This window comes from Dermacentor variabilis, chromosome 6, assembly GCF_050947875.1.
Source record: "Dermacentor variabilis isolate Ectoservices chromosome 6, ASM5094787v1, whole genome shotgun sequence".
In the NCBI taxonomy this organism is placed as follows: domain Eukaryota; kingdom Metazoa; phylum Arthropoda; class Arachnida; order Ixodida; family Ixodidae; genus Dermacentor; species Dermacentor variabilis.
The window spans coordinates 43,190,731-43,306,571 of NC_134573.1; the positions used below are offsets into that span (position 1 = coordinate 43,190,731).

The window sequence follows — 115,841 nt, forward strand, 5'->3', positions numbered from 1 at the left end:
CAATCGGAAAAGACCACGGGGAGTCAGGCAGCCAATCCGAGAATGCCGAATCGGCCAGACAAGAAGAAAAAGCGTGATGCGCTGGCAGAAGGAGCGGACACTCGAGGACACGCAGGGAGACGCCGGGGAGACGCCAGGAGAGTCCCAGGAAGCGACGGCAGGAGGAGGTCAACCACCGGAGCGGGCGTTGAAGACGGGCCGTCGGGTTCCGGACCCGAGCCCACCAGTACTTCACCCGACCGGGGCCTCCTGCCAACCTGTTCCTGTGCGTCGCCCGTCTACCTGAGCGTGCCGCCAGCTCCTCAAGGCCGGTGAGCTTCTGCGCCAGTGGGCAGGACGAGAACAGTCGGGCTACGGGCCCGAGTTCTACGGCAGCTGCCCGGCCAGAACGCCGCCCCGTCTGTCGTGCCGCCTGCTGCCCGAGGCCGGCGTTCGAGCTTCCGTGCCCGTGGGCGAGACGGGAACAGTCGGACTTCGGGCCCGAGTTCTACGCCAGCTGCCCGGCCAGAACGTCGACACCGCCTGCTACTGCCACCCAGCCGCCAGCGTTACCTTGCCTAGCCAGAGCTGGCGCGCTCCCGGCGCCCGGTCAGTCAGCCTACGCAGCAACCTTTGGTGAGACCGGCGCCACCCCTTCTGCCAGCTTGTCGCCGCGTTGCCGTGTCGCGACTGCGACGCGTCCCCGCCCTCGTGGCAAGCCCAGACTCGCGCTCTCGCTAACCACATGCAAGCCCTATGTGTGTTCCTTACCGCAATGTCCGCTTGAGTGTTTATCTTATGCATGCTTTCTCTTTCTCTATTTGCTTTATGCCTTCTTTAGTTTGATTAAAAGTCTTTGTGTGTGTGCTTCAAACCAACGGCTTTGTCCTCAATTAGGTTCTCGGAGGCTCCGCCTAAGACAACCGTTAAAACATTGAGTACCCGAACCTTTGCCCCCATAAGTGGGTCATCACACACCCACTTCCGAAATTACAGTCAGCGTCAACAGGCTACCGACAGCAGAAGCTGATAAATGGTGGATATTTCAACACCCTAGGAGCGCTGCGTGGCATTCGAATTTCCAGCATGTGCTAATCTAGAATCAACAACCGTCGTGCACAGTTTTACTGACTGCCGGCCTCGCTGCGTTAAAATTAAGCTTGTACAAAGAACCTATGCCATGTAAGCTTTGGACGGAAAGTGTGTCGTTGAACACCTGTATGTTTTTATTTTTATTCGGCACATATATTTTTTGTAAATGAATGCCCTCCAACCAACTTCATGCAATACCTAAGCCTCACTAAATTTCAGGACAGCCATCGCCTACATTAAACGTGAAGTATCGTAACTATTGTGTAATACAGCATTATTAACCCAAATGAGGTTTAATAAATATGTAAGCAATGAAGGTGCCTACGAATATTTACCAAGATGTCAGGACGACTTCCAAACTTGGCCTCCTCGCCTCTCGCACCTTCTTAACCTTTCTAGCAATTTGAAAGGGCAGTGTTTATGTGTGAAATAGCCATGTCTTGCAGCACTATGGCAAAGGAAGGAATGTGTAGCTTAGTGGGATTATATTAAAAGGCTCAGCTGTCATTGTGCTAGTGACGCAAGAGGAACGAGTCCACTCAGTTTTATTCATATATAGTGAAAAAAAGTATAAATGGTCTGCAGTGGGCACCTGCCTTATCATAAGAAAACCGTAGGTGATCATAACAAACGAATATTTAGAGGAAATATTCATGTTCATTTCGTATGTTGCTTCAATTGTCCAAAAACTCTAAAAGAAGAGGCGAAGAACATTGTCACAGACTTACAGAATAATTGCCCAAGTAGTAATGTCAATGTGCTCTGACCTGACTCTGCAATAGCGTAAGTCAAGAAATTAACCGTGGGATCATATGGCAGCTGTGGCTTGTGCAGCGAAGTACACGGTCTTCATGCAGAACTTTGTGGGAGTAACTAAAGAAAGTATCTGTGGTTGGAATGCACCCCTCTTTTTACACGAAAGGCTTCATTAACACGCCCCTGTGTCTTTCCACAAAATCTCCAATACCTCTCGGCGTTCGTCATGGTATAAGTATATGAAGACATTTAGCATTTCTCATGTTTTGTGAACCTATATGAGAACATTTGAAACATTTTTTTTTAAACTAAGCGAATTTCGGTGGTTTTACGTGCCAAAACAACGATTTGATTATGATGCACGCCACAGTGAGAGATTCAGGGTTAATTTGGCCCCCGGGGCTTCCTTAACGTGCAACCAATGCAAAGTACACGAGTAGTTGTACTAAGTGCGCTACCAAGCCCGCGAGATTAGTAGCCCACCGCCGTAACCACTACACGATCATAGAGGGCAGTTCAAATAATGGGATACGTGCGCTGCATACCGAGGACAGAATGTCTAGGTTACGAGGTGCCGATTGGTGGTAAGCTAACAGACTTCTGCAATAATTCGGAAAGCCTTCATTTGCACGAAGACCATGGATGCCAAAATCCTGCTTTGGTGCAGCGGAAGTGGGCTGCGTCAAATAGCTTAAATTATATTCCATTGTGCGAATACTACGCCTGCGGCTGCTGGCGCTTTTTCTTCATTTGTGTATCTTAATTGCGCGCGCTGGAACTTAAACTCTTCTTGTGTTTCAGGCTGCACAAAAGTCGCACATAAATGACGTTGCCATGATATAGCTCAAGAATCACGAAATATTTCTTCGCAATAACTTCATAAATACTTGCCCCAGGAAAGGAAGAAGCCTTCAAGAATACGTTATCTTCATTTATCCTCTAAAATACCTTATCTCGAACAAAAAATAAATTTGGAAGCACGTTTGCAGTTCACGAAACCAGCTAGGTGCATTTTTTGTACGAGAAGATTGATACAGATCAAAATAAACAAAACGAGAACCGTAACCAAATGACCTGCATTTTTAACATATCTTCTGGCGCGAAAGTGCTAAACTAAGCCGTCATAAAGTGGTTTAAGAAAAACGAAAGACACCGCTGCTCTCGAACCTACCTACTCGCGCTCGCGGTATAAGACACTTTGATCTGCTGTTCTTCCGAGCGCTCGGCTATCGCTCAGACGCTGTGGTGCGGTGCGAAGTCAGGTTTATATATGTACCATGCTGAATGCCGTGGCACTGCTAGCAAAACTGCAATTTCTGAACTTTGCCATTTCAAGAGCTTCTTCTTGGACCGGCCGAAGGCTGTCGTTGTAAACCAGCTCGTGTGGAGCTAAAACTCGGGTACTCCAGCCCTAACAGGCAGCCCCAGCTGTAACTTTACCCCATTCGTAATCTAACACTGTGGCCCAGCACCTGAAGCCTCTGAGAAGGGTCCAAAATGGTCCGTCCCCTCGCCTGCAGCGGATGCTGAACTTCTGTTGTGGCTATGTCCAGAACAAGCGCCACAAGACAAATGTCCTTAGAGGTCATAGTACGGGGTGCCACAAATTTATACATTAAGAAAATTTCGCCTTGTTCAGCTGCCTGAAGATGGCGCAAAATTTCCTTCGCAAAAATAACCAATAGGCACGCTGCAACGAATACACACACAGTGTATGAAGACAAACTAGCATTTTTTTATTGTTTAGCAAAGCGACTATCTACCGTTCATGTAGCCACCTCGCACGAGCACAGGTACCCTCTCTGGCCCACCAGCGCTAGCGATTGTCACCGATTAGTCTAAACTTAGAATGGTTTGGGCGCGAACTAGTTGGTGCGAATCATTCATTTTACACAGCGCCAAAAAACACACGGACAACGGAGACAGGGACAGGGGACTCCGCTGTTCCTGTGCTCTTTCTTGTCCGTGTTTTTTTTTTTTTTGCCGCTGTTTAAAATGAAGAGACTAATCTCTTTTACTGCTGATAGCTATTAGCGTTGCGCTGACACTGCCATGAGGAGCCACCGTAATGTTATAAGCTTTAGTCGATAACTTCTATTTTCCTTTGCTTATTGCACTTGTGTAGTAACGCCGTCCTGTCAAAAATTGGTTTGCACTTGCACCTAGTGCAGTGTGCGGGGACATGTCCCGGCGCTTGCATCAAACCACGGTTGTATCGATGTTGAAGCAGTCTTTCACTAATGCACCTTCTCGTTTGACCAACGTAATCAGCATCGCGCGTCAGGCGAACATTGTACACGAAATCTTGGGGAAACGACTGTCAGATGAGGACATCTTTCGTGCAGTGAAGTCTGTCCTCGGACATGTAATGTGCTGCGTCATGGAGTGCGCTCCTATAGTCATGGAGGAGGCATTTGTCAGTTGCAAATAAAACAGCAACGAGCAGACCCGGAGCTAAAAAGCTTCGTCGAGTACTTCGGAAGGGAACACCGACGTTGTCCCTTGGGCATTTAAGCGAGGATTTTCTTCGTTCTCTCTTCAAAACAACCAGCCAGCGGAAGCTACCTTCTTGTTGTTCCCTCAGTGCTGCGTCCAGAAGTGCTGCGTCCAGAAGTAGTGCACACCCTACATGACGATCCCACCGCTGGGCACCTCGGATTCTCCCGGATGCTATCGAGGATACAGAAAAAGTATTACTGTCAGCGCCTGTCCGCCGACGTCACCCGTTACGTCAAGACATACCGAGACGGTCAGCGTCGCAATACACCACCGACAAGGCCAGCGGGATTACTACAGCCGACCGAGTCTCCTTGCCAACCATTTTTGCAGAGCGGGATGAACTTTTTCGGACCCTCTTCAACTTGAAGATCCGGAAATAAATGGATCTTCGAAGCGACGGACTACTTCACCCGCTTCGCTGAAACGAAAGTTCTGCCAAAAGGTAGCGCAGCAGAACTGGCGAAATATTTTGTCAAGAACATCCTGCTGCGACATGGCGACCTAGAAGACCCCGTCACCGGCAAAGGAGCGCAGATGACAGCGGAGTCCACCGAAGCCATTTTTCAATACAGCCAGACAAGCCACCGGAGGACAACTGCCTACCACCCACGGACGAATGGTTTTACGGAGCGCCTGAATAAGACCCTCACCGACATGAGAGAAGTGTACTTCCACGTCGAACACAAGACCAGGGATGCCGTACTGCCGTACGTGAACTTCGCTTACAACACGGCGGTGCAAGACTCACAAAGTGCAAGCCCGCGTTCATCTCAACATGGGCGACATTACCGCCGCAGCCGCAGCGCCGCTTAAACGGTGGTAGGGAGGCAAGCTTCGTATTGTTGCGCAGCTCGCCGGACATGTTGGTCACGTGGGCCGCTGAAGCGTGACGAGGGACGAAGAAGCCTCCGCGATCGAGCAGAGTGGTTTGGAAGACGGAACAGCGTGGTCGTGCACCGAAAAACAGCTGACGATGAGGTCGGCAGGCTGAAGCCCCCCGGCCGAAGTCTTCGCCGGTTGATCGGCAGACGGCGCAAGTCCGTCAAGATCTTCGGCAGCGAGGTAGCAGCAGCCCGACGCTCTTCTGATCGGGATCTCGGCGAGCACGCCACAGATAAGCCTCCGTGTTCCAGCCTGCTCTCGGAACTTTCCGCCGCACTCCTTTTTTTAAATGCGTTTCATCTTTCATTTACATATTCATCGCGGGTTCATTCTTGTATGTTCTGTTAGTGTAGTTTTTGTCGCGTTTATTGTCGCAAGTATTTTTCATTTGTATCACGTATTTTTTGTTTATTTTGCGAGTGTTAGAAATTCCAACGTGGTGGGCTTTGCGTCGCGCGTCGCGTCAGAATGTGTGATGTGTGTGACCCGCACGTCTTCCGCGAAGCTTAGCACCACGTGCTTACAGTTCGCTTATTCTTTTTTTATTTTATTAAATTGAGCGTTCGTTTTTACGTCGCCTCCCGTCTCATGCCTCTGGTCCACGGTCGATCAGGCGTGGACCTTATCAGCGGTCAGCAGTGGAACCATCCGTAAATGCACGCGGGGTGTGTTTGTTGTCGCCCCATCCCCTTGTGTTCAGAGAGTGCGAATACATTACCACCAATCTTTCACAAAGACACAGCAGAGGTCACGCCGTTCGAGCTGTTTTCCTGTTTTCAACGCAAGCCATTCCATTGTTTTCGGATAACGCGAAACATTTTCCGCACCAGCTCATAGGCTATCGCAAGAACATTTCCACACAGGACTTATTTCTCATACTACAGAAAACGCTTCTGCAGCCGGAGACAGCACAGACCTAAGCTCTTCACGCAATAGATATAAAAAGGCCATTTGATAATATTGCACGCGATCACATACTCAAATCAGTTCATGACACTATATGCGGTGCCAACATGTGCAATTACATACGCAGTTTCCTCAAAGGTAGGACATCGCGCCTTAAGGCAGCGCAGTCTCTTTCCTTCCCCATCAATATTTACCGTGGAACACATCAAGGATCAAGTATATCTCTCAACCTCTTTAATCTTTGCATGACAGCGCTATCAAGGCAGCTATCCACAATCCCTAACTTCAGCACACTTTCTACGCCAACCATATTACCCTATGGAGCGAAAGCGGATCTCCAGGTGACGTTGAAACGACCTTCCAGGAAGACGTCGACACCATAGTTGACCACTAACACAGAGTCGGACTCCAAGTTTCAGTAGAAAAGTCGGAACTTCTCATAAATCGAACACAATACCAAAAGAAAACAAACGCCCTGATACAACTCACCCTATTAGGCAAGCAGATACCAAAGGTGACATCGTGCCGAATACTCGGATTCATAGGCGCCGACTACGGGAGGGCTCCAGGGCCCGCCGAGCCCCCTCCGGACTTTTCCGGGGGGGGGGGGGGGGCGCACCACTGTAAACACTATAACACCAGGCACATGCGCAATATATTTAACTATAAACAAAGTAAAATGTTTATTCTATTTTTAATGAGAAGCAGGTAGCTAATTAACAATTAATACTAAAGGTATGGATACCTTATGCCTAGGGAATGAATATGTTGCTATATATTCACCCCGCCTTAAGATGCTTTCCACGCTTTCTTGACCCTGAAAGAAACCTATAGACTTTAGGGACCCCTTCCGTAGAGTCATCAACGGCATGTGAAATTCACGCGAATTATATGTGTCTCAGTCCCGCTTCTATTTCCAGCAAGCAAAGCTAACGACTCATTAAAAAAGTACTTCTAATAATTTGCAACATGTATTAGAGATGGAAACATTGTCACTTACATATAGAGGTCAAAATGTAGGCAGGGTGTTACAATTACCTATCATGCACCGAGATTTAAAAAAATGCAATGCGTTACTCGAAGAAAACCTAGCGCATATATATATATATATATATATATATATATATATATATATATATATATATATATATATATATATATATATATATATATATATATTCTCCAGCACAGTGGAGTAGCTGCCTGGAAATTTTTCGTTACTGAGATTTATTAGGTAACTGTAATTATTTATCCAACTAGAGACGTACAATCATAATTATCAAGGTGTCACTGAGGCATTTCTAGACACAGCCAAGCGACATCTAACTGCGGTATTTTCATCGACGTACTGATTGCGTATTATTTTTTTCTGACGGATAACTAAACCCTGACCCGCCGTGGTTGCTCAGTGGCTATGGTGTTAGGCTGCTGAGCACGAGGTCGCGGGATCGAATCCCGGCCACGGCGGCCGCATTTCGATGAGGGCGAAATGCGAAAACACCCTTGTACTTAGATTTAGGTGCACGTTAAAGAACCCCAGGTGGTCAAAATTTCCGCAGTCCCCCACTACGGCGTGCCTCATAATCAGAAAGTGGTTTTGGCACGTAAAACCCCATATATTAAAAAAATAAACCCTGCGAATATAATACCACGTGACTGCGCTCCCGCTCGCAACATAAAGCAGCGCCCTCGGACAGGCTCCTTCTGAGTTAGGCAGAACGAAATGAAGAAAATAACGAAAAAATCACCGCCCAAGCACTCCGTAAAGATGGTTAACCAGCGAAACTGAAACGTGCGGCCCCGGTGCTTATCACTGGGTTAATCCCGATGGTTCATTAAACGACGGCTTGGTAGGCGGCCGGATCCTCGGTACGCGATTGCTGTTTGTGCTCGCCTGCACGAGCCTGTTCTTGTGCCCGGGCTGCAGCATCGGGACGGCGTAGCCGAGCTCGTTTCCGGTTCTGCTCGCGGGGTTGCTAATCGAAAACTGCCTGCTCCTTCGGAGTACGTATGACACGTCGCCTACCCGTGTCGGAGCCGGAGAGAAACTGCTTCGCGTAAGCTCGGCTGCGACGGAGATCAACGATGTCACTACTGGCGCAGCCAATTGCGTGCCTCTTCGTTTTTGTTTTTTTCGTGCGTTCGCTTGGGGTTATGCCGGAGGAGTTTTCGGCGTACAGGCGAGAGGCGGAGGGACGGACGAATCGCCTAGCCATACGTATACACCTTCGCTGTAAGACATCGTGAGCGAGCTAGCGCCTTATCTGCCACGCCTTAGTCGGAGTAACACGTCGCGTTTGGCGTTAGTTGGAAACAAGATGTGATGGCTCTTGTCTTAGCATAGATAAAGCGCACGGATGGTTCTTTTTTGCCACGAAATCTATCACCACAAAAGCGAATTGACAACGCCAGTGCAAACGTTCAAAGGTGAGTTTTCTTTCGTCAATGTCGCCATGTCTTTCTCTAAATTGACGCTGGTGCTGTGATTGGTCTCACCTTCTTCAATCACTCACTGACTGGACAGCATTAGGTGGACTAAATCCTTGAAGGAGTGGTGGATGAGTTTCGCAGCGAAATCCCGCTATCACGTCTTTCACTTCTGTGGTATCAGCAAGGTGGGATAACAGCACACAGCAGCAGCCGAGCACCAAACTTGCTGGATGCAACTTTTCATGTGCTGCAGTTTGTAAGGCACGGGCCTGTAAATTGGCCGGCCAGGTCACCTGACCTCTCTCCACTCGATTTCTTTGATATTATGTGAAAGATCGTGCTTACGTGATCGACCATCAGGACCCATACCGAGGATCTCCTCAAGCTGGGGGTGCACAACGCCGCCGAGGAGATTGCCGAAGCCCAAGAACGCGCGCAAATCACTCGCATGAGCACCACAGCGGCAGGTAAACGCATCCTCCAAGAGCTGGGTGTACCGCCCTGCGGGATTCCCGATGGTCAGCACCCCGATCCCTAGGTGCATTCGAGACAAGTTCCAAGTGGCCGCTCTGTCCCGAAACGTCCATCCCGTCCACAACGAGGGCAGACGCAAGGCCAGAGCAGCAATCATCCTCAAACAGATCAAACAACGAGACATTAGAGCAAGCTTCGTTGACGCCGCGGAGTACAGCGATGGGAAAACCGATGGGTCGACTGCAGCGGAAAGGTTTCCAATAGCGCCTCCATTCGCACTTCAGACCCCGGTGTCGCCGAGCAAGCCGCGATCGCCCTCGCCCGGCTAGACGGTCGTGGGTCCGAGATCAATAGCGATTCGAAAATGGCAGTTAGGGCTTTTCAAAAGGTTTGCATCGCCAAGCAAGCTGCTCGTCTTCTTAGCAGCTCGAGTCCATATGCTCTCACGCATCATTCTATCCACTGGTTTCCCGCTAACGTAGGGTCGGTCGAGCGTGCTCCCCCGAACCTCAATGAGTCTGCACACGAGGCTGCACGTGACCTCACCGACCGCGCTTCCTCTGTAAGGCGCGCCAACTGCCCTCCTCCCTACGGCCACAGGGACGCTCCCACTACTCACAACGAGGTTAGTAAATTCTTCTACATGTCTAAAAGGACCCCCTCACCCCAAGTTGAATAGGGCACAAGCCGTTTCCCTTAGACTTCTATACAGACTAGCACATATCCGTGTCTGCCCGTTCTGCAGGAGGCTTACCCCAACGTGTATCGAGACGACGCCTGCACGTCCTGCGGGCAGACTTCCACTCTGGTGCGCGTGCTCTGGGAGTGCGGGTCGACATACACCAAGTTCATCAAGGAGAAGTGGGACTCGCTTCTGCGTAGCCCCGCTCTAGAAAAGCAAATTCTGGCTGTCCGGCGTGCCCGCAACTGGGCCGGCGGGATAGACCTGCCGGTCCCGACGTGGGACAAGCCGGGTGCGTGACGAGTTCGCGGCCTCGCCGGACCTGCAATAAAGTTCTTCACTCACTCACTCACTCACTCACTCACTCACTTACATGGTGGAGACGGACGTCAGATCAGTGCAAGGCATGGATAACGGATGTCTGCCTTCGAATTCCAGTGTCGGTCATCAAGAAAGCCGCCGAAGACGTGACAAAACGGACTCAGTGCTGCGTAGCTGCAGAAGGAGACCTATACAAACATGTCCTCTAGGTAGCAGCTGGTGTTCAAAGGTGCTTACGAATTCATAGATAATAAGGGCGTACTGAAATCTAATGTATTTTTATTTGTTTGTTATTGTGCAGGCGTCCCGATTTCCAATTCGGTTGATTTAGAAGTGCAATATTTACTTTCTTGAACGCATCGATTTTGCCTATTCTCTACACGTGGTTCGCTTCCCAGTCGCCCCCCCCCCCTTATTTCACTTGCATATTTTTCCCACGACCCTGTTTTTGCAGCACGTATACACTCTCACAAAAAATAAAACCGTCACTTCAATTTGGCTTTGGTCTGAAGCAAATTACTTACACGAAATATAGCTGCGCGCGCACTCTTTCGATGCTGTGCGAGCCAATCCGGGATTTTTTAAGCATTCTATGCATGTTACATTGCTTTTCGCGTTTCATGCGTGGTCAGAGTGGCGCTTGGGCCGCGACTATCAATCAGCTTTTTTTATCAAAATTGGATCAGTTGGCCTTGAGCAACGAATAGTAAGTGGGACGTAGATAGGAAGGAGTAGCTGCAAAGCTGCGAACCCTGCTGCTGGTGCTCCTTCCGTACCATGGGGATCAAACTTCGTCTGACCTCGAAGCATTGTTCACTGAAGTGACGGCCTTAATGAGAATTTACACTTCAGAAACTTCAATTTCACAGCCTGAGCCCTGCACTGCCTGTCGCAAACCCGACGAGACAGCGCATCCCCGTATCAATGGGGATGCGCTGTTTCGTCGGGTTTGCGACAGGCAGTGCAGTTGCTTTCAATAAGCTTATTTGAAGGCGCTGCTTTATGATGCCGGTGGGAGCGCAGTCAGGTCATATTTTTCATACTTCGTGAGGTTTGTTTGCCACTCAGGAAGAATTGTACGCAATCAGTACATCGCTGAAAAACAGTAGTTAGATGTCATTTGGGGGTCCCTGGGGGTGCCTACAAACGCCTCATTGACACTTTGATAACTGGGCCGTACTTCTCCAATCAGATAATTAATTTTGATTGTTTAATGAAATTTCAGGAACGAAAGAATTACTGGCGGCTACTACACTGTACGGGAAACAATATGCACTAGGTTTTCTACGATCAACGTAAGTGCTCTTAATTAAATCTGGGTGCATTATAGATGGGGCACTCTGTAAATTCCCCTCAATAACCGAAATGAGGCCAAGCCGAATTCACTCGAAATCAGAATCAACAGCATTCACGCGCAGGAGCGCTTATGCTCGAACTCACAGAAAAAGAACAAAAAAGAGAGGAAGAGGCTGCAGTTTCGCCGGTAAGCCGAAGCAGTATTAGTGATAGCGAAGTATACGACAATTACGCGCAGCAATATTACACCCCCAGGCGACGCCAGATTTTTGGGGTTGGGAAAGGGCTCAGGCTGTGAAATTGAAGTTTCTGAAGTGTAAATTCTCATTAAGGCGGTCACTTCAGTGAACAATGCTTCGAGGTCAGAGCGAAGTTTGTTAAAGTGCAGGATATATATATATATATATACAAGTCATATCACAAGAAGCCAAGAAACACTGACACCAAGGACAACATAGGGGAAATTACTTGTGCTTAATTATTGAAATGAAGAAACAATAAATTAATGGAAATTAAAGTAGATGGAAAAACAACTTGCCGCAGGTGGGAACCGAACCCACATCCTTCGCATTTCGCGTGCGATGCTCTACCAATCGACACTCCCAGGGTTCTACTAGGACACATACATACCCAAGAAAGTGGATGGGGAAACGGCGCCGCGCTAGCTCAATTGGTGGAGCATCGCATGTGAATTGCGAAGGTTGGGGGTTCGGTTACCACCTGCGGCAAGTTGTTTTTCCATCCACTGTAATTTCCATTAATTTATCGTGTCTTCATTTCATTTATTAAGCACAAGTAATTTCCCCTATGTTGTCCTTGGTGTCCGTGTTTCTTGGCTTCTTATGATATGACTAATACAAATCTGAAATCGGGCCCCTCGGTTAACCCCCTTCCTTCTCGTTTATATATATATATATATATATATATATATATATATATATATATATATATATATATATATATATATATATATATATATATATATATGGGGTTAGGAAAGCTGGTTGCCCCCCCCCCCCCCGGCAGAATGAAAACTTTCAGCCTATGTTCAGTTTTATGGTAAATCCCAACAACGCTCATACTAACGTTATACAATATCAAAAGCATCCCGAAAATCTCACGCACCTAATTCGAAGGATCATTAGCAACAAACACGGACTGAGAGAAGAACAAGCAACACAGCTCGTGAATGCGCTCGTGCATAGTAGGCTTCTGTACACCACCCCATTCCTAACACTGACGCACACACAAACTCGAAAAGTCGAAACTTCACTCAACACACTCCACAAGGCCGCCCTCGGTCTACTGATATACACCTCAATTCATCGCCTTCGACAGACGGGCCTCTTTCACACCTTCGCCGAACTAACACAACACCGAGACAGATAGCGCGCTTGTCTTGTTGTAGCAAGGATGCGATATCCTGAAACGAGCAGGGATCGCCCCAATCCAGTTGACACGAGTTAGTCAAAGCCCTCCGCTACGACGCAACATTGCATTTCCAAACAAACAAAAAATATGATGCCACACCTACATGACGGTCTATGTCAAGCGCAAGCTAAACGTCACCACATAGACAGCAAATGCATCACGATATACACGGACGTCACACTCTCTAACATGAGGTCACACACGTATGCAATATATACACCTGGTCAGACAGCACCGATCATACCGACTGAAGCAAAGCCATTCGCAACATAAAACACCGACTGTTGGAAACACACCGACATGACATCCTAATAAAATCCTGCAACTGCAAACCGAACATTACAATCACCCTGCGTTGGGTGCCTGGTCATGCTGGGATCGAGGGAAATGAGTTGGTTCATCAACGTGACCGCGAAATTAACCTCCGGACGCCCTCGATTCCCTGGCCAAATCCAACGACAGGGGAAGATGCAGCCACGTAAAAAGAGCAAATAGCTGAACACTACAAGAGCATCAAGGAAAGTCGCACTATTTTGCCCCAACCTCATCATTCATTTAACACGGAACAAGCACATGTCCTTCTCAAAGTTCAAACGAACACTCTCCTCACGCCACTCATGCTCTACAACTTCGGTTGGCATGGCACAGTTCACTGCCTCAACTGTCAGGAGATAAGGGCAGATGCAGAAATCTGGAGGCGTAGGAAAAGGGTTCTACTTAAATTGAGGATGACGCAAAGAGCTATGGAAATAGGCGCAACTTTAAGGGATAAGAAAAGAGCAGATTGGGCGAGGGAACAAACGCGAGTTAATGACATCTTAGTTGAAATCAAGAAAGAGAAATTTGCAGGACATGCAATGAGGAGGGGAGATAACCGATGGTCATTAAGGATTACGGAATGGCTTCCAAGGGAAGGGAAGCGTAGCAGGGGGCGCCAGAAAGTTAGATGGGCGGATGAGATTAAGAAGTTTGCGGGGACAACATGGCCACAATTAGTACATGACCGGCGGGTTAGTTGGAGAAGTATGGGAGAGGCCTTTGCCCTGCAGTGGACGTAACCAGGCTGATGATGATGATGATGATGATGATGATGATGATGATGATGATGATGTAACACTGCCATTACCTCTCCTTATTTTCATTACTCTTCCCCTCCTTCCTGGAGTGCTTCGATTCACTCGGACTCGGTGGATCAACAACGGCCTTAGCGGAGCAAGCGCTCTACATTACTGGGCCATAATGTTAGTCTTAAATAAAGTTTTTTTCCTCCAGAAGCTGGTTTACGGCAGAAACCCGACAACGACTTTCGACGCCATGCTGCCGCACGTCACCGACGAATAAAATATTGACGTCGCTACCTATCTAAGGTATGCCGGAGAAGCCCGACAGCTCGCCCGCCTGCGCATCAAGAAACAGCAGAGGACCGACAGCCGACACTACAACCTTCGACGACGCTACGTCGACTACAAGCCCAGTGACCGTGTTTGGCTTTGGACCCCAATACGCCGACGAGGCCTAAGCGGAAAAATTTTGCGGTGCTATTTCAGACCCTATAAGAACATCCGACGTACTGGCGCACTCGACTATGAGGTCGTGCCAGACGGCATTTCGTAATCGCAGCGGCGCCGCTCAGGACCAGAAATATTCCATGTTGCGCGACTTAAGCCATTCCACCTGCGCTAATGCACCTGGGGAGTTGGCATGGTAAAGTTTTAGACTTTTTTTTTTTGGACTACATTACTTTGGACTTTTCTTCCTTCTTGGTTTGTTACTTTTGTTGAATAAATGTTTTCTTGTGTTTCGCTCTATCTTATGTTTGTAGCATCGGGACGATGCTTTTTGAGAGGGGTGCATTGACACGTGAACTTGTTTGTTATACGGACGAGCGCTTTCACCCGTGTAACAAATGTTACCACTCAGCGCGGGACGCGCCCGCGTGTATCGGAAGTTTCTCGAATGTTATCGATGATTCTGTTGTAGTCGAAGCTTGTGTAATCTGATTGCATGTGCGACGCAAATTGTATAGAACTTTCTGGAACACACGCGGGCACCACCAATTACTCTGGAACCTTCGATGACTCGTTTATAAAAGCTGACGCATTTGACCAGCAGATCATATTGACACGTGTACTTATCTTTATCGGGCGACCACGTTTCGCCGCTTAAGAAATGTAATCGCACAGCGCGGCACGCGCCTGCATGTATCCGAAGTTTCTGGAAAGTTATCGATGCTTCTACCCGGCTGTCTGTTGTCGCCGCACCTTGTGTTATCTGATTTCATCGCGTGACGCGAATGGTGTAGAACTTTGTGGAAGGCACGCGGGTCCGAATGATTAGTCTGGAACATTCGACGACTGCTCTATAAAAGCCGACACACTTGACCCGCTGATCAGATTTCCGACGATCGCCGACCGTGTTCGCCGCTATCGTTGTGCTATAAGTGTAGCCTGTTTTGTGGGCACAGGTTCGCCCAATAAAAGCTAGTTTTGTATTCCACCGTACTGCTTCTTTCTTCACCGTCACTACCACGTGACAATATTTTCAACGATGGCCGACTGTGTTCGCGGCTATCGCCATTCTTGTCGCCCAATAAATCGCCCAATAAAGCGCTAGTTTCTTTACCGTCACTACTACGTGGCACTATGTAAAATAAAGAAACGCGTTTCCTTCAACCTCCCCATTTCATTGCTTCACCAGCAAGCAACTCCCAGTGAAAGAGAGGGACGACGGAGTGGATCCATTTGGTCAGCTTAATGCTACGCGCCGATATAGCACTACCCAACCAGTATGTTTTAGGCGCTAAGTCACCGTAGGCAAGCGACCCTCTGTGTGACGCCTGGGTCGGGACTACGAACCTTAGAGCCTGATCCCTGCAGCCCCCCTCCCCGCCCCCGGAAAGTGGATGAAATATCCAAGCAAAGCTAATCGTATTAAAATTATTCTATATTTCTAATTGGTTGAGAAAACACTGGGATGGTGGGAGCTGAAAATATAAGACGATGAGCAAAACGAGAACAAGGTAAAAGCCGAAGCCAAGGTTTGGACTTTGCTCGGCACGGTATATATAGGCATGGTTCTTCTTAAGGGGAGAACATAAGGCGGGTGGGCGAGGCAATGACCGACGCGGCGTTACTGGCGATGGCGTAGAATTGAAAAGAAAGGTGCGCTAATAGATGTCGGTAGAAAAATCTGAGGTAGCGTCGTGAGACAACCAGTTGACGTGTCGATGTAGGTTCCTTTTTATCGTGGAAGGGCCTGGACGACGAGAGGAGGGGGGCGGGGGTTATCGGCTCTGTTGCCGCTCAGTGAAATATCGTCTCCCTGTTAGAGAGGATAAAAGCCGCAGCAGAAAGTGGTGCTCGTGGGAGAAAATTAGTCAAAAAAACGACAGTAAGCAAGAGAAAAAACTAAGCAACCCCATTATAAATGAAAATAACAAGGTGTTGTTGTCTAGAGTTTGAAATTTAGAATAGCCAATAGATTCTAAAGCTCCCTTTGAAAGTTATATGCGTAGTGGTTGCAATGTCTTGAACTTACGCATGAGGTATGATTATCTTTGTATTTTGTCTCACGCAGAACGGAATTTTGACTGTAGGAAGTTAAGTTTAAGTTCATCAAATCTATGACCTGGTTGGTTGAAATGTTCGGCGAAAGCTTTGTTAAGCTTTTTAGCAGTGTCTCAGTGATGTTCGTTTAACCTGACGTTCACTGATTGTGCCATCTTGCCTATATATTGTTCCTTAGAGAACGAACATACAAGCATATAAGTTGCATCGAAACTACTGCAAGTAAAGCTAGTTTTCACCACTTGTATTTAGCTGTTTACGATACTTTTAACTTTAAGGATACTTTGAAGGTGCGCGCTCACTTAATTTATATGCTTGAATGTTCTTTCTGCAAGAAAGAATATATTGGCAAAGCGGGACAATCAATCAACGTAAGATTAAACGGTCACTGCGCGGACACAACTAAAAAAACACATTCAGCGCCCTTCCACTCTGTGAAGAAGGATGACCAACGAATCTGTGCAGTGGGCCCCTTAATGGAAAACTGCACCTCCGCCGCGAGTCGATCCGATATTGCACTATCTTCAGGATCGTACCACGTATGGGGAGTGCTTAACGCCTACTTCAACTCCGGCGGGGGTCGGCCCGGCATTGCACTATCTTCGGGATCGGCCGACGTATGAATAGCTTTGTGTCTACACATGGACACGATCCTGTGGGAACTAGCACTTAACAGCTTCGCTGTAATTCGCTGTAAAATTGGTTGTCTTGGTTTTTCTTAATTATTTAATTATTTATTTAATTATTGACGATGACGAACGCTGGAGCAGTACACGAGTGCGTTCTCGCGGCAATGCCGAGGGGCGCGAACGAACTCAGCTGTGGAAGAAGATGCCGATGATGGAGCCAATCGTGATGGTGAGAGTTTTGTATTAACTCACGGACACGATCCTGGAAAAAGTAGCCCTTAATAACTTCGCTGTAAAAAAATAATTTGATACGTTGAGTCTGCAACGCCATGATGCGACGCTGAATTCCTTTTCCTTAACTTTTTAAAGCGAAAGCTTTACTAACTGCGCCGAGCCGAGTTTCGTGGTCGCCAGCAATTTGACCTGCAGTTGACCGCAGCTACGCTGTAGCCTTGACAACGCATCACGTGATTCGCCATGCCGAGCTCCGCCGCCAGCTTGGCACATGCGCCTTCCGTAGCGGGGTCACCGCATGACCACGTGACTTGCCGTGCGCCTGGCTAACAGGAGCGCCGCGCTCACCCAGTCAGTGCGAACTTGGCCGTGGAAGAGAGCGTGGCCGGGCCGACTTTTCTGAGCGTTGGGTGGTAGTAGGAGGCTTTGAGCCGTCTTCGAGAAGCGGCGCCTGACCACCCCGCGGAGCTCGCACGGCAAGCTGCTTCACTGGAGAGGGTCCGGAATGCAACAGGCGTCGCACCATCGAGATAATGCAGTGAGCACGTTCGCGCCCGATCCGTTTGTGCTTCGACGCTACGCATGTTCGCGGCGTCTCTTTGCATGTCTAGCACTTGCGCTTTCCCTGTGGCACAATAGGCGTCGCACCGTCGAACGATGCGTGTCTACCCAAGCCTTATCTTTGCACGAAAGTGGAAGGCGTTGAGTCGTCGTCGGCAAGCGGCGTCTGACCACCCCACGGATATAGCCCAGCGAACTGCTTCACTGGAGAGGGTCTGGAACGCCTAGGCACAGCCGTCAAACGTGAAATAACGATGATTGTATGCGTAAGTAAATAATTACAGCTAAATCAAAGGTTAACCAAGTTAAACTAAATCTTAACCAGGCTAAACCACGCTTTCGCTTTGCATATCCAGAGTTAGCTGAGCTAAGCCGCAGCCACTTTTTTTAGTGCAGTGGGTCTCTCTAAGATTGTAAACAGATTTGATGCATCTTTAGCTTCGCTCCCCTCACCGGTGGGTTGCTCGGTGGTGCTGTAAGTCCGCTTTCGAATTGGCGTAGCAGGTTGCCATACCAGCCGAACTGTGCGTAATGCGTCCTGCTTGCCCTTTGCTATGTCAGCCCTTCCCTTCCCAGTGTGAACGAGAAATCTTCACGTGTTCGTCTTCCAAAAGAGATTTAAATGTACACCGCTCCATCATTCATAGAAGGTTTGGTCAATTTATTCCGTTCGATTCTTTGTCTTCAGGTTACTAGAAATGTTGCAAATTCCATAGGTTCATATATCTGCGAACTACTACTGCTACTGGGCACTACTTGTGAGACCTTATGCGAAGAAACTATCAATACTTCAGCACCCGTTCAATCATTGGGCTGAGATTATATGGACCTGTGTACTTATGCTCTTGTCTGGGAATGCATTTCACCCACTAACAAATTAAAGCCATCGCTCAGCGCAAGATGCGCCTGCATCCTTGTAACGTACTGGAATATTATAGATTGTTCTATAGGTTGTCTGTTGTCACCGAAGCTTGTGCCGAATAATTGTATTGGCGACGCGAACCGAGTTGTACTTTCTGGAGGACACGCGGGCACCAGCGATTACTCTGGAAACTTGGATGATTCATGTATAAAAGCTGACGCGCTCGACCGGCAGATCACATTTTCGACAATCGCCGACTGTGTCTGCCGCTATCGTTGCTTTGTAGCCTGTTTTGAGGGCACAGGTTGGCCCAATGAAACGCTTGTTTCCCCATTCACAGTATCGCTGCTTTCTTCACCGTCACTATTTATTTATTTATTTTCATACTCTCAGGGCCCTAGGGTATTACAGAGAGGCGTGTTCTAAGAATAAATTGTTAATAGGAACTTTAAACGCGGCAGGATTTTCGATTGCATCGATCGAGGCGGAAAGGTGGTTGCAGTCAATGCTTGTTTGCGCCAAAAAGAGGCATGGCAAGTGTTAGTGCGGCATAGCAAAATTTTAACCTTGACTTAATGATCTATCCGTGAGGACACGTAATGTGGAGGGAGAAAAACATAGTTTTTAAGTGCCGGGTTAGTGTCGAACATATTGTGATAGAGGTTTAAGCAGAAGCACTTGCGGCGTGGCTAAACCTCAATTGAAGAAACGCTGGCGTAGCGAAAGTAATTAGAGAGCATATCCCGGGGCAGCGCGGTTCTCAACGGATTCGAGGGCGGTGAATAATGCGGAGCTAGATGGGTCCCAAATAAAAAAAGCATATTTTAATTTTGATGTGACTAGAGTTCCGTCTTATTCTAATTTTGATGTGACTAGAAATTGGAGGGAACGGATTAAATTTTTGGCGTAGAATTCCAAGCATGCGATTAGCGTTGTTAATTACGTGTTCAGCGTGTATATTTCATGAGAGGTTGTAGGTAACATGTACGCCAAGATAGTGGTAGTAAAGGGGGTTAAATCGGAGTTATTAAGGGTATAAGCAAACTTATCATCAGCTTTATTGTGATGCATTACTCTCGTGACCTTACATTTTGAAATATTTAGCTTTATAAACCACTTGTCGCACCAGTTAAAAATGGCTTCGATGTCGGATTGCAAAATAAAACATCCTGTGGGTTATGAAATACACGATCAAGCACGCAATCATCGGCAAAGAGTTTATTGGTAGAGGTAATACCGACGGGTAAGCCATTGATATAAAGGAGAAATACTAATGGGCCCAAAACCGATCGTTGTGGTACATCTGGAGTAACAATATACACAGGTAAGTTCATTGTCAGAAATAAAGTCGATTGTGCAGCTTCCTCTTGAATTCCACTTGGAGCTTTTTCAAAGTGAACAATTGGAAATAAAACCTCTGGCAGCAATCCATAGATAAGGATGCTAGCCAGCATGTCTCCTGATCTCTGCATGTCGAAGCTACTTGATGGATATATTTCACCACCCACTCGACTGAATGCGTGTTTATGTGTTCTCACGGTGAGACATATGTTTACTGACACCGCGAGGTAACCCTAGACGCATGTTTTGAGCCAATTTGCACCGTAAATTGACAATACCTTTGCTACGGTCCCAACAATTCGTTGAGGCAAGCAATTCATAGTCATAGAGAGGGATAGCTTTTTGTTGGGTCGGTTCGCATACGACAGGAATGGGAACTTGGTTGGTGGAAAGCTCATGGTTCAAGTAGAAATAACGGGACTTGAGTCCACGTGCATATAGCTACGAAATGAACGTTTCCTTGACTTGTCCGCGAAAAGGAGAGGGTGGCAGAACCGCCGTGTTCGTTCTTCGGGGTTGGCGACAACCAGAGTGAAACGTTGATAAAACATCCTGTGGGTTATGAAATACACGATCAAGCACGCAATCATCGGCAAATCATCGGCACGCAATGCACTCGGAGCTTATGACATCTGCATATCATCTTGCAGCATGCAAACGTCAGGTGTCCCCGACTAGGTGTCTAGGAAACAACGATCAAATGGGAGAAGCTCAGTAGAGGTAGAGACACGCAAGTGACGGGCAAGATTACTATTTTTTGCTTTCGCATTTCTTAAGTCTTAAGGGAAGTCAGTTATGCCAACATAAATACATAAACTATCTTTTGAGATGACGCAGTAATTAAGAACCAAGGCATCTTAATATTGGATTTTTGTGACAAGGTGGTTTTTTCTAATAAAGTACCCTCATGGAGACATTTACAACTCTAAAGCCTTTTTTTTTTTTAGGGTAACGCCAATAGAATATGGTGTGTTGGTGCTGTGCTGTATGCATCAGGTATGCAACAACGACGGCGAGGGAAAGAAGCGCGCATTCTATTCCTTTCATTCCAGCACTCTTGTAAATATAAAGAGGCTGTCGCGCTGAAAATTGGCGGAGGTTGTTTATACAAATAAAGCCGCTGATCAATTAGCACGTGGGTGTACATTTTGTGGCAGCACTGCAAAAGCGACGCTAAAAGCTCTCTCAACTCCTTGGCTTATGTCAGTTTGCCTTCAGCGAGGGCTGGCATGTGCACGAATCTCAGTGCTGCTCTGCCAGAGTCACGGCTGTTTCAGCGGTGTGATGAAAGGAGTAGCAGGGACTTTCCCGTTTTCCGAAAACCTTGCCACATGGTTCCTTCCCCATTCGTGTACAAATAGAGAGGCTGTACAAAAAAAGGTCTGATAGATTTAGTGCTGTCAATGCCATATATTGTATTCCATCTCAAATAGAAAACTTCCATAACGTGTGGAACGGGTGAACATGTACTCGTTGCTTCAGTCGTTCCTGTGTGAGTTCCACACGAATATATTTACTGGTACACCTTGGTTTCATAAAAAATTAGTTTTTGTTACGTGATCCAGAACTTGTCATCTTTGTTATAGACTAGATACATTTTAAGAGATATTTACAGACTCTATGGATACCCACGCTGTTTGCACGTGGAACAGAGGACATTGAGAAGGGCATATCAATAAAACCTCATAGTGGCGAATTTCTATCCATGGAAAACTAGGCGGCGTACAATTCGATTGAATTAAGTTGCTATAGTTACCTATAGCAAACGTGTATCGGTGGCTATGAGTCATGTGGCTATGGCTATGGCTATGAGTGGTAAATGTGCGTTACGTATTGCTGTAAACAATGTTTTAACAAATTATCGTTCGCGTGAAGGAGGCGTATATTGAATTGACTGAAAGCTGCTATAATTCAGTTCGTTGAATGGACTGGTAAATGTTAAGAACTTTGAACAGATACTACGTAATCTCCGATCTCTGGCAATTCATCACTTGTTCTGGGATTGGCACCTCGCTCAGATTCTGAAAATGGTGGTGTCTGTGGAGGCATTTCAGAGGCAAGAACGCATAATTGTTGTAACGAACAAAAACGATGTGGTGTGCATCGTAGTGATTCACTCCAAGTTTACCTTGGAAGTCTGTATGCTAACTTAGGCTCTGATTCAAGAAAATACACTGCCGCTGTCGCCATCGGTACCCTATAAATTGAGGGCAATACGGTAGTCAGAGACGGAAAATGACTTACAAATAACATTACAGAACTTTAAAGAAAAACTAATGAAGTGTGCGCTGCGGTAAGCTACGGTATGTGCCCGGTATTTTGCTGTGCGCATACCGTGTGCATTTTTAGTGGTCTAAAACCATGATTATCAAAACAATTTAGGGTTCATACACTTCACGGCATTTTTCGTGAAGTATTATACGTATTCCACGCTCTCTGGTAATCGATGTAAGGAAGGCTTACTGTGCGGTTTGCTTTGATTGGCGATAATTATGGCTGATGTTAACGGTGAATGTTTCATTGCTTCAGCGTTCAGACCAATACGCAAGTGGTGGGTTGGGGTTGACCGTTACATTGCACGCACCGCTGCTATTTATCAGCGTAGTAGACAGAACACAAAGCGAGACGTGTTTACTTGAGGCGTTGTTGTGGGCCATTGTTCATGAGTCCCGAGAATGTTATCATTAGCATTGCCACGCACGGCACATTGGATCATGGCAGAAGTGTTAAACGTTCATTAAGTTAAGGGGCTGTGCTTGCCAATACCACAATTGCATTATGAGGCACGCCGTCGGGGTGAGTTACGGATTAATTTTGACCTCATGGGCCCTTTTTCACGAGGACCTAAATCTACTTGCACGAGCTTTTTTTTTTCGTATTTCGCTTCCCTCGAAATATAGCTGCTGCGGCGACAATTGAACCCTCAACCTTGAGCAAAGCCACAGCCGCAAACCTACCTCTGCGGGCAGAGGAGCGTTGATTTGATGTGTGACCGTTTCAATATAGTTTCACCTAGACGTAACTGTGCATTAAGGTGGCTTTGAGTGTGCACGCCAGCTGCCGCGGTGGCTTAGCAACTGTGGTCTTGCACTGCTAAGCACGACGTCGCGGGATCAAACCCCGACCGTGGCGACCACATCCCGATGGCGGCGAAATGCAAAGAACTCCCGTGCCCTGTACATAGTGGAGCACGTTAAAGATCTAGCGGTGAAAATTAATCCGGAGTCCCCCACTACGGTGTGCCCCGTAATCAAATCATTGCTTTGGCATCTAAAGCACAGTTTTCATTCAGTCTGCACGCCATGCGTCAGTTGTCCACGTGCGAAATGTGCACAGTGCTTATTTTTCAGAAATGGTATAAACGTAACGTGCCATACCTCGTGCTTAAATTTATCCAGTTTGTCCGCATCCACTGTCGTGTCTAGTAGTATAGCGTTTCCTCGCCTTCTCACATCACCTTTTCCCGCCCCCATGTTCGGGAACTGCGAGTGAAGAGTGCCTAGGCTGTCATTCGCTCCTTTCGTAGTTACGCCAGCTCTACCTATTCTCTGCCTGGTCTCCATGGCTCCTCTCTACCACCTATCGGCTTCATCTTTGTCCTGTTGCACGTTAGTCGAAATGTAAACGCTGCTGTTTCTACAATGCTTTGTAGGGATGTCACAGGTAATTACAAATGTCAAGAGGATATTGTGGCGATGCCCAGGGAGCTTTAGAGTGCCTTGTGCACATGCGACACAATTCGAAGGTTCAGACAAGTTTCTCGCATCGCCTTTCCTCTCTGCCACACTTCTGCACTGTATACGCACGTTCTGAACCACCACTCGACGTGGCGTGCACAACAGCAGCAGCAGCATTAGAAGAAGTCGAAGGAAGAAGCAAAGAAAGCTTCACTTTGCAACCATGCAGGTCATACCAAGAACGCAGCCGCATAGAGTTGGGGAACGACGTGTGCGGGCTACAGCGGCGTATGGCCACTAGGGCACAGAAATTACCTAGCCAAACAAACATATTAGATTTATTCACGCATTAAAAAGCATACATGTCTCACTTACGTTTCAGCTACTGGGGATTACGGCCTACTTTCGCAGTCGTGTTCGCTCTCTATTCGTAAGGTGCACGTTTGTTTCCCAGAGGGTATTTCGGTACTACGTTAAAGCAATGACGCTTCTGCTGGTGGTGCCCGAGACGGCCCTGCGCCGTTCAACACAACCGCACCCGTAGATAGTTGGGCCTCCTGCGCTTTGCTCAGTCTAGTGCATTTGCGCTTTGTATATAAACGGACACATTATAAAAGCTAAAAAGGGTTGGATATCCGTCTGCCTTGACGTCCATGTCCCTTCGCGCCATTTGTGCAACCTGCGTATTGAATGCCGTTGGAGGGAGAAAGGGGTAACCCAGTTGAGCTAGCTTCAAAATTCTGACAGAAACTGCGTACTCGCAGGCATTAAAACTTCTGATGTGCACCTGTTTGAGTTTGACGAATCATGCCGGCCATGCCATATTCAGCTCTACCAAACGCGATTATTCCTGCCAGAATGGTCAAACGTACTGCCGAGCTATGCCTCTCTGAACGCAGCGCGAGAGGCTAAATTGAGCTCCCATCGCGTCATGCGTGGCACAATAATGGCGCAACGTGCACATACTACACACGCGAGATCTAGTAAAGCCTTCCTTCCTCTACGCAGCGATAGCAAAGTAGTAGCGCACAACGTGTGTTCACGCATTCGAAACCTTATACATGCTTAACTTATGATACAACTTGTGCGGGTCTCACGGAATAATTCCACAATCGTCCCTATTCGCAGTGGGCCCGACGTTGTCTGCGGGGGCGAATCGGGATCCCGCTGTCTTGCTGCCCCATCTTTTCATGCCACTGCTGGAAATCGCTTTCGACAGCGGGGGCGTCATAAGCGAGCAAGCATGAAATTTCTGCAATAAGTTTCACAGTTGTAAACCTTATATTCCTGATGAGAGGAGGTTTTATCTGAATGGAATATACCTTCCATTACTAACTAAGTTTTCTCAAACGCGTTCACTTCCACTCGGATTGACAAACGCAATGCTTAGCGGCTTAGCTCAGAACACCGACCGAGAGCCTGAATCTTAGCTCCGATTGCGTCACACGTCACGCGACAGCAGCGCCGTCTGTGGACACGGCACTTGCATGATGGAATAATGTTTATTTCTTTCCAGTACAAAGCAATACCGAGGTAAGGCACGCGGGTGGCACGGCTGCAAATGTATAAGGGAATACTAAACCCTGCTTTCGTTTCACGCAGTTTCAGCAAGCGACCCACTCTGACCGATTTTAATGACGACTCTTGTCAAAAAGGAAAACAGAAAAAGGAGAACAGAAGTTGTGGTCGCACCACTGTCTCTTTTGCACACAATTTAAACGTTAGTTTTGTCTAGTTATGCGGTTAAAGAGTGCATGATCACGCTAAACCAAAGTTCTCAGCCTACTGATGCGCGGTTATTACCACCAAAGCTCATGTGACTCTCCTATCACAGACATTTATGTAATTACCGTGCACTGCAATAGAAACCGCTGTTTGATTCCCAATATTGACGACCGTATCACCATGGGGGCAGAATTCAGGAACGCTGGTGAACGTGAATTGAGGGCTTCTTAAAAGAACCACAGCTGAGCATAATAATTCTAGGGATCTACACTAACGTTATTCACATAGTCGATTCCTTGCTGTAGAAAGAGGAGCGGAATCATTTGAAAATAATCTCGTAAAAAATTCTTGTTCATTTTTATTGTCCAGACATAGGGAACATGTAATTGTTCTGAATTGTTAATATAAAGTGATGTGAAAATCTGCAGGGCTGTCTTTTATGCCCGTCACATTTCCATTCAGGAAAGGATATTTACATCTGGCTCACGTTCCTGCGCGCGCATATTTTACTGGCTGGAGTGCTTCGACTTCGTCTCGACTTTCAATGGTGACCATTGCATTCGCATTTAAAACTTGGCTTTCACATAAGGAAACGGTATTTTCACCAGTACAGCGCAACTAGTAGGATGCATGAGGTAGCAGTCGTTTCATCGGCCTTGTTCGTGGTCTAGGCCAGTGTCGTTCACGCTGTCGGCGGTTGGTGTGGTAGCAAAACGGAGGCTCGTTCCTGAATCACATTTTTCTTTTTAGAGCGCAGCTCTTTGGCGTCCGTTCCTGGGTTTCGCGTCGTCGTCGGCGTTGTCGTCGGCCTCGTAACCAGCTCCGCCCCCCTTTCATCCCCCCAGCGCTAGCAGCGACCGACTGATACCGCTGGATGCCGCTGACGCCGCTAGAGAGTCAAGATAACGTGACTGCATAGAACACCGTCGCCGCCATGCAGAAAGAGGAGGAAAGGGTCCCCCCCCCCTGTTCTTGTGTGGCGGATAGGGTGCTCTTCAGTTGCCGACGCGCCGGTTATTTCACGTAGGCCCCGGCACGTCGACGAATACGTGACCACCTTCCCACGGCTAGACCTGGTTCTTAGCGCTGCGGAAGCGAGGGTATCATATTGTTTGTGTCGGCATCGGCGGCGTTGTCCCTGAAACCAACTCCGCAGCTGGGGTTGACTCACTATCGGCGTCAGCGGCATCAGTCAGTCGCTGCTATCTCTTCCCTCCTCCCTTTATCGTGTTGTCCGCTTGCTGCGCGCGCTTCTGCCCCCATCGTTTGCCGCTGGGTGTACACGCCGCCCCCCTCGCCCCTCTTCCTGCGAGTCTCCGGTTGTCAAAGCGCCGGCTCGAACTTAATTCCTTTCTTCGCTCCTCCTCCAATGCAACCCCTGTGCGGTGGCAATCAGAGAGCCAGATCGGTGGCGGCGGATCTTTGTATGTGCACCGCCCGAGCCGAAATTGCCGCTGCCGTTCGCCACTGCGAAATTATCTGCCAGTTCTTTCTGAGCCATGAGCGAGACGACCGATGGAAGTCCTCCGTCTGCTGCTGCTGCTGCTGCTGCTAAACGAGTTGCCAGAGCAGAGGCCCAGCGCCGTCGCCGTCAGAATCCAGAGGTGCGTGCCGCCGAAGCAGAAGCTTACCTAGTGGAGTCTTTGTTAAAGGAATACGTGTGAAAAATAAAAAAAAAATTCTGTGATAGCGCATACATGTGTTGCTCGATTTCTTTGCCTCAATCTATCGAAAAGGTGAAACAGCTTATTTGCTGCGCTCAAATTTCGCATTAGGAAGTAACGTAATCGTCGGTAATTTTTTATTAACAGACTTACACTTTGATCTCTGGCAACATCAACAGTTCGCCTTGTAGGTGTTCTTTTTTTTTTTTTCACTGGGATAGCCATGCGTCAATGACTCTTTCTGCCTGACGTTGTTATGAGTACTAACGCGTTCAATATTTTTTTATTGATTAGCTCACTTTCTGTCTGAATTTATTTACCTACTGTATACGACACTAACATGAGCACTCTTGTAGTTACTGCTATTGCGCTCTGGTTTACCCCCTCCCCCCCTCCCCCTTTGCTTTAAAACAAATCCAAGTTTTCCTGGTGAACGCCAATAATACTCTCCTGCCTACGGAAACTTGCGCGATGATTTCATCTATGAAGGATGTGTTCAGAAACTCTCCGCTGAAATGAGTGTTTTTGCCGTTGCAGGTTTTGACTTCCTAGTCGCCATGCAAACTCCTTCGCCGTAAGAGTATTGGTGCGTTTAATTAGTGTTGCGGCTGTCATTCACAGATCTTCGTGCCCTTTCGGCACTTAGCATGTGGTATACATTTTTTTCTAGCGTTCCCTGTTCAGCAACACTTTCCCCCCAGTAATTCCCTGTTATTGTTGCTTATGAACCTATCCTTCATTAAAGCTGTAATCAGTGCAACTTTATTTATGAACTTACTCCTTTTTATTATGTTGACTTTTTTTTTATGGCGTGGCATTTTGTGCCACGAGATTGAGGGTAATTTCATTGTGTATGAAATTTGATGTCGACCCAATTAAGACTAAAGACAGCGCTTGGGTCATCGTCCAATTGTATTCACGCCTTCCTTTCTGGGCTATGAAAAGTGCAGAGGGTTGACCGTCTTGTCGAAGTAGAATATATCGCGGCTGTTCCAGGGTGATAGAAAGAACGGAATGGGACAAAATATCACGCTTCTTGGACGACGCGCATTCGCTTTATATAATTTCTGTAGCATCTTCTTCAAAACAAGATTTTCCGTCTGAAGCTGGTTTGACTTTTGCGCAACGACTTTCCCAGAAGCGCTGTCCGCGAAAAGAATAAATGCCGCTCGACCACGGCGCGCGCCAATATCCACCGCCAGAGCTAAGGTGGCGGGGCGCTATTGAACATAGGACTCATTCTAATACCGAGCGCCAGTCGGCAAACCCGGGTATGGTTACATCGCCTACTCGTGGGTGCTGCGGGATTCGTGCAATCGCATTTCTAGAAGATAGCTAGCGAGAGTGAATTATTCAATACAAAGAAACCTACATTTTTACTACATGTGTTCAGTGTACAGTGTTGGTGTTGATAAAATCAACAGCGATGCCTATGTCTGCGCAAAAAAAAAAGAAAAAATGACTGACGGCCGTAAGTTTTTGAAGGGGAACTACCGTGGTCCCCCCCCCCCCCTAAGCAATATAGCATAAAATAAATTATGGGGTTTTACGTGCCAAAACCACTTTCTCATTATGAGGCACGCCGTAGTGGAGGACTCCGGACATTTCGACCACCTGGGGTTCTTTAACGTGTACCTAAATCTAAGTACACGGGTGTTTTTGCATTTCGCCCCCTTCGATATGCGGCCGCCGTGGCCGCAATATAGTATAACGGCTCCTTATGTGCGCGCTTGCGAGCTAAATGTGCTTGCCTCTTTCCCGTTAGATTAGGGTAGCGCTGCCTATGTGCGAGCGCACGACGCAGGAGCGGCGCTCACCTTTTCTCGAGCTATGTCCCGGAGTCCTCGCGAGAGCAGACGCATGTTGTGCGGAGTGGCTAGCGGCGCCCGGTGTCAAAAACATTGCACCAACGAACGCGCGCCTCAGCGATTGGTGGAAATCAGTTGAGAGGTAACAGCGCCACCAGCATGTGTAGGGGGCGGAAATTCGGACTTCCTTGCAGATCGTGTAGCCTTCGTGCCCAGAGGATAACGCAGATTGGCGATTTTAAAACTTCTAACATAGCTTATCACTTAACACTCCTCACAAAAGCCCAAGAATTTAGTTTTATTTTGAGTTTAAATAAGAACTGCGTATATCCTCATCTCTTCTAGACTATAGACGTCAACGGATATAGCTAAAGATTTTAGCAATATATTATTGGATTAGTATGTGGAAAATTGATCTTCTAATATGAACTATAAATTCAAAATGGCCCTGCGTGACCTCGCTGAGGACTTCCTATATAATGTTTCGCATTAAAATAAATGTGCGACCCAACCGAGCAGCGTGCAATTTGACCGGAGATTGCAGAAGAAGTACCCAAATTTGATTAGTTACAATTAAGCGGACAGTTATAATTTGGGCCGTTACAAACTAGGTGGGCGCCTACTGATGTGCAAGATGAATGTTCAGGAGAAAGGGGAAGTGGTGAGGAGAGAAGAAATTAATTTTACCGCTCACAGAATCGTAGGCCTGCGGTTAACTTTTCTAACCTGCTAGTCAGCGACGGTAGAAATAAAAGAGGAGGGAAAAAGAGTGAGAGGTGGAGACCACGTGTCCGGAAGTCTTGATTAATAATTCTGGCTGATGAAACCTTCACAGCCGCGAGTCAAGGTGTGGGCTGTGTATTACTGCACAACTTTCCTTGCGGGAGGGTTTTGAAGTCCGGCCAAGTTCGAAGCAATAAGGTCTCAAGGAGGCTGTCGATTTCCGCACAAATGATTAGCCAGCGGCTGCCGTTCGTGTTCTTTCTCGTTAAAGACTAAGGCGCCTACGTGCGTGGAATAGCAATTACGGTGCCATTTTTTTTTTACTATTATGAATGAGTGTGTCCTTCTCTTCTGCGCCTCGATAGTAACAACGAGTGTTTCATTAGACTGCCATGATGTCTCAGACTGGAAATCACTTGTATCTGGGTGGCTCCGTGAGTAAGAGTTGCGAAGATGTTGCTGAAGCACGCTGCCGCTGGTCTTGCGCTGCTGGCTGCATCACTTATAAGTAAGCCTTGTTTTTACTGCACTCCGCTGGCAGGGTATGCATTGTATATTCATATTGTTCATACGTATGCCGGTCGCAATGTACAGATTTTCTTGCAATACTGGCAAATCAGAATTGTCTACCGCAGCGGCCGCAGGTGCAAGTGTTGCTGTACCTGCCATGGTGGCTTAGCAGCTTAGGAGTCGCGCTTCTGAGCACGAGGATGATTCCCAACCGCCTCGGCCGAATTTTGATGAGGGCGATATGCAAATACGCCAGTTTCCCGTTCATTAGGCGCACGTTAAAGATCCCCAGGTGGTCAAATTTAATCCAGAGTCTCTTACTACAGCGTGCCCCATAACCAAATCGTGCTTTAGGCACGCAAAATTCCAGAATTATTTCAAGTTTTACTGCATACTAAGTGCCACTATCGCCTTCCTTTGTGTTGTTCGCATGACTGCGCGACGGTGGAAAAGGACTGAAACATATTTCACTTGTGTTTACTTGCCTGACGGCGGCTGTTCTGCAGCGTCTACGCTAAAATGCCACCATACCACATATTCTTGTCGCAGGCGTGGCGCCAGGATACAGCCGGGTGGCGTGCGTGCCACATGGGTCGAAAATGTAAACATTTTAGGTCTTCTGATACGAGCAACTAAAAAGTGTAAAATCATCTTGTTGACTTTGCATATGAGTATCATTGAGTTCAAATAAGTTGAGCATTGATAGTGCTGCCGCCGTTATCTTCGTATACAGCTTCGTTGTCGCTATCCTTCTCGCAACTATCTCTGATACAGCTGCCCCTGTTTTGCATGTACCCGCCGTGGTTGCTCAATGGCTATGGTGTTGGGCTGCTGCGCGCCAGGTCGCGGGATCGAAACCCGGCCACGGCGGCCGCATTTCGATGGGAGCGAAATGCGAGAACACCGCTGTGCTTAAATTTAGGTGCACGTTGAAGAACCCCAGGTGGTCGAAATTTCCGGAGTCCTCCGCTACCTCATAATAAGAAAATGATTTTCGCACGTAAGACCCCGTAATTCTCTTTTTTTTTTTTGCATGCGAGAACGTAGTGGGGAAAATCCTAAGAATATAAATAAATCTCTGCAGTAGTTGTCGTTCTTACCACCAGAATTGTGGTGCTAGCGCTATTTCCGTCATGGATGTCGTTGCTACAGATATCGGTTTAGTGCGGTTCCCGCAGAACTCGGGAGCGTCAAATGCAGATAGAACCAACTCTAGGGTGGCCGTCGTTTTTTATCGTCGTATGCGGGGTATGCACTGACGTCATCAAGGTTGCCATATTGTAGTACAGCGAGCACGGTGGAAGCCTGCGTGTTATCTCAATCGCTTATCTCCAGTAGCACAGTGGAAGCTGTGAGTACGACTACAATATGGCGTACGTGAAGTCACTTGAATATTCCCTATAGTCCTGCTGTTATCGTTAGTCGCATCTTCGTTGCTTCTGGTACGTCATCTATGCGCTGCTGGGTCGCCCGGTTGATTTGCGCAGCGGTGCTGATGCATCCGTGGAAGGCGAGTGCTATAGTTTCAACGAACAAGCTCGGTCCAAACGGTTGCCGGACATCCGAACAATTTTTTTTTATTTTTCTCTTTGTGAATTTTAAATCAAGCGAAGCGCGGAAAGTGGTCGCCTTCGTGCGTTCGTCGAGCTCACCTCCGCTCACCCTTGTCCATCGCTCAGCGATATCACGAGTCGGATCGCACTTGGTCGTCTGCTTCGGTTGTCGTCCCAAGTTTGAAGATGGGAAAGATAAGACAGAGAAGCTTGATCTGGAGCGCAACGCACAGGAAACGCAGGAAACCAGGTAAACCAAGCATTAGACGAAGTTATGGCTAAATCGGGGGATCACGTGTGTTGCGGGGCTCTGTGTTTTTCTAAACACGGGAATTCCAGTTGTGCGAAGCTTTTCAAGTTTCCTAATGACAGCAGGTAAACACAGTATTGCGCATCATTTTTTGCTTACCGGATTGGATGGGCCGACGACGCCTCGTGTGAGGACTGTGGTAACGAGGAGACTTTTCAACACCTTCTTTGTGACTGTCCTCGATATAATTTACAGAGACAATCACTCGCAACCGCGATAGCGCGCTTTGACCAAAGACCTCTCACAGAGGATCTCATTTTAAAATACCGCCATCACAAGCCATCGCAGCAGAGGGCGACGAGGGCACTGTTGCGGTTTTTGAGGGCGACAGAATTGGACAGGCGGCTGTAGCCTGAACAGATGTTGATAGTGCGGCAAGTGTCACTGTGCTGTGCGATGACAGTATTCGGTGCCAGTGACCGATTGTGATTGTGTGTCTACGCTCCTTCCTTTCCTTATCTCTACTTTGTTACCACTCTACCTCCCCCTCCCCTGTCTCCCCAGTGTAGGGTAGCCAACCGGATCTCTTTCTCTGGTGAACCTCCCTGCCTTTCCCCTTTCCTCTCTTTCTTTCTCTCTCTCTCTCTCTCTGAACAGGTATTCATTTTGCATGAGTAAACCAGTTCCGTGCAAGCCTGAGTGGATTGACATAGGATCAGTGTCTCTCGACCCATTCGTCATGACGGCGGCCCATCTGCTGTTAGAGAAATTCTTGTACTGAAGGGCTTGAGTGGGTGTTTGTTCTTGTTTCTAAGTTAACTTACTTGATGCCCAGCTTCGGTGTGTGCAAGTTTTTGAGCAGCTGTATTATAGACGAGGCGCAATGTTATTTATTTTGACGGCAAAATGTATTTATTAATAGCAGAATACAACTATAGACTATTTGATGCTAATTAAGTACGAACTGGTAATGCCCTTTGCGATGAAAAGTGCTACTCAGTTTGTTTGTTTTTTTATGAATGGCTGGTTTCTTGCGTTGCCGTTGTATCCAAATAGTGTCCTAATACTCGCCGTGCGTTGGTGTATATACAGGGTGTTTCAGCTAACTTGCTTAATTTTGCTTAATTAGATAATTAGTCAAGATTAATTAACCAACTTCTGAAGCAATAAAGTTAGGCAAGAAATTCCAGTTAGAAAGGTGTAGAGCGCTTTGAAAAGCGTCTGATTGGACAGTTTCGAACTTTCTGTCTATTGAGTACTAGTGCTTTTCAGCTTACTGCGGATGCCCGTGTCATAAAAAAAATATACCGCGTGACATACCCGCCTGTGCGCCGTGATTTCAGCGCTCCCAAACTGTCCGCGTACAAGCGGACATAGCATCTAGCGGGATGTGCTGCCGCTTAAAAGGCGACATGGCAGTGGCGAAGGCGTTGGCTTCAGCGATTTACATCAGGGATGTGCTTTCCTCGCGACGGTTCATAAAAACGATAAGCAGACGCAGCGGCAGCACACCCGACTATATGCTATGTTCGTTTGTGCGCGGAACGCTTGGGAGCAGTGCAATCACGACGCGCAAATGAGCATGTCACGCGGTGTTGTTTTTTTCGCGGGCATCCGCAGTAACCTGAAAAACACTAATACTTGATAGAAAGACAGAAACTGTTTATTCGGACGTTTTGCTAACCACTCTGCAACTTTCTAATTGGAATTTCTTTCCTAGCTTCATTGCTTCCGAAGTTGGTTAATTAATTTTGAATAATTAAATAATTAAGCAATATACAAAAAGAATGCGTGACACACTACATACAAAAGTGAGCAACATGCATTTGGTCGCATCGTATTAGAGTGCATCGGCATATTTTTTAACTCTGGCGAAAGTTAGCCGAAACAGCCTGTATAAAGTTGACTCAAAGTTTGACGACAGCCACATTACATGCGCTTGTAAGCGCTATAGGAATATGCTCCTTCATTTAGCACGTAGTTCAAATAATGAGAGCAATTATAAGCTACTTCCTGTTCATGTAGATGCATGTGGCCAGTTTAAAATTATGCGGGTCCTTACATCTCATACTGTCAATGAAGTACGGGTACTGTACTGTACCTTCTTTCTCTAAGCCACAAGATGTGTCGCCGTCACAAAATACGTGATAGTCAAGTTCCGTGTGACCAGCCCGTGATGGTTAAATTTCGCATTGATTTGGATCTTCTGAAATATATGTTCGCCCAGTATGCACAAATTTCAGTTTTGAATGAAAATTGCTTCTGCAGGATGACACTTTCGCACTGCGTGGAGGTAGTCTTTTTACAGTAAGGAATGTACGAATAAAAAAAAAACGTTCAACTTTCACTTGTGTTGAGTTTTGGCTCACAGAAATCGGCCAGCGTTAGTTAGTACAATTCACAACACACGAACAAAATTAACTATTGATGGTGCCAGGAAGTTATTTTCTTTGCACTATCCCAATAGTATCTGTGATGTAGTTGAACTGTAACCCTAAACTTAACCTCAAGTGGGAATTTCAAAGCGGCTACGTTCACAAAATGACGAAATGTAATATATTACCTCCGAATATTGGTAGTTCAGGACTGTTTGCTGTATAACTATTTTTTTATGATAATTTCTTGGCAGTGGTGTTACGAGCGCTGTCCCAACGCTTCAAAGAAGGAATAGAAGTTTCCAAGGTAAACGCGGCAGAAAAAAAAAACGCTTCGTAAACACGGCACACTTCTGCTGGTTCTGCTCCGCGATTTGGCCAATGTCGCCGCGCGGCCAACCGACCTGTAAGAGAGCACGACACAGCCCGCTTGCTTGCAAAGTGGGAAAGGAAGGCCTCGCGGCAAGCCTCCTCATTCTTGCTCCTCCTCCCGTCGGCGCGCCCTCTACCTTCTTACCTCATCAGCGACGTCATGGAGGCATTGTTTTCTTTGTGAATTATTTCCAGTTGGATATCCGGCAACCGCAAGAGGTGCAAGAGGCGCTTCCGTCGCGTATCGGCATGTGACCCAGTGTCTAAAGGGAGTAATAGGGAGTTTCCGCACCCTGATTTAATACAACTAGTATTTCGCTGAGCAGCTGGTCAGATTGTTGGCGGGGCAAATTTGAGCGACGGCTCAGTTGTTATTACTACCGTGTAGATGCGACTTGCCTAAGAGGCACAAGATGTGTGTGTGTGGGTCGTGAAGCATATTAATTATTTCAGATGAATACTTTTGACATAAGTTTAAATTTGAAATTGCAATAAATATATTGTAGATTCCAGCTCCATATGCCACCTGACAGAGATAAGGAAGGACATAGATATGCGTAAGAAAAGCAAACGCGCGAAGCATTACAAAGGCCAGCGCTCGGTCATAAGAATCAAAACGCATAAAATATCACATCAAAGAGCCAACAGTCAAGTAAAGAACATTCATATACTTGGCGTATAGTTTGAGTCATAAGCGAAATGAAGATACCAAGTGATGCTTTCTTTTTTATTTCATTGTCACCAGCCGTCTTGCGCCTAGTGCATTTTTATCTCTACCATACGCCCAGAAAGCAATACGGAGGAACACCAAACATTAACACCAAGACAAACAGGGGTCCGTTGCCTATCGTAGATCATATCCTAGGACTCCGGTGTCTGCATGCTACCGGAGTCCTAGGACTCCGGTAGCATGCAGAATACAGAAACTTCGATACCACCAACGCGTTAGAGAACAGCGCGCAGAAAACACTAAGACTAATCAAACTGATTGCCAGTATACACTACGGCATGAGGGAGGTCGGTGTAATTTGTTTATTGCAGGCCTTCGTCATCAGCCGTATCGTCTATGTGGCACCGTACCTCAGATTTGGCGTGCCAAAAAAACTACTAATGGAATGCATCATTAGACGTGCGTTCAAACTGACAATTGGCATTCCAGTCAGAACACCCAATGAAAAAATGTTAGAATTGGGGCTACAACATAACACGCTTGACGAACTAATCGAGGCGCACACCACCGCCCAATACGAAAGATCCGCACAGAGTCCCATGGGGCGGCACATTCTACGGAAGCTAAAGATTTACTACAAAGCACCAAATGGCACGAAACTTAGCATTCCATTAGAGACGAGGGGGAACTTGAAAATTCCTCCAGTGGCAAAGAGCATGCACCTGGAGCAGCACAAGGAGCGACGAGAGGCAAGGGTGCGCCACATTGAGCGCAAATACCATGATGTAGAGGGCGTGGCCTACGTAGACGCCGCGGAATATAGAGAAAGCACAGAGTTGGCCGTGGTAGTGGTAGACACGGACGGAGAACCCACAGCCAGCGGAACCGTGAAAACGGACAACCCCGAAGTTGCAGAGGAATTAGCAATAGCATTAGCGGTGGCCTCCATTAAAGCTAGGATTGTCATAAGCGATGCGAAGATCGCGGTTCATAATTTCGCAAAAGGACGCATTTCGCCAGAGGCGCTCGAAATTCTAAATGATAGCAGCGACCATCATCTCCGGACGATCCAAAATATTTGGGTGCCCGCGCACTGCTCTCTCCCCGGAAACACACTCCTCTTTCCCCGGCAACGAAACGGCTCAACGTAGCTCGAGGACTAACTCGCCGAGCAAGTGAGCCAGCCCAGCCGGGAATGAGAGTAGACTGCACAGTTAGCTGCAAAGAAATCACCGATTACTATCGGCTGGGAAGGGCGCGGTACCCACCAGCTCATCCAGAGCTAACCAAGAAGCAGGCGGAAGCCTGACGCCTCCTGCAAACGCGCATGCATCCTAACCCGGTAGCCTGCAGCAGAATCTATTCAGGGCAATACAATGAACAATGTGAATTAGGTACGTGTAGGGCGATCTGCCACATATTCTATGGGCATGCTCGAAGGCGGCTCCTTTCGAGTGCCGCAAAATTCAAAAGAGGCAGCAAGGGGGAGACCCTGCTGCTCAGCTCAGGTCTGGGCCGTCCAGCTAGCTGAAGCAGCCGCTGAGACGCAGGAAATTTCCGCCGTCTGCTAGACTGTGAATACTTCTATGCCGGAAAACCTCTCTGCTGTTTCATAAAGAGTCCTCTCTCTTGTTGTTAACAACTTTAATCAAACAGAGGTGTTCGGGCACGCAGGCCCCCAGCTGGGCCCCCGCACTACCGTACTCCACTCAAGTGTTTATGTTCCGTAGGTCCATAACACTAGCAGCCTGGCTGGTCGCGATGGTCTGCGTTGCCGGGTCCTCAGAGCGGAGCACGGTCTCCCAGTCCTCTCACGATGTCAGGTGCTCCAGGCCCCGCGGGGGAGGGTCCGCCGGGGAAAGCGACGGTTCGGGACAGAGGGCGCAGGCGGGGGTGAGAAAAAAGGGATGGTAATGGGATGGGGTGACAGGGGAGGGGAGTGTGTGGGTCTGCAGTGGCCTCCAAATTGACGCTTGTCTGTTGTAGGGATGGGTGAGGTAGGGGGTAGATCTGACATGCGGCTCTATAAGCCTGCGTCAGATCGCTGAAAGAGTGCAGGCACTCCTTCGTGAATCCCGGATCGGAGGCCACCTAAGCCCGGTTAATAGAACCTCGGGCTAAAAGGTTGGCAGCCTCGTTTCCGGGATTCCCGGAGTGCGCAGGCACCCATATCTGCTCCACATGGCGGAGTGAAGGTGCAACGGGCGAGTCCAGTATGCAAAATGCAGGAACATGGAATCGGCCAGGATGTGCCGCCCAGTGGATGTCTGTATCAGGCGAATGTATTGCGCCTGTCGGTGCGCTTCTACAAGTTCCACGATAGTGTTGTGGAGGCCCAGGCCGAGTAGTCGGTCTGTGGGTGTGTTAAGGGGTAGTTTTAGTGCTACTTTGTACGCCTTGCTTATTAAGGCATCTAGGGCATTAGTATCGTGTCGGGATAAGTGTAAATATGGAGTTGTGTAAAGCACACGACTGAGGACGAAGGCATGGATGAGGCGACATAGGTGGCGCTCCTTCATGCCTTTGTGGTGGGCTGAAACCCGGCGAATGAGGTGTGAAATCGCACCTGCAATCTGCTTGAGTTCCTTCAGGGTGGTAGTGTTTTTACCATCACTCTGGATATTGAGCCCCAGTATTGTTTCGGATCGGACTGCTGGTACGATCTGTTGGGAACTCGGCGCTGACGCCCGTGGTTGTACCTGGGTCGCAAGCCCCAAGGGTAGCGTTGGCCTGGCGGCCTGGGGTACAACTGGAAGCATCCGAAGGTCCCGGCAAAGCATGAGTCGACTGGTAACAACGAAACAACTTGTTTATTTTAACATCGCAAAGAGTTGGCGGTCAGGTTTGACCGAAGTAGAGAGACGGGAGAGCACTTCACTCAACAGAAGAAATCGGAGCCCTCCCTTTTGGCGTCCGGGGGCAGCTGTTTTTATACTCTCGCAGTTGAGGGCAAGAAGGAACCCCTCAAAAGACGAGCACGTGAATGTACAATGGGCTAATGGTGACGCACACTGTCGTAGCGATGCCGTAGCACCATGTCGAGCACGATCTCGTAGCACCCTGTCGTGGCGCTGCCGGTCGGACACAATGACTGTAATGAGAGGATGGTCCCTGCTTTGGCATCGCCTGTTTCGGGCACAATGACTGGAACGAGATCCCTGCTTTGGCATCGCCTGTTTCGGGCCCAATAACTGGAATGAGATCCCTGCTTTGGCATCGCCTGTTTCGGGCACAATGACTGGAACGAGATCCCTGCTTTGGCATCGCCTGTTTCGGGCCCAATAACTGGAATGAGATCCCTGCTTTGGCATCGCCTGTTTCGGGCACAATGACTGGAATGCGAGGATGATCCCTAGGCGGTCGCATCGCCGCAGTCGCGCCTGGAAACACCTGGCGATGAGTGTTGCGGCGACGACGATCGGGCCAAAATGTCTGCCGCCCCGCCGCAGTCGCGCCGGCAAAACCACGTGTCGCAGGCGAAACGCAACAGACCGCCCCGCCGGGGGAAGGAGATCCCGATGGACAGGGGACTGCATCCGCTGTCCGGAGGGATGTCGCTCGATGATGCTCATAACCGAAGTCGGGCGTCCCTTGACGTTTCTTGAGCGCAGCGCACAGAGAAGGCCTCGTTCTCTCGTTCAGGTTCGCACGGGACACTGCAAAGTGACTTCGGGAGAGTTCACATTTTTGTTCTCGTTCCCGGCAAGCGTTAGAACTACGCTGAGACTCAACCGCTCAGTCAGCAAGCACGGCACAACCCTCACTAAGCCCTGCCAGGCTCTTTCCCCTTTTTATACCACTGCCTAGTTCCTTACAGTAGTCTAGCATCACTCAGAACGCGTCCACAAATTGAAAAATTGCACTAGAAAGCATATCATCACTTTGAAACACTAAACAAAAGCAATATGTTAAAAAAAAATCCTGCCTCAGGAAGAAAAACATCAGTAACAAACAATTTTGAGGCTGATTCCTACGTTAGGGGCTTCGACTTAAGCCATCGGCGTTACCGTTGAGACTCCCCTTTTTGTAACGCACCTCAAAGGAATATTGTTGTAAAGCGAGGCTCCAGCGCAGGAGGCGGCCATTTTTGGGAGAGATGGTCTGCAGCCATTGGAGAGGGCAGTGATCCGTCTCAATGATAAACCTCGAGCCGGCTAGATAGCATGACAATTTCTGAACGGCCCACACGAGACACGCACACTCTTTCTCGGTGGCGCTATACGCCTGCTCACGACTGGTCAGCTTACGACTAGCATACAGGACGGGGTGTTCTACTTCTCCATTTTCCCGTTGGCACAGTACAACGCCCATGCCTCGCTCACTAGCATCGCACTGAACAATGAACCCTTTTGTATAGTCTGGTGATCGTAGCACAGGCTGGCTTGTTAGGGCACTCTTTAGGGCGCTAAAAGCTCTTTCCTTTGTCTCGTCCCAGACGACTGTTTGAGGCTCTGTTTTTCTTAGAGCATCCGTCAGGGGAGCCGCGATATCAGAGTACCTAGGGATGTACCTCTGATAGTAGCCGGCGACACCCAAGAACGACCGAATATCGGTCTTGGTGCGCGGTTGCGGAAAGTCTCGCACAGCGGCCACTTTTATTTCAGAGGGGCGGCGACGACCCTGACCAATCACGTGACCGAGGTAGACAACCTCGGCCTGTGCTAACTGGCACTTAGGAGCCTTGACTGTCAAGCCCGCTTCGCGCAGGCGGGTTAGCACTGCCCGCAAGTGTGCCATATGCTCAGACCAGGATGCGGAGAATATCGCTACGTCGTCTAGATACGGTAAAGCGAATTCTTGCTGTCCCCGTAACACTTTATCCATGAGGCTTGAAAAACAGTATGGCGCGTTCTTCAAACCAAAACTCAACACTTTAGGACGGAATGTTCCCATTGGTGAAATGAACGCCGCATACCTACTAGCCTCTTCTGTAAGTGGAACCTGCCAATAACCCCTGACAAGATCTAGGGTGGAAATAAACTGAGCGCTACTAACTTTCTCAAGGCGCTCCTCGATGTTAGGGATCGGATAAATTTGATCCTTAGTGATGGAATTAAGCCTGCGGTAGTCGACGCAAGGACGAGGTTCCTTGCCCGGTACCTCAACTAAAATCAAAGGGGAGGTATAATCACTCTCACCTGCCTCAATAACACCGAGCTGTAGCATTTTCTTTACCTCAGCCTCCATAATATCGCTCTGGCGGGGTGACACCCGATACGCCTTGGATCGTACTGGCTCTGGGGAGGTAAGTTCTATATCATGAGTAAGTACAGAAGTCCTACCAGGCCTCTCAGAGAACAGACCTTGAAACTCTTGTAATAGCTGGTGTAGTTCGGTTTTCTGCTCGGGCGACAGCGGTGCTTTACTGATAAGGTCACTAATGACTTGACCGGTGTCTTCCCTGTTCGTCACTGAGCCTAGTCCCGGAAGCTCGACCGGAAGCTCTTCAGGAACGTTTACCATCAGGCACACCACTGCTTCCCTTTGTCTATAAGGTTTGAGCAGATTACAGTGGTAAACTTGCTGTGCTTTCCGCTTTCCTGGCAGACTTACCACGTAGTTAACGTCCGACAGTTTCTGAACAATTCGCGCTGGGCCCTCCCACTGCACGTCTAGTTTGTTGTTTAGCGATGTGCGCAATATCATGACCTCATCGCCAACCTCAAAACGACGGGCCCTGGCTGTCCGATCATAATAAACCTTGGCCCTCTGCTGGGCCTTTGTCATTGCTTCACCTGACAACTCCTGTGCCCTTCTTAAGCGTTCGAGGAGCTTAAGTACGTACTCCACCACGACTGGGTCGTCGCCCCTACCTTCCCACGATTCTCGAAGCATGCGAAGCGGAGATCGAAGCGAGCGACCGTACACCAGTTCAGCTGGCGAAAACCCCGTAGCTGCATGCGGCGCGGTCCGTAAAGCAAGCATCACCCCAGGCAGACACAGCTCCCAGTCAGTTCGATGTTCAAAACACAATGCTCTCAACACGCGCTTCATGACGGAGTGGAGCTTCTCAACGGAATTCGACTGTGGGTGGTACACTGAGCTGTGTAACAGCTTTACCCCACACCTTTCGAGAAAAGTTGTCGTCAAAGCGCTAGTAAACACTGTGCCCTGATCTGATTGGATTTCCGCAGGAAAACCAACTCGCGCAAATATGGACAGTAGTGCATTGACTATCTCAACTGAGCTGAGTTCTTTAAGCGGCACTGCTTCAGGGAACTTTGTCGCTGGGCAGATCACAGTCAAAATGTGTCTGTACCCCGTGGCTGTTACCGGCAGAGGTCCCACAGTATCAATAACGAGCCGTCTAAAAGGCTCCGTAATGATAGGTACCAATTTCAACGGCGCCCTTGATTTGTCCCCTGGTTTGCCCACCCGCTGACAAGTGTCACATGTCCTCACGAAATGGTCTGCGTCCCGAAAACACCCTGGCCAATAGTACTCTTGCAAGAGACGGTCCTTAGTTTTCTTAACTCCTAGGTGTCCGGACCACGAACCCCCATGTGACAAGCGCAACAGATCCTGACGATAGCATTGAGGCACGACCAGCTGATCGAACTCCACTCCTCTTCGGTCTAGATACTTCCGGTACAGGACTCCACCCCTTTCCACAAAACGCGCAGTTTTCCTGGCGATACCTTCTTTGACATTGCAGCGCACGTTTTCCAGGCTGCCATCCTTTTTTTGCTCGGCTATCAAAGCCGACCGGCTGACTTTTAGCAACCTATCAAGTCCGTCTGACGTAGGCGCGATGAGCAAATCAGTAGATAGCTCTTCTAACTTTCCCGTGTCGGGCATTTCCTCTCCAGTATCTGGCGCCTTTAACGTTACAGACTCAAGTTTATTCAGTTCGGGCGTGCTCGGAATATCAGCTTGCTGCGCCTCTGACCCTTTTTCGTTGTTTGATAACGTCGGCCCCGCAACTACCGCCTTTGCAGCGAGCTCCCGAACCTTCGATCTGGTTAAGGCCTGAACGCTAGCCTCACCGAACAAAAGCCCCTTCTCGCGCAGGAGGTGATCGGACCTGTTTGAAAATAGGTACGGGTACTGGGGTGGCAGCATAGATGACACTGCCGCCTCTGTCTCAAGCGCTCCGAAAGGTCCTTCAATAAGCACTTTTGCTACCGGCAGACACACGCTATGAGCTTCCACGGCTTGCTTGATCCATGCGCACTCGCCCGTGAACATATGGGGTTCTACGTAAGACGGGTGAACTACATCCATCGTAGCTGCGGAATCGCGAAGCACTCGGCACTCTTTCCCGTTCACGAGGAGGTCTCGCATGTAAGGCTCGAGAAGCTTCATGTTCTCGTCAGTGCTGCCTAATGAAAAAAACACAACTTTTGGTGTTGTTTCCGGACACTGCGCCGAAAAGTGACCCGGCTTCTGGCACGTATAACAAACGCCCGCTCGCCTCATCTCGAACCGCTTTCTGCGTTCGGCTTCGGCTGCCGCCGTCTCCTTAGGTTCGGTCGCACTGCTTCCACTCGCATCCGCACTACGCGTGTTCCCCTTTGCTCTCATGGGTGTGAACTTCGGCCTCTCAAACTTCGAGCCAAATTCACCCTTTTGACCGTCCTTAGCTCCGCGAGCTCGACGCGTCACAAACTCCTCGGCTAGCTCAGCGGCTCTAGCCACCGTACTCACGTCTGGCCTATCCAAGACCCAGTATCGCACGTTCTCCGGTAACCGACTATAAAACTGTTCTAGCCCGAAACACTGCAGAACTTTATCGTGGTCACCAAACGCTTTCTCTTCTTTGAGCCACTCCTGCATGTTCGACATAAGCCTATACGCAAACTCTGTATATGACTCACTTCTGCCTTTCTCATTTTCCCGAAACTTCCGACGGAACGCCTCCGCAGACAGCCGGTACTTTTTTAGCAGACTCGATTTTACTTTGTCGAAATCCTCTGCTTCCTCTCTATCCAAGCGAGCGACTACGTCGGCCGCCTCGCCGGGTAACAAAGTGAGCAAGCGCTGTGGCCACGTTTCCCGAGAGAACCCCTGCTTCTCGCACGTTCGCTCAAAGTTAACCAGGAACAAACCAATGTCCTCTCCAAGCTTAAACGGCCGCATCAGGTCAGTCATTTTGAACAATACGCGTTCTCCTGCACCGTGTGCCTGACTTCCATTACGAGCGCGTTCCATCTCTACCTCAAGACGCTTCATTTCCAAAGCGTGTTCGCGCTCTTCTTTTTTCTCTTGTTGCTCTCGCTCTTTCTGTTCTTTACGTTCACGCTCTTCTTTTTCTTTCTGTTCTTTACGTTCACGCTCTTCTTTTTCTTTCTGTTCTTTAAGTTCGCGCTCCTGTTTCTCTTTTTGCTCTTTAAGTTCGCGCTCCTGTCTTTTTGACCTCTCCTCAATAGTCTCAAGGCATTCCGACAGCTCGTCATCCTCAGCCTCTAACTCAAGAATAGCCTTTAGCAGTTCAGGTTTTCTTAGTTTGTCTGAGACATCCAGACCCAACTCTCTTGCAAGCTCCAACAATTTCGGTTTGCGCAACGACTTCAAATCCATGGCTGCTCTGAATGCTGCTTTCTCTACTGCTTACTATTGTCTTGCCGCAAACTAACCCGGCAGCAACGACAACCACAATTACCAGCTCTGTTTCTAACACTAACAAAAGCCTGGCAAAGCTCAGAAGAAGAAAGTCCCGCACTCACCAAACCTCGCAGGCAGGAATTCCGCGCAGTCGTTCCGCTGCAGGCAACCAGTCGTCACACAGGGCTCGTTGCACTGCTCCCGGATCGTCGTTGAGCTGCTCAGCATACCGTCAACTGCATCTCTTCGCTGCTGGCCTCCGTTGTCGCGATCTCACCGCTGGCAGACAGTTGTTTGAAGTCGGAGGCGATCTCACCGCTGGCAACCAGATGTTTGGATCGGACTGCTGGTACGATCTGTTGGGAACTCGGCGCTGACGCCCGTGGTTGTACCTGGGTCGCAAGCCCCAAGGGTAGCGTTGGCCTGGCGGCCTGGGGTACAACTGGAAGCATCCGAAGGTCCCGGCAAAGCATGAGTCGACTGGTAACAACGAAACAACTTGTTTATTTTAACATCGCAAAGAGTTGGCGGTCAGGTTTGACCGAAGTAGAGAGACGGGAGAGCACTTCACTCAACAGAAGAAATCGGAGCCCTCCCTTTTGGCGTCCGGGGGCAGCTGTTTTTATACTCTCGCAGTTGAGGGCAAGAAGGAACCCCTCAAAAGACGAGCACGTGAATGTACAATGGGCTAATGGTGACGCACACTGTCGTAGCGATGCCGTAGCACCATGTCGAGCACGATCTCGTAGCACCCTGTCGTGGCGCTGCCGGTCGGACACAATGACTGTAATGAGAGGATGGTCCCTGCTTTGGCATCGCCTGTTTCGGGCACAATGACTGGAACGAGATCCCTGCTTTGGCATCGCCTGTTTCGGGCCCAATAACTGGAATGAGATCCCTGCTTTGGCATCGCCTGTTTCGGGCACAATGACTGGAACGAGATCCCTGCTTTGGCATCGCCTGTTTCGGGCCCAATAACTGGAATGAGATCCCTGCTTTGGCATCGCCTGTTTCGGGCACAATGACTGGAATGCGAGGATGATCCCTAGGCGGTCGCATCGCCGCAGTCGCGCCTGGAAACACCTGGCGATGAGTGTTGCGGCGACGACGATCGGGCCAAAATGTCTGCCGCCCCGCCGCAGTCGCGCCGGCAAAACCACGTGTCGCAGGCGAAACGCAACAGTATGCGGGGGGTTTCAACCTCCGGCACTGGGCGTCCGTCCAGCTCGATCGTGATGGGGGAGCATGGGGAGCAGCGATTACGAGGTCTGATGAGTAGTAGTTCGGATTTTTCTGGGGAGCAAGAAAGACCGATACTGGCAGCATAATTTCAGGTCAGGGTAGCTGCAGACTGGAGAGTGTCCTCTATGCCGCCGTCACTGCCATTGCTAGTCCACAGCGTGATGTCGTCGGCATAGAGGGTGTGTTTGAGATGGGGTATGATTGCGAATTGTCGGGCCAGGGGGATTAAGGTGATATTAAATAAAAAGGGGGACAGAACGGACCCTTGCGGAGTGCCAACACTCCGTAAAGTAAAAGAGAGGGAGGTGAGTGGACCAAAGTGTATCTCAGCCGTGCGGTCGGTCAGGAATGCTTGAATGGAGGTGTACGTACGTGCACCTACATTCAGTGGTGAGAGGGCAGTCATGATCGCTTGGTGTTCTACGCGGTCAAAGGTTTTGAAGAGGTCCAAAGCCAAGACTGTCTTTGTGTACCCCGGGATAAGGGGGTCGAAAATCACGTGCGTAAGTTGTAGCATGGCATCCTGCGCGGTTAAATGGGGGCGGAAGCTCACCATGCTATGAGGGTAAAGGCCGTTTTCCGCCATGGGTTGTGTGAGTCTCGATAATACTGCATGCTCGAAAATCTTTCCGAGGCATGAGGTTAGCGAGATCGGGCGAAGGTTTTGGAGTGTAAGTGGTTTGTTTGGTTTGGGTATGAAAATGACCTTCGCATGACGCCAGGACTGGGGGAGGGTGCCCTCCCTCCAACACTGGTTGAAGTAGTCCGTAATCTGTGTGATGAATTGATCATCCAGATTACTAAGCATGGATTTGGTTACCTGGTCGGCGCCAGGTGCGGAGCTGGTACGGAGAGTCAGGAGGGCCGCTCTGACTTCCGTGTGCGTTATGTCCATGTCGAGTGTGGGGTTGGGCTGCCCTGTGTAGGGAGGCAAGCGAGTCGGTGTGCCTGGGGAGGTGCAGGTTTTTTGAAGTGTGTTTATAATGCTGTCAGGGTTGTCTATGTGTGCGTGGATGAGTCTTGTTACATGGTGTTGTGTTGTTATTTTTGTCTGCGTCGGATCTATAAAGTTCTATAAAGGATCTATATATAAGAATATATAAAGAGATCTATAAGATCTCTTTCATAAGCTATGCTGCGATATCTGTTCTAACGCTTTCTTCCCGGTATCGCAAACCAAGGTTTCGGCACCGTATCACACTTGATTGAAAGTGAGAGAAAAAAAAACGTTTAAGCTACTCAACATGGATCTAAGACCTGAGGGTCAATCCAGCTGCAGAAGAGGCGCAAAACGTTCATTTTCATCTCGCAGAGTTAAATTCCAAAGGTGCGTACTGTAAAGAAATTTGTTTGGAATTTGGTGCAGTATGCAGCAGATTTTGCACTCATTTTTACCTTAATAAATGAGCGTTTAGAACAAGTGGTATCACCACAGGCTAAGTTTGCATTTTGGTAGGATAAGGCATCTAATCGTCTGATGACCAATTTTTTGTCGGCCGATCACACCGATGCATGCTAATTACTCCATCTCATCTATTGATCGAATCTCGTGCCGTTTTAGATGGCATTTCCTTGCCTTAGGACATGATTATGCCGTTATCAAGAGCTAACAATCACTATAGCTGTGCGAAATATATCTCCGTCGTAGCTTGCGTTCTTTCTTCTGTTCTCAATCATGATATCAACCATTTAAGATTACCTACGATTCCATACTGCTATCTTACTGTCAGTAAACGCTACAGCTGTAATTATTTTTCCACTGCTGATTTAGTGGCCGCTAGCTTCTGCTTTGTGATACTCTGTTTATTAACCCCATAGGTTGGCACAGGCAGAACGAAATTGAGATTTTATTCTGGTACATTAACACAGGCTTGACCCTGTAGCTTCTTCGTATGGTCATCTGGGTATTCGCCTAATTTGACCGATTGCGTAGTGCGAGGAAGCGCAACTCTGTTAGAGGTAATGAAATCGTGAATTACCATATAAAACTTCCATATATAACGTCTGCCCATGGATATCTCCAAGTCACAAGGACCCCTCAATGACAGAGCGCATGACTTTGAATCACTTCCTTGATCTGAAATATTTTTTTCATATCCGACGTATGTTCAAACTATCTTGTGAAATATATGGTGCACTCCAGCCTGTCGAGATGTATTATTTCAATGAAATTAGGTATGTCTCGCAGATCCGCCATCACATACACATTAAAATGCTTCATTTTATTGCATAAAATGCATGTTTTGTCGTTTTTGTAAAACCGGGCCGGTAACTTTTATTTGTTCTTTTGAGTGTCCCGTAGTTCTTCGTTTTCGTCAATTAAGTACATCGTTGCCTTAGGCTATTTGCGCAATTAATAATACTGTAATAATGCAATTATTTGTTTACTCATTATTTCTTTGTATATCCATAATATCAGTACTTTCACTGCAGTGTTCCAATCATAGGCAACTTACGCTTCTTCGGGACAAGCAGAATATTTACTGCGATAGTATCGTGTGTGCTTGGATGGATGCCGCATCAGCGCATGAATGCATGAACGTCCTCCGTATGCACTTATGACTGGCGCATATCGGCAGAAGCCAACCTGTGCTATACCTCGCGCTATAGTGGTGTTCAAGCAAGAGAGTCTCAAGCAAGAGCTTTGCTGTAAAATGTAAAGTACTTCTGCTAAGACAGCGTGGTGATCCCAAGATGTTTATGTTGATACGTATGGAAAAAATGGAAAAACAAAGTTAAGCAGGAACGTTCGATGATGATTGTCGATGTACGCGAACCCGAATGAACAAACGACCGCACGAACAAGCTAGCGAATGAAATTCCCCCATCGTCCTTCCGACAGCTGAAGGAAAAAAAACAGTCAAAAAACACAAAGCACAAGAGGAGAGGTTCACACCACAACGACTGGACTATCAACTGAGCTTTATTAGAAACGGCATAGTCCCAGCAAGGCAGCAGATCATGCGCAACTACATAATCGCTAATCACAGAGCATGAAAAGACGAGATATCGCATCTATCGTGATTTGCCTAGAAATGCAGATTCTTCTTCACGTAAGCGCACCGAGGTTGTACTAATGCAGTCGTCACCTCATAAACTGATGTAGTACGCTTATGTGGTGTGAACCTCTCCTCTTGTCCTTTGTGTTTTTACTGGGTTTTTTTTTCCTTCAACTATGTACCAACTGGCCCGGATTTCAACCATAGAGAAAGAAATTCAACAAGAGGGGGGATACTTCAAAAACTGGCAACAGGAAACACGTCACACCTAGTTTCAACAACATCCGTTAGTTGACGCGAGCATCAGAAAAAAAAAGAATGGGAAATAAACTTCCAGACAACGTTTTATTTTTTTTATTCCTTCCCACTAAAAGTGAAAAAGTTGTGCGTGTAAATGAACTTATACTTTCCAACTTTTTGTTACGTTGCCTAGCAACAAGCTAGCGCCACGCCAGACGCGCGTGCATACGTCATGCGCCAGACAAGCCGCAGGAGTGAGCGAGGCCGGTTGTACGTGCGAAGCTCGCGTGCTCGGCGACCCGTCTGTGTTGGATATAGCCCATGTTTTTGGGCTCCCGGCCTTCTCTATGTTTTTCTTGCGTATCGTCTGCATTTCGACACGGCACCACTGCACTACTGGACTACGGCAAGGTGAGAAATTGTGTTTGACAGTGTGCGGCGCATATTAAGCACATTTAGGCTTAGTTCGAGTGGCGCAGTTAGCGAAAAACAGCTCCGGGCCCAACTCCGACGCGGCCTATTCAAATACATGTAAAACGCAAAAACGTTTTTATGAGGTAACCCCTGGACCGACATTGATGAAATTTGTTGCATTTGAAAGAGAAAGTTAAATTCTAGTGACTGTTGGAAGCGTAATTTCGATTTAGGGCTTCAATTTTCTTAAAACGTTTTTCAAATATTTGACCGTTTGCAAAAAATGGAAGCACGAAGTTTACAAATTCATAGCTCTGCATCAAGAACTGATATCACGGTTCTGTAAACGGCATCCATTAGATCATTCAAAGCGGACAAATTCAATATGTCATTTTACATCTTACGTGAATGTGTTACGTTGGTTACAATGGTATTGCAAAAGTTGTATTTCCCTATGATTAAATTTTTTTATATTTATGTGTAACATATCAATTTTGTCCGCTTTAGATGTACTATTAGATGCAATTCACAGAATTGTATTATCAGTTTTAGTGGTTGAGTTACGGAGTTGTAAACTTGATAGTTTCGTTTTTTGAAAATTTTCGATTTTTGCCAATTTTTAACAAAAAATTGACGACCTAACTCAAAAATTCGAAACCAGCAGTCACTAGATTTTAAGTTTTTCTTTTAAATGCAACAAACCTTGTCAAATTTGGTGCAGTGGTTGCCGAGAAAAACGAATTCTCCTTTTACATGTATTTAGATAGGAGCACTCGAGCTAAAGCTTCCTCTTAATGCCTCGTCCTGGGAGATGTTTGCGACGCTTTCTATGAGCCCCAACATTACTGTAACTTATTTCGGTAGTTTTTGGGCACGCCGCAGGAGCGCGCAGCTGCTTGCTTGCGCCGATGATAAAGAGGGCGAGGGAAGCATTTCTCTCACTCTCAAGCATCCTTTAATAAAAGCGCTCGTGCGAAACGAGTGCGTCGTTCGTCCTGCCGGCTGCGAGGTCGTCTTGCGGCCGCTGTGGTACGGCGCTTCGTGTGAGTAAATGTGCTCGCCTGGACAAAGCTGCCCGGCTTCCATGCAGCGAATTATAGTATAAAAATGGTCCTAATCATCGAAGTTACCTATTACAATTTTATCCTACACATTCAAAGGCGAAAACCTTCTCATTATGCTTTTAGATGAACATTTTGAATGTGTTTCGGAATGCGACGAAAACAAAAGATAATATATCAGCTGACATCTCTCAGTGCTGTCTAGCATCGTTCCAGGTTTTATTATAATATGCGGACAAGTCAATTATCGTTCGTTTAGAAAAGACCAGAAGCAGTAATTTCGACTACAATGACTCGCTTCGGAAAGGGCCGGCCTGTAACCACTGTTACAATATTTCAAAAAGGTTGACCGCACAGGTGCGTTTGGCGTCGAAGTTCTTTAATTAAACCCGCAGTGAAATTATGGAAACTTGTCGGGAGTAGAAGAAATTCCCCCTGTCTGAGTAGCCGATTGAGTTAGACCCATTCCCTCGGCATATCGGAAAATGCGCACTACTTCGCCTTTTTTTGATATCTTCGTGCACAAGGCCTCACTGCATCGTTAGGGCACACATGAGGCCAGTGTAAGTTCATCTAGTTTGCATTGGGCGTCACGCGTTTGAATCGCGTTAAGTAGACCAGGGCCACGAGATTATAGGATTCTTGCGTTTTGAAGGCGTCTCACCGGCGGTGCTGTCGCTATCGCGGGTTCACTGGAAGTATCGTGGATATAGTTTACTGTGGTATCGTTCGTCTCTACGAGAAAGGGCTTCACAGGCAGTTAAAAAAAATGGGTTATGCATAGCGTCATTTAACCAGAGACCTTGGCTAGTTTACAGTCAAACACATGCGCGTGCTGTAATTGTTCGGGGCGAACGGCATGCTAGCCGGTCGGGTGACTTCCGCTTCGCCACCGCGCCGCGCTCGCCGCACTCGTTTTTCACCAGCGCTGTTATCAAACAACGCTGGAGAGCATGAGACATGCTTCCTTCGCCCCTTTTTATCCTCTGCGCAAGCGAGCAGCGGCGCGTGCCGACGGTGGCAGCGCCGCGATAGCGGAGCGCAGCTGCTCCTCGGCCGTTCACAGCGGGTTCAAGTTTTTTGACCAAGACTGTACAGGCGCTCTCAGAATAATTCGGAACGCAACACACACGGCCGCTCGCCGACGGAGCGCGCCCGTGGAAAAAATAGTACCATGGTCTGCGCGTGTGCGGTCTCCCTAGCGAGCAGGATTGGCTCCCTAGTGCATCTAGTTTGGGTTGCGTTGCTCCAAAACGGTAGCCCTAGGTTTTGTCAAGGCGGCTGGGCCAATGGTGTCCGTGACAAGCTGTGTCTGCGCATGCACTCGCGTTGGAGCATAAGCGCTCGTGTCTGCATGGTCGGGTGCTTGGGCGCCTTTGTTTTTCATTTTTCATCTGGGCCGTATTTATCATTTACTCAAAATATTTATGGTAGGTGACCGTGACTAGCGCTGGCAAAGGGCGGCGTTTGCGTCTGATGCAACCGTGATGATATCGGCGGCTCGATTGATAAAGAGATACGAACATATTTAAACAATGACAGTTACACGAATTCCGCCCTATTACAATCGAGGCAACATGCCGAAAAAAGTGCCGATGAATGTGCGGAGAAATATAATTAAGCTCGGTTCACAACATATACCTCAACGTGAGATATGCCGCCTCACAGGAAAGTCTATAAGTGCGGTCAACCGAATAATCCAAGCATACAGGGATGAAGATGGCCGACTCAAAGATGCAGCACGATCGGGACGACACCGATGCATGTTGCAAGAGTCCGACCTTCTGATTGTTACTGCAGCCGTTGCCGATCCTTTTTAGAGCGCCCGCCAGATCAAGACAGCCCTCAACCTGCAGGCCAGTGAGGAAACAATTAGACGGCGCATGCGAGAGGCTGGTCTTCGTGGATTTGTCGCGGCACAAAAGCCACACATTACGGAGTGCCAAAAAGGCCGACGCCTTGAGTTTGGCAGGGCATATGAGCGCTGGACACTGTGAAGAATGGAAGGAAGTCATATTCTCAGATGAATCGACATTTTCATCTAGATGGGATTAAGAGCGCCGGGTATGGAGACCATACAACTGCAGGTATTTTCCTTTTCATTCTGATCTTTTAAGCACAAATTCTTCGGACGCGCAAGAGGTCTTTCATCTGAAAAGACCATTATCCATTGCCTCCTTTTCGTGTAGATATGAGCCTGAGTATGTTTCCGAGATCTACAACAGCGGCCACTCTGCCCTCAACGTTTGGGGAGCAATTAGCAAAGAGGGCCTCGGTCCGATAATCCGGCTGTCCACATTGTTCACAGCTGAAGTTTACAGCGAAATTCAGCACTTCCACCTATTGCCATACGCTCTTGACGGGCCATTTAAAGATGGCTGCTACTTGTTCCAACAAGACCTGAGCCGGTGCACATGGCCAGAGCTGTGGAAAAACTTCTTAAAAATGTGGTGTTCGCGTTCTTTACTTGCCTCCGAAAGGTGCAGACTTCAATGTTATGAACGTGTGGGGCACGATGAAGGAAAGTTTATCCAAGCTGAATCTTGGAGGGGCAAGTGCCGACGAGCTCTGGCTTGCCATAACGCGCGAGTGGAAGGGCTTTGGTGAGAGGAGGGACTTCGTAGATGCGCTCTGCGAGTCAATTCCACGCTGCCTACAAGCTGCGCTTCGCGTGGACATCGCGAGATGTTGATAGCAGAACATGCAAAGCGCTTTAGACGAAAGAAAGTTACGTTTCGATTCTTTTTTGTTTTCTGTGGAAAAAATGAACCCAGTGTTCTTCCTGTTACTTATATTTACTATGTTCTCCTTACTATATTTTTTTCATTCAGCTCACACAGCCTACCCTTGATTATCATTGTATATCCCCTCTGAGCAAAAGAAAATGAGTATGAAAATGAATATCTACACCAACAAACGCCCACACGCGATCAATACGTAAGAATACTCGCTTCCAATGATCCAGTTTCCGTGATTGATTGGCGCACAATATATGCGAACCACGTAATGTGGTGCGCCAATAAATGACTGGAGTCGTGAAGAGTTCATTAAAGTGCCCTTCGAATGGATGGATGGATGGATAAAACTTTACTGGATCTATTTAAATGTGGTTGGGCCCCTAGACGTCCGGGAGCCCCCTGGCGGACATCTCTAGGCAAGCACGGTCCACCAGCCAGAGCTGGTCATGCGAGCAAGTGGCCCGAAGAGCGGCCTCCCACGAGGAAAAGGAATGAGGTGGCCTCCTGTGCATGAAACTGGCCTTGAGGAACGTGCCGCGTTATTTCATTTTGTAAACTCTTTTATTGCCACTATCGCAGACACACCCTTTAAGAGGGGTCATGTATAAGTGGAAATTGTCCTCGTTTTACGAAGCCATTAGTACCACGGAGTGGGAGATAATTTAATAAGAACTAATACTTCGCAGGACAGGCTAACACGGTTGAAAAAATAGGGCAGCGAGGTCGTTGTAGCCAAGCCGCCTCACTAGCACGTAATCACGCAAAGCATTGCTATTATCTCCCACACGGGATGCAGACCATGGCGAGAATGCGCTGCACGGCGTCCACAAGCCTTTATTTATAGATTATGGTGCATGCTGCGCTACAGACATTCATTCGCCCAGCCCCCCCTGCACAATGCTAAAGGGCACCTAGCGCTACCTTTTTGGAGCAAGACAACGCCAATCTAGAAACACTAGGGAGCGAAACTTGCTCGCTAGGGAGACTGCGCATGCGCAGACCTTGCCTGTATTTATCCGCCGGCGCGCTCCGCCGACGAGCAGCTGCGTGTCCGGCGTTCCGAATTATTCTGGGGGCACCTGTACATGCGTGTACTACGTCGTAGCGCCTAAGACAGACAAGTTTTCGCGCATTCTGTGGCCCCCAACATTATTGGAACTAGCGTCGTCATAGTTGGGGTAGTTTAGAAGCACGGTTGCCGCGCCCGGCTTATTGACGCAGTTAGCGAAAAGCAGCTCGGCTGTGTGCCGCAGGTAGTTTCGCGTGTACTGAATCTTACTGGTAGAAGTTCGTGACGCATTATCTGACCGGAAAAAGTATTTTAACTTATTTGGTAACTTTTTGGGATATCTTGAGGCTTGCTCGCCGCGCCTGGGGCTGTGAAAGTGTTAGCAAAAAAGCAAGCCGGCCATAGTGAGTTAGTTTTGCGTGTACTGAATTTTAGTGGGACAAGTTTGTGACGCATTTTATAGCCCTGCAACAACATATACCTTATTTCGGTACTCACACTTGTCGAAAACGCGACGAGCGATTTGCGAGAGTGATAACACGGGAGTGTTGCTTGCGCCGGCAGGACGCGTAAAAGATAACACGGAGGAGCTCAAGAACACGACATTTACGTATTCTGAGCGACTGAAAACAGGCTTAGCACCCACGAGTCCGACTTGAGTGCGATTAGAAGGCATTCTGCGAGCGTGTAACATGGTCTGGCCGAGCCTGTGTGTGTATACTTGGCGTGCCATCGTGTCGACTGAGGCCAAGTTGTTTTGGAAACGCGCAGTCACCCGTGTATTTGTGCACTTAAAGTGCAGGAAATAATGCCCGGGAAAGGAGGGGTGCTTGAAAATCGGATGTTCAGATTTTATGGCATTGTTAAGGAGGAGTCTTTGCTGCGAAATATACGTAAAAGTGAATTTATCTGTAATGCCGCTCATTCACCACTTACGCACGTTTCGCCTCTACACGAAATACTCCTGTTAGGTCAATATACCAAAATGATACATGCTTGTAACTTACTTTCAGCTGGTGGCATCCGGTGGAGTATCGTACGGCAACGACTGCTGCTTACCTGGTGCCACAACTTTGGATGAATGCAGAAGAAGCCCGGAACGAGCATTTATATAGAGCAAAATGAACATTTCATCATTTCAGAAGACGTCTTTCGTTTTCTTTATGAAATTGCATCTGAGAGATTCAGTGCAGTCTTGTAAAGGTCAATCGCAATCATGTCTGCATAATAATGAAAGTATTCCACGCCAAGGCCACGCGAGGTTCAGCAGAAGCGAAAAAAAAAAATGAATGCCACGCCGAGCAGCGGAGCCGGCGCGGCGTTTACCAACTGGTGTTCAAAACGCGTGCGCCCAAAACCGAAACCGGAAAGAGTCAACAACATCCGCTTGGTGTGCTACAGTCAATTCGGCCGTTTCGGCCGCTGGGCTCTATGGGAGTGTCCGCTCTTGTTGCAATTTCTTTCTCTATGTTCAACCCTTCTGCTTCGGACAGCTCCCTTAAAGGGATGTTGAAGAGTCTGTCGAATTCAATAAGACGCTCATATACGGATGCGGAAACCTTATAAACCATGAAGGTAAAATTTGGGGGGGGGGGATTTTTTCACTTAGGAGCGACGCAATCGTCGGTTAAAATTGCGGTGTAGCTCCGCCCCTCGTCGAGCGCCGCACGCTGCTGCTGACGATGCGAGCGGAGACCGGAAACCGCGGCTTAGTGACGTCAACACTGGTGTTCCGCTCCTTCGCAGTCTCCGTGACCGTGCCTAACCGGGCTTATTTCTGCGTGCGTGCCGTCCTAATCTGCTTCGCTGGACCCTACATTCCTTTATTTGTGTGTATATAGGAGTTGTAGTTGACGTGCGCAGCATCAGTTGAACTTGTAGGCCGATCATGCCGGCGTTCTGTGCAGCCTACGCTTGCACCAACACCAGCGGCCGCGACGATGTTCCGATGATCCATTAGTTCCTGCAAGACAAGAAGCTTTCAGCTAAGTGAGAGGCTGCTATGAAGCGAAACAACTTCAAGCGCTCAAGAACAAGTGTTGTGCTCTAACCACTTCCGCGACGATTACTACCGGAGTTTATCAATAATGCGTGCTTTGGGTTCTCCTAAAAAAATAGTTGCACGCTGAACGGAAGGTGCATGTTTATCGCCCACCCTTGACGCAGGTTTCATCGCCAAGCGCCGCGAATTTTCTATTCGCACGTGTGTTGTGAAACAGCCTGCATGCAGCTACCATAACGCAGTGCAAGCGTAAAGTTTTCATGTGTTGGGAAGCCTGCTCACGCCAAGACGCTGCACTCCCCCATCTCTCGCAGAAATAAGAAACCGACCATCTCACGTAGCCGACGGAATTCGCCGGTTACGAGTAGCGTGCGGATGGCGCGCTGATGAAGGTTCTATACTACATGTGCTACAACAGCCGGTAAACTTTTCCCGCGTTTAAACCGTCTGTGTAGATTGCCGACAGCTTTGGGGCAGCGCACAAATGCTGAAGATCGCATCACCGCTTACGTTCTACGAGGAGGCGTGCAGGAACATAACACTAAAGTTGTTTGCCCGGAAACGTACTCACTGGAACGCTGAATGCAGCTTAGCAAAAAACATACTCGCCAACGAACATTTCCAACACAAGGAGATGCTAACACTTCGCCTTCGTTCGCGTGGAAAGCAATGCTTGCACCAGCATGTTTTGCTTCTTGGAGAGGCCGGCTCTTCGCAATCGGCTCGTACATGTAGTATGTACAAGTATGTACGTACCTGTAGTACGTACAAGTATAAACCCCTTACAAGGGATCTTGCGCGCGACATCGACAGCGCTACAAGCGAGGTGATGGCTGTCGCGTTCACTCGTCGTCTGCAAGCCGAACTCCAGGCGAGCGACGGCTTTGAGCGACGACTTCCCGGTATGAGGGCAGAAATATACGCGCCGAAACTAGCGTGACGCATGCTATATCAATTTAAGTTGATGCATTTTACTGAAGGAGCATAAACTATTTCTGAAGGTCTTGCACTAGGTTCTTATTTTTGCACGTGTAAAATTCAATAGTTTGCTCGTTCCGTGCGACAAACAGTAGTATTTCAGTTATGTACATCCAGTTTCGGCTTCGCGCTATTGGCTAGTCGCTCATAGCATTTCCGGGTGACGAGCGAAGAGCTATTGAGCGACAACACCGAGCCATCTGTTCAAGCGACGGCCCGTTTTGTCGCTCGAAGCCGTCGCCCGTCACCGCCGCGCGCAATATCGCTCTCGTAGAGTTTGTACTTAACGCCAAACTCCTCAGAGAAACGCAAGCTCTCGAAAATTTCCATGACCGTCTCAGCAAAACACCACCAAACTACTTTGCACCATGCTTCGTGTGTAGCGGCAGCAGTCGGTCCGGACGAACACCATTGTTGACGTCACGAGGCGCCCGACCAATCACAGGCGGAAACGAGGCGCGCGAGCTGGGCCTGTCTGCTGCTGCACTTTTCGTCGAAATAAAATGTTTGCGCTTTCTTTCACTCAATTCCGATGCGATATTCGAATTCAGAGGGTTGAAAACCACGGCGTACTGCTCTGCACTCATTTTTTCTGGAAAACATTTCAGCTTCCCTGAGCGCGTGTACTCTTTCCTTCGGTGCCTTCCTGTGACGAAGGAGAGAGCGAGTGAAAGAGGGTACGCCTACCTTCCTCCAGCCATATGCGGTACCTCGCTTGCCCGAGAGTCCGCTCCCTCTTCCTCGCTTATTCCACCACGAACCAGCGAGTGGCCTAACGAGCGAGCGACAGCCTCCCCTCTTTCCCCCCGTCTCGCGAATCAACTCGCCCGAGAGCACACGCGCTTTCCCTCGCCTTCTCGCGATAGCGAGCCACCAAGCTGACGAGCAACAGTACGCCCCTTTCTTCCTGCCCACCCTTCCACTCGGTGCAGGAGAGCTTACATGTGACCAACGCCGTCTAGAGAACTTAAGGCTTTCTTGCTATGCCCTCTCCCCTTGAACACGTCACGCAAAACAGGCCCACATAGAAGTTCCGTGCAGCGTGCTACGAAGCTACGAGCGGTGTACCTGTGTTTAAAAAGACGCGGAAAACCGAGTGGGCGACGACGGCGCTATCAATTCGATTAGTTCCGGGAACCATGTGGCTCCTTGGATAGCTTCGGGGTTAGAAAAGTCCTGGCATGCTGCGACATGCTTCCGAGTCCACTTTTTTTCAGGACGTGAGCCGTGCATGTATTCTCTGCGCTTGTGCTGTGATTGCGGTTGTGTGTCCGGCAAGCCTTCATTGCCGCGGTATGTGGATTACGTTCATGCAAGGGTATGCCTAATAAGGGCTGCGTACCCGCCGTGGTTGCTCAGTGGCTATGGTGTTAGGCTGCTGAGCACGAGGCCGCGGGATCTAATCCCGGTCACGGTGGCCGCATTTCGATGGGGGCGAAATGCGATAACACCTGTGTACTTAGATTGCGGCGCACGTTAAAGAACCCCAGGTGGTCGAAATTTCCGGAGTCCTCCACTACGGCGTGCCTCATAATCAGAAAGTGTTTTTGGCACGTAAAACCCCATAATTTAACAAGTGCTGCGTGCCCAATTGCTGGAACATATACAACTCGGGGCCGAAAAATCAGGCGTTTATGTTTCCACAAGATCAATGACAGAATATTGGGTGCCAATGCTAAGGCAAAGAAGAGAGAAGCTGGAATTCTGCGGAATAAGACAGCTGTTTCTTTGTAAATAGTTGCAGGAATGTTTTGTATCTCCATTGCTAAACTCATTTGAGGTGTTGTAAATAAGTGGACTGCGGTACTGTATGCCTCGAAAGTGAAATTATTCGTTTAGAGTCTAATCTAGACTGGAACAAATACATGTGTCCCGAATGTGAAGAAGGGCATACAAGGGAAGTTGTCATGAGATGTGTTATGGTGCCGTGCGAAAATTTTGTTGAAGAACTTTTGTGGTCGCATGAACGGCAAACGCTTTTACGCCGACGATAAATCAAAGCAAAGAAGCTACTCCGAAGAAGAGGGCACCACTGTGACTTTTCAATATAAGTCATGCTCCCTTTCATCATTTACCCGAAATTTGTTCTCAATCTTAAGGTTGAGCTATTACATTTTTTTTATGGACGGCCTTTTTTAATAATGCAGCGCGTAAATAGTTTTGCATAAATATAATAATCTTGGAGCAACCTCTGTTCACTGCGGGCCATCTGCCCAACTACGCCTAAAGAAACAATAACTGCGCTCTGGTTAACGTTGCCCATAAGGGGGCGCGATCCGTTGATTCAACCCGTATGCCCGAGCACGCCGTCAGCCTCTTCTCCGTGACGTCACTCGCCGAACACTCAGGCCTTCTCTTGTCTAGGGGGTGTCGGTGTGACGTCCCCGGCCTTTCCCTCTCCTACCCCTCGCCCCTCTTAGCAACTAGGTTATCCGAGAGCACGCGCCCTTTTATTGGTGCCTTTCCAAGCTTTCCGTCACCCGAGTCCGACCACACTCCATCGACCAACGTCGTATTTACCACGAAAACTGCCGAAATAGCCAAAGAAAGCCCATCACTTGAAGAAGCACTTTGTCACGTGAGCAACAAAAAAGAACATGGAGATGGACCAGTTATTAAAGCCATTGCCATTTATTCACTAAAATGTACAGTTAAGTCAGCAAAGTATATAAGAGCAGGTTTGGCCAACACGCGAAAGAATGGAAATGCGAATAAGTCGTCGGCACAGATAGCACCACAGGCACCTTCAGAACAGCTATATATATATATATATATATATAGTTAATGGCATCGAGATTGGCAGTGCCCGCCTGCTCTAAGCTAACGCCGTCGTAGCTTCAGCAGGTGGCGCACTGTTCAATTGCATGTGCCATTTTCTTTTCGTGCTTCCGTTTGGCACCTAGTTACCCTGTTTAACAGCACATTGTAGCGCGAAGGAACAATTGCAAATGAGACACAAACACACACGTCACAGCGCCCGTGACGTGCGTGTGCAAGCCTCTTCGTCGGCCCGCAAGAAGTCCTCCTGCAGAATAGTTACCGTGTGTTTCTTTGGTACAACTTACAAATGTCTGAAGCACAAAAGCAGTGTACGGAAAGCGAGTAACAAAAAACACGCGCAGCGCCCAATTTTGGGACAGCTTGGGCGCTATAGCGTAAATCTATTGCAAACATTTCTATTCCAATTCTGCAATCAGCCCACCGCGATTGGTCAAAAACTTTTTTGGACCATCCCCACTTCACCTGTCTGTCACGCGACGTCACGAAAACCGCGATAGCTCCCCATCTGATATGACGTGTGCACACTGATTATGCATAATTTGACCGAACAAAACAAAAATAGTTATTTCTGATTCGACGCCTTTTTGCCATTAGCCCTAGGCTATTCGTCAAAAGTTTTCGGGCTGCACCCACTTCACCTACAGCGCCTCTCATGCGACGTCACCAAACCGCAAAAACTCACCCCGTCAAAGTGACGTGTACGCGATAAATATGCATTAATATGCCGAACAAAATTGAATTTTTCTCTGAATAGCCGCAGGATGCCCCGTTCCGAAAGGAATAAAAGATGGCTGCCGCCGATCGCTCCGGCACTGGCCACTCGCCCCTAACGCAAAGCATGGGTTTATTTGCGTGTAATAAAACGTTTTGCGTGGCCGTGTAACATTTTCGGGAACATTCAGCACGTTTATGACCTCGTTCTGCTAACTGTTCTTTGATGAGGATCCGTTTTAGCCTCATTCTTAAGCTTCCATTGCATGCCGCCGCGATTGTCGACGAGCCACCGCAAGCTAAGTAAGAGAAAGCGGACCAATCGCAGACGCCTGCAGCACTCTCTTCATCCGGTTATCGATATTCAGTGCAGTGGCTCGGCCCCATCGAATCCCTTTCCACTTGAGCATGCTCCTCGCCTCTTGTGAGCTAATTAGATAAGACAAGCCGCTCAGTGCAGGCAATGTTATTCGTTTTTCAAGCAAATAAAAGTGACCTCCTACGAACGAGGAAAGCGATTGATTGGTTTGTTCAGACAACCCTGCGGGTAACTGTCCTATGCTTGCGTCGGCGGTTACGTAAATTTGACGTCAGGAAATTGGAATAAAAACATATTGGAATAGTTTTACGTTATACGGCCCCTTGGTACTTGCGGCAGCGAACGGCAGTAAAGAGCGCACGGAACAGAATGACACCTGACTCTCAACTTGCCAAACACGTTTTGCCTCCGTTGTCACCGTATATTCATGCCCAATCTCACTCGAGCAATTTTAGTTCACAGGCTAGAAGCGACATTCGATTTGAAACTGAGCATCCAGGGTATTAATTCGTAGCGTGCATGCAGGTTTCATGAGTTTCGGCGAAGAGCAGTGGTACCGGAACTTTAATTCACGCGAGTATCGTTTCCTTGGGGACGCAATGAAGCTGGAGGTTGTAATGCAGTGCGATGCTGTTTTCGAGGCTGAAGTCGAACATGAAATAACATACGAGAAATTGTTTAGGGTATACTTAGCTGAATTTTGAAGTGGATGTCGAAAACAAGTCCGGTCATGGTTTCGGTTTCTAAGCCCTACGCGTCTTGAAAATGCCGTTCAGACTCTTATTCTAATTGCAAGAATCAGCGGCCGTTACTTCACTGATTCGTGGGGGCACAGTGAAAATTTCTCTGCAATAATTGATGGACCACGAAGACTGCTGTTACCATCTTAAGGTCCTCAATTACCGACGGCGACAATCCTCGAGCCGGACTGGGGCGCACAGCAAGCAGCAAAGTGCTCTTTTTCTCGCAAAGGAGCACTGACACATGGTCCGAGAAACCTCAACGTGGCCATATCAACTGCGCGCCTGAAGGTTTCGCTGCTCCTCACGGCCTCTAAATAGGGAGATAAGTTGATTCGGCACGTGTCTTTCTAGCAACCCATCTTGTTCGCGAGACAAACTTAATTGTAGTGTAATGTCTAAGTTTGAAAGTTGTGTTTGAAGATGAATGTGTCAGCCAGCAACTCAAGTAATCAAGGCACGTGTCTTTGTCGTCTTCTGCCACAGAAGAGCACAGGAGAACGTCTGCTTCACTAAAACTGTTACAGCAGTTTCGTAGTCCTGAGGCGCGTCGGCAGCCCACACTTACCGCGGCTCGTACCAATGCAAGCTCAAAGTTCGCGCCTATCTGCTCCTGCGAGCTGAGTGGAGGCACAAAGGGAGATGGCACACCAACAAGGCTGTACTTCCGGCTTCAAAAACATGACGCCAGGGCCTTTCCTATTTTGCTTCTTTTCACCGTGCTTTAACTGAACAGCGGCAAATACCCATTGCGACATGTCCAGTCACCCAAGTTGGACCGACGGCTCCCTCAGCACAGCAGCCGAAAGTGCTACCCCTTACACCAGTGAATCTAGGTGCTTACCGAAGTTTGTTAGCCTCTTCAGGTGGCTTGCTTGCTTGTTGAGATGCACGGAGTAATATTGTGATGTGTGCTTGAGTCACGACGAAGTCAGCGACAACGGCGTGGTTGCTGAAGTTGCTTGCAGATCTTCGTAAACGCAGAAGAAATTTAGCTGCTTTGCTCTTGCTTTCCTTTGGGGATTCAGCAGTTCCTTTTGCACGGAACGATGTGTTTAATGCTTCATACGATTACATTTAATCTACAAAACGGCTGATATGCTTATTACAGTTTGCCTTGTGATCACCATCATGATAAATGGAAATCACTAGAAGAATTTGCTGTTTAAACGGAACAAAATCCTATGAACTGGTTCGTTTCATATTTGGGTTGTGCAAATTTTTTGTGAATTGCAATGAAAATTTTTCAACTCTGCAAACGGAAGCGCACGAGAAAGCTCTAAAATTTTTTTGACAATATTGGGCCGTGACAATATATTAGAAAAGGGGCACGATCTCAAGCGTATTTTTTGCTATACCTTTCTTCAGGACTGCAGACCTTCAAGGCAGCAAAGAGACAAACAGACATATACTTGATAGATATTTATGCATAGCACGTACACGCATGAACAGCTTCGCGGACTCTCAACTCGCCCCATAAATGACCAAAATAAGGAGAACAGAAATTACGGACGTCTTCCAGCGCACTGTTCTACATGTTCCACTCCACCTGCGCGACCGAGTGTTATTCTGCCACCGACTGGAGCAGTCAGATCTATATTTTCGCTTTGATACAACGCTTGCGCATTCTCAAAATCGAAACCAGCGATACCAAGCAAATCCAGTGCATGTCCACCGCAACTGAAAAACACGAGGCAAACTAGCTACTACATTGATTTGCTTATGCTTAACCTATCTAACATTGCTAATAGGGTGTGTGGCATATAGTGCCGTGTTTGTGCAGATATATTTCAGTCAATGGAACTCCTACTACTAAGAACACATTTCATTGGTCTTTTGAAGCCTAGTTTAACGACATTGTGCACCATTTCACAATTCCTTCAAACCTCAATCAATCAGGGAACGCTGCTTTATTTCTTCTATGTGTAATTACTTAATGAATAATAATATTGTACCATGTTTTTCTACCTTTTCAATTGTCCATGCCTTCCCGTAAGTATCAATGCATTTGAATTTAATAGTACTTGGCAAATCACCCGCCGTGAGTACGTATGTCTTGAAGAATCACCATCATTATCATCATCACTATCAGTTCTCAGCAAGCACATCATCGCCAATGATGCAGCCTTATCAAATATTTGAACCATACGCTCACGGAATTGAGTCTTATGTACACCTGCGATGTTTGCAGCGACTGAAATACTGCATTAACTTTCGTTACGTTCGGTTACAACTCTCCTCAAAACGACCACAACCAACTACTACCCTCTTTATATTTGGTTTGGCCGTGAGCCTTCCCTCCCCTTCGATACACTGCTTCCTTCTAACGCGGTCACGAGTACTTAGTACACAAGTGACGCACACGCGAGCACTGATGCCGTGCGAAGGATCCCCCGTAATGGAGTGTTCATGTTGCTCAAAAGGCCAATTACGACCATAAACACATTAATGAGCACTTCATGCCTGGATCCCTTGTGCTGCTTCAAAAAACCTGGTCGTCGTGTTGGCCTGTGCTAAAAGTTCTTTTCGCGGTTTGACTCACGGACATGGCATAGGACCTGCCCTCCATGGCTCCCACATCATCATCTGTTGGACAGGCGACTTCAATTGTTCATGCTTCCCGTCTCGAGACCCACTTATCCTCTGCTTGCTCTTCACCAATGAGCGCACCGCGGCGGTACTTTCGCCACTTGGGTTGTCTGTGTGACATGCTCTACGTCACGATGAAGACGACGACAATGGCTTTGCTGTCACGCTGTGCTTAGCTGTAGTGCCTAGGTATAGTGCTATATCACCCTTTTAATGTTTTCAGATGGGATTTTTAAATACAATTTCTCCTAATAATGTACTGTTAACGAGGCAAGCGCGTATACAAGCTCGCCAGGATTGACCAGCTCCCGTTGACTATATAACGCGAAAACCTGCGCATAGTAAAAAACATTCAACTACCAACTGCTATCAGCGCAAAAGCGTGTATGTTTCCTATTTGACCTCTGCAGGTGCGTGCTGGGCCCAGCTAAAGACCGGCTGTAAAGCTGATACTCTGCGGGCTTGCGGTGATGACTTCTTTCCCTACGGAAAGCGAACTCATTTGGAAGTTTCGGGGGCACCATTGGCGAAGAATTGCGAGTGAGTATTCGAGTAGGTAATTCCTCACACGCGCTGGTTAGTGTGGTTCAGTGAGCGCCTGATATTTTTTAGCTGTACAATATTCCAGAGGTAAAATAACGTGTTGTTTTCATTTCGTCCCATCTTTAGTCATGTCACATTTTAGCGCATATTGGATGTATGAACCCACATCAATAAACTGAGGCTCAGACGTTAGCACTATACCAATCAGTGGCTAAATTATTGTTATTATATAATGACTTGAATGGTCTCAGGAGAACATACACGGACATGTGAGTTCCATCAGCGTCTCATTTCGTTAGCGTAGCCCCGTCTGGCATCTCCAATGCAAAAAATTCCTTATACTGTGCCGTCAGAGCCCAAGTATTAGGCAACCTTGTTCCAATCCTGATTTCTCCCAAGAAGGCAGTCACCGGTGGCAAACAAAAATGGCGGCATTGCAGAGGTCTATACTCTCGGTAGTTCCTTGCATCACTGTGGACGCTACACTCTCAGGCAAAAGACACTTACGCGAGCATAGTAGTTACTCCTTTGAGGGACTAACTACATTGCCACAACCATTAGTCCCTTTTGGGAGCAACGGCAAGAGGACGAACCATTAGTCTCCTAGCAGTTAGACTCTTGGAGATGAACATTTAGGACCTCCAGTTGCTCCCTGAGGATGAAATGTCAGTCTACCCAGTTGCTCCCTGAGAACTAACTGTTGGCCGTTGCAGTTACTCTCCGAAGAGTAACTGCTCATCCTTCGAGTTACTCCACAGCGGATGAACTGTTGAACCCGCCATCTCTGTAGTTATTTCTTATAAGGTTAAATGTTTACCTCGAATATGCTTTTCAGACACTCGACACACGACCTTAGCTGCTTGGGTGTTTGAAATTCAAAATACGGACAAAACTGAAACAAAGCAACACTATTTTTTTTCACTGTAGCAACATGTGTGCCACATGCACAAGTGCAGTTGGTCGCACACCACTGTGAGCCCAAACCGTTCTGCATAATAAATGAAATTTTATTTTGTCTTCGGCGGAAAAAGAATGTCAAACGTCCAGTACATGGATCTGCGTTGCCAGGGCAGAAAGACTGCTATCTTCATCGATTGTAATCAACTCAAGCAGTACATGAATGCCTGTGGCTTCCATCAGGGTAGTAAGATCAAATGTCACTGTAAGCACCGGGTGAGGCATCGGGGTGTTTCGAAGAAAACAAATTATATGGTTTTACATGCCGAAACAAAGATATGATCATGACGCAAGTTGTAGGGACGGACTCCGGTTTAATAGACCACCTGAGGTTCTTGAATGTGCAGATGCAAAAACAGTTGAGCGAAACCTTTACATTCTCTTTGGGCTCAGACATGCAGCCCACAGAACATTTGTACGAATCAATCTGATTTACATGCTTCGATACAGCTCAAATAGGTGACCGGCAATTGAACAGATATCCAATCTGCACAACTCAGCAGCACGTCATTGACTAATTACACTGTCTTGCAAAAATGATAATACTCCATACTCTATTTCACGAACTGTGTGCAGCATTATGAGAGACACAGCCTTCGGTTAGAAATATAAGAATAAATTCAAGCTTCGAAACTAATTGGAAGACATGCTCTCAACAGTATTCTATGAGTGACTGGTTTCCGAGGCTATGCCTGTTCAACCTTTGGACTAAAATACAACAAAAATAATCAAGAGTTAGAAATTCACAGATTTCCAGCAAAGCCATGTAATTCGGATGCTTTTAGGAGAAGCAGGAACGTATTCACTGCAGTCTTTAGTCCGGCGCTCATTCCGTGATATCAGCATCTGCTTTGCTCTTTCACATCATTGCACCTTCTCTTGTGCTGGTTTCTGCGTTCATGCTTCCCCTGCCTTTGTGTTCCTCCCTGCAGTTAGGATCATTATGGCATGCTGCCCATCATTACACTAGACGCACAATAATTCAAATTCGGGATATTTCATTGCTTCATAAGCAGGTATGTTGCCTCTAGTCATGTTTATGCTTGCATCTGGTAATTCATACTTCTGATAATTCAAACGAAAGGTTGGGGACCCCTCAAGTTTGAATTATTGAGTCTATTGTAATATGAAATGTGTCCACTGGGTGAAGACGAAGTTGCTGTGACAAGTCTTGTCAATAGTTCTGCGGCTCCTGTGATGGGTGCTCTTTACTTCACTTCACTTCACTTTATTTCCTTAAAGACCCCACAAGGGGGTGTTATAGCCATGACGTCTATTGCCAAAAAAGCATGATCGTGGCACAAAGTCTGCGTCATCTCTATTAGGCAGTATCCATGCAAAAAACCAAATTATAGTTGTAGCACTTGGTGCTACTGTGAGTTTAATTGCACCCTTTCCCGTTATTTATGCAGCCGAATGATCTTGTAATCAGCCGTTGGGCCATTGCGGCTTGCTCAGCACAACCACATATTTGAACAACATTATGTGGCTTCTGCTGGCGCTAAAGCAAATATTTGGCTTGCATGCATAGTAGCTGTGCATCCTATTGTCCTATAATACACTGCTGCTGTGCCCTCTAACATAAGAATACATCTTAACATTGGCCATGCTTGAAATGTAGGTTATAACCATGTAAAGACATCCCAATATGCATCCCCCTTTTGCACAGCTGCAATTACATGAAAGCTTGCGACATTCAAACACAATCATTAGTTTTTCACATCATTTTGGCAGACGTTAATATGCAACCGCATACCTATGCTGTGAGAGAAGATAATTTACATTTATATACAATACAAGGACGCTCATCGAAGCAGTAGGTTTAGTCAAATGATGCAAGCATGTCACGGTGTGCCAGGACACGTAACTTTTTCATTCTTCAACCTTGCCACTGGACAGGTTTTTCAACAGAGGGACAGTTGCTGTGGACCTTCAAAACAATAACTGGGCATATGTCGCAAGAAGAAAGTAAAATGGACACAAAAAATTGGTGGCAGAATGAGCATGTTTCTCTTTTCGTCCCTTCTCAGTGTCACCCAATCATAAACATACATATTTTTATTGTGAACTATAGTAAGATACTTGTGAAAAAAGTGGCATAAGCAATCAACACACAGCTTAGATGGTGAAGACAATGAGCAACAAGGTGCGACTACCCAATCGAGCCCAACAGTCAGAGCAATAATCAGACAGAAACGCACACCAGCGAGGGGAAACCGTTCATGCATATGCAGTTCAGATCGCTAGAATCTAAGAACGACTTCCTGACTGATGTTCCAAGAAAGTTTTATTACTGTGGGTTTAAGGAACCAACCTTGCTAAATTCCGTGCTGCCATGTTATTCCGTGGTCATGTTTTAGTATGCGCTTTTATAATGAAAACTGTATCTTTGAGTCGCGCTATATTATAGAGGAGCTTACTTTCACAGCCCTTTTTTAAAACCTTGAAAGCGCACGATACGCATTTTGGTAGATTGAACTAACAGTGGTGCAGCGGGGCTTCATGGTCATCCACAGATATCAACGAATCAATAGTAGTGTAACCAAGGGAGGCGCTACAGCAACTTTATCTCCAGAGTATGAAAAAAACATCAACTTTCCACTTAACCCTCACACAAGTTATGAACGTTGAGTGGCTTATATTTTTTAGCTGAGATATGTAAAAAGGCAGGTCAAGTTGTGCTAATTCCTGCCGTGTGTCGTGTGTTGGTCATACATATTTGTGCTGAGGCCCGCTGGTGTGAAAAAGCTTTCCGATCTAAATGTAAAAACCTGCTCGGTGGAAACCATTCAAGCCAGATTATGTGCAGAGGCAAGGAAAAGCGGGCGAGTTGGACCTGATGATGACCAGATGGACTAGGCGACGAGCTTAAGCCATACAACAGGGGGCCAATAAAGCCAGTAAAGAAAACATTTCTGGAAGCAGTCGCATCTGCAATTTCTTTTGTTGGTCTATTACATGATTGAGGGCAGTGTTACCCCTCTTGCACAAGAAGTAGACAATAACAGGGGGCCAAGAACAAGCAGGCAGCATATTAAGGAGAATAGGCAGCTTCATTTTTGGGCATGTACCACAGCTAACTCATAGCAGGCTGGCAGGCTGGCAGGCAGCCATGCTCAGTCACTACAAAGTAACAAGTTGTATTCTGTGCCACCTTGCATCTTTGATATTACTGGTACGGAGATTGTCATAAATGGTTCTTAGCTGAAATACTTGTGATTAGTACGAAAATTACCTGCAAACTTGTCGTTCAATGTAATTTTATGTGCTGGTTTCATATCATTGCATACAGGTTAGGCTTAATAAATACCTGTAAGCAGAAACCATGGGTTTTATAAAGCTGCTGCGAAGCATATATATTCTATTACAGAGGCAACACAATAAATGAAATCATTGTGATAGTGCCAATATTTGTAATAGCATAACCAGTATTTCGAAACAGTAAGGAGGCACACAAGGAACCGGAGATCTGATTCGTAAAGGTTTTGTATGTAAGACTATGTAAAGGTATGATTGGTCACCATTCCAGTAGGACTCATCCAGTGATGAAAAGGATGCAGAAACCATATTGCTGACCATTTATGAACTGCCGTTGTGAAGGCCTGCACATGAAGAGCTTTCTGAATCTAGGCCTAAGTGTTACTCCCTTGGGCTAGCCAAAACAGATGCCTAAGCGTACATGATGCTGTTTGTAGCACCAACATAAACAAAGCTTTCAAGTTGCCTTTTAAGAACCAACAGAACATACTTCAATGAAAACATGGAGAACTTATTACAGCAATGACATCGGCATTGACATCAGCAAAGACACAAACACTGGTCGCGCCACTTCGTCAGTGAAACCGTAGCTATGTACCAATATATGTTTACTGGCTGGTACATACAGCGGCACTCTGTTCCAAAAATCAATCCTTTTATGTATGTAACACATACATACGCACAAAATATGTACTTACCAAAGTCACTTGCCTTCTTATTTTGATTTTCGCCCTATGAGGTACATGATGAACTTTGTGGTATCCACGAACATTTCGAGATCTTCACCATAGGCATGCCAAGGAAAATTACATGCATCAAATATTGTTTCAGGCATTTCCAGAAAAAGCTGGGTAAATTGCAGACTAGGGGGAATAAGTACATTGCAGTACAGTGCTACAGCTCAACCGGCCATATCGCGGTTAGTAAGACGAGGCATTGTATTTGTCTTTATTATAAAATCAAGATGTGGCTCAGGCACCGAAGCTACAGCATAGCTTCGCTGCGCATACATGTTTCTTGATGCAGCATAATAAAGACAGCATTCACATCATCTTATTGCGCTTACGTATGGCTTTGACAACGTTCAATTACGAACAAGCCTCGCCTAATTAGACAAAAATAATAGTGGTAGATTTCTGTTCACAACGTCTCGTCCACAATGCCAAGATCTGCTTGCAAAGGAGGTTTTGTCATATAATACATGCAGCATGACACGCAGCGTAGGGGAGGAGCAGGACAACGGCTCGGCAGTTATGCGACAACGCATTGTCACCGCGGTCTTTGCACCGCAGGCGGTATTAACGTTACATAAAGCCAATGAGGGACAAGTACCGGTAACAAAGCAGCATTAACGCCGTCCCAATGTAATCTTAACAATAAGCCGGCTGGACTAGAAGCGCAATTGCTTACGAATGAGACCTAATACACAGAGACAAGTTATTACACAGCAAAAGTGCAGTGGCACGTTTTGTCACAAGCAGGAACAAGGAAAGCCGGGGGCCACAATAACAATAAATTTAACGCGAAACAGCTCGCAGTTCATACGGTGAATAAGCAAGAACAAAGCTTTTCAACACATCGCGAAGTCAACAAGTCTTGCGCACGCAGTAAACAGAAAGAAATAATTGGTCGTTGCGTACGCTACAAACAACGCTAGTCTGTAACTAGAGCAAATAAAGTTCAAAACGCAATGCAGCTCGTGATTACGCATCTGCAAGTTCAGAAAGGCGCAGTCTTGCCAGGCGAGCACACTGGTGTCTTGTAAATAGCTTAGAAGATCCTGTTTGTTCCACTCACCAATAAATTCACAACCATATTGCGCATTCGGAATGCCACCAGACATTGGCACGTCCTCGCGACTTGGACAAAGTGGCACAATGTTCCGGAACACGCGTGCAATGAAGCTGCTGCTTTCATCAGGGGGCGCTGCGAAAATGGTGCTAAAAAGCGCCCTCTGTTCTGAACTAGGTAGTACCAAGCTCGGTCGTCTGCTTCGAAAAGCACGTTTACAATATGGACCTGTCACTTTCGGTTGTGTTCTACCCCGGCTTACAGCGAATATCGGGCGCCGAAGATTTTTTAGGGGTGGCACGCTGCGTAAAGGCAAGAAATTATGCAACGTCGAATACGTGTATGCCTTTCAACAAACAAGGGGCGAAGCTTCAGCGCAGTGTCAATCGCAATTGAGGCGAGTCGCTTACGAAGTTGAACTTCAGGTAAGGATTGCACGCTGCTAGATTCAGGCGCACAAACGCGAGGACATGTTTGCTATAAATGAATTCACAGCAGCAATTAGCAGACATCGTGTGTAGGGAACTGCTCGAGCGCACCACAGTACACGCCGCGGCGGCAGCGGTCTTTCAGCATGCCGCGATGTACGAACTGCTCGAGCACATGATCATACGCGCCGCGACACGGCAGCGGTCGTTTCCACGTGCCGCGAAACGGTGGGCCTCCTGCAATCTTTGTTTACTGCATGCCGTTAGACATGTAGTTATGCCTGCGCTGTAATAGCGGCCATCTGTCCCTTTAGCAACTCATAGTTAACTTATGCAGCGCATATGAGCTCGCAGTGATGTACGTGCGAATCGCGCTGCAGCGCGAGCTCGTGCGCTGCTTGCTTGATGTAGCTTTTAATGACAGCGCTTGGACATCGATGTGCTGTAATCAATACTACTTTGCTGCGCTGCCTCAACGTGCTGGCTTGAGGTCAAGGATAGCACATTTAAGTCTCTAACATGTGCTGCTCGTAGTGAGGCAGTGAATTGTCACCGAATTAGCCCGACCATTTGTGGTCGTTTGCACGCACCTGGTCACTTCACCACTTCGCACCTGTCGAATTGTTAATTGTCGCTGCGGCCAGGTCTCGAATCGTGAATCACCAGCCACGCCTGCTGCTATGTCGGTCTGCCATTTAATAGTGTCCTGCTGATTCCCACGGATTGCCGTCGAGACAGGCGAAGCTCAAATGTGCGGCCCGGTGTTTATGTTAATGTCAGAGTTGTTGCTCCTCTGCCTCGCGGGCCTGAACCACCGGATCCTCGGTCCGACGTCATCGCTGGCAATCTCGCTGGGCGTTGGCAGCGTAACGTTGCCGCTTTTGCTCCGCTTCGAGAACTAGCTCGGTCGCACGAGCCGCCGGATCGGCCCTACACTGCCGCATACGTTCCGCATCGCAGGCCTGATCTGCCGAGGCGTCGGCGCGACGCCGACGAGGTCTTTCCCGCTCCTACTCTAGGCGCTGTTGCTTGTAGGCTAGCTGCTCCTCGGGATATTAAACAATTCGTGGCCGCTCCATTGCGAAGTCGGAGAGAGACTTGTGCGTAGAAGAACCAGCTTTAGAGAAGAAAAACTGTACCTTCCACAGTGGTCCGAAAATAAGCAGCGGAAGCGCGTGGAACTTACTTACGTGGACGCCAGACGGTGCTGCTCAACCAGAACGCATAGGGTGCCTCGATGTAGCGCGCCGCCGTAAAGGGTGGAGATACTGCTTCGTGACTGGCATATTGGGGCGAGCGCAGATACCGCGGGCAACGGAGCGTCGGCCAGTATTTTCGTTTAGCATGCGACTGCGCCAGCAAATTCAGGTGTGTAAAGGTCTTGCACATTTACTTGCAATCATAAGCGATTTTTTCACACAAAAATAAAATAGCATATGCTTGCATGTATAGATCTCGGAGGAAATGACTACTGTGCACCTAGGTCCGCGCTGGCGAATTGGGATGCTGAAACCGATGAATTACTTGACTAGATTGACTGCTTTATAAAGGAATGCCTTTCGGTGCGGTCGGGCATGAGAATTTATAATGTGCATAACATGCTGTAGGCTTCAATCGTGTCTCTTGCTACAAATCAGCAACCAGTTGACGTTGAGTTGAGGCTCCTAAAAGCAGCACTTCATTAGGCTGGCTTGCACCTACTAAGAACTGCACAACTTCGCGGCGGCGATAGCAGCAAACGTGCTCGGCTGTCATCGATGAACAGGATGCCCGCCGCTTTCGGCCGAGCTAAAAGCCGGCAAGGAAACTTCGGGATAACATGCTAAAGACGACAAAATTCTGGAACCCGACGTAGTCGCGCGTGGCTCGGATCAATGGAGATAAACCTGGTCGCGTCTCTCGTCACAGGAGAACTCACCGAAAATGCGGCGAGGCGGCCGCTTTAAGTATGATAAAACAAACAAAAGGAAGCTTAGTGGCATTCTAACCACACAATCCTGGTGCATCTTTACCACACCATGCACTTTTAACGCGTACTTTGACACGGTGAGTTCTCCTGGTTTCGTGACGCCACGTGGCAGGCAGGTGAAGTGGGTGCAGCCCTAAAGCTTTCGACCAATAGCTGAGGCCTAATGGCGAAAAATCGTCGAATCAGAACTAACTATTTTTCTTTTGTTCGGTCCAGTCATGCATAATCAGCACGTACAAGTCATATCAGATGGGAAGCTATCGCGGGTTTCGTGACATGCGAGACATACAGGTGAAGAGGGGGTTGTCCAAAAAAGTTTGTGGCCAATTGCGGAGGGTTGACTGCAGAATTGTAATAGAAAAGTTTGGTAACGCCCCTGGTCTCCGTTCATGCTAGATCACGGCCGAGGAAGGCCAGAGGCACAATTTGCCCACAGTGCATGTAAATTGGAAGTCCATGTCGCTGTGCAGACTTGAGAAGCAGGTGCTTACCTCGAGAGACAGCTGCCCAATGCAACTGACCAGGCCGCCACATCCAAGAAACGTAGCACGGCAACCATGACCAAGAGGGACAGTATCGCAACGAAACTCGGCAATCACTTTAATGTGCCTGACAAAACCCAGACTTTCAAGCAAGGAAAGCAATTATGAACGAGACTAGCAATTCAATATGGAGATGAGAAATCTTGGATTCAAGTAGGAAGCATGCGGTCTGCTCTGTAAGCACTGATGGCCAAAAACAAGAAGTCATACGCAACATCGAAAGAATCACTCGACCTTTACTTTGCATGAGGAGGAAGAATCTTGTTGAACAAGAATGTGGAAGGAAGAAGCTTGCATTTAAAGAAAAAAGATGTTATACTTGACACAAATGGAATAATTTGACACGGCCAGGAAGCTCATTAAGAAAACAAAGACCACGAGTCATTGAAGCGACAAAGAAAGGCAGCGTTACGCTTAGTTTTGCAAGACAGCCTGACAATTGCCTACTGCAGCTTCTTCAGTTTTCTTTTGGCAGCAGATGTAGGTGCTTTTGACAAGCTTAACTCCCGGTTTTTAAACCGCAAATGCCAAGGAAGTCTGACGTAGACATAGAGCTGCAGAAATTTATGCTTGCTGTCTGAGCTACATAATGGTGGATCGCCGGTCTCCTCGACCACAATGGAGAATAATTCACTTGGAACACCGTGATGGTGTGCAATAGTATCGATTGCTTGTTCAAATTTGTGCTCAAGCCTCACGACATAATTATATGCGGCGCCACGTTAATATGTAAACACTGACCTCTTTGCTCTCCAATGAAACAAATGGAAGAGAAGCAAGCCGCTAGTTTGCAGCACTTACCGTTAACTCAGGTATTCTAACGGCTTAGGCAAGCTGCAATATTACAAGCAGAATCAATACCATCCTTTCTTGCCTGAAACAATCTTTTGGTGAATCGATGGCGTGGTAGAGAATAATGTCAGAAATGAGAAAATCTCTATTTTTCTCACAATAAAACTTTTGTGATGATACCTAGCAGCTGCCGGCTTTAGCACGCATCACTTCAAAGCCTGCGCTTCAAAGCACCACCAAGGACGACGGCTTTTCCGAATGAAAATAGCGCGTTGATGAATCACGTACACGCCAACGAAATTCTTCATGAGGACCCTTTAACAGATGCTATGCAGCGGGATGTCACACAAGTCCAACAAGTTCTTCTGGATTATAGGTACAGCAATAAAAATACAAGGATGGCAGCCCAGCAAAATCACAAGCGCTGACACGCATCTTAAGTTGTCTTGCGCAAACAACCAACACGTATACTTCAGATTATCAAGGGAAAACATTAAGAAAAAAAAGTATCAGCTCTCATTAGGTACTACACATAAAGCACATCCAGGGATTGCTAACACAGCTCATCGCACATCTACAAAAAGCACGTACGTAAAGATTATCTCCTCAGGCCAAGCGAATACGTTTAAGTTAATTGATTTATTGGTTACCATGAATGCACACCAATTCGCCCAATTTTCCATCTTGGATAATTTCACCGGAGCGTTTGATTAGACTGAGACACCTCATGTCCCAGACACCTAACAGCATTGAAGAGATAGCTTGTGGAATGCAATACACTTAGGGTGTCTCATTTCAATATAACGGGTGTTCCAAATTAGGCACTGGGAGGCACGCGAAGACCACCAGTGCAAATAAGCCATGCAGCCAGGTAGACACTAAGTGAGGTTATAATTAGCGCTGAAAGTAGCCCAATTAATTAAAATTGAATAATTAGCTTTTTGTTGACTGCAGTTCGTATTCAAAAGTTAGAGGCAGTCGCGCGTCTAAACAGTTTCACTTGGAAGAATTCTGGCGTGTCTTAGTTCCGAGATATCCGATTCCAAATTTTATATGTCGTTGCCATGATTACGAGTGCAAGAGAACGAGGGTCGGCGCAAAAATCCTCCATGATGTGACGCGGCTGTTGGGTGCGGCGTTTAGTCTGACAACCGGGTAGAGGCATAGGCAAAGATAACTTTTCCCCTTCCCCTCTTGGCTGGCGAAATCAAGATATGACAGCGCGGAGTGCCGGCAGTTGTTGGTGTTGATGTCACTAAAACTTACAATACTTGGAAATCGGCCGTCACTTTATTTGCGTAGCCCAGGCAAGGACCATGCCCGCTCGTCTGGTCACCATTACGCACGCGCACTGCCCTCCGACTTCTCCGCTCACGCCATTATCTCGGCATGGCAGCTGCCGCCATCGTTAGAGGCTGCGCGGCGCGTGTTGCGACAATGGTTCCGGGTTCTTCAATTTTTTATTTTGCCAGCCAAGAGGGGAAGGGGAACAGTTATCACATTTGGCAATGCCACCACCCCGTTGTCAGACTAAAGACGTAAGCACTTGACGGCGAGAAAACGCTCTGAAAATAAATATTAAAAGCCTGCGGTGTTATACAGACGTCAGTTTCGAATTTCCCGTTCAGTTTAATTTTATTTACCGTTTCATTGCCTTGGTCCAGAAATCTCCAAAATTTAGCAGTGTGGTGAAGAGGAAGACGAAGAAGGCGCTCTTGTGTCGGCTGTGCGCGCGATCAGCGTTCGCCTACTGCCAGTGCGACTAGACTGTGCCTAGTGCCTTATAATAAATCATCATATTACATTTGGTGGAAGGTGCTGCACTCCCCGACCTCACCCTGGAACTTCGCAGCCGAACTTTACCATCTGCTCCCGCCCCTACTATGAACGACGCTCCCAACAATCCGCTTGGCGCATGTGCCGCTCCTGTCATGTGCGGCGCCGTGCAACGGCAGCGGGACCCTCCTGTTTTTAGCGGATCAGGTGAAACTGACGTCGAAGATTGGCTCTCTACCTACGAGCGCGTCAGTGAACACAACAAGTGGGATGACCCGACGAAGCTCCGTAGCGTCATATTCTATCTTGCTGACGTTGCGAACCTCTGGTTCCACAATCACGAACGGGAACTGCAAACCTGGTCCGCTTTCAAAACTGCATTCGCGGAAGTCTTCGGTCGCCCAGCCTTGCGAAAACTCCGTGCTGAACAGCGCCTCCGCCAGCGCGCTCAACAGCCCGGTGAGACTTATACTAGTTACATAGAGGATGTCGTTGATATTTGCGCCCGTGTCGATTCCACCATGACTGAAGAGGACAAGGTGAAGCACATCCTCAAGGGCATCGAGGACGACGCATTTCGAATGCTCCTGGCTCGGAACCCTACTTCTGTCGCAGCTGTCGTCACTCTTTGCCAGAGCTTCGATGAGCTGCGTCGACAAAGGGTCCTTGCGCGCAGCGCTCTCGCACCTGTCGACTCTCTCGCGGCCCTCACGCTTCGCTCAAACACCACGCCAGCAGCGTCGCTCTCTGTTGAGATTAAGGATTTCATTCGTGAGGAGGTGGCGCGCCAATTGTCTATGCTGCCTCTCAACGATGGACCTCCCCAGCCTGACACATCTCTGGCTGCTCCCATTAGGCGGGCCATTCGCGAGGAACTTGCTAGGTCTTTATCTTTCGCCCAACCCTGCCCTCCCGTGGCTGCACCTCTGACCTATGCAAAAGTCGCCGCGCGACCTGCGCCGCCGACGTTCTCGTTTCCGGCGCCAATGCGACTTCAAGCTGCACCTCCTCCCGCGTCGCCTCCCATTCCATCTCGACGCCCAGTTCAAACCCCTTGGCGCACACGCGACAACCGACCCATATGCTTCGCTTGCGGTGTCGCCGGCCACGTTGCGCGCTTCTGCCATCGTCGCATGCGACCTGCTAACGCTCCTGTCGCACCGCCTGGATATGCCTATTCCCACGATACTACCAGGCATGCGATGCTTCCCGACCACGAGGTTTCGCCGCCTCCTCGACGCCTTGTCGGCACCCATCGTTCGCCATCACCACGTCGTCGCTCACTTTCCCCCTTACGTCGCCGCCAGTCCCCTAGCTAGGGAAACCAGTTGCTGCAGTTCCGCAGGCACGAACTGCAAGCTTCGCGACTTCTACAAGGCCTGCACAGTCGCCACGCAATTTATTGGCCGTTTTGGTCGAAGGAACCGCCGCAATTGCGCTTATTGATACTGGGGCTGCAGTTTCTGTTATCGCCGAAAAGCTTTGTCGCAGCCTCCATAAGGTCACAACGCCGTTAGCTGGTATGCTTCTAAGCACCGCGACTGCGCAGCATATAGCCCCACTTGCTCAATGTACTGCAAGCGTGGTCATCGACGGCATTGCCTATGTTGTTGAATTTCTCGTGTTGTCATCATGTTCACATGACATTATTCTCGGCTGGGACTTCTTGTCTCACCATCGTGCCATCATCGACTGTGCCCGGGCCGAAGTGGCGCTCTTCCCGCTTGCTGATGCCCCGCTGCCTGACCCCTCTGAACAAAAAGCCTCCAAGCTTACTATTGTGTCCGATACGGACATACCACCCGACATGTGTGTGCTTGTGCCCGTCTCTTGCTCTACCGCGCCAGACGCTACAGTACTTTTTACACCGTCGCCGATTTTTCTACGTCGCAAGGCCCTACCTCTCCCGTTTGCCGTCCTCACCACTGTGTCTGGATTATCCTCAATGCTTGTGTGCAACCCGTCTCACTACCATGAGACGTTACTGCGCGGCGAATCACTCGGTCGTGTTCAGCCCCTTGACCCGCTTCACATTCTCGATGTTTCCGACGAGACGGCCTGTTATGAACTCGACGCCCTGACTTCTCCCGTGCCGTGCACATCTTCATCATCATTGCCGTCGTCGTCAGACGTTCTTGAATCTGTCGTAGACGCCGATCTGCCGCCTCCATATCGCCAGCAAGTCCTCGCGCTTCTTCAGACTTTTCGCTCGTCGTTTGACTGTGACCAACTATCTCTGGGGCGTACGCCAACCGTCACTCACAGCGTACACACTGGTTCCCATCCTCCTTTACGCCAGCGACCATACCGCGTGTCGGCAGCCGAGCGACAGATCATTAACGAGCAGGTCGATGACATGCTGCACCGTGGCGTCATTCGCCCTTCCCACAGTCCTTGGGCGTCTCCTGTAGTATTAGTACGCAAGAAGGACGGGTCAATACGCTTCTGTGTGGATTACCGTCGATTCAATAAGATCAGTCGTAAAGATGTCTATCCGCTGCCTCGGATAGATGACGCCCTCGACTCCTTGCAAGGCGCGGAGTACTTCTCATCTTTGGATCTCCGCTCCGGCTATTGGCAAGTGCCGATGGCTGATCATGACTGTGAGAAGACAGCTTTCATCACGCCCGATGGCTTGTACGAATTTACCGTAATGCCATTCGGGCTCTGCAACGCGCCCGCTACTTTCGAACGTATGATGGACACCATCCTTCGCAACTATAAGTGGAAAACATGCCTGTGCTACCTTGATGATATCGTGGTGTTTTCGCCAGATTTCCCGACGCACCTCGTTCGCTTGCGTGAGATACTGACCTGCCTTACGTCTGCTGGCCTCCAACTTAACATCAAAAAGTGCCGTTTTGCTGCTCGCCAGTTAACAATATTGGGTCACGTTGTATCGAACGACGGTGTGCTTCCTGACCCAGCCAAGCTTCGCGCGGTCGCAGAGTTTCCGACGCCCACTGCTCTTAAGGCGCTCCGCAGTTTTATAGGGCTCTGCTCTTACTTTCGGCGTTTTGTGCGCAATTTTGCCACTATCATCGCACCACTGACCAGTTTGCTTACCGCTACCAACGGCATCTCCGCGTGGTCAACTTCCTGTGACGAAGCCTTCCAGCAACTACGTCGCCTACTTACTTCGCCACCGATTCTTCGACACTACGATCCCACAGCGCCTACAGAGGTACATACGGACGCCAGCGGTATCGGACTTGGTGCAGTCCTCGCACAACGGAAAGACGGCTATGACGAGTACGTCGTCCCATATGCGAGCCGCACTTTAAAAAAGGCAGAGGCCAACTACTCTAACAAAAAAGGAGTGCTTGGCCATTATTTGGGCGCTCGTCAAATTTCGTCCATACCTATATGGTCGCCCTTTTGACATTGTCACCGACCACCCTTCACTTTGCTGGCTGTCCTCGTTGAAAGATCCGTCAGGTCGCCTAGGCCGATGGGCACTCCGCTTACAAGAATATGATATCTGCGTTGTCTACCGATCGGGCAGAAAGCACTCTGACGCCGATGCGCTTTCCCGATCGCCGCTACCTTGTGATGTGGCTTCAGTGTCTCCTCTCTTCGCATCCATGTCAGCCTTCAACGTCACTGACATGCCGGACGAGCAGCGTAAGGATCCCCTGCTTTCAACTATGCTGAATTTCCTCCACGACCCATCCGCCACACCCTCTTCTCGAACACTTCGTCGCAAAGCCGCTCACTTTACTGTCCGCGACAACGTTCTTTGCCGCAGAAATTATTTGTTTGATGGTCGCAAATGGCTCCTGGTGATACCACGACACATGCGTTCTGACATATGCGCTTATTTTCATGCTGCTCCTCATAATGGTCACGCCGGTGTTCTGAAAACGTATACTCGGCTAAGGCAGCGTTTCTACTGGCACGGCATGTATCACTTCGTGCGCCAGTACGTACGCGTTTGCACGGCGTGCCAACGGCGTAAAATTCCACAGCGCCGTCCTGGTGAGCTACAGCCGCTGCCCTGCCCGGCTCGGCCCTTCGATCGCGTTTGCATAGACCTATAGGGCCACTTCCCTGCAGCTCCTCGGGTAACCGATGGATAATTGTAGGCGTCGACCACTTCACGCGCTACGCCGAGACTGCCGCACTCCCGGCGGCCTCTGCGCGCGAAGTTGCGTTCTTCATCTTGCGGAACTTCGTTCTTCGACATGGCGCGCCACGTGAACTGCTCAGCGACACGGGACGTGTCTTCTTGTCCGAAGACACGTCCGAATTTGGCGGCAGCAGTTGCGGCGGCATGTCCTCCTTCTAAGAAAATTCTTCTTGCCAACAGGTTGATCAGTGGCCTGTGTTCCTGCTCGTCCTTGGTTCCTGCGTCGTCTGTGGCCACCGTGGTTTCATTTCCACGTGCGCTTGCACTCGCTGCGAGTGCTTCAAGCGTCTGAGCCCTGTACTGCCTGCTGCGTCTGCGAGGACTGCACGTGACTTCAACGAGGACCATATAAGGACGCACACAACGGCACTGATTCAATTTGGCGGCAGCAGTTGCGGCGGCATGCCCTCCTTCTAAGAAAATTCTTCTTGCCAACAGGTTGATCAGTGGCCTGTGTTCCTGCTCGTCCTTGGTTCCTGCGTCGTCTGTGGCCACCGTGGTTTCATTTCCACGTGCGCTTGCACTCGCTGCGAGTGCTTCAAGCGTCTGAGCCCTGTACTGCCTGCTGCGTCTGCGCGGACTGCACGTGACTTCAACGAGGACCATATAAGGACGCACACAACGGCACTGATTCAATTTGGCGGCAGCAGTTGCGGCGGCATGTCCTCCTTGTAAGAAAATTCTTCTTGCCAACAGGTTGGTTTATTACTTCTGTACACTATCTAAAGATTAATTCTGCCGCAACTGCTGCCCAAACTTCTTGTTTCACTGTTCGTAGTGTATATACTTCACTATGCCTACCACAGCGGAACTGGCGAAAAAAATTGCATCTCTTGAAGCAGTGCTGAACGAGAAGTTGGCCACACTGATCGATGACTTAGTGTCACGAATTAACATCAAGCTACAGAATGTAGGATTAGGTGAGCACGCTTCACTCTGTGAAAGTGTGCAGTTCATGAACAAGGAACTAGACACGATAAGACTAAAACAGGAAGAACTCGTAACCTCAAACAAGGCGCTCTTGTCGCGTAACGAAGCACTCGAAAGAAAAGTGGCTGATTTAGAGCAATATTCGAGAATGGATAATGTGGAAATTAAGGGAATCCCTACATCGCAGGGTGAAGACTGCGGAGTCATCCTGAAGCGAATTTGCGATGCTATCGAGTACCCTCTCTTACCCGCTAATATCGACACGGCTGACCGTGTGGCCTCTAAATCAAATGAGAAGAGCATCATTGCTCGCTTCTGCTCACGCGATAAAAAAAAAAGAGTTCATGAGGAAGGCAAGAAGAGCTAGGCTTCGCACTGACCACATTGGTTTCACAGGTGGCACTAGCACGCCTGTCTATGTAAATGACCACTTGACCATTGATAACAAGAAGATGTTCTCGAAGGCGCTGGCACTCAAAAAATAAAATAAGTGGAAATACTTATGGACAGAAAACTGCCAGATAAAAGCCCGCAAAACTGATGATAGCAGGGTCTATCGCATCTTCACTGAGTCCGACCTTCGAATCTTCACTTAATTCACTGTAAATATTTTTTTCCCTTTTTTCCATGGCCTTGCTCTACCCTGTTGACGTAAAATCTTGTCTTACCGCAAAAAAACGATCACTCATTCACTTCAATGCTCGTAGCCTTCGAAAGAAAATAGATGGAATTAATAACTTCATTGCCTCACTTCACCATGTCTTCACATTTATCTGCATATCGGAGAATTGGCTTTCTGATTCCGACAACAACATGAGCGGTTTTCCATCTTATCAACCGGAGTATTGTCATCGTCAATCTAACAGTCATGGTGGCGCCGCCATTTTTGTTTCACAAGCTGTCACCTACGCTCGCAGATTTGATCTGGCAGTTAACGTGAATCATTGTGAGTCTGTGTGGATAGAAGTCGATCGGTCATTCCTTAATAACAATAAAAACTTGATCCTTGATTGCATTTATCGCTCACCGTCATCTTCGCTTAACGATTTCTTGCTTTCTCTTGATGCAGTATTGTCGAAGTTAGCTTTTGAAAATAAGGATGTGGTGATTGTAGGTGATATTATTATTAACTTGCTTGACACTGAAGCTACCTGGTACACAACTTACACAGACTGTTTTGCTGGATTCGGTTTTGAATCACTCATTGACTGCCCAACTAGGGCAGCCTCTCGTGGGAGCAGTACGCTTATTGATCACGTGTTATCTAACATATCACCACCGCCTTGCTCCGGGGTTATTAATACTGACATAACCGATCATTTTCCTGTTTTTCTTACATTTAACAATGAAATACATGAGAACGATAATAGCTACTTTTCTTCCGTATTTAGTGCAAATACCTTTATTGAAGCCATCAGTAAAACTGATTGGTCGCCAATTAATTCTATGTCTGATCCCGAAGAAGCACTAAGCAAATTCTGCAGTTCATTTTTATTGGCCGTTTCAACTAACACACGCACTGTTAAATGTGGGAAAAAGTATAAATATCCGTGCAACCCATGGATGACGGACGGTCTTCTGGAAAGTTTAAGAAAGAAGGAAAACATGTACAAGAAAACTAAACGTCAGCCCTTTAATGCTAGACTAGCTAGACGCTATAGTAGGTACTGTAAATTACTGAATGCTTTACTTAAACAGGCAAAAAAAAGTGCTATGAAAATAAATTTGATCAGAATAAGGACAACCCCAAAAAGCAATGGCAGTTATTGAACTCTTTTCTAAACAAATCGTCTGTTGATGCCTCTATAACCAAAATAAATTACAATGGTCTCACTCTTTCTGAGCCCAACGAAATTGCTAACGCGTTTTCGGACTACTTTTCGTCTGTTTACACTAATAACAACATACATGCGCAGTTTCATAATACTTTGAGCCGTACGACACAATCATTCTTTTTGTTACCAGCTACACCAAATGAAGCGTGCTCCACGATTGCTAACCTTAAAAATACAGGGCCTGGCTTAGACAATATTTGTGTCAGGCATTTAAAACTGGTTGCGCATTTAGTTTGTGACACGCTCTGTAATATTATCAACCTTATGTTCAAAGAAGGTGCATTCCCTTCATTTTTAAAAAATGCCAAGATTATTCCTGTTTTTAAAAAAGGCGACAAACATACAGTTAATAATTACCGATCAATTGCAATTCTTTCCTGCCTTAGTAAACTCATTGAGAAATTATTTGTTAAACGTCTTAATAACTACTTAACAAAGTTTAAATTGCTAAAGAACAATCAATTTGGTTTCCGCCCAGGAAGTTCCACGAATCTAGCTGTTCTATCTCTAACTGACTACATAAAAAAATGTATTGACTCGGGAAACTTAGTCGGATCTGTATTTTTAGACTTCAGTAAAGCGTATGACACGGTTAACCATCAAGCCCTGTTTAATAAACTTGACTCTTATGGTATAACCGGTCCTGCGCTAACATTCTTAAAAAATTATTTACGTGACCGGCCATACACAGTACATGCAGCAAATACTTTCTCAGTAACAAAATGTATTAACCAAGGTGTACCACAGGGATCAGTTCTGGGCCCTTTGCTTTTTCTTTTATATATTAATGATCTTCCGGGTTCTCTTAACTCCACCAACTGCGTTCATTGCATTTTATACGCAGATGACACAACCATAGCTTCATCTGACAAATCTGTTACTACTCTTACTTCTAAGTTAAATATTGCATTAAGTAACATTATAAAATGGTGTAGCAACAATTACTTAGTTCTTAATCCTTTAAAAACTAAATTTATGTTATTCAAAAGTGCTCAAAGGGCCTTAACTTCTATTCCTGAAGTAAAGCTTGGAAGTCATTCAATTCCCGTTAGCACCGATGTCACTTTTCTTGGCATACATCTTGACCCTAACCTTACATTTCGCTCTCACTTCCAACATCTCAAGCACAAGACTGCGTTTGGTATACGTGCATTAATTAAAGCTCGCCCTTTGTTTTCTCGTGAGGCTCTGCTAGCGTTGTATTATGCGTTCATTCATAGTCACATTAATTACGGCATTGTTTCATGGGGCAACACGTACGCTTGTCACTTATCATCAATTCAACATATCCAAAATCAGTCAATACGCATTATCACTTCTAGCTCCATGCAATCCAATGCCTCTTTGTTACTTCGCGCGTATAATATTTTGCCTATTAATAATTTGTTCCAGTTTAACATACTCGTCTTACTCCACAAGTTGCTTCATAATAACCTTATGTATCCGTTCATTGCAACTGACCTTTTGCAGAATAAAAATATGACCAGATTTGCAGCTAACAACAATTTCTTGTTACCCATGGTTCATACCAATTACGGCAAAAAAACATCTTCCTTCGCTGCAATTTCTCTTTGGAATGAATTACCATCAACCATAAAATCCTGTACTTCTCTTGCAATTTTTAAAAATCACCTTAAGCATCATTTACTGCGATAACTTAACTACGATCTAGCGGTGTACCTCTGACATTTATCTCACATGTCATTTGTTGTATTTCATCCATGCTTTTTTCCGACTTTCTGTTATAACGTGCTTTTTTCGTGTTTGATTGTAAATGACATGTCTAATGATGTATTTGATCTGTAGATGTTGTTTATAATACGCTAATTTGCTGACTATTTGTATCACCATCAATGTTGTTATTATTAACCGAGGGTCCCACTACAGTTCTTTCACTTTGGGACCCTCGTCTGTATATTTCTCATGTAATTACTTCTTTTTTTTTTTTGGAACGAATAAATCTGAATCTGAAATCTGAATCTGAAGTCATCCAAGCCCTTCTCGCTGCATGCAGCATCGTTCACCGCAAGTCTACAGCCTACCACCCGCAAACGAACGGCTTGACAGAGAGGTTCAACCGCACACTCGGTGACATGTTGACTATGTACGTCGCCTCGGATCACAGTAACTGGGACACTGTTTTGCAGTTCGTCACCTATGCCTATAATACGGCCACACAAGCTACCACTGGCTTTTCGCCCTTTTTTCTGCTGTATGGACGAGAGCCCTCGTGTACTATGAACACAATGCTCCCATACCGACCCGACGCTTCCGAATGCACGCCTGTGTCTGAAGCCGCCAAATACGCCGAGGACTGTAGGCAGCTCGCGCGAACCCTTACGAGCGCTGCTCAAGGTCGTCAAAAGCTGCGGCGTGACAGTGGCGAGCTTACACCAGTTTTCCCGACTGGTTCCCTTGTTTGGTTGTGGGTCCCGCCTCACAGCCCTGGCCTTTCGACCAAACTACTTGCACGCTATGATGGCCCCTACCGCGTCATAGACCGTACCTCCGCTGTCACCTACGTTGTAGAGCCTGTGACACCTTCACCCGACCATAGGCATCGCGGGCGTGACACGGTTCATGTCAACCGACTTAAGCCGTACTATGACCCCCTCATCCTACCTACGCCGTAAGTCGCCAGGATGGCTCCTCTTCTCTCCCGGGGGCCATTGTGGTGAAGAGGAAGACGAAGAAGGCGCTCTTGTGTCGGCTGTGCGCGCGATCAGCGTTCGCCTACTGCCAGTGCGACTAGACTGTGCCTAGTGCCTTATAATAAATCATCATATTACAGCAGGGTCATCTCTAATGAATGCAGGGAGAGTGACTTGATAGTAATGTGTCCGCGCTTTATTTACTTTAGTTGCCAAATTTCTTTTCAGTTCATCAAAGTTCTAGGGTGTTACGTCTCTACGCTTTCTATGTCGCTTGAGTCTACGCTTAATATGGATACTATCCCTAGAGATCCATATATTTTTACGGTTCTTACGTACCTTCCGGAATAGGACATATTGTTCAACGGAGAATATGACTGCCTTTTTAAATTGTGCCCACAAGGCATGAACATCACCATGCGTACTGTGGTTTAGTGCAGTGTCTAAGTAATCTGTAATAGATGTATCATCAGCGCGGTCAAAGTCATTAATGCACACTGAATGAGTACTCGAGTGCCCTGCGGACCTTCGATAAGACCAAGAAAAAAACAATAAGCTGTGATCCGACACAGCAGGTTCACTACTAATAACACCATGTAAAAACATATCACTTACAAAGAATAAGTTCAACACAGCACTGTTGCGCGTAGGTTCACAGGCAAATTGATCAAGGTTCAGAGCTAACGTTGTGTCTAAAATAACATCACTCAATTTAGATTGCCCGTAAACTAATTTGTCCCATTTAATAGCTAGAAGGTTGAAATCCCCTGTAATAATCACGTGTCGTGGGTGGTTTAGAAGCAGATGGGCGTAAACTTGTTCGAGAAATGACTCTGACATTCCAGGGGCTTTATAAACAACACAAAGCATAAATGTAACAGCATTAACAGCGACGTTCAGAAACAGGCTTTCGTGATCATGAATCTGGTTTCTCAGACCTACATCAATACCGAGTTTAGAAATAACAGCAACTCCTCTGCCACGTGTGCCGACTATGCGGCTGCCGTGGCCGGGATTCGATCCCGCGACCTCGTGCTCAGCAGCACAACACCATAGCCACTGAGCAACCGCGGCGGGTGCCGAAATATATTCATCTTCGTCAAGACCCCCTTGTGCAAAATTGTTTAAAAGACAAAGTGTATATTTCAGTTGACAATGTGAGTGCTTTTGCTTCATTTGATGCCGGGGCTGCAGTTTCTGTTATGAGCCTGTCCATCAAAACTTGTCTTGGACGAAAAGTTGTTTTGTTGGGATCAGTACGCTATCTTTCGATGAATTGGCGGGGAAATCTTACGCCTACTTGGGGTCTGTTCTGTTTCAGTTATGATAGAGGACCAGACATATCGAAGGGAATTTACTGGGCTCGCACGCGCAATGTATGACACTATTTTAGGAATTGATTTCTTGCGTGAGTGGGGGGCAACTTTGGACTGTGTCACTGGTGCGATTTCTCTTCGCCGCGACGCGCGAACTTGAATGAAAGATAGTACCAGTGATGCCACAGACGTTCTCTCCGTGTCGCAAGATGTGTGTTTGCTACCTCAGACTGCAATATTTGTACCTGTCCACACTTCTCGCCCTCGTACGGGTTCTTGTTGTGGTTTAGCCGAGCACGATTATAACAACGCACTGAAGAAAAATGTGATAGTCCCTCGCTCCCTCCTTGTCACGACTGATGGTTGTATTGGAATGCATCATGTAACCGCGCAAACAACAAGGGACAAAGAAGGAAACACACAATAGAGGCGCGGTTATATTTGTCCCTTGTTGTTTGCGCGGTTACATGATGCATTCCAATATCGACCACCAACTAACCCGCCTATCCCTGTTAAATATGATGGTTGTACTCATTTGTGGACAGTGAACGTGTCAACCAAATCCATACCATTACCGCTAGGACTTAAACTGGCAAATTTTGACGCCCTTGTCAGCGTCAAAATGGACGAAATGTCAACTGCCGAAAAAACATCCAACCCCGATTGCAGCCATGATAATTGTGCTGACTTTAAGCGCATGATTAACAAGTCGCTGTATTCTAGTGAGCAGTGCCTGCTTCAAGGAGGGCTCGCTCGCTACGCCACAGTGTTCGACGTTGCTCAAGACCAATGAGCGTCCCATACACCTCCGGTGTCTCGTATGCAACACCATATCCATACAGGGCAAGCGACGCCAATTCGTCAGAAGCCTTATGGCCTTTCACCTTCAGAGAGAAAAGTCATCGCCGAGCAGGTCAAAGAAATGTTGCGGAAAGGAGTGATCCAGGAATCATGTAGCCCCTGGGCTGCTCTTGTGATCCTAGTCAAGAAGAAAGACAGCTCATGGTGATTCTTTGTGGACTATCGCCACCGAAACACCTTCACAAAGAAATACGTGTACCCTTTACTACGAATAGAAGACGCCGTCGACTGCCTCCACTCCGCGTCGTATTTCTCTTCTGTTTATTGACGGTCAGGATATTGGCGAATTCCCATGCACCCCTCAGGCAAGAAGAAGACGGCGTTCGTGACACCTGACGGCCCCTTTGAGCTCCACGTTAAGCCCTTTGGCTCGTGCAACGCTCCAGCGACATTCTAGTGATTTATGGATACCGTGCTCCGCCGACTCAAGTGGGGAAATTTGCATGTGCTATATATACGACGTCATTATCTACGCCCGGACATTTCAGAAGCCCAATCAGCGCCTGTCGGTCGTTCTTGACTATATCCAGCAAGCTGGCCTTATTTTAAACTCGAAGAAATCTCATTTCGCTGAGCCTCAAGCCCTCTTACTAGGATTTCTGGTCGACAAATACGGCATACGACCAGACCATGAAAAGATAGCAGCAGTTCGCGACTGCCAACCTCCACACACTGTGAAAGACCTGCGATGCTTTTTAGACCATTGCTCATATTTCCGGCGCTTTCTCAAGAATTTCGCACAGCTTGCCTCTCGCCTCACGTCCGTGCTTCACAAAGACACCTCATACTTGTGGACTGCTGACTGCGAGTCGGCGTCTCAACAGTTGAAATTTTTGTTGACTTCTGGACCGGTTCTGCAGCACTTTGATCCGGAGGCGTCCACTGAGCTGCATACTGAAGCCAGCGGGGGGGGGGGGGGTTGATGTTGTGCTTGTTCAGATCTGCGGTGGCCGTCAGTATGTCATTGCCTATGCTAGTCAGACACTTACAAAAGCTGAGAAAAACTACACCGTTACTGAACTTGAGTGTCTAGCAGTCGTCTTCGCCATTAAAAAGTTCCGTCCGTGTCTACTAGGCCGTGCATTCACGATAGAGACTGATCGTCATTCACTCTGTTGGCTCGCTTTGCGCCTTCAAGAGTACAGCTTTTCCGTTAAACCGCAAGAGCGGACGGTGTCACACGGATGCTGATTCCCTATCCCGTCTCCCTTCATCGCACACTAAAGCTGAGGATGATTACTTCGATGGCTACCTAGTTTCCACATCTTCCAACTTTCCAGACCTGAGTACCTTCGAGAGTGAGCAGCGTTGCGACCCTACCTTGATATCCCTATGATCAGCTGCACGTGAGCCAGCAGGAACAACACCGTTTATTTTTCGTAATGGTTTGGTGCACAAAAAATTACTCTGCTGGTGGTCCTTCATTGCTTCTAGTTGTGCTCGAAAACCTGGGCCCTGCTGTCCTTCGTTCCATGCATGACGATATCACGTCCGGGCACCTTGGCTTCGCACGCACACTACACCGACTTTGCCAGAAATTTTTCTGGCCCGAGCTCTGGAAAACAACGAAACAGTATGTCGCCAGCTGTACGGTTTGCCACCGCCACAAGCAAACGACGACGGCTCCAGCCGGCTATTTGCAGCCAGTTGGGCCACCGACATTACCCTTTGAAGAAGTCGGCATAGAGTTGCTCGGCCCGCTCCCCAAGAGGTCAGCTGGCTACCACGGTATTATAGTATGCGTAGATTACCTTTCTCGCCACACGGAAACGGCGGCACTTCCATCTGGCACTGCAGCAGATGACTCTTCATTTTTGTTGCGTCACGTCATACTCCGTCATGGCGCTCCACGGGTTGGTCATCAGTGACCGGGGACGGCAATTTACTGCCGACATCGTTGAATAACTTTTACGGCTTTGTGGCTTGCATATCGTCATTCCACTTACCACCCGTAAACCGATGGCCTCTCGGAGCGGACGAATCGAACCCTTACCAACATGTTATCAATGTATGTCGCTGCTGACCACGAAAATTGGGACGCCGTCTCATATTTTGTAACGTACGCGTACAATAGTGCCAAGCACTAAGTTACTGGATACGCGCCGTACTTTTTGCTGTTCGCATGCGCTCCCCAGAGCTTCCTGGACACTAGCCTACCTTTATCGTCTCAAGAGGGTCCTTCCATCGCCAAAACTCTGTGTCGTGCTGAAGAAGCACGTCGACTGGCGCATCTGAGGACGTTGTCCTCACAAGGCCACATCAAGATTCGCTATGATGTGCGGCATATCCTCGTCAGCTTTACTCCCGGTGACTAGGTTTTTTTGTGGACACCTGTACGCAAAAAGGGATTGTACCGCAAGTTTCTCGCCACTTACACGGGACCATTCGTTATACTCAGTCACTTGAGTGATGTGAACTATGTCGTCGCCAAGGTGACGGCAAGTAATCGGAATTCATGCGCGACACAAGTTGTTCACGTGGCCACAATGAAGCAGTAGCAGTAGTAACTCGCTCAGCGAGCTTCGTCTGACCCCGGGGAAAATGTCGCAGCACTGTGCTACTGAAGCATAGAAAGAAGAAGTAGAGTGGACGCGCATTATCTCGGGGTACTCTGCGCCGGCTGGGCCTTGCCTGTGGCTTCCTCCTGGATCTCGTTTCACCCTGTAAATAAACACCTTTCGTAACAGTACATTAAACTGGAACCAAATAAAAGATTCGCCAACAATCAAGAATCATATACAGCAGTATACCATGCCGCTGTATGCTTTCTTTTTTCATTCAGAAGTGCTGTATACATCTTAATCGGCAATGAAGAGCTCGCCAACTACATTGTTCTCTTGTACACGAAAAGATTACATTAGGGAGCCACTGAATAGCACTTCAGCTGATTCCTAATGACTGCGGGATGGCGAGCAATGTTTGGGCGGATGGACAACAACTTGAGCATACACGCGTTGGTGCAGTCAGCATTTGCGCTTTGGAGATTTGATGTATGCACAAACGCTACTTTCTTCTACTATAGATACGGAGCGCTTGCAAGCTGCACTGAGTAGTTTCAGACCAATTTGACGGACTAATTATTTTTCAGCCAAGCTGAAAATCAGCTCTTCTCCTTTTCACCCCCATGAGATGGCGCCATGGCAGTTTACTGCACAGTCAAACTTGGGGCGGTATTCACTCTCCAGTAAGCGCGCACACCCGCGCAAAAACATCTATACTGACTGGCATCCAAGATATTGCAGACAATTTTGCCTGTTTTCTGCGTTTGCCCTTATTGCGAGCTACAACGTCAGTGCGTTCAATAAATAGTTGATTGCTTAGCCTGAGGTGAGAGTGCGGCAGTGTTCGATTGCAAAGGCGGTGTTAACCTTGTGTGCGAGAAAAGTCTTGACCTTAAACCAATAGTACCGGTTTCCATGCCCCCACCTCTTTCTAAGACAAATTGAAATTGTGTGAACGGTTGCACACTGAGCGTAAGTTTAAAAGCATGATTACATCGTCTGTTTCACTTTTTCTTCGACTGCGAGGCAAGTATATTCAGTTTTCACTTAGTGCGTTTATCGTGCAGCTTGAGACCGACTACTTTCCAGTTGTTCGCCCTTAAAGTTTACTACAAATAATAAAAATATTCCACTGTGTTTTCTACGGCGACGCATAACGAAAGCTATGCGTCAAAGAAATTAGTAAAGCAGCGGTGCCCGTCGCTGGCAATTAGAAAACGGCAGTTAGAAAATACAACGGGTAATTTCTCTATTTCATTGAGTTCAGCGGTCATCGCCACTTCATCTCTGATAATCACAGGCTTCAATAATTTGTCACCAAAAATACGCCTAATTATTTTTTACCGCGCTATTTTAAGGGAATTTCGCGGCTTGTACTGAACCCTAAAAATGTTTACGCACTTCGCGGACTACTTTGTCCCAAAATAATATTCGTAGTCCATATTGCTTCCGTTTCCTTTCTTGAAAACTCCTCGCTTGCTACTTTCCTGTCAATAAATCTATGAAGCGCTGATAACGCGCATGCTATTTTTCACAGGAAAGTGGCGGGCGCAGAGTTTAAAACAAAGGAAAGGCTAACAAGGCAGCTGGCGGTAACTGTTTAGAGAGAAAATAAGCCCCAAATGGTGCAAACGTTTCTTAGAATGAAGCATGCTGAACCCTTGTGTTCAAGTCTTAATAAGTTTACAAAAACTGTGCTCCAAATTCGGTTATGTAGTCAAATATAGAATATATTACAGTGTTTTATCCAGGCTGTAGAGTTGTATGGTATAATCTCGCACAAGTAACATACCACGCAAGAAAGGCTAACAAGAGGCTCGTTTTTATTGTGCTCGTTTCTGTTTTATTTCTTTGAGGAAACACATACAGGAGATTGAGTGCAACAAGCAGTTTGTCAGAGATTGTGTTCAAGGGGTGCCGAAGGCTGCGTCATTGCTGGCCCTAGATGCATTCCAGGACAACGTTGACGCCACCTGCACTGTCGGTTCTAAGCAGTACGAAGGTAAGGAAGTATTTTGAAGTGTTATCACTGTAAGTGCACCGCTTCAGAATGCAATTTTTATGCACTGTACTCGCTGCAGCACAAATCCGGATTCTCCCCAAAACGGGGTAACCCGTAACAATAACACGAAAGACTAGTGCGCTTCAGACGAGATCACCTTGAAAGGGCATCCTAAATGAAAGATTTTTTTTTCAATGGCGTCATATAAATGACTGGTAAATGACATCAGAAACATGATAGCTTTTGCGCGTTATTTAGTCTCAGCTAACCTGCGTTCCGTCTAGACGTGAACTTGTGTGTCACACATATGTGGCCAGACTGCTGCCACTAGGTGATGCTATGTGCGTCACACGATAACTCTGGCTCGAAACCCCACCTCATCTTTATGTTAACACTTCAAAAATATCATTCTGAAGCGGTGTACTTACAGCTACTATACACACCATTCATGAACTATGTACATATTACGACTACTTCTTCTGCGTATAGATATATCGATTTGCTTATACAAAAGTTGTGATCGTGCTAGAGGAGTCAGTGGCTTAAAGGTACAAGTTGATTAATATATTTTATAGATAACACAGATTCAGGAAACTACACTATCGCGCATACACACTGCATCTGTTCATGAAGACTGAAAAATTCCCTCTTATTGGTATAAATTATTTGTACGAATGTTTTGGTGTAACCTGTGAATATGCGCCAATATTCCAATAAAAACAAATATAATCATACTAGTGCCAATGTATACGCGTGCAAGTGGCAGGGTAACAAACAGTGGGACGCAAAGCTAACAATAATGCAAGGAGCTGCGGTAAAACTATTGTGAGAAAGATGATAGGCGTAAGGTTCATACATATAAATGGCAGCCATCCTACAAATCTGGCCGTCTACAAGACGTATTAAATAGGTGTGGTAAATCCACATTTCGACAGAGCACATACAACTTACTTGAGGGTAGATATAAGTAGCTCAAGCAGACGCCGAATAAAGAAGTCGAAGGTTCGTCCGAAAGGTGAAGCATCGATTGCGATAGCAATTTGGTAGATAGCTGTAATAATTAGGGATTGTAAGTCTTATCGGCCGTGAAAAGCTGTAAACATTCGCTTGCTAACTAAATTAATCGGCGTAATGTCACGCGTGCACATACAAACATGAACACATTTCACTCGATAACCTCACACACTGGCTGTCAAAACGCTGGAGTGAGAAAGCGCAGCAGCAGCAGGGAGCAAATTGTTCTTCGTGCTGCCTCTCGCTTCAACGCGAACTAAGCGGCGAGAACATAGTGCACACGAAACTATCAGCACTCGGCGCACTCTGTTCCCATCGCGGATTGCTTTCAAAAGAGGGCCCACGCGGCCGCGTTATCAGCAGCAGCCGCCAGAGTAGAACGTCCACCTTCCTGCCTTTCCCCCGGTGCATTGCTTGTGATGGAAAACGGTGCGCTTTCTCCCCGCTTTCCTCTCTTGCGAACGCGAGATTGCGCCACCATCGTCGGCTGACCCTCGCACGCTTTCAGTCGCACATGCAGCATACGGTGCGCGGCGACGATGTTATCAGCCTTCTACTTTATACGGAACATCACAGTGACGAAAGAAATGCGAATGGAGTGCCTATATAATTCCTATCGCTATAAAAACCGCATGAACTTGTATGCGCTGTAGGAGTTGGCGGTCGTAGCTGTAGGGAGGACCTTGACTCTTCTTCGGGACTTAGGCGAACAGGATTTATTTACATATCAAACAAGAGAGACATTCGACAGTCTAGCGTGGCTCCCAAATGGGGCCCGCAAGACGAAGCATACAGCAAACGAGCACACAGCTCACGAGTACATTGACGAGCACAGAGCACGACGACGAGCACCTCTAGCCGCCGACAACAGCTGGTTATATCCACCTCGTGTTCCCTAGAGCCCTAGGGGAGCAAAACGTTCGACGCCATCGTAAACCAGCCGCCTCTCTGCGGGACGTTTTACAAACACACACACGTACACACAGGTTTCAGTGCCCCCTCCGCGGGCAGATGACCATTGCAGCCGTCGTGGTGTCCATTGTCCTGCTTCCCCGTAGCCAGGTGGTCACGCCCGACCCCAGCCGGCGCCTCTAAATTCCAGAGCGGACCTCGCACAGTGGCCTTCGCCGCGGTCCATTGTCTGGTGTCTCGAAAATCGCATGGTGGATTAACGCCGCCGTAGTCAAGTTCTCCAAAGGAAGTTCACGGTTGGTTAGCACTGTCCTCGATGGGTCTCTGAAGGGCGCCCCCACCGCGGGTGGATCGAAACACGTGCAGCGGGCTGAAATAACCTGCACGTTGCCACCTCGGCAGGCCATTCCTAACAGCGCATATCGCTCTCGCCGCATTGCAGATCATGTGAAACATTTTGCAGTGCACTCGTTTATTTCTACTCCAAATAAATACAGTTTAACCATGAGTGCTAGAAAGAAAAAAAGTAATACAGGTGCTTAGCCGACCCTTTTATGTGTGATCATAGTCGTACTTTGTTTAGATTTATTTAGGTGTACAACCACCAAGGAGCCACATCATAATCTCTCATGTATGTCATGCTGTCCACAGCATACCAAAAGGCAATTGGTTGCATGAATTCCGTTGGAGGAAAGATCAACGCCTGCTTGAAGGGTCTCCATGGCAATCTTGAAAAGGCCATTGTCAAGGCACCCGCAAAGAACAAGATCGACTACGCATGCTGGTGAGTGTGGGGTACGCAATTCTACGGGGTGGAGGTGCTGGAAGAAAGTGCCTTTATACTGAGTGCAAATACTGAAAAGCATTGTAACTACGAAAATACAATATTTGCTCAATTGAACTGCGTGCTCTGGTGTAAAGTAAGAGCAGAGTATTACGGGCCACGGAGAGAATAGCAGTCGAGCGCACGTCACATTAGAGAGTTCTTGAACAGCGCTTGACGACTAACGCAAGTTATATTCAAGTATCTTTGCGGTGCATTACTTTGTGAAGTCCATCACGACTTCTAGCCTAACGTAGGGGGACGCAAACGTAAAGAGGACGCTCAAACGAAAGCGCCATCTTGTGCTCGTGTCAAAAATATCCAAGCCAAATCAATTAATTAGGAACCACTCGTTCGTTTCTATGCCGACGTATCTCGGTTAGGCTTACGGGCGCCAGAATTGCAGTACTATTTCCGGGATTAGACGTGCTCTACGCTCAGAATTAACGTTTCATGTGAGCGTAGGGGAATTGAAAGCTAATTTCAACAGTTACTGGCGATCAACGATTGGGGGAGCTTAGCCATCTACAGAATTCTTACCGAAGAGAAAGCCATGGGTGTCGCCATGTTTCAGAACGCCATATTTTAGCGTATACGCAAACATTACTTACGTCAAATACACCAGATAATCGTACTTTAACGCAGCCTATATAAAACAACAGTAGCCCAATAACGTACGCAGCATGGGTAGAGAGAACAATGCTATTTTTTGCGTACGTAATGCGTTTACGTTTGGTTGCAAACGCTATTCTAATACTCGCTAATGAGAGGACGCTTTCGCTCAGGGAACCCTGTCTATGTACATACGAAAGCAGGCATTTATTGGGCCAACCACTGCACCAAGTTTTAGGAGGTTTGTTAGAAATGATAGAAAAAGTGACGATCTAATGGATGTAAGAAAGAAATTTCTCACTTATATTGCCGACATTTTATAGAAATTATTCGAAATTGCGAAATTGCGAGAAAAATGTTACTGCGCATAGGCTTAGCTGCACTATAAACAACTCGAGATGGTCAAAATTAATCAGAAGTCGCCCACGCTACGTCGTGACTTGTGGTCTGATGGTGGTTTGGGCACAAAGAACACCTGAATTTACAGTTTTTTGGAAGCTTCGCTGGAGCTCGGTCGCGTCTGCTATGCTGCTACATAGCGCCAAGGGACGAGCAGTTGGGGACCGAATAGATCGGAGCTAGTGCCAATGCACCACGTCCTTCGTATCCCACGGGACCACCTTATGCGTGGCAACGTCACAAGACATACATCTTTGGTGGAAAGAAATAAAAATTGGTTCGCACAAAAGCAATTATACAAGTATATTATTTAGTGAAATCTCATGCTTGCCAGTATTTCTATAGGGCTTTGAAGGGAAACGACCTTCATTTAAGGTACTTTTACGAATGCGAATTTTACTGTTAGATGCGTCTGAAACAGAGAAATAAGCTACACCGCCGTACCGATTTCTGCCAGATAAGCTCCACTGAAAGGTGACAGGTAAAACTTATACTAAAGGAATTTTTATTTCTGGGCTGAAACATTTCAGAATATTTTGCCAAATTTTTACCGAATAAAATAAGGCACGAAATTGTGAAATTTTAAACAAATATCCGAATTCTGTAAAATGTATTTTTTGTACGGCCTAAAGCAGAAAAAAACAAGAGAAAGAGGGGTACGGAGGGGCTGGCTTTCTTAATTGTGACCACATAAAGCCAACAGACAATGACGCCAAGGAAAGCATCGGGGAAGTTAACCGTGGTTTAAATTGGAATGTAGAAAGTAATGAAGCCAAGGAGAATAAAAGGGGAGGAAACGATAATTTGTCACCGGTGAAAGCGGAACCCACTACCTGCGCACTACGCTTGCTTTGCACCACCAATCGCGCTACGGCGACGGCTATCAATTCGTCTAATAACTTAGGTACTTATGTTTACTAAATCTAGGACTTGGAATATTAAGCAATTCCACTCCGAGCCATGGCGTACGGATGTGGAACATCATTTTTTGCCCGATGGCGTCATGTAACACGTGATCTTAGGAGAGCAGGCACATGGCTAATAAACCCTCGCATGCTGCCTAATGACGTCAAAGCTGCCTGATTCAAGAACCCCACAATGAATAAATGAGAGCAGAAGGGGAACTGAGGGGCTCGATTTTGTTAATAATGCTCACATAAACCCAGCAAGCAATGACGCCAAGGAATGCATGGGAGAAGTTAACTGTGGTTTAAATTGGAATGTAGGAAATGATCAAGAAAAGGGAAATGAAAGTGGGGGGGGGGGGGGGATCGTCGGCCGAAAGAGGATGTTGCGCGTGCGCCGACCTTGGCTCTGGGTGGCGCTGACTAATAATCCTGGGGCTCGCTCTAGTTAACATAAATAGTCAAATTAATGGAAGGACTGATAGCCGTCGCCGAAGCACAATTGATAATGCAACGCACGTGTAATGCGGAAGTTGGAAGTTCGGCTCCCACCGGCGAGAAGTTATTCTTTCGTTCACTTTCATACCCGTTTTTCTTCATTATGTTCTACATTCCTAAAGAAGATAAGTATTTTGTGTTGGTCTTTGCTATACTTCCAGTCACTGTACCCTTCACGTGTTCTTTAAAAGTCCTATTGAAACTAGTATATTTAAGAATCATGCATATTACATCAATTTGACCACTTCACATGCTTTACATGATGCAGGCTACACGATCATGTCTTCTTTAACTGGTAATGTACGGATTTGTAAATTTTTTCGCGATATCTTAATTCATTTTCCTATGGGCGAGCTTTTCTCAATATATGTCAGTGCATAAAAAAAAATAAATATCTTTGTGACAATTCTAGCTGAGTTTTCGTTGCAAATGTAAAACAAGAAGCGTCAGTGGCTCCAATGCAGCTGATGCCCAGCAAAACACGAATTCTGTTCACACGTCTTTAGATAATCCTTCCACCTGAAGAAAGTTCAGCAATCGGTTAACTCGCCCGAGACCTATCCGCATGTTTGAAAGTCTAACCTCTTTGCGCTTCTGTGCAGCTCGTACGGTGAATTGGTGGACTGCCTCGAGTCAGTATTGGCGCCTTGCGAGGACGTCGGTGGCAAGGAGCTCACGATCAACCTGGTGGAGCAGGTGTTCGGCGAGACACTGAGTCTGGTGTGTGGCACCTATAGAAGGGGATCAGAGGCCTGTAAGGTTCTGCCCAAGTTGCCAGCGCTGGGCCCGAAAGACCCCAAGTTCGACGGCTACGTCGAGCTTTTCATCGAGATTGCCAACGCAGTTGGCCGTAGAAGCTAACATGTGGCTCCGTTTACTGCACACTCAAGCATTTTTGCTGGCGATAATTAACGACACGCAACTCACTCGCACTATAAACGTCGCGCATCCTCGTTCCTATGTAGGATGGACACTGCCGTGGTGATCGTCGGCCTGTTTATTACATATAGTTAATTAAAGGCACAAATGATCCCAAAAAAGCTAGATCAGAAGTCCACAAATAAATAAAGACATATTGGTAGCCTTGGAAGATCAGCCACCTTCATTACTGAGCCATCTAGAGTGATCACCAGCGACTGCACCACCCAAACAGATTCCTTCACAGTATGGAGAAGCGAAAAAGAAGGAACAGTCACCTTTAAAAAATATACTTGTGGAATAACTACTCCTGCAATATTAACGTAAACAAACTAGATCGTCTCATAGCCCTCTATGTAGTCCTGGTATCTGCCACTGGGCCACGCACAGAAGGAGGACAGTACTAAACAGTGGAATAGAGACTTCCTGATTGACCAAGCCACCTTAATATTTTAGCTGGGTCGGTACAACGTTTATGCCTGGCTCTCGCAAAATTAGATTAAAAAGGGGATAACTACGTTTGCTACCTACTCAATTTTCTGGTAAATTTCAGTATCTCTGACGTTGCATCACCTGGGTGATAGGAAGCTTTACTCAGTTCCCCCTAATGCGATAGCGCTATTTTACTGTGACAAGCTTAAAAGCTTGAACGTGCATTTTCGAGTGTTCCTGGGGCGCTATAACGTAAAGCTATTCTAAACTTTTCTATTCCAATTCTGCAATCAGCCCTCCGCCATTGTTAAAAAACTTTTTTGAACCACCCCCACTACGCCTGTTTGTCACGCGACGTCACGGAAACCGCGATGGCTCCCCATCTGATATGACGTGAACACACTAATCATGCATGACTGGGAAGAACAAAAGAAAAACTGTTATTTATGATTTGACGCTTCTTCGCCATTAGCGCTCGGCTAGTGGTCAAGAGTTTTCGGGCGACACCCACTTCACCTACTTGTCACGCGGCGTCACAAAACCGCGATAACTCGCACGTCAAATTACACGTTAAAGTTGTATCAATATGCCAGACCAAACTGATTTTTTTCTGAATAGCTGCAGGCTGCCCCGTTCCGAAAGCAATAAAAGATGGCTGCTGCCGATCGCTCAGGCACTGGCTACTCGCACTTGCCGGAGAGCATGGGTTTATTTTCATACAATAAAACTTTTTTGTGTGTTTGGCTGCGTAACGCTTTCGAGCACTTTCTATATGTTTACAACCTTGTTCTGCCAACTATTCCTCGCTGATCCGTCTCAGCGGCATTCTTAAGCTTCCACTGCGTGCCGTCGCGATCTTCGGCCAGCCACCGCAAGCTAAGGGAAAGCGGACCAATCACAGACGCCGGCACCACCTTCTTCATCCGCTTATCAATTTTCAGTGCACTGGCTGGGCCCCATCTAATCCCTCTCCACGTGCTCCTCGCCTCTTGTCAGCCAATTACATAAGACAAGCCGCTCAGTGTAGACAATATTATTCGTTGTTAAAGCCAACGAAAGTGACCTCCTGTAAATGAGGAGAGCGTTTGATTGGTCTCTTCAGACAACCCTGCGGGCCACCACCCAATGCTTGCGTCGGCGGTTACGTAAATTTGATGTCTGGAGATTCGAATAAACACATATTGGGATATTTTTACGCTATACGGCCCCTGTTTCCGTCGATCCTCTCTATTAAGCTGTCGTCAAGCCATAACTCAGTTCATTCATCGTCGTCAGGCCATCAGCATCGCCATATTGCGAGGAAAATGTTCAAACTTGGTCAACAAGCTTTATTAGGGATCAATCTCGTGGTCCTGAGGCAATGTGTATTTGGGAGCCCCACATGCCCCACATTGGGCAAATTATCAGAAATACCTTTATTTTACGGCGTGCACACTTTGAGAGGGTGCGCTGTGGTATGCAGTATGCATCACGACATTAGTGAATGTATTTGGAAGGACAGAACACCCAGCGCTGCGTGAAACATATGGAAGTTGTTTTAACATGATTGCGCTCTCCAATCTCTGAGCTAAAAAAAAAAGCACTCAGCGGACATAAAATTGCCGCTATTTTCTTATTTCATTTCGCAAAGCCTAAATCGGAAAAAAACAAAATAATAAAATGCAGTTCTTTGCCAAGCCGTGCAACATCTAACAAGCACAGATGCCTTTGACGAAGGTAGGTCTTGTAGAAACCCCCGCCGTGGTTGCTTAGCGGCATGCTTCGCTGCTAAGGACGAGGTCGCAGGATCAGATCCCGGCCACGCAGACGGCATTTCGATCGGGCCGAATAGTAAGAGCATCAATGTACTTAAATATAGACGCCCGTTAACGAACCCTAGGTGGTCAAATTCAATCCATAGCCCCTACTACGGTGTACCTGATAATCAGATCGTGGTTTTGGCGCGTAAAACCATATATTTGAAGGTCCTATCGAAAGGCTTGCCAGCCTTTCTGACGCACCTTATTCGTGCGTGTAACTTTTGCCATATAGTGTGCTACTTTATATGTCGGTCCCCTTCTAGATTTTGGATTTACAGATGCGTGCTATATTTTAACCAGCAGCAAATCAACCCATGTCGTGAGATATCTAAAAAAATTTAAGAATAATTGCACGTAACTGGAAAAAAGCACACGTGTAATACTGCTATTTTTTTCACTGAAAAGGTTATGCTTGGACAAGTTATTATTATTCTTTTTGCTAAAAGCCTTTTCACAGCCGGTAAGTTTACCTACAGTTTAAATTCTACATTTCGCTGTCAAATTTGAGTGCGTACTTCTGTACATGGCGACATGCATCGATCTTCTATCAAATTAAAATGTTTATAATACTAACTTACTTCAGTTGTACAATATCAGTGTGTGCCCTGCGGTTCAACATTATAGATAGAATGAAATTTATATTATTGTGCCTGTCTTCTTGCTCGGGACTGCTGTGAACCTTTCTGTGCAAGGCACTTTGTCTGAGAGTGTTAAAACAGATTAACTCAAATGTGCACTTCCGTCACTATAAAGATGCTGTCCCCGAGCGTGTTAAATATATGTTGTTAACAGGGAAATGATAGCTAGTTAGTTATCAATATATTGATGAAGGAAACTTTGCATTTCATTGAAAGTCGCTTGCCTAATCCTAATCTTGAAGCCGGGTAAGTTAGGCCTTCATTCGAACGTTTTTCGGCCCGTAAAACGCACAAGTTCAGTAAGGTAGCCAAATGTTTCAGAAAAGCGACCGTTGGCAAACATTAACGTGTTACGTACATAAAGAAATGACGTTGTCCTCACTGCACATGTTCCGTGTGCTATGGCGTTTTTGCAGTTGCCGTATAGTATGGTTATTAGTATTTGTCACGTTTAACGAACGAATACCATTGTCACGCATAGTGTCACCCATTACTCGCGCATCAATTCGAATCGTTCTAATTTTTGCGCTCTCGCTATCGTTCACTGTCAATAAATAATGCCTAATCCCTTGAAGACCGTTGAAAAGGGAAGTGGACCGAAACTTGGAGGTCAACAAAAAAGTCCTGGTACAATTTAAGCACCGCGCAAAGTGTAGTAGAATGAAACATGTTAAGCGTAATGTTAAGAGACAGGCAGAGCGTGGTGTAGATCAGAGAGCAAACGGCGATAGCTGATATTCTAGTTGACATTAGCATAAAAACATGGAGCTGCTTTTCTGGACTGTGCAGCCAGGACAGCCGAAATTTAGGCAGGGCGATGAAATTAGGAAAATTGCAAGCGCAAGATGGGAGTCAGCTAGCGCAAGACAGCGGTAATTAGAATTCGCTTGGGCCTGCGTCCTGGACTTGACATAAAAATAGGGTAATAATTATAAGGCTCTTGCTGTTTCTCAATTTGCCTGACTCCCTAGTTGATAGCAACTAATGACCTCAGACTATGAAGTTGTTCGGCGTCTGCGGTGTCTGTAAGTCAGGTGACACGTGTCGATGTGTAGCAATGGCAGGAGGTTCATGAATGATTATCTTGGCTTGAAGAGGACTCGAAGCCCCAGTTCACGCCCTACGTAGTCTCGTTATGTTTTGTTTAAGTCTGCCTTATCTTACGCTAAACTAAATGTTTTCAAGGGATGTACAACGATCCACAAAGCGCTCGTGTTTAGCGCAGTTGTACATTAGGTGCGTATCATGGTTGGTACGTACCTGTTCATGTACGTACATTGTGTTATTTGGCGTGTTATGCAGAGTGCCCCAACTACCATGCACCAAGATTTAAAGATATACAAATGTCACGTACCTGGACAGAACCATCACATTGTTGTTTGCCGTCGCTTACAGATACTCAGGTAAGTTTTTCATTCCACCTAATTAGAAAATTAGCCTTAATTAGTTATTCAACCTCTCAAATATTTATTTAGATGAAAATTGTCAATGAGAAAATTGCAGAGCCACATGAAAAACGCGTGATGCAGCCTTCTGTTGCTCAATACGTGCTAAATAAAAGTGTTTTTCCTAGCGTGAATGAAGCCCGCGAATACAGGCAAAGTGCCTCGAGCGGCCAGTCGCGCGGATATATTGCGCGTATTGGTGGGCTCCTTTTAGGCTCGCAAAAATATTTTACGTAGCACGTATTGATCAACAGAAAGCTGTAGCGTGAATTTTTCATGTTGCTCTCAAATTTTTAATTGATGCTTTTCATCTAATTATAATATTTGAAAAGTTGATTAAATATTTAAGACAAACTATGCAGTTAGGTGGAATGCAGAAAAATCTGAGTACCTCCGAGCGACGGCAAACAAGATTACCTTGGTTTTGTTACGTGCGGCAAATGCTACGTGGCATTTACATATTCTTATATATATTCTTATATATTCTTATATACACCCTTTATATTCAAGTGCACTTGGTCTACTCATCAGAAAAACTAAATGTCTCTCTGTCTACCAAATGTTGGGCATGTCGGCTGCGTATGATAATGGTGGGTAAATAAAGCACGAAAAGCCAAGGCAAGAGCTGAGACTGACACAGGACAAGTCACTAACCGCGAGTATCTAGTACTCTTTTCTGTACCATAGCTACTTCATGTAACTACTCACGTAAATAATATTGCATGCTTGTGCTACCTGTTCTAGCACCACCTTTTGTGCCTCCTTGAACTTTTGAGCAGAACTTTGCCTGTGGTCGTAATCCCTAACTACATTCAGTGTTCTGGCGCTCTTGTGTGATGAGATCTTTTCGCGGTACTACTAAGTGAAGCAGAAGCCATCCAAAGCCGACAATTTTTGCTTCAAGCTAATAATTATGAATAAAATTACCATCATCGCGCTATGCATCGGGTATGTCAAATATGAACACAAATAACTTATGGCTCCTATGTTTGCAACCGAAGATGGACAGTCGTCAGTGTTAATGCCAAAATCTGCGAATTTTATCGTGGATCACCATGCCCGTATTATGGCATACAGTAAAACCAATCCGACTCTTATGCTGTGTTCGACTGGTCGCCTCCATCCGCCGAAGCAGAGACAGGCAGATCCGACGATCAGGACAAGCACGCAAGCCTAACGAGTCACTCGTTCTCGGAGGAGGAAATGGCAGATGCGAAACCACGTGACTACTACCAACGTCCGATATTTCGCCTATCCAAAGGTTCGAGCGTTCGTTGAGACGCCAGCATGCAGCGGCCTAGGTTGCCTCGGTTACGGTGGACCCAACAGCAGGGACGCTGCGCTGTGATGACATTGCAGGAAACGCTTCAATCTCGACGACTGCTCCGACGACAGGGGGAACGCCGCCGTAGGCGACACGCATCGGCCGCCCGACGCATCGGCTCCGTCAACTTTTGACAGGATCCGTGGAAATTCGGATGTGAACCTCCTGAATTTGATGCTACTGGATCCCCAACACCACGAGGAACCTGTCGACAACCGTCTCGTACAGGTGGGCCACAATTTGGACATTCTACTGCAATTTGTTACTTTCGCCACGCCGCGGATAGCTAACCCTCAAGAGGGTTAGCTTTGACTCCGTCGGCGCCGGGATTTCCCCGGGACTTACCGGCCGATGGCGACCACCAAGACGGCTGGATAGGACCCTACCACCATGGCCTGGGCAGAAATCGAGACTCATGGGCAAGACGAGGACCTGCCACCCACGGAAGATGAGTGTCTTTCCATGATGGTGAATCTCAGCAGGAGATGCCAGCAGAACAAGACGGCTACAAAGGGCGACGCCGCAGCTGCGTCGCACACGTCAAACACGGCAGCTAGGAATCCCAGCCACCCCGGCAAGCCCGGCAATGATCGCGTTGCGCTGCCGCTGAACAAGAAGACGGCAACCACCTGCGCCCGAAGCAGACGCCAAAAATAAATTCGGAGGATCTCATCGTGGTATTGAAGCCTCGTGTGACGCTGGGCCTCAAGACGGCCTTTCGGCATGGAGAAGTGGGAGCGGCAGTGGCCCACGATGTGGGTAGGGCAACAGGAGCTGCTCTCAACGCCTGGCCGGTCTGGGACCAAAATCTCATCGTCTGTGGAACACAAGTGGTGCAAGCAGCGGACAAGCTTGCCAAGGAATTTGATCTTGAAAGTGGGTGAACGCTCCTTCCCCTTTCGGGGCCATGTGAAACTAAATGGTGAAGTGTGCCGAGGTGTGGTCAGTGTACGGGCTGACGAAACCTCCGCATCGCTAAAGGCTAAGCTTGAATGGCGAGAGGGCGATATTGCCTTCATACGGAAACTTGGTCCATCCAATGTGGCAGTGGTGACCTTCGTGTGCCGGCGGTTACCGCGTTACATACACTACAACTGCGAGCATACCCCGGTCAGGGAGTACAAAAAGACGATCCCCGCCTGCTACATATGTGGCACGATGGGGCACCGCGTGGACAATTGCCCCTACCCAGTCGTAGGACGGTATGGCTACTACAGCCAACACGTTGGAACTGCGGACTAAGGCCTGGCAGAACACGAGTGCACCCCGACATGCATGATCTGCGGAGGGGCCCACCTCACTGGCTGCAGAGATTGTGTAGGCAAGTTTCGGAAGCTACAGCGACCGGGACAACCTACCCAGCAAGAACGGGGTCAGCCACTGAAGACGGGCAAGAAGGGACACGTCACCCAGCAGGACCACGTAACTCCGACCAACAAGAAGACGGGCATATCCGGGCAAGCCAACCGAAAGCAACCTTCTCAGAACCAACATGTGAAGTACTGGACCAGTGCCAAGCCGCCAGCCTTCAAGGCAGAAAATTTTCCACCGCTTGGCAACAACCCTACTGCATTCCAGGTGAGCAACTGGGCGGGGGTTGCCTCTACTTCCTCTCAGCCCTCCCGCACTCCCATGCTACTGGAGCTGAGAAAAGAATTAGAAATTCTCAGAAGTCAGAACGCGCAGCTGGCAACTAAACTCAATGCACTGAAAAAGGCTAGGGCAGAGCCGCTTGTTCCAGGAACAATGGATGAGGGGGAGGACTCGGCGTCTGTGTGCTCGAGTTTTGCTCCGACGTCACTCTCCCCTGTAGTCGCTAACTTGGAAAGCCGCATAACGGCGCTTGAGCAAACCATGGCCAAACAAATGGCGCAGCATCCCGCTTTGATTGCACAGACCACTCAAGCTCGGTTGCAACAAATTGCAGCCACTATAACTCAACAGGTGACGGTACAAGTAACTCAAAACATCAAGGCCTGGATACAGGCCTGTCCAAAATTGTTTAGGCGCGCAGGACCTGTCAAGGAGGTGAGCCGCCCATCAAAATGTTTCGTTTTGTCGATGACGATGAAAATAATGGTTCCCCCTTCGCAGCTTTGCAAAGTGCCGGAGCAGTTGCGGCAGTGGGCGGGTTATACCAACAAGCCTCGAGTCAGAAACATGGGTCAGGGTATTAATCGGTCACCTCGCAAACCAAAACGGGAACCTTTATCATTAATACAGTGGAATTGTAGAGTATTCCGTGATCGGCATAAAAGAGCACACTTCAGCCTCTAGCTCGAAACTCTTGAATTCCTAGCAGCGATTGTAGCTCTGCAAGAACCTGGTGCATCTGCCGAAATGTCGGGCTCCGACACATTCCAGAAAGACCCATCCGCCTGTATTCTTGTACACAAATCGTACACGGCACAGGAAGTGGATCTAGACATTAATCTGGCCTACTCGTACACAATGGTCACTGTGCTTCCCCTGCGGCGCTCTGACTCATCAGTGAATATTCTTAATATCTATTGTCCACCCAAACTCAAACACGTTAATTTCTCTGACATCTTTACTCGGGCGCTGAAGATAGCGGGTCGAGACCCATTGTTGAATGTGGGCGATTTCAATGCTCCCAGTAAACTATGGGGTTACAGGAAGGGGGAAGCACGTGGGCGTAAGCTAGCGGAGCTTATCTCAACGCTAGGCATCACTCTGCAATCCGACCCGGCACACCGTACGCGTATGGGGAATTCCGTCACCAGGGACGCATGCCCTGACCTGACGCTTTCCAAACACGTACAAAACATTGAATGGCACAACATGAAGGACACTCTCGGCAGTGACCGTTGTATCATTATTATGTTAATACATGTACGACCTCTATAGCGGCCACTTACTCAAGCCCCACTTCCAAACTGGCAGGCATTCCGTAAGTCCTTACCAGCCACCGATCTCTTTGAACATGGATATGAAGCATGGCACGAACACTCACCTCAACCCTCAAACTACACGAGAAGCACAACGAGACAATGGAAGACTGCCCAGCTGTGGATAACCATCTACTCCACCTCTGCGAAGCCCGCCGCAGTCTTACCAATCGCTGGCATAGACAGAAACACAACCGTGCCCTCAGAAGACGAATTGTAGAGCACACCCAAAAGGCCGCGGAATATGCCTCTCACCTGGCTGACACTAACTAGGTGGACCGGTGCAACAAGGCAGCTACACAAATGTCTGGTAAGAACACATGGAGATTTTTCCGCCATCTGATTGGCCCCTCACAATCAAGAAGAGAAACACAAAGACATTTACAACATGCACTCCACAACTTCAAAGGCACCACAACACACCTGGCCGAGACATTACGGGACAAGTACTTGTGCCAGAAACAGGACACCCAAATGCACGGAATATCTTTATGGAGGCAAAGATAATCCGGAGTTGGGACAATCGTTCCAACTCCACGATCTCAAGGCGGTTCTGGCCAAGATGCGCAGGGGCACGGCGCCAGGTAGGGACAAGGCCACAGTCACACTGCTGACCAACCTCCCTGACCAGGCAAATGAAGTCCTGCTCGAATACATTAACTCAATTTAGAAACGGGAAAAACTGGTTCCCTTAGATTGGAAGACAGCACTGGTTACATTGATTCCTAAATCACGCAAGGCAATAAATACAGACAACTTAAGACCTATCTCGCCCACATCGTGTGTGGGCAAACTGATGGAAACGATGGTGCGCGATAGACTCTCAGAATATTTGGAAAACCGGAACACTTTCTCGGTCACGATGTCCGGCTTTCGCCCCCACAAGTCAGCGCAGGACATCCTGCTCCAAATTAACAGAGATGTAAAACAGCCTATCGAGCACCTTCATAATGACAAGGTTATCTAAGCCTTGGACTTGAAGGGTGCTTTCGATAACGGTAAACACAGCGTCATACTGAGTCACCTCAGTGAGACACACTGCGGCCGCAACACTTTCAATTACATAAAAGATTTTTTGACAGATGGGGCTGCACTGATCCGTATTCAAGACACCGAACATCGACCCTATCAAATGGCCACGCGGGGCACGCCACAAGGCGCGGTGCTGTCCCCACTGCTCTTCAATTTAGCTATGCTACACCTTCCGGCACAGTTCAATGATATTGAAGGCATACGGCATGCGCTGTATGCTGATGATATCACGATTTGGGCCACCGAAGGCAACTTAGGGCACATGGAGGAGAGCCTGCAAGCAGCAGCACGGGCAGTAGATCGCTACGCAGAGCACTGCGGCCTCCAATGTGCACCAGCTAAATCGGAATTTGTTAACTTTAGGGCTTCCCCTAAGGATAATACAAACATCCACTTATCCCTCGGCAGTGGCCCCATCCACGAGTCTAAGAAGATTAGAATTCTGGGACTCTTCGTACACCATAAGCGAAAGGTCGGCACAACACTTGAAAAGCTTCGGAAGATTGGAGACCAGGTGGGTCGAATAGTCCGCCGGGTCTCCAATAAGAGAGGAGGGTTACGAAGCAAGGATGCGGTGCGGCTCGCTCACGCTTTCGTAACTAGCCGCATCCTGTATTCAATACCTTACCTCCACTTGCGGAATCATGATGAAGACAGGGTAGAGGTTATCCTCCGCAAAATTATGAAAAGGGCTCTTGACCTCCGGGTATCCACTTCCAACGGACGACTTCTCGATCTTGGAATGGTCAACACCTTCCAGGAGCTCAAGGACGCTCATCTAACAAATCAATACACAAGGTTAGCCCAAACATGATCGGGCCAACTACATCTGGCTCGACTGCACATCCAACACGATTTTCACATACAAGAAAGAGTCAGAGTGCCAGAACTATGGAGACGCGCCATCCGAGTTCGACCCCTTCCAACCAAGATGGATAGAGAAGACCATATTGGACGTCGCCAAGCTAGGGCGGAAGCTTTGGAGAGTCACTATGGCAACAAACGCGGAGTTTACTATGTAGATGTTGCTGGGCCAAGCCACGGGGGATGGTATACAGCAGCAGTCATACATCAGGGAACACAGGTGGATGGGCTCAATTTTCGTGCACCAGGTACAACACAAGCAGAGGAGGCAGCGATCGCCCTAGCTGCCTCGGACTCTAATTCTAAATATATCATTACGGATTCGCATGGAGCGTGCCGTAATTAAGAGGCTGGTTGGGTCATCCTAATGGCCGAGGGAATACTGAGAAACTGCAGCAAGGATGTTAATCCCACCCCCCGCTGTATAGTTTGGACTCCTGGCCATCAGGGTCTTCAAGGGAATGAAGCTGCTGATGCGGCAGCCTGAGCACTCACTTACCGGACGTCCCCTTCGGACCCTGAGGTCCTGGAACAAGAAGGCGAAATACTCTTAACTTTCAAAGACATTTCTACCTAATATAAGGATATCCATCGCCCGTACCCAGCCCCAGCAAAGGGACTGGGGAAAGCAAACGAACGCGTTCTACTTCTCTTATACACCAACACAACGCTGTGCCCGGCAGTAATGAAACATTTTGATCCTGCGATCACTGGCAGGTGCCACCACTTTGGCGAGCTGGCTGACACTTATCACATGCTGTGGACCTGCCAGCAAAATTCGGTTCTCACCCTCCACCCCAACCCTACCCGAGAGGACTGGGAGGCGGCCCTGCTTGGTTACTCAGACCTTCAGGCCCAAAAGGCCTTGGTCAAGAATGCCAGGCTGGCGGCTTCGACCAATGGGGTCCCGCACTAAGGACTCCACCTAGTATGTAGGGCTCCTGCGCGAGTCCACACCTCGCTTTCTTAATAAATGCTTTCCACCACCACTGACGACAGGGGGAAGGAGAAGCAGAAGAAAGCGGCCGTGCCCCGCATCGGCTCCGTCTTCTTGAATGGTTCTGCACGTACTTTTGGCAGGATCATGCATTGAAGCTCATCATCGGATTCGTGAGGTTAACCCGAATCGGTAGATACCTTTGGACAAGGTGGGCCAGCATTTTTTTGGACTTCTATAGCCTCCTTTCTGTGCATCGCACGTGGGCCCCACGCTGGGCCTAACGCCACGTAGGTCTAGCGAGCCCGCCAAGCCGGCATGGCCGATATACGCATGGACGACGAACTCTCCTCGAAGACGGAAGACGGCGAGGAAAGAATGGGTTGGCAGGTGGTCACCAACCGAAGATCGCGATCTGCGAAAAAGACCTGGGGAGCTGGTGGAGCCGCCAATTTGATCCAAGAATCACAAGGAAAGGAGATTGCCAACAAAGGTGGTGCCGGGGCCGACAAGCTCAAGCGCCGGATTGTGAAGGCGTCAAGAATGCCGCAACTGCCGGAGGAGCACAGGTAAATCATCGTTGGGCCTCGGGGAGGCCTCAACCTGAACAAGGTCAGCTCAGCTATTGGAGAAGCGATCGTCGAGGCAGCCGGACTTACAGCAGACCAAGCGAAGGAAGACATCGTCTGCCCCAACTTCACACAGAATATTGTGGTGGTTAGTACACCGGACTCCTCTCATGCTGAAAAAGGTATGTGATAATCAAGTCCATTACTATCATGGAGGCAGAATATGAAGTGAGCGCTTATGAAACAGCCCCCCACTCTACGTGCAAGGGGGCTATTAGAAGAGTGAACCTCAATGACAGTCAGAGTGTGATCACGAAAAAGATTGTGCATGAATACAACCCAACGGCGTTGGCTGCACAACGTATCAAAGCTACGGGATCGGTTATTGTGCTTTTCGACGGATTCAGGGTGCCCAACTTCATCAAATATGAGTCAACCCTCGTGAGGTGCTATCTGTACAGGAAGCAATTTGACGTATGTTACGCATGTGGAAGAATCGGACACAGATCAGACGTTTGTCCAACACCTGATGTTGTGCAGTGCAGGGGATGTGGTATGCAAGATCCAGGGGAGGCTCATATCTGCTCTCCCAAATGCAAGTTCTGCGGTGAAGATCACCTCACAGGTGACAGGGCTTGCAAGCAGCGGTACCAAATACCATATGTAGTAAGAGTAAGAAGAAGACAACACTCCAAAGTGGAGACCGAGATGGAATTGGCCCAACCGACAAAGGAAACCCCTCCAGTCGCTGGAAGGTGCTCACACTCGAGAAGCACATCAAGATCAAGACAGCGCTCAACATCGAGGGGAAGAAACCGTTCCAAGTCTCGGGAGGCGCAGGTGCGCTTCGAGGAGCAGGAGCTGAAGAAAAACAAGAAAAAGGAGCCAGGAGCGACCTGGGCCGAGAAATTCAAAGGTACTGTGAATGTCACAGGTGCGCTAGCCTCGCAGGAACAAAGTAATGATGCCAGAGTAGAAACGCTGATCAGAGAAGTTATAGCACTAAAGAAAGCAAATGAAGAACTTAAGCAGCAGATTCAGGAAATGAAAAAAGGGTTGAGGACAAAGAGCAGCAGTGTGGCAATAGCTAAGCCGGTGTGTAGAAGTAACAGCCACGAAGAAGACACACCGGCGCCAAAAAGAGAGCTGTAGTTCCGGAGTCAGAATCGATGTGCTCGGTTCTGGAGGAGATTAGGAATGCGATTAGGGACCTAAAGGATACGGTAGACAGCGTTAACCTTAAGGTGGATAAAACTTGGAAGTGGAAGTTAATAGCCGAGAAAAGGTTGAAAAAGCTAGAGAGGATGAAGAATATATGCCATTGCAAGCCGAAAGCGCTAGAACACCCCCAGGAGCGGTAGGTGATAAAGTCAAGCGAACAGTGAGAGGGGGTAGCAAGTCAGGGGGCAACGACAATAATAATGGATAACAGAAATAGACAGTGTGTGACAGTGGAACTGCAGAGTATTTCAGCAAAAAAGAGCGTCACTAGCACAAATAATCAAAACGGTTGAAAATAGGCCGAAATTAATAATGTTGCAGGAAACTCTAGCGGAGGAGATCGGGCTGTCCGGCTTCAACTCGGTCTGCAAAGGCAAAGAACCAGGCAGAGGAATTGCCACCCTAATTGACAAGAAAATTCCCTACATAGAGCACGATCTAAAATTAGGGGCGAGTAAAATTGAATACATAGTGATAGAAATGGTCCTACAAAGGCACAGAGGTAAAGCGCAAAGCTTGTTCTGCCTCAACATATATAGCAGTCCCAGAGAGATGAGACAGAGCTTCAGAGCAATTTTTAATAAGGCCATGAGGGTAGCCAAAACTGCGCCACTCATAATAGGAGGGGACTTCAACGCCCCACACCAATCTTGGGGTTACCGCTGGAGTAGTAAGAAAGGGGAAGGAATCTGGCATCTCGCCACGGATTTAGGCTTTTGTCTTATCACGGACCCAGCCTTTCCTACCAGGTGTGGCAGTTCCACGTGTAGGGTCACAACCCCGGACATATCCTTCACTTATAACTTACCCAGGGCAGACTGGATCAACTCTGGTACGGACCTAGGAAGCGACCATTATATACTACACATAATGGTGGGAACGACAGGGGGGGAGGTAAAGCATTTCACTTACATAGACTCGGATCACTTTAGAAAAATCAGAAAAGACAGAGCAGACACAGATAGAAAGCGGCGCATCAGACTACAAGAGTGGGTAGCTCAGCTTACGGACGACTTGAATGCAGCAACTAAGGCTATAGAGAAAGAGCAAGGGGTCGAACAAATTGATAGTAGATTGGCGCATTTGATCGAAGCCAAGCAATCGATTTCACAAAGATGAAAATCACAACGCTTAAACAGGAGACTTAGAAAACGAATTGCTCAGCTCAATAAGAATATAGAGGAACATGCACGATATTTGTAGAAACAAAAATGGGATGAGGTGTGTAAATGTGTGGATGGAAGGATAAAACGTGGAGGCAATTGGAGTCTGCTCAGGCATCTGCTCAATGAAAAAGGCACTAAATCGAATAGACGTACGGCAGTGGCGAAACTGGTACACCAGGAAAGTCAGACTGCAAGCGCAGAGAGCATAATGGAGCGATTGACTACTAAATACTTGCCTCTCAGGAAAGAAGATAAGGATGTGAGCTATCCCGATTACTTAGGGGTAGAATGCAAATATATGGATCAGCAATTCACCGAAAGTGAGGTACGCACGGCACTGTATGATCTGAACAATAGGTCAGCAGCTGGCCCGGATGGCATCTCTAACAGATTGCTTAAGAATTTGGACGACGAATCAATGAAATATCTGACTACATACATTAATGACCTATGGAAAGATGGGGTATATCCAGAATAATGGAGGACGGCCAATACTATCTTAATACCAAAGCCGGGCAAGCAACTCAACTTGGATAATCTGAGGCCAATTTTGTTAACATCATGTCTAGGGAAGACAATGGAGCATGTCATATTGAATAGGTTAACGAAATATGTGGAGGACAATGACATCCTACCGTACGATCTGATTGGTTTCAGATCAGGCTTGTCCACGCAAGATGCCATGTTGTTAATCAAACATCAACTGCTATTAGCTAAACCAAAAAACACTCGAGCTCTCTTGGGGTTGGATGTCGAAAAAGCTTTTGACAGAATTAAGCATAGAGCAATACTTGAAGTGATTTCCGAACTGGGATTGGGGAGAAAACTCTATGAAGTAGGTCAAAACCTTTTCTTGGCAATCGTTCAGCTCACCTTAAATTCGGGGAAATTAAATCTAAGAAGATGGATCTCGGTGACCGAGGGGCGCCACAAGGGTCGGTCTTGTCACCTATGCTTTTGAACCTGGCCATGTCAAAAGTGGCAAAGGGACTAAAACGGATAGAGGGCATTCACTTTACCATATATGCAGACGATGTGTCCATATGGACCGCTGAAAGGAAGTATGGGACATGCGGAAAGCAGACTTCAGAAGAGCATTTATGAGGTAGAGTCTATTTTAGAAAACATGGGACTCAAATGCTCTGCTAATAAGTCTGAACTCCTTGTACTCAAGAACCGAAGAAGGGGTAGAAAACTGAGGGGATACGCTCCCGAGGAAGAACCCAGGTTAGTACTCACCACGAAGGCAGGCGAATATATTAAGCAAGTAGAATCCATTAGAGTCTTAGGGTTGTTTCTGGAGGCAAACGGGGCAAATGGACGAACAATACGACACATCACAAGCAAGACTGTGGAGGTAATAAAACTGCTAAGGAGAATCACTAACAGACACAGAGGGCTGGGAGAGGAGAGCGCCATGAGACTGGTCCACGCTTTCGCCTTGCGTCACTTCTCATATGTAGCTGGGATGCTCACTTGGACACAGACAGAGATAAACAAGTTGAACAGATTAATTAAAAGGTTAGTCAAAACAACAGTGGGTTTACCGATTAACACTCCGGATAACAAATTAATGGAACTGGGGCTCCATAACACAATAGCCGAGATAATTGAAGCTCAGCAAATTGCCCACAGAGAGAGGCTCTCTGGAACAAGGCAAGGTAGAGCAATACTAGAAGAGGTAGGATGGTGCCCAACCGAATCCAAAATTTTAGGTGAAGGCACCGTAGAACTAAAAGATAGCATAAGAGAGATAATCAAGATGACTCCTTTCCCCAGAAATATGCATCCGGTGCACAACCTGGCAAGACGAAAGGCAAGAGCCAGAGCTCTCCTGCAAGAGATAGAACACGACAGAGAACATGCGGCATTTGTAGATGCTGCGTGGGTCAGAGGAAAGAAAGCCTTTACGGCAGTAGTAGTAGGTGCAGATGGTCTCACTCGGGATGCTATTACAATCATGACTAAAGACACGGCAGTCGCGGAACAAGTAGCGATAGCATTGGCTTTAAGGAATAACAAGTGGACGAAGATTTACGGTGACTCTAAGATGGCTATTAGACACTTTACCAATGGCTTTGTAACCAAAAGGGCTACCCAGCTGATCCGTGAGTTGGACAGCCCAGAGATCAAAATCCGCTGGTTTCCTGCGCACATGGGGTCTGTCGATCCATCTCGGATGAATTTAAACGAGATGGCTAACGCAGCTGCACGAGGACTTACTATCCGCGCACTACGCGACCAGGACCTTAATAATATACAGGAGGAGAACAGAGACCAATTACTTACATTTAATGAAATCACGAGGTATTACTACATGAACAGAAGGGAATTCCCAGTGCCACACGCTAAGTTCAATAGACCTCAAGCGGTGACTCTGAGATTGTTGCAAACAAGAACTTATCCAAGTCCAAACTTCATTAACAAGATATATCCTGAAAGAGAGATACCAATCAATTGTGAGAAGTGTAATGGCGTCATTACTCTGGATCACATGCTTTGGCAGTGTCCTGTGACTTTCACAGACTGAGACAAGGAGAGAGGCTGGTGGTGGCGAGTCCTACACAGCGGAGTTCTTTTCGATCGAGTACAGGCAGTCCAGAAGGCCCATGATACGGCGGTAAGGTTAAACCTTACTGTCCCGACGTGGGAGCCGCCTGCGTCAACCTAAGGGTTGATCTTCAGGACATTAAATAAAGTTCATCATACCATACCACTGACGACAGGGCTCGGAGCGCCTCAGAGCGCTTCAAGATGGAGGAGAGCGATCGAGAAGAACCAGCCAAACGCAGGCCGCGCACCTCTTTCGACCAGCCGAAGACAACGCCGCTCGCGAGAGCGCTCTAGAGCGCTCAGAAACGACCAGCCGAAGATGTCATTAGTGTGTGGGACGCGTAAATCTTCTACTCTCTTTTCCAGGTTGCTTGACAACGACGGATGAGTGCTGGTAACAAGTTTTTGGCAATGTTGCCCGGGTGCGGACAAAAAATGCGCTCTTAGCGAAACTTCGCTAAGTGTTAATGATAATGATGACTTACTCGAAATTATTCGTCTTGTTATGTTTAGTTGTCCCAGGATGTATTCCTTGGTGTTTTTTTTTTAAGTACAGCCCCCCAAAACATGTTCATGGAGAGCCAACGGTAGGATTGTGAAAATGAAAGCAAGCCCCCCACTTTCGGAAGTAGTGTTACATGTCAAAATTTTAATATGCCTACAAAAGGCATAACTTTTTTGTTTGAGTAGCATATTGCATTTTTTGTGCTTTCGCACTTGTAGTTCTGTGCGCTTTTTTTTGTATTCCGAATCGTTAAACCTGCTACTGTATGTCTGAATGGCAGCCCCTGCTGCTTGGGTCTGCTGGCTCGCAGTATTCAATCGATAAAATAGAAAAGGAGCTTTGATACACCGGGATAATTCACTAATGCGCTTTTGGCATGTATTTCGAAGCAGAGACATATGAAGGTGCATATATCCCCTTTCAGTTAATGTAAGGTCGAGGGAACTGAAC

At 47.5% G+C, this 115,841-nt stretch overlaps 1 protein-coding gene across 1 annotated transcript; it reads left to right on the plus strand.

Moving 5' to 3' along the window:
- Nucleotides 1–29,943: 29,943 nt before the first annotated feature.
- LOC142584763 (uncharacterized) lies at nucleotides 29,944–102,545 on the plus strand. Its single transcript, XM_075694999.1, has 5 exons — nucleotides 29,944–30,046; nucleotides 64,046–64,175; nucleotides 91,771–91,916; nucleotides 94,494–94,626; nucleotides 97,682–102,545. Exons 1-5 carry the CDS (start codon nucleotides 29,992–29,994, stop codon nucleotides 97,938–97,940), a joined length of 723 nt encoding a protein of 240 aa, XP_075551114.1. The 5' UTR covers nucleotides 29,944–29,991; the 3' UTR covers nucleotides 97,941–102,545.
- Nucleotides 102,546–115,841: the final 13,296 nt, after the last annotated feature.

What these genes read in the sequence shown, in the direction of transcription:
- LOC142584763 (XM_075694999.1), top strand. Translation starts at nt 29,992, where the DNA reads ATGTTGCTGAAGCACGCTGCCGCTGGTCTTGCGCTGCTGGCTGCATCA. An exon ending in CCATTGGCGAAGAATTGCGA is followed by an intron (nt 64,176 to 91,770) that starts GTGAGTATTCGA and finishes TATTTCTTTGAG; the next exon opens with GAAACACATACAGGAGATTG. An exon ending in AAGATCGACTACGCATGCTG is followed by an intron (nt 94,627 to 97,681) that starts GTGAGTGTGGGG and finishes GCTTCTGTGCAG; the next exon opens with CTCGTACGGTGAATTGGTGG.